At 35.3% G+C, this 121,896-nt stretch overlaps 1 protein-coding gene across 2 annotated transcripts; it reads right to left on the bottom strand.

The window, feature by feature from the left end:
* Positions 1–7,393: 7,393 nt before the first annotated feature.
* LOC149779610 (uncharacterized) lies at positions 7,394–89,638 on the bottom strand. 2 transcript variants are annotated; one of them, XR_016415682.1, is made up of 8 exons: positions 89,455–89,638; positions 77,005–77,212; positions 72,267–72,392; positions 44,497–44,613; positions 37,486–38,445; positions 33,310–33,411; positions 12,953–20,663; positions 7,394–12,919 (listed from the first exon to the last, which is right to left on the bottom strand). XR_016415682.1 is itself a non-coding variant. In XM_089940400.1 (7 exons), the coding sequence occupies exons 2-7, from the start codon at positions 77,189–77,191 to the stop codon at positions 20,626–20,628; spliced, it is 1,530 nt and encodes a 509-aa protein (XP_089796526.1). In that variant the 5' UTR covers positions 77,192–77,212; positions 89,455–89,638; the 3' UTR covers positions 7,394–20,625. The 2 variants fall into 2 exon arrangements, 1 of the variants encoding a protein (XP_089796526.1); XM_089940400.1 differs by having other exon boundaries at positions 7,394–20,663.
* Positions 89,639–121,896: the final 32,258 nt, after the last annotated feature.

Here is a 121,896-nt window from a genome sequence, read left to right as displayed (position 1 = left end):
TTTTATGATGAGTGGAATTAAAGCAATGATAATATAAATTACAAACACAACTTTTATTGCTTTATTTTTTTTTTTTACATACCAGAAAAGCGTAATCCACATACAAGTGAGCATAAGACATAATTCATTGAAAAAAGTGTAATGATTAGCATGTATGCAAAAAGTCATGTGAGAGGTCTGGTTGAAGCAAGACTAGGTGTATGAAAGCATATTCACACAAGATATCAAGAAACCATGTGAGAGATCTGGTTGAAGCAAGACGTGTGTGAAAGCATATTGACCTGATGTCAAGAAGCCATGTGAGAGATTTGGTTGAAGTAAGACAAGGTGTTTGAAAGCGTATTGACATGCAGACATCACTGAAAACCCCTAAGTAGTTCCACTTTGATGGAAATATAGATTGAGCATCTGTATTGATCAGCCTTGTTAAAATTAAAAGGGTATGTAACAAATTATTGTCCCCCACCTTTTTGTGAAAGCAGGTGACATTGTATCCATGTTTCTCCATCACTTTCAGTCATGCTTTAAAGTTTTGAGAACATGGGTATACACATACATCATAATATCTTTATGAATTTAGAGAATTATTATCCTTTTTTTACATCAAATAATAATTTTTAAGTTTGCTTTGGTTCTTTAGGGTTTAACACCACGTTTCAAGACAAAATAGGCCATACATGGCCTGTAAATTTAGTGGAGGAAGACTCGGAGAACCATCGACCCATGGGAAGCTACTAGCGATCTTTCTTGCAACCAACAACAGTCGAACTGAGACTTGAACTTGTGTGAGTGAAATGTAAAATCTAGTGCCATTGACGACTTTGCCACCCAGGGCCCCTAATAACATTTAGGATGAATGATGTTCTATATTATCTCTCCAAAATATGCATAATCTATATATACCTAGTCTTTATCTAGCAATAACAAAACTGAATACTTATTGACAGTAATGGGAGTGCTGTAGTTTTATTACTAGTAGCCGTCAATTTAAACAAAAATGTACACTCAGTGCACTGCCAAAGCTAAAAATATTCTCAAATAAATTTCTCGAGTTTTTGTGACACAAAAAAGATGGCACCATGTGCATCTTCTCTTGTCGAGATAATTTTATCACGATCAATTATGTTACCCTGTTCATTAGGGGGGCCCCCCCGAGTGGCTGAATGGTCTAAAGCACCCACCATTACGGATCACTGCCATCTCACCTCTGTCTGCATGGGTTCGAGTCTTGGCCTGGCCAATGTGGGTACGTGAGAAAGCTTGCCAGTACCTTCTATTGGGTCGGCGGTTCTTTCCAGTTCTTTCTCCACCATTTGTACTGTCCGCCATGTATAGCCTATCTTGTGCTGAAAAATGGCATTAAACACTACAACAACAACTGTTCATTAGGTATCTTCTTCAGTCAGTACAGCTTTTTAAATTTTTTTTAATGTATTGTCACTTGGAAAAGTATTGTCTTGCATAGCCATGAATTGGATGCTTTAGTCTTTGTTGGAAACAGTACTGTATTTCATCATAAATGGTGTGAAACCGTCATTTGAGAGGGTTAATTCCAGCCTCTCCTGCAGAACCAAATTACATCTCTGATCTTTATCATTAAAGTCTGAGATTTACACAACAGCACATAGTGTGTGACACTCTAAGGGTGAGCTGTGATAGGTCAGTATACATGTTGGCAGGTGCTCTTTTGTGTGCTGATGACAGTAGATAGAAATGTTGACAAGTTCTATTTCAAGTGTTCACATTTACTGATGTGATTACCTAAGCGAGAATATATATTTAAAATGCTAGCTGTGAATCAGAGTTGGAATACTAAGTTGTTCTATTCAGATTCGAAATTCATGGCTGATCTTTAATCGCCCCTGCTCTGCCCCGATAGTATGAAAGTACCACAAAGAAGATGCCCAGGAAGTTTAGGAAAACTATAATGTATATATAAACCTAAATAAATTGCTCTTATGATTGCGATCTGCTAAGATTACTTTAGCTGTTACTAAATATAGACAAGAGTACCATGAATGACACATTATACACATCCAGTTTTTATTAGTCCTCCATGTAGGTAACTAAAGAATTTTCTGTAGAAACCATTTTCCTTTCATGGCGACTTTGACTCCCAAACTGTTAGGCTTCTTCCTAAAACCAAGAGTGTAAGCCATATACAATATTTGGTACAGGTGTGTGATTCAGAACTTGAATTACTGTGCAGAAATCATTCTTCTTCTCTCTGTCCCAGTGACCTTGACCTTTAACCCCAAAAGTGATATGGTTTTTCATTACCCCAAAGTGTTAGACCTAAAGAGGTAACTGTTGATCGTGTACAATCTGGAATATTGACCAGAAACCTTTTATTTCTTTCATTCAGAATGGTCTTTACTTTGAGCTTTTGGCCCACACATCAGCAGGGTTTTCCTTACCCCAAATGCAAGCCATCCAAAATATTAGGTTACTGTCAATGGTGGACAACTTTAGACAGATTGACTGATGGAAATAGTGCACCTTATGATGTGTGCTTGAAGAAATGTTGAGCCACTTGTCAAAAACAGTTCTTCAGACTTTGACAACATTTTGTGGCATCAACTTTTAAAACGGTGTATAATGGATGCTGATCTGTCATCAAATGTGGCCATTGTTATTAAAAATAGAGGAAAGAAAACTTGAAGCAACTTCATGAAAATCACCCCAAAAAATGTGATCATATTTAACAGAATGAATAATGGCATGAGGATCTTTCAGATTTATACAAAAGAATAATGCAGATCCACCATTAGATGTGACTTATAAAAAAAAAACTTTAAAAAAACTTCTACAAAACTGCTGAACAGAATTTGATCATATTTGACATAAAACATTTTCTATCAAATAAGGCCATGCTCTCCACAAATAGAAAAACCTTGAAATTACTTCTCCAAAACCACTGAATTGAATTTGACCAAACAGAACAAAAAGCATCCAGACGTGAAGATTGTCCATATAAAAATGATGCCTAAGCCACAATCATAACAGAGCTACCAGTCCTAAGAAGATGAAACCCTCTTAATGACTTCTTCAAACTGCTGAACATGTCAGGATGATGAATAAAATTTGACAAATCCTTAGAGACAGCATCCTGGCATTAAGACCTTTTTAATTTACTCAAATGATGCCCAACTGTCAAATACACATAGTACTGTACAGAAACAAATGACCTGACCAGCATGAATTAGACCAAATTTGACAGCAAGCATTCTGGCATGGAGGGTTTTCATTGTTAATGCTGGTCCATCATCACATTACAGGTTGCCATTACTAAAGATGAAATTTTCAACTTCACAGATACCACTGAACAGAATTTGATACTACTAAACAGAATTTGACACTATATGAGAGAAAGCATCCCAACATGGAGAGCTTTCAATTTTATACAAATGATTCAAATCTGCCATAAAATATGGCTACAATTAGAAAAGAAACATTTAATATGTGTGAGTGTGTGATTTGGATTTTTAACCTAGCTTTAACAATTTGGCAGTCATATCGCTACGATGTCTGCAGTGTGACAGTTTATAGTGATGTCTAGCAATGGAGCATCATGCCACAGACATGTTGCATAATGTCCCACCCAGTCACATTATCCTGACACCAGGCCAACCAGTCCTAAGACTAACCTATTAATGCTGAGTGCCAACCAAGGCAGCTGTTAGTAGTATTTTTGTAAGTCTTTGGTATGACTCGGCCGACGATCGATCCTACGATCTCCCGCATCAGAGACAGATGCTCTAACCATTAGGCCACCGGAGCGGTCAAACATTTAATGACCTCTTCTGAAAAGCTGCTCAAGAAAATTCAACAAACTCTGAGACAAAGGACTGCTTTGAATGTTAATGATCAGTGCAAGGACTGCTCTGAATGTTGATGAACAGTACAAGGACTGCTTTGAATGTTAATGAACAGTGCAAGGACAGCTTTGAATGTTATAAATAGTTCAATGACTTCTTGAAATGTTAATGAATAGTGCGAGGACAGCTTTGAATGTTATGAATAGTTCAAGGACTGCTTGAAATGTTAATGAATAGTGCAAGGACCGCTTTGAAAGTTAATGAACGGTGCAAGGACGGCTTTGAATCTTAATGAACAGTTCAAGGACTTCTTGAAATGTTAATGAATAGTGCAAGGACAGCTTTGAATGTTAATGAACAGTGCAAGGACGGCTTTGATTGTTAATGAACAGTTCAAGGACTTCTTGAAATGTTAATGAATAGTGCAAGGACAGCTTTCAATGTTATGAATAGTTCAAGGACTGCTTGAAATGTTAATGAATAGTGCAAGAACTGCTCTGAATATTAATGAACAGTGCAAGGACGGCTTTGAATGTTATGAACTGTGCAAGGACTGCTTGAAATGTTAATGAATAGTGCAAGGACAGCTTTGAATGTTAATGAACAGTACAAGGAATGCTTTGAATGTTAATGAACAGTGCAAGGATGGCTTTGAATGTTAATGAACAGTTCAAGGACAGCTTTGAATGTTATAAACAGTTTAAAGACTGCTTGAAATATTAATGAACAGTACAAGGACTGCTTTGAATGTTAATGAACAGTTCAAGATGGCTTTGAATGTTATGAACAATTCAAGGACTGCTTGAAATGTTAATGAATACCGGTAGTGCAAGGACAGCTTTGAATGTTAATGAACAGTACAAGGACTGCTTTGAATGTTATGAATAGTGCAAGGATGGCTTTGAATGTTAATGAACAGTTCAAGGACTTCTTGAAATGTTAATGAATAGTGCAAGGACAGCTTTGAATGTTAATGAACAGTACAAGGATGGCTTTGAACGTTAATGAACAGTTCAAGGACTTCTTGAAATGTTAATGAATAGTGCAAGGACAGCTTTTAATGTGAATGAACAGTGCAAGGACTGCTTTGAATGTTAATGAACAGTACAAGGACTGCTTTGAATGTTAATGAACAGTGCAAGGATGGCTTTGAATGTTAATGAACAGTTCAAGGACTTCTTGAAATGTTAATAAATAGTGCAAGGACAGCTGTGAATGTTAATGAACAGTGCAACAGTGCAAGGACTGCTTTGAATGTTAATGAACAGTACAAGGACTGCTTTGAATGTTATGAACAATTCAAGGACTGCTTTGAATGTTACGAACAGTTTAAGGACTGCTTGAAATGTTAATGAACAGTACAAGGACTGCTTTGAATGTTAATGAACAGTTCAAGGATGGCTTTGAATGTTGTGAACAATTCAAGGACTGCTTGAAATGTTAATGAATAGTGCAAGGACAGCTTTGAATGTTAATGAACAGTACAAGAATGGTTCTGAATGTTAATGAATAGTGCAAGGACAGCTTTGAATGTTAATGAACAGTGCAAGGACTGCTTTGAATGTTAATGAACAGTACAAGGACAGCTCTGAATGTTATGAACAATTCAAGGACTGCTTGAAATGTTAATGAATAGTGCAAGGACAGCTTTAAATGTTAATGAACAGTACAAGGACTGTTTTGAATGTTATGAATAGTACAAGGACTGCTTTGAATGTTAATTAACAGTTCAAGGACGGCTTTGAATGTTATGAACAATTCAAGGACTGCTTGAAATGTTAATGAATAGTGCAAGGACAGCTTTGAATGTTAATGAACAGTTCAAGGACGGCTTTGAATGTTAATGAACAGTTCAAGGACTGATTGAAATGTTAATGAATAGTGCAAGGACAGCTTTTAATGTTATTAACTCAGTGTGAGCTTATGCATGCACATTTTGTTTCATGTACTTACAACCTAGATACATGTTTAATTTACATGGTTAATGTAGTTAGCCTGAGGAGTATAGCGCATACATGTGAAACTCCTGATGGGAGGTTTTCCTCCAGAAATGAGGTCTTTCTCCCATCCCTGAATGAAATCACACAAAATTACTGGTAATTTTTCCCCCATTGTTTTCACAGCTTGCTTCCTGTTAAGTAATTTACTGTAATACAGCCAGTGAGCATGTGACTGAACTGGCTTAATTAAGCAGGGCAAGATGATTAAGTTAATAATTTCAAGCAACGTAAAACAATTAACAACATACCATTGTTTCTGTCAACAGGGTTGGCTGGCTTCAGTGTTTGAATATTTGTAGACATGGTTTATACCAGGTGTGATTAGAATTTGGAAAGGATTAAAGAGATTAACTGATTAAGGTTGGATTACTAAATTACTGATTACTCAATTGGTATAAAACGATGGTCTGTTTTGCTTAGGTGTTTAAAAAAGTTTGTCAAGATGTCTAAACAAGTGTTATATCCAGTACTGAAATGCCAAATCTAATCAACTGAAATATCTCAAGAAATTCAATGATGGATGGACATGGGAATCTAAGTGGTTGGAATCAAGTTCAAAGGACATGAATATGCATTCTGCCTATCCTATAAAGGTGATTTTAAAATCTACGATGGCACACATAGATCACATCATGCAACATATTTAAAGCACATTAAACATGAAAGCAAATGTCTCCATTACCGAATTTCCCCGTTTGCAAAATCTGCATCAAATGTGGATAACAATGCATGTGCCAAGAAATTGTTTGCCAACTCTATAGCTGAACATAAATATCCTGTTGCACAAAAGTTTTCATACAATTGGACCAAAATGGATGAAAACAACTCGCATAATGATACAAGATTTGGGTCCTGATTTGGACGAAAAGTAGAAGACTTGCCACAGCGAGTAATGTGCCACTCTCATTGAAAATCCTCCCTTTTTTAAAGTCAAAACTCCCAACCAAATTTCACAAATCTGTTCTAAACTGACTTCTCTGTTCTGTCAGTGGTTTTTCCTCCAATTCTTTCTCATCCAGCATAAAAATGGTGTTAACCCAAAAAAAACAACCAAGGTGCACAAATTTTAACAGTGAATTGGCATAACAGTAAAATTTTATATTTTCCACATCGCTACATGCTGTTGTTTTTTTTTGTTGGTTTAATGCCATTTCACAAAGCAAGATAGGCTATACATGGTGGCCAGTATACCTGGTGGAAGAAGAACCCACTAAAATCCTGGTAAGAACCACTGATTCATGGGAAGCTGCTGGCAAGCTTTCTCACATAACCACATTGGCCAAGCCCGAGAGGCAAACCCACATGGACAGAGGTGAGATGCTTTGATCAGAAATGAATCAGTACATGCTGCATGTTTAAAAACAGATATCATTTCTAAAGTAGATAATGATAATTAAAACAAAAACTGGGAAAACATGTTTACATTATATTCTTTTGTATGGTGTAAAATTGATGCATGAGAACACAAATAAGAACCAATCATGCAGGAGAAAATATTTCCCAAATTTAAATTCTTCTGCCACCAAGGCTAAAGCCATACTTCACTAAACCACTGAAAAAATTAACAGAAACAAGTTTTGTTCTTGTTTATTTTATTGAATGTAAGATTTGAGATTTTACTGTAATTGTAATTTGTACAGACAAATTAAAAATAAATCTCTTATGATAGGCTATACAATTAGATCTTTTTAACATGGTTATAAACGGTATACCCCGTAAGGGTAGTAAATGTATTATAAATAGACACAAGTCTAATGGCTGACTCTTCCTTTAATGTACTATATCAGACTTGTCAAAGAAACAGATCCGGCTTAATTATTATTTCAATAGAATTATTAACAGAGTACATCATAATCAAGTTTATATTTACAGTGTATATCATAAATTAAGTTCATATACCTGAAAGAACATCTTACAGTAAACATTGTTTCCTTGTTGATTAAAAATATAATACCAACAAATGTCGTATCAATATTTATTGATCATATTCAGCTTTTTGTATCCTTAACATGCATTTATGAAATACTCACCTGATCACAATAAATTAGAAATACAACTACTACCTCACAAATCCATCCCTCAAATGCTTGCTTTTAGCAATAAAAGTGCTCTATGTTGTCTGTCAACTAAAATGGAAATATAAGAGTGATCTCCCCATGGGTAAAGGGACTGTCACCAAATCCTGCCTACACATCAGTTACAACTGGAGGGATGTGCATGCTCCACTAGGTTTCAATGCAACTCCAGGGAAGCTGTCAAAGTGCACACTTATTACAACCACGTAAGTAATTATTCAAAAAACATATTTCACTCTTAAAATTTACTTCAAATACATTACCATATCATAATGTATTAGATGAATAAGGTCAGAGGTGCAGGGAGTTGTATCATGTCACTCTGGATAAAGCTCGAAAGGTATGTAAATTGGCCTAATCTCATGAGATATGATCTAAAATTTAGCATGCAGGTATGTTTAGATACGACTTGTATAGAAAATTACCATTCCCATCCCCTACACTTTCAAATAAAGCAAAGAAAACCTTATTGTGAAACTGATAAATGACCCATGAGAGCAGCATGTTGTGCTATTGCTATAAGTCCCACAGGTCAAACCGAGTCATTTTGGATATAAGGTCTCTGTGGTAAACGTTTGAGAAAGTCATCACAGATTTCCATCTCACAAATTGGACAATGACAGTTAAGTACAGTTACACTTGAATGCCATGCTTGTTAGCAACTGCCCTAACCTTGTGACCTGATATGTGCAAGAAACTCATTTGGGTTTTTTAAATGTGGAGTGAACAATACAATGTACCCCTGACGGTAGGCCCTAATCTGAGATACTATCCCTTCTTGAAATTGTAGAAATAAATGAGACCTCAATATTTTCACCACTTTAAAGCCATTACAAGGGTCTGCAGATGCCGATGAAGCAAAAGGTTAAAGAGGTTTCATAGCAATGATTCCCCATGAGTGAAAGCCCATTCTTAGGAATGAAAGCAGGAGCCATCATAAGTGTAAGAGAACCATCTCAATGGAACTGCAGCAAGTCTGGATCAATTGCAAGGTATCTCATTCAAGCTGCTGTAGAAAGAAAGAGTCTGAATCGGGTTTTGCATGAGATGCGAATCATGGAGGTTCTAAATGTAGGTCTGAAAGGTTCTGTATGAAGGCCCTGTCAGACCCTGCAGCAGATTCCATTTAAACTGAGGGGGCCCCCGAGTGGTCGAGTGGTCTAAAGCACTGTTATAGATCACTGACATCTCACCTCTGTCTGCGTGGGTTCAAGTCTCAGATTCGGCAAATAATGTGGGTATGTGAGAAAGCTTGCCAGTAGCTTCTCGTGGGTTGGTGTTTCTTTCCAGGGTTTTCCGGTCCTTCCTCCACCTTTAATACTGGCCGCCATGTATAGCCTATCGTGTGCTGCAAAAATGGCTTTATATCCAACAACAACAACCATCTAAACTGGGTATGAGGTAAAATCCTTAAGTCGAGACAAATGAAAGTTCATCATCAGGTCATATAGGTCTTTATTTGGATGAAATTAGACAAATGACATGTGAAATCATCATCAGTGAAAACAGAATAAGAAAACGGCAAAAATATAGCTGAAGCATATTTCTCCATGTAAGAAAACACATTACAATTGCTTAAATGCTCAAAAGGCTCTGGTAAATTTCAGTTTTGCAAGGTCTCAACAAAAACCATGCTTTCTAACAAAAAAGTATTAAGTGATGTATTGAGAGAATTTGACCCCAATATATGTACCAATGATATTAGTCTTGTCTGACTTCCATCTTACTGGTCAGACAATTTTGAATACTTTCTGTGCTCAAAAAGAAGTTTGGGAGGGTTGGATCTGCAAGGTAAGGGTTGTATTTCTGACGTATTGTGATCGGATAGCGTACCTGAAAAAGGAACATGTTACTGCTAATGGCAATAAAACTTCAGCCCTGGAACATACCAGGACACATACTCGAAAAATCAACGTCAGACAAGTCATATTGTACATATTCAGCTTTAAAAAGCTGGATAATAAGTGTGAGCAAATATACCATTCACATAATAAGTATGCAATACTTTGTTTTATATTCTTTGCCCGAGTTCATATCATTCATGCCTACCATACAAAAGTATACAGATATATCACTATAGTAGTGTCTCGGCATATTATATTTACTGGGAACTGAGGCTATGATTTAAATGATTCAAATCTTTCCAACTGCTAAAAAAAGACTCTGACCTGCAGTCACACAATGCACCAGCCGATCATGGTCCATGTTGTTTGTTCTACTGAGTGCTTTTAACAAACTACATAGATCAAAATCTCCAGGGGCATTATGGGATGGCAAATCTAGGTCTGTGGACTTTACAGTTGGACTTGACTTGAAAGCAAACTACAATAAATGTACATAATTGCCTTGGGCAACAGTCTTTACTTGGAAAACTGCTTTTGCAATTCTCCCATTGCTTTACCATAAAATGATACACATGTGAAAATTAAGTTCTTTACAGTGTATGTGATGTTGAGGGTTGACCTATAAAAGTTCATGCAAAGAGGATGCAGCCATTACAAAATACTTTCACAATCAACCTTAAAGTTTGGTGTACTTTCTTTCACACACCTTCTTAAGCAAAAACATTTGATAATATAAGCAACTTTTAAGTCAAAAGGGATTACTTCAACTCCAGCACCATGATATGTTTATGAATATAGAATAGGCCTTACAAACCCTCAATCATGTAAGAAGAGGCGACCAATGCAGCAACCTTTTGGCCCTGTGAGGCATTTCATGATGATGTTCAGCTGTCTTGAGCTTTTCAAAAGATTACAGTTTCTATTTGCATGTGGGGGCTTTTGGTGTGTGATTTGTATTTTGAAGGTTTTCACCCTTTTTGCCTTTATTTTGTATGTCTTTTTGGTATACCTAAATTATATGGTCTGGATTGTGCTGATGTGCCAGTAAACCCTATGTATCTATCTTTCTATACATACATACATACATACATGGCTGGATTTTCCTTCATTTACTATGAATTATTATATTTTGCAATATACAAATTTCTGTCGATTTCATGATTGCTACTTATCCATGAAATTTAAAAATTCAATGAATTATCGTACTGTGGAAGCTATATTCCTTCCTTCCCCAGTCCATGACTTCAATTACCAACAAAAACATGATTTTTTCAAGAAATCACAAAAATTAATACTGATAAACATAAATTAATTCACAGTTTTGTTTATATACATCACCAATCCAGCAAAGTATGTCAGGGTACATGTTTAAAAATTGTCATAAACAAGATCACTTTACTAAGGACTATTCCTTTAAACATACACCATATCCAGGGAAGTCATTGTTTTTTTAAAATATATTCCAGGGTACTCAGATTACCCAAAGAGTTCATATGAAAAACAATACAAAATTCTAAACTAGTATCTATGGGTGACCATTCTACACTAAAAGTGCCTTCCCTGGGTCCCGTGTATATTTTACTGGAACAGCCCTAACACAACAGCTGTCCCATGTGCAATTCTAATTTGCCTGCAAAAAAATACATTAAAAAAATATTAAAGGCCATTATAGCTTACTTGATAATTAACCAGACTCCTATCCTCATCAGACTCAAATTTCATTTACTACATGTATAGACTGAAAGAGAGGTATCAAGTGATTAAAGATCTAAAGATAAAAATGATTTTTTAATTTTAAAAAAAAAATAAAAAACTTTACTGAAAAATCATGACAAAGGGTACAGTGGCTCAGAATATGTCCTAAGCTGTACGTATTTTACTCTATCATCACTTTTCACTATACGATACTGTTGACTCCACCAGCATTGGTTAACCCTTCTGAAATTGACAATTTAAGTGATCCGATATACATGGTGTGCTTACTGATGAATATGCTGGATCTTCTCATAGCTGAACACTATGCTTTGTAAAGATGAAGGAACTCAATTTCCAAAGACTAAATAACTGCCAATTCAACTGAATATCACCTGTGACATAATAACTAAGGATTTCTGTAAATGGTTTCCCATTTGAAAAACAAACCGAGGAATGGCATTTCAGAACCAGGCTTTCAAAACTCAACAGAAAAAATGCCACATTTTACACACTTGTATCCATAATGATTGGGTTGGTTTAGTGTTTTATGACACAGCAACACAAATATGAAATTTAATGCTGAGGTAGACAACCCAAGCTTTGTCACAGCTCAGCTGACCATTTAAGCCTCTCAATATTTTAAAATATATTTAAGTATCCTTATAATCTGGGGGCCCAAGATGGATACATTTCTTTGCTTTAAGAATCACTAAACACATCTCATGTCAACTTGAGTTTGAGTCTCAGCTCAACTAATGTGGGCACGTGAGAAAGCCTGGCTGTACCATCACTTGTCGGTTAATGGTTCTTCCCTTGTTCTTCCTCCACCAAATATACTGACCACAAAGCATGGTGTGCATTTGCTGAACAATGGAGTTAAACGTCACAAAAAAAACAAAACCACTTATAATCTCTTTATTATAATTTCATTTGGAAAGTTTTTATAATATGCTCTGCACACAACAGTGAAGCCTTCTTTCTTACAGCAATGCGGTGAATCCAAAAAGTGCTGGCCATACATTTTCAATCACAACAAAGCAAGAGTTTTAATTTCTCTTGGACAAAAAGGCATTTATGAAAGCTGTTCATGCTACATGCAGTCTATAAAAATTCCATGAAGAGAAAAGGCACAGATAAAAACGAAAATAATATCATTACTAAAACAATTAAAGAGAATGTTGATTTGAAGGTTTTTGTACCATGAAATCTGTATGTGATATTTTATGACTAGTTTTATCTTTTCTTGTATTTATACAGCCATATGATATTTTTCAGACTTGTGAAACAGATCTCAAAAAACTACTTCAATGACAAATGGTTTAAGATCCAATCTTATTTCATCACAAAATTCCTTATAAATAATATGCTAATCGACTGGTACTCAAAGATTTGCACTGTACATGCCTGTGTTAAGCTACTCAACCATTGTTACTGTAATATACCAATGTGTCAACCTTCTCAACCACCTGTACTGCACATTTGTCAACCTTCTCAACTACCTGTACTACATATTTGTCAACCTTCTCAACCACCTGTACTGCCCATTTGTCAACCTTCTCAACTACCTGTGCCATATATGGCAATGTGTAATACACATCAAACCATGGATGTTTTTGATGCAAAGGGTTATAAAAAAATATGCTAATTTACAACTGTCTAATATACTGTCAGACCTGGGTGTACAATCAATTTGAACACCCTTATCTCTTTCCTATGCAATCAATATTTTGAATCTTTGAAAGCACATTGGAAGTAATTGTCATGATACTTGCTGAATTTCTCTCTTTTGGGTACACAAAATTATTTCTAGATACAGTGTATGTGAATGATATATATAAAAAGATAGGTATTAAAAACAATAGTTGATGATATTTCAATTATCAATGAAATATCTCCACTTTTAATTTTCAATGTTATTACTGCAACAGTTTGTAATAAAAAAAATTTGAAAAAAAAATCATTGGTCTCCAGAAATATTGCTTTATTGCTGGTTACATTATCAAGACACTGTGATGTCAATGAATTTATGATTATATAATAAAAACCACATCCTCAAGGGGTTTAATATTGTCACTATTTACATCCAAGGCCATTTGTGTTCTCTAGCATGTGAGGGGAAAAAAACAAGGATGTTCCAACTGGGTGTCCATTGTCTGCAAGAAATCGTATATATAAAAATACTTTTATTTGATATCATATTATGTGCCAGGTACTCTTCTCCCACTTTCCCAAACATCATAAAATGTCTTCCTGATGCTGAGATTTTTAGTATCTTTCTTAATGCTTTCTTTGCAACGAAGAATTTTTCACAGAAAGGTAGGATTAAAACAGTCATTATGTCTTGAATTCTCCCGATAACAGTCTTTCTTTACCAATGAGGAAATTTTGAGGATTTCTTTAAATGTGTGCAATTCCTCAACTCTTTTGTTCAAGAATTAAAAGCTTCCAGGAGTTCAATTTAATATTAAAAAGGTGATTTTGCATCATTTTGAATATTTCTACTTCTCAAAAAACTATGGATATTGTCTTAAGTACTGTATATAATCGCTTATATGTCCAACTGCAAAATGAAAAAACCCAGATCTGCCTTCGCCTAAAGCACAGGCAGTTTGTAAAGAGTAATCAGGAGAACAAACACCACAGACCCAGGTCTGCAGGTGCATTTTGCTATGGCAGATCAAGATCTCTTGTTTGCAGTTAGACTTGACTTAAAAGCAAGTATCGATGGTATCATAATGATGATCATGTCAAATCTCAATCTTCTGAGAAATTTTGAGACATGTAGTGGGACTGGATCATTACAGTACACAATTACAATGTGTAAACTGGGGCCTAGATCTATCCTGCATACAGTTACATCTGTAACTGGGGCCTGGATCTATCCTGTATACAGTTACATCTGTAACTGGGGCCTGGATCTATCCCTTATACATTTACATCTGTAACTGGGGGCAAGATCTATCCTGTATAATTACATATGTAACTGGAGCCTAGATCCATTATATACAGTTACATCTGTATCTGGGGGCCTAGATCTATCCTGTATACAATTAAACATGTAACTGGGATCTTGCTCTTCCTGTATGCAGTTACATATGTAACTGGAGCCTAGATCCATCTGTATACAGTTAGATATATAACTGGAGCCTAGATCTATTCTGTATCCAGTTACATATGTAGCTGGAGCCTAGATCCATCCTATAGACTGATATGTAACTGGTGCCTAAATCTATTCTGTATACAGTTACATATGTAACTGGAGCCTAGATCTAGCCTATAGACAGTCAGATATGTTACTGAGGCCTAGATCTGTCCTATCTTCAACTGTGTATCACACAGCAGCAAATACTCTCTAATTGAGCAACATGTTCAACTTTGCTTCAGTGTGAACAGAACTGCAATAATCTTAAAATTCCTCTAGTTTTGGACACTGCACTATGATTCAACCTTAATTAGCGTTTTCAATAAAATCTGTCAACTGACTGAATAATAATTACCTATGTTGAACAAATTACTTTGTGATCATATATTTGCAAATGAAAATGTATGATTTATAACAAATCTTATAATGCAAGTACAAAAATGCAACATTCAAAATGTCACCATTGTTATTTTTGCTTTGTCACCATGTGTTGACTGGCTTTGTCATTTTATTAAACAGGTGCCTCCAAAAATGTTAGGAACTGAAATATTACGTGCTAATAACCAGTCAACTTGCCAATATAACAATGTTCGGATCTTGTATACTAGCTTTTTGTCTGATCAATGATCAAATCAATATTAATTCATACATTTTCCTCTGCAAATATATTCAACAAATCTTTGGTTTACATTAGGTAATGATTATTTTTTAATCTTTTAATCAAATTTCAAAATTAACTGCTACAAAAGCTATATAATGATGGAATAAGAAAAGATGAATAAAATCTGTGGTTGTCAGAGGAGAGTCTAAAATGAATTTTATACATGTATTATATACATGTTTGTCCATGCTGACCATAAGAATCTAATTCTGTGTGTACAACATAGATTTTAAATGAAGTCCTGCATGTTTCAAAATCAAAATCTACTTGACATAATATAAATATACAATATAAACTATATAAATGCCAAGTGCTCAATTCATAAGTGATGACTACAACATAGCCATAATTGCAAATAGGAAAACTTTACTTGTAGAAAAATGTAAAGATGAAAAAGGGGTAAACTACAACATTAAGTCTGGAATGGCAGAAGCTGAAAGACAAAAACAAAGCTACACTCTCTACTAGATAAAGCATGAAGCCAATGCAATACAACATTCTGTGCTATCTCTGACCTTTCATAATGCATTGACAGGAACACACAAATTCAATCCAATTTTTACATTTTTATATATCAAATGAGGACAATAAATTAAACATTCCATCTGATATGTATCACTCATGTCCCCAATCTCAATCAAGCCTCTCGTCTTGAGCTAGAAATCACTTAAGAGATATGTGGGTTAACACCAATTATATTGGAAAAGTAAAACTGAAGTTTTAAAAATAAATTGTTTACAACTGAATGCAAAGGTGAAATTTGGTAAGGATAGAAACTAATTTACCATGTAACTAATGCAAAATATTTATTGGTTTCTACATATATTTTCTTTTCCTGTATTACCAACATTTCCTTTTGGTATAAATTATGATCTACCAATTATTGTTTATTTCTTTTATTCTTTATTTACTTTATTAGTTCATTCATTTACTTTTTATTTCTCCATTATGCCTCTATTATGCATTGATTAAGTCAAAGTTTTCTTTTATTTATCCAATTATTTACACAAAACCTTAACAGCAATGTTAACAAGGATTCATGAAACTGAAAGACTGGAATAGACACAATGCCTTTCAGTAATCAATTTAGAAACAATAAGGGAATATTTATTTGACTAAAAAACCGTGTACAAAGGTCATTTATTTTGAAAATCAGCTCAATCTGCTCACCCCCAAACAAAAAGCCAATTATAAAGTCAATAGCTTAGTAAAGACAGTTTTACTGTTTGCAAAAAGTCTTTTCTTCCTTATTTTCAATTATTAATAAAAACTGTTACTTTGTAAGATATTTTTATAGTTATTAATTGAAAATAAGGTAAAACCAGTAAGAGTTAAATTGTACAATATGGACTTTCACTCTTCAACAACAATCCAAGATATCAAGATAAAATTTAATTGCTGAATACACAGAATCCATTAAATATGCTTTTTTTTTAAACAAAATTTTTTTGTTAGTTTTAGTATTTTCAGATATGCATTAAATGACCAATAAATAGAACTGGCTCCATTATTTTGCAATTTTTTCAGAAATGAATCTTTTTACTGTCAAATAATGTATGCATTATGTCAAAGGATCTCAGATTTATACAGAAAATGTATGTCCACAAATATAATAAACTCAACTCATTTGTAAATAAAACTAATAAATGTCTAGTCATGCAAGGTACAGCATACCATCCCTATTTGGGAATAATAAAGTACAATGAACCTTGACAAAGTTACTAGTCATACCAAAATAAGTGGCCACAAAAATATTCCCATGTTAGAAAACTCCAGAGACTTTTGTAGTAAATTTATATCATCTGAAATACAGTTTTTAAAATCCGCAGCCATTTGTAGTAAATTTATATCTTTTAAAATATATAACAGACAGTTTTAAATATATTCATTCTCTATATGTAGGAAAATCAAATCTTGTACTGAAAAAAAACATCTACTGAAGTCATTGATACTTGTATATAACATTTTAGAGCAAAAATCTCCAAAAGCCTACATTATGAGTTTACATAAAAACAATACAGCTGAAAAAAATTCCATTAAAAGTCAAATTTTTGGTCATGCTATTGAAAATTTCTGAGGGGCCTGTTTGGGATAAGTCAGTGTCTGGCAACATAAAAAAGCTGGACACCTGCAGATTTATGACTTTGATTCCCTGCTAGAAAATAAAATACAAATACAAATATGAGTAATTTCAACAGAAGTTATCAGGAGCTTAAATACTACCACTAATATTCAAAATAACTGCCAGCAGGTGTATATAACAGTCAAAGCTATTGTCCAGTGTTTCACACACCCTAAGTGCAGTACACTTCAGCCTCAAATGGCAGTAAAGGTAAAAGAGGTCACTTAACTTTGCAAAGTTCTTTGCATGATTCATACATTGTATAATAATATTCAAGTAGAGCTTCTATTCTGACAAGGAATAGAAATCCATCTTGTGAAAAACAGAAAAACAGAAAATTGAAAAGCTACAGAAACTGAAGGATGTACTAAATGTTTAACATTTATACAACAGAATCAAATATTTGAAGGCCTCGAATACTATAGAAATTTATTTGAGATATTTTGGGGCATCATAAATCAACAGATGCATTCACTGTGCTGCTTTTCTAATTACATTCACTGGTATGAAAAAAATACAATATCTCCATTACTATCAAGAGGCCTTAAGGTTTTATGCTGTTCAAGAAAGATTGGACTTGTAATAAATAAATTATATTTTTGTTGAGATATATAAGACTAGATAGACTGATCATTATTATTTTTCTGCTGAAACAAACTCACCTCGAAATGTTAATACTAGATGCAGAAAATGTAGGAAGAATATTCAACTGAACATTCTTAAATTTTGTTATGTAAAGTGAAACTGTTTGAATATTAAAAGGAAAAATTAACTTAGTACTGCAACTTTATTTTGGATGTTGCTGAAATCAATGGACAAGTAATATATTCTTCAGGACAAGTGATTTTTCAAAAAGCCACTTATCCAGTACAAATGGCAATAAAAAAAAGAAATGTTCAGCCCTGATCACACAAAAGGAAAGTTTTTTAAGTTGACATATGTCTCCATATTTTCATAACAAGTTATATAAAAGATAAACTGTTCAAAATGCAGAGCATCAAGAAACACAATTCCATTAAATGTAACAAAATGTCATGCAGCCTGTCACTTACTACAAAAGACTGGGTTTTTTAAAAGTGGGAACTTTTTGTTGGCAACTTAATGTGTTTGATATAATCACTGTGACTACAATATTACCTACAATCTGTAAGAATACAATTGTATGATTTAAAAAAAATACACGTGATTTAGTATTAAATATATTGCATAGGAATGTTTATTAATTAATAATTGATTGAATGAATTCATAAGTGTTGTTCCATTTAAATACACATGGTACTGAGGGAAGGCACATTTTAAAAAATATATGCCAGGGTACTCTGATTACACAAGAGTTTATATGGAAATGATACAAAGTTTTAAATGCATCTATGGGTGACTACTCCACATAGAAAGTGCCTTCCCTAGCTCCCACATATATTTTATTTTGAACAGCCCCAATCCTCATACATAAATATTAGAAATTCATGAAAATCAGGTTTTCAACTCTTGGCAGTTAAAAAAAAATCATTCATATTGTATTAAAGTCATTCATACTTTACTAAAAGAACAATGTCCACATTTTATTATGAAAATTTCCATAGTAAAAATTTTCATTTTAATCCACTACAGAATCATGAAGCAAGATTTAGACAAAGCTTTTCTCACTTCTACTGTAATGTCAAAGAAACACTATTTCAAGAGGTTACAAATAAAACTTAGAAAACTTAGGAGTATGTGCTAAAAAAAAATCATTAAAATAGAACATTCAAGAATTTTTCATGACACATGAGTTCTCCTTCTACGAATGAATTTATTTTCCAAACAATACATGTTTCCAAAGAATTTTTATTTGGAAGCAATTCACTAGAAGTTAAATGGGATATTCCATGGTTTTCTGGGATGCAGCAGTAAAACTAAGAGTTTCAATAATTTTCTTCAGATATGTCTGTATTTTTTACCCCAAGAGAAGGTTTATGGTTCATGAGCATACTTTGTCCTCACCTGCAGCTTGTATGTTTAGAATCTAGTTGGCATCAAACATGGGAAGTAAATTCAATTCTTTCATTTCAGCTCATAAATTACAAAGTACAAGAAATCACCTGCACTCTGTGGCTGCACTTTTTTTTTACACCTGATGCTGAAAAATGCATTTCACTTGCACCTTAATGAAATAAAGCATTGATAAGTGCATTGTCTGACAATGTGAACATCTGTATGTGAACCATCCAGAAGGGGCTAATTTGTAATAAATACATTTTCATCATTTATTATATTTTTATTTTAAACTGCCCTTAATTCACTGCACTTCAAAAATGCTGATAAACTGATAGAGGTCTTCTAACTGCAGCACCAAATACTAACTGGACTTCTAGAGCAGATCCATCAATGAGTTGTTCAGTCTGAAGCCAGCATCATGAATGTCCCATCAATATATGCAGCATTACTACTGCTACAGCCAACAGGCTCTTTCCTCTTTAAAAACAAATGATCAAAAGTAGTTCATCCTGCCTCTATCCTGGAGAAGCTTTATCAACAAAAGTGGCTTATGCTGTCTTATCACCAAAAGTGGCTCATGCTGTCTGTATCCTGGAGCAGCTTTATCATCAAAACTTATGATACAAAAATCCATCAGAATCTGCATTCCATCATCACAGAGTTTTGTGGTGGTATTATCACAATTCATTTGTCTCTTACAAGAGTCTTGTCTTTGTATGCACACTACAAATAACTGTCCCAAAGAAAATATTAGTATAGCAGTCTTATGGCAAAATAACTGAGGTGTTCTGAATATCAGAAAATGAAAACAAAGAATGGCCATTATTTTGGTATCTAGTTATCATTCTATCTGTTATAGTTATCATTCTATCTGTTATAGTTATCATTCTATCTGTTCATGAAAATCTTCATGAAACTGCCCATCTCCATATGCCAGTACCATTATGGTAAATTATTTAGACTATACTGTATGCATGGTGATTGCAGAAGCTTGCAGTACACTGAACACAAAGTAGTAGTTATGTCCCTTGTCACAAAATGGAAGTTATATCCCTTGTCTGCTGCTGTTCCACTTCTTATTCTTATCCAGAACATAGGAAAAAAAATGAATCTTTTAAGAACGAAGGCCATATTAGTTTCCCTGACAAGGGGAGCCAGGTTTTTGCATAGAAAGTCATAGACTATAATTAAAGGAGTTTACACGAGTAAACCTGTGAATTTTCAACAGGAAATATGTAAAATCTGTAAGCTTGTCTTTCTACACATCAGAAACCCGGCTCAGTTGTCGTTGTCATTGTCCTGGAGGTGGTGGAGGGGGTGCTCTTCGTGCTGAAAAGAAAGCGCCCAATGTAAAATAAAAAGGTGACATCTGACTTCATGCAAATCATAACACAATAAGAAGTTACATAATAGGTTATTTTAGTGGTGAAATATTTATTAGGTTCTGATTTAGATCACAGAAATAAATCTGATTAGGATTTCTTATCTTATAAAAAAAGCAAACCCAAACACTTTTATCATCTTATGCAAAAATTGCAACAAAACAATCCTCCATATGCTTGATGAGGACATCTTCATTTTCAGCATACATCGTAAGAATAACTCAAAAGTTACTAATGACAGTATCAAAATATACATTTCTTCCTTCTGAAGGACAACATTATCTTTAATATGTCAAATAAATTCATCTAGTGCTAATATTGAAAGATGCATTGCAAAGGGTATTGCTCTAAGCAATTTGATTCACAAGACCACACAAATGTTGGAAAATCATCAGTGTTTCCCACTACCCCCATTTTTTATCACATACCCCCAAATATTTAATCTGACCCTGTTAAAAAATTCTGGTTTGTTTTTTCTTCAATCCGAGCTCTAGTCTTACTACATGGGGATATGCTGAAAATCACTCTTTCAAGGTCTCATCAATACAAAACAGTTGAATGAAATGCAATATTCCTTTTCCAAAATTATGTTGCTGAAAGTCATGCTAGAAGAATGAATAATAAGGGTCACAACTCTTCCAAATGATAAAGTGGGAAACTATAACTCATACAAGTTCTCTTCAATACAAAGTTGCACACAAATTTGGATGAAATGCAACAATGCTTAGTTGGCTGCAGAAGCCAATATCTGGAGGGTGAGCAATCCTGGGATATAACTTCTGGAAATGATGTCAATGAATGGTGAATATCAAACACACTCAAGATGTCAACAATCTGAAGCCACATGTCAAATCTGATTGAAATCCAAGAAAGTTTGACAAAGTTTACCGCCTGAAATAAATGTTTAAATGACATGCTTTCAGGGGTACATAAATTTTTCAAATGAGATATAAACTCATAAAGGCACATGTCAGTGTAAGAGATAATGTTCATATTAAAGGTTCACAAATGATGCTTATTACAGGAAACATAATGTAAAGATATGAAGGTGATTGTCAGGGGAGATAATTATCCAAGAATATTCCCACTGAAGGACTAACAAAGAATGTTCTGGAATCAATGACACAAACCTTTTCTTCCCAACTGTCAAGTGTGGAAACTAACTCTTGATCTATAACAAGATTTTTAAAATGACCAGCATGGTGGCCTGATTTATGACCACCTAGACAACATAAGAAGTCTTCTGGTGAAAATCACATCTTGATACCACCATCCATTCAGGAAGTGTAATGATAACAAGATTTTCAAAATGGGAAATTGTTGTCACCATACTTGTTTTAAGATTGGTACCACTGTTATTTAGGACCAACTTGACTTCATAAGAAATCTTTCTGTCAAATGTCAGTGTGACCAAGCATTCATAAATTGAAATATCATGATTTTCAAGAGGGCCAGACCACTCCGTTGCCTAGAGGTTAGAGCATCTGCCTCGGATGCAGGAGGTCATGGGTTCAATCCCCGGCTGAGTCATACCAAAGTCTTACAAAAATGATACTAACAGCTGCCTCGCTTGGCGCTCAGCATTAAGAGGTTAGTGTTAGGACTGGTCGGCCTGGTGTCAGGATAATGTGACTGGGTGGGACATCATGCTACATGTCTGCAACATGATGCCCCAGTGCTAGGCATCACTATAAACTGCCACACTGTAGACATTGTAGCGATATGACAGAAAAATTGTTAAAGCTACGTTAAAAATCCAAATCACACACACACACACACACTCAAGAGGGCCATCTTAGATGTTAGATCGGCACCATTTTCATCCAACTAGGCATCATAAAATGACCTTTGTAGAAAATCCTATGCTGATATAACCATCTATTCTAGAGATGTAGTGATAATGAAACTTCCAAGCTGACCACTATGGCAGCTATAAAGGAGATCAGAATGGCACCATTGTTATGTGTTTAGGCTCTCATAAACAGTAACAACAAAAAAAGTTAAGAAAACAAGACTTGTAAAATTTAACAAATAATTTATTTCCATTGAAAAACAAGGTAAAAATGAGGAAAAGAACTAACAGTTTTAAGAATCAAATCCAAAAATAATCCAAGAATTAAAAATAAAAAGTCCTAGTAATAAAATTTTCTAATGAATATGAGTTTGAGTCCTGACAAAAAACCAAAATGGAAGGCAATGACGTATACTGTAGCCAGTATAGTATTGCCGTGTCAACAGTACTTTGTTGTACCAAATGGAAAATGTAAAATTCCAGTAAAGAAAATTACGATACTATAACATATGGAATAAAAAATTTAAAACTAGCAAACAATTAAATCAAATCAAATATAAATTAAATCAAATATACATAGCACTTTTCTCCATAAAGAAAAAGAAAGATCTATCTTTTTACCATAAATTATGCATGAGGTTAAAAAAACATAAGAACTCTTATGAATTATACACAGTGTACATGAAATAATACATTTCTATCCATGGCAAAGTGCATCTGCTATTAAATTATCTTTTCCCTTGATGTGCCTGATGTCAATCTTATACTCCTGTACAACAATCTCCACCTTAATAGTCTTTCTTATTTTTCATCTTGTCAATGAAAGTAAGGGGATTGTGGTCACTAAACACAATAATCAAAGAAGGGGCTGAACTAAGTAAACTTCAAAATATTGTAATGCCAATATCAAAGCCAAACATTCCTTTTTGATTGTTGAATAATTTCTTTGGTACTTATTTAATTTCTTAGAAAAATAGCACACTGGATGATAAACACCATTTTTATCTTCTTGAATCAATACTGCTCCAACCCCAACGTCACTTGCATCAACAGACAGTTTAAATGATTGGATGAAATTTGGAGCTGTAAGAAATGAAGTGCTTTTAAGTATGGCTTTTAACTTCTAAAGCTTCTTGACATTTTTCTGTCCAAAGAAATTTTCTTTCTCAATAAATTTGTCAGGGGTTCAGCAATTACAGAAAAATTGGAACTAAATTTCTGATAGTATCCAGCCATACCTAAAAATCGTATCAGTTGCTTTTTACTTACAGGCACATGGTATTCAGAGATAGCCTTGACCTAAGCATCTATAGGTTTAACTTGTCCATATGTCCTAGAAAAGTTACACTAGCATGGCAGAACTCACTTTTGGATAAATTAATTGTCAAACTTGCAACTGTGAGTCTGTCAAAGAATTTCCGAACTGTCTCTACATGTTCTTTCCAGGTGTCATTGTAGATGATGACATCACAATTATCTAGACCAGAGGTGATCATATTCATTAGACACTGAAAAGTACTTGTCAAGCCTTTCATTCCAAATGGCATCACCTTACATTGGTAAAGTCTATCTGGAGTCACAAATGCCAAAATTTTCTTTGCTCTTTCCAAAATCCTTTCAGAAGGTAAAATTTGGTGACATACTTGTCCATTCCGATCTTATCAATACAGTCATCGATTATTGGTAATGGAAATGAATCTGTCTTTTGTCATAATGTTCACCTTCTTATAATCAGTGCATATCTGGAAAGTTTTATCTGGTTTCGAAACAAGTATACATAGTGAACTCCAGTCACTTTTACTGGACTCTATGAAATCATTCTCCAGCAAATAATGAAATTCTTTTTTCAAGTATTCCTGTTTGAGAGGGTTCATCCTGTATGAGTGTTGTTTGACAGGTTTGGAATTTACGATTTCAACATCATGGAAAATTTTGTTTGTTCTTGTTGGAACATGGAAATAAGTGCTCATATTCAAATAATAACTGTTTAAGTTCATTTCTTTCTTGCTGTTGCAAATGTGAAAGTTTCTGGTCCAGATCTTTCATAATTTCTGAATTCTGAAAATTTGTCGCTGCAATATCAGTAGAATTCAATGTATTCCTTCACTTGAATCTTCACTGAGTGGGACAGGTACAACTAAATTAACTGCATGTTTAACCTGGCTATCTCTTTCAATATACTCCTTTAACATGTTTATGTAGCAAAGCTGTTTTTGTTTTCGCCTCCAAGGAGTATTTATGATGTAATTTAAATCATTTACTTTCCTGTCAACTGTGTAGGGACCATAACACATGTATTTGGCCTGAAGAGGATTTTGTGGTAGGCTGAAAACTCCTTTTTAACATATCTTAATTTATTTTTGACTGGGTATAGTGCAGATTCGCTCTTGCAACCTCACAAGCCTTTGACAACTTATACTTAAAATTGGAAACATAATCGAGAAAATTAATTTCAGTATCTTCATTAGAAAGAAGTTTCTCTTTCAACAACTTCAAAGGTCCACACACAGTGTCCAAAAACCAGTTAAAAGGGACTGAAGCCCAAAGATTCTTTAACTGATTCCCTAACAGCAAAAAATAGTAAATGAATGCCTTCATACCAATCTTGATCTGTATCAAAACAATATGATCAAATCATATTTTTTAAAGTCTGATGAAATCTTTCTAATGGTCCTTGACTCTCCGGGTGATAGGCAGAAGATTTAAATTATTGGATGCCTAATTTGTACTTAACTTGCTGGAAAATTCCAGACATGAAATTTGAGTCTTGATCAGACTGGACAGATTTGGGAAGGCCAAATTGAGTAAAAAAAACTTTATCAAAGCTTTTACTATTGTTTTAGATTGAATATTCCTCAAAGGAATTGCCTCTGACGCACACATAATGGTCAACAAATACTGGTTACCTTACCTGGTCTTAGGTAAGGGACCAACACAATCTACCATAATTCTGCTAAATGGTTTGTCAAATGCAGGAATAGGCTGCAAATGAGCCTTAGGAAAATCGTATGATTGGGTTTTCCTACCATATGACAAGTATGACAAGATCTACAGTATTTACAAATATCACTTTTGATTTCTGGCCAGTAAAAGTGAGTCAAGATCTTATGATAAGTCTTGTTAATCCCTAAATAGCCAGCCAAAGGAGTTTCATGGGCCAGACAAAGTATTTCCTGTCGCTAAGATTTTGGAACTATAATTTGACAGTTCACTGATGGTAACTGAACAAGCTGGGTATAAATCAGGGAATTCTTTTTCAACTGGATCAACTTTCTGATCCAAACAAGGCTTGTCAGTTACAGGTGGATTAACCACAACCTTGTCTTCAGCTAGGTCATTGCCTAGTAATAAATTACTGCCCTCAACGGGTGAAGCAGACACTGTTCTAACTGTCATGGGTCCTGAGACTAAGTCTGATGACAAATTTACACAATGGAAAGGAACACTAACAAAGCCGCACTCTACTCCCTGAATAAGAACACTCTCATTAGATGACTTCTCAGAAAAAGGCAAAGTACCTGACAATAAAAGACTCTGAGAAGCTTGTGTCCCTTAAAATTTTAATAGGGATAGCATTGGCTTTATCACCCAAGAGTGATATAGAACCCTTCAATACGAATGGTTCATAATTCTCCATAATAAAATCAGACTGAGGTTTATTAGATGCAACAAATGTACTGCTTTCAATACATGACTGTGACCTTGACCTCTTAAAAGTAAGAGCATTTGGAATAGGTCTTTCTTGATTCTGATGCCTATTTTTCAATCTGTAGCAATCAGAAATAACGTGTCCTTTCTTTCTGCAATAGGTACACATAGGAAAAGACAAGGATCTTTGATCAAGCTTATCTAAAGTTTGATTTTTAAAGGTTTCGCCAGTTTGAGACTTAGAAGGGTTTGTATAAGGCTGGAATACTTTTCTGCCAGAAAACTGCTGAGCGGAAGTCTTATTCACAAAAGGAACTTTATGAGTTAAAGAATACTCATCAGCAGCACGAGTAGCATTTTCCAAGGTTTCGATCTTATGCTTGTCAAGATAAGTCTTAATGTCACTATGGAGACAGTTCCTGAACTCTTCAAGTAATACAAGTTGTCTGAGACCTTCATGATCTTTTTCAACTTTCTTGGCTAAGCTCCATCTATCAAATAACTGCTCTTTTTCACTAGCAAATTCAACATGGGTTTGTCCAGCTTCTTTTTTTATAGTTTCTGAATTTTTGTGAATAAGCTTCAGGGACTAACTCGTAAACCCTTAAGATGCATTCTTTAACCACATCATAGTCACCAATTTGGTGAACTGACAGTGAATGGTAAATATCACTAGCTTTAGTAATTGTAATAATTTGAGTCCAATGCTCCCTTGGCCATTTCAAAGTTTCAGCAACTTTTTCAAAATGAATAAAATATTTGTCTACTTCTATTTCTCTGAAATGGGACACTAACCTAATATTCTTTGCAACATCAAACTTAAATTTATATTTGAAGTAGAAATGTGCTTTTCACTTGCCAGCTCTATTTCTTTTATTGTAAACTGATATTACCTCTCATCCTTCTCTCTTTGCATGTCTTTCTCTTTTTATTCCTTTTCTAATTGCATTTGATTTTCTCTCTCTCTCTCTCTCTCTCAAACTGTAACTGCATGTTTTTCTTGCAACTGCATGTCTTTCTGCTTTCTGTAATAAAAATTGTTCTTTTTCTTTCTCCAATTTTATTTGTTCTTTCTCTTTCTCCAACTGCATTTGTTCTTTCTCTTTCTCCAATTGCAACTGTAACTGTATTTGTTTTTCTTCTTTATCTTTCTGAAGTTCCAGCTTCCTTAGCTCTAATTCCATCTTGTATTTTAATTCCAATTACTTTTATGTAAGAGTCTGATACCGACTTACTGATTGAAACCAAAGCACTTTTATCCAAAACTTTCTTGTCTACCAAATATTGGACCAAAATATTTTTTATTTCTTGCTTTGTTAAGGAAACTTTTGCCTCAGAAAGGTCATATCTTCTGGCAAGTTGAATCAATTCATCATTTTTCAGAAGGTCTAATTGTTCCTGCGAAGGACTTGAAAGAAAGATATCCACTTTTGATGACATTGTAGAAAAAGCTTGCTTATTTCACTAAAGATTTCAAAATTATAAAATAATACTTGTTTGTTTTTTTTAAATTTAAAAAACTAGGGGAATTCAAATTTCCATGTGGGATTCTGCACTTGATCACTGCCACACCATTAGTAGTTTCCCAGGTAAATCCAGTGAAAGTGGCAAATTCATGTCTGGGTCAAAGACTGCTTTCATGAATGGGCAGTGGTCACTGTGCAGTAGGGCAAGGACCTGTAAGAAACATCCTTGCTTAAACATCATCTTGTCTTAAGCTTTCTCCAATGCATGAGTTATACTTTCAACGCATCTGGAAGAAAGAGTTCCATATCTAGATGGACAAAATGCTGGGAAGGGACAAGGTCTGACTCCTCTACATCAATCATCCATCCTGAACTGCAAATGAGGGAAGGTTGTCATGAATCTAAAAACATACTTACTAAATGGTTCTGTAGTGTGTCATCCAGGAACACAGCCTTCTCTGTGCAGGAAGTCATGAAATGGTGCATGACTTTTTTTTAATGTCTTACTGAAGGCCCAACTTCAACATCTTGGTTGATGCCTTCTCAGATACATGAACAATTCTTTCAATAAGTTTGGGAGAAAGATGTTAAATGTTCCACACCTAGATTGACCATAGTGTTGATAAGGAACAAAGTCAGATTTCACGACATTGATTATCCACCGCACAATGAGGGAAATAAGGTTGTTTATGCTGTGAACCAAAAACCAAACTTTGTTTTTGTCATGTTGTGTAGGAAGGTAGCATTCCCTGCAGCAGATGTCCTGAACTCTTAGTGAGGGCCCAAGGTCTTAGAATGGGCTGTATGAATGAGTATACTGAAGTACATGCCGGACATGCCAAGAATGATCACATAATAGACAAACTCTATTAAAGGTCTCAGTTGTTATAGGTCTTCATAATCAGAAATGTTCTGGAGTAGAGGCCCTGTTTGTGCTATCTACACTGCTCATTACAAGCAGAAAACTAATTTTTTGTGTGTAAAAAGATCCTCTTTCATGGGATCGCTTGGAAGTTCAATCATGAAGGTAGAAAGATGATATCAAAGGGAATGAATAACAAAATCCAGACACCTTCTGATATGGTGTGGATCACCCAATGTTTTGCAAGAATGGGTGGTACAAATCTGACAAAAAGGGAGTAGTCTGATGTTTCACACGAGTCAGCTGAGGGCATGGATGAGGGAGTATCACTGACAACTGACGGAACCCTTGGGGAAGGAGAAACTGTTCCTTTCTATCCCCATCCTGCCTGCCTGTGAAAATAGGTGAATATGATCACCTGTAATTTGCCAAGGCCAGCAAATTGAAAAAAAAAAAGAAAAAAAAAAATGTCACTGTTGAGAACTGCCACAGCTGGATCTCTGGTGACAATTATCCTTTCTCTTATATGTTCCCTAACACAATCATGAAGATACAGGAGCAATGCTTAAAGTTAAAGGACAATTCTTGTGTCTCTTCCTTTCCCACCTCCTCACTCTTACTTTCCCACAGCCTCAATTTGATGCCCTAACACAAGTGAAGGGAGTGCATACAAAAACAGCAATGATCATTAATGGCTTTTTCAGCTGGACCAAAAAATAAGATCAGATACATGAAGTCAAGTATGGATGAAGTCGAAAACATTCCTAACTTTGACATGGCACAAAGACTTGTCTGTACTCTTTATCGATATCTAGACAAGGTATGTGTAGAGAAAATGTAGCATGACCTTCCCTAGATGCATGCAACTAACTCACCATAAAGAAGCTCATGCATTACTGGAATTGTGAATGTTCCATGAGATGCCTGTTAATTTTTGCTACCTTGAACAATAGTAGCATGGTACTGCATGATGACAGTTCATCATCATTGTTTACATTCGAGGCATGGACCTTAAAGTTGGAATTGATTTAAGGTGGAGAATGGCATTTCAATGGAGACAAAATATTAAAATACATTTTCTCTATAGCTGCCATGAAAAAATTCCATCTGTTCCATTGTCAGATTGGCATGTTCTGCTCATCACCTGTATTAATTGGAAATAATGAAATAGATATTTTTGTTTTCATCAGCATGCATTATTTTGTCCATTGGATATCCATAGTAGTGATCACATTATGGAACGCCAGTCCAGCGCTACCAGTTTGGCTTGGTTGGATGACTTCATAAGTAATGCTGGTACACTATAAATTTCACAGGAATAGTCGTTCCGATCGATTGGTTAGCCTACTTGCCAGCTGCTGACAACTGAGTCATGACCACTGTAAATGTACAATGCTCATTCACGCTGCTGGTCAGCAGTCAGAGTGGCATATATGCCTTGTGATCCAGAGGTTTATCAAGAATGTCCGGCTCACTAGTGGAGATAACAGCCTCCTGACAACTTTAATTTTACATAGCTTCTTTGTACAACTGGACCAGTTGGCTGGCAGCTGGACAGCAGCACCAATGATGATATCAGACCTGCCATCTATATGAAAAATGAATCTGGGACAGAGTTTCACAAGGCAGTTTTTAAGTGGGTAATGACACATTGGTATCATCTTTCAAACTGGACCAAATAGTATTCCTTTCTATTGTGGACATTATGTTTAACATTTTTCTCAGACAAATGTTCGTTGTATAAATTAAGTTGTTCTAAAACAAATTATCCATTATAAATAAACTTAAAAAAGAGAAAACCAAACACATTTCAAATCAATTTCAAAATGGCAGCTGTTGTTACTGGAAACAAAATGATGAATATCAATCTACTGGATTTGACCAAAAAGACAGAATTTGACCATAATGATTGAAAAAATACTCATTGAACATGGAATGTGCAAAAACAATCTTTTTGGGGTACAAATCAGGATAGTTGGCTTGCCTGTGACATATGCTTTGCAGTCCTGTCATACCATAATGGTGAAATTGCAGATGTTCATACTGATTTCAACAAATCTTCTGAAAATCCCCATTGGGCTTAAATGTCCACTGATATGACAGAAAGCTGAATACTACAAAGATGAGATACAGTGATAGCGGCAACTGCTTTACACAATCCAATATGGTGGTTAAAGACTGGCATGGTGGCCTTAATTTCGAATGAACCAATCATATTTTAGAATTCTATACTCCTATATATATGAAATACATTTACTTTCAGCATGGAACTGGGTGACTATTCTAAACAGAAAATTGCAAGGAAATAATTAATTTAACTTTTATATTAAAAAACAGATTTTTAATAAGAAAAACATACACCTATAGTCAAGTCATCAATACAGGATAAATGTGGAAGAAACGTGACACTTGCCAGCTATAATGCTTTACATTTTCTTTTTTACTATTACCTTTTATATACACCTGACTGAATTTTAACATCTGATTTACATTTTAACTTTACATTTATCTGAAAGGGTTTATCTTTCTAAATTTTTGTGCAGTTCATTTTTACATTTTCTGAACGTTAGCTTAAGTTGGTATCCACTATTTTGCTGACATACTATTAAATACTACCGCATGCATACATACTAGAGCTGGGTACCACAAAAAATTATGTACTGCATTATTTCTGAATATACTGTGATAAGTACCACACCCAGTTGTCCCCCTCATGAACGGCACTCCTGACCGGCGACCACCCACTTTTTACGACCAGAATCCCTTGGCACCAAAGAGTTTGTGTTCAAAAGTACCCCTGAAGAAAGACCACCCCTCTAATGTGACCAGCAGCCAGCATATTAGTTCCAAGCTAAAAAAATTTACCTTACAAGTGGCCACATTTTATATTAATATATGTCCAGAACCAATATCTAATTCATATGGTTCAGTAAGTATTCCAATGATCTTTACTGATGTATGTTTCCCAATGTCAGGGTTTCATTAGTAAATGAAGTGTTGGCTAAAGTATATATACCAATAAGGTTAATACTGCATCATTAATGCTGACATTTACAGGAAATGAGGTCACCAATGTTGTGACAGAGCCCGGGGCTGCAGGCACACAGTGGTTGAGCTTTTTTCTTTGATGATTATGACCAGACAAAATTGTCAAGATTATAACATGGTCAGCATAGTCTAAATATAGATTTTGTGGGTTAACAAATAGAGAGAAAGTAACCTTGATCACAACAAGGTACCAGGCAAAGACAGAAAAATCATGTGACAGTACATGTATCTCTTCCTCAAAGTTTTGTCTGCATAATTAAATTGAAATATTGTACAATTAACAACACAGGAATAAATCGTTACAAAACCTTAACATATCACATAAATGAAGAATTAATACTTAAAGTTAAAATTATTCGACTTGACGACAACAGGGAGAGGTTATGAGTTCTTGCCGAAAAATACTATGTCAGGAAGACTCAAATAAACAACATTGTAACAAGGAGAATATTCTGCAGCAGTGGGAAAATGGAGTCAATGGACGAGAATTATTTTAAATGCCAAGCAATGTATGTCCCAAGATTTCAAAAATGTTTTATAATGGTTCTGCATTGCGCATGCCAACAATACCCCACTCACATTTAATTTTCATGCTTATGCCATGAATAAGAACTATTAATGTATGTTAACTTGAAATAAGTCTGTTCTCAAGACTAGAAAAATCTTTTAAAAATTAATGGTACTTTTAAATAAAGATATTGAATGCTTTGAAATGACAAGTAGCTTTCTTACTACATACACATACTTCTGGGAAGACCACCCATCTTATGCCGCCACTTTTCTAGTGCAGAAGGGGTGGCCGCACAAGAGGGGGATCTTTGTATACTGCGATTATATTAAGAACCAACAATTTAATGTTCTGAGGCAGGGGCCTGACACTATTTTTTAATTAATTTCCATTTGTCGATACCTGGAAAAACATGATTTATAGCAAAATAACACCATATTATATCCATGATATTTGTTGGAAAAAAAATATGAATTATCTTGAGAAAAAAGAAAAGAAAATATCTCAGTTCAAAATAAAATCACAGACCCCACCAAAAAAAAAATTAAATGGCCTGTACGTCATATTAGATGAATTTACAGTGTGTATGTTAATTGTTGTATATTTTGTAATCAAAAAGCTGTCACTAAAGTGGGATGATTAAACTAGCACTATAGCTGATAAAGTGAAAGATATTGTGCCGACATTAGAGCACCTATTAATAAAAATAGGAAGTGCTGACAATGAAGCTTATGATTTTCTAGCTACACTACTGATATAACAGGCAGTGTATTACTGAGTAGGACGCCAATGCTCAGGTAAGATATTTATCAGAGAGGGCCAGTAAACATAAAACACACTAACCAATGAGAACATCTTTAGTGAACCTGAGAAATTACATAAAGTTCAGACAGAAAAGAAGTGCACTCATGAAATCATAGTATGATTTGCAGTCTTACACAAAAATACACAGACTAAACACCTTCATACATGTTAGTAAATGACTAACACATGTGGGGTTTTTTTTGTCATTGGCCTGAATGTGTCAAAGCACTTCAATGGCCACTGCACTGGCATATGTGACACATGTCAAACATGTGATTAAAGGATCATGAATATAATTATATTTGTAATATTCACCATTAATTTATGACAGATACAACCGTTTTGTAAAAATAAAAAGAATTGTTTGTCATAAATAATACTGATGCATAATGCTATAGTGTCTTCAATTCTAAGTTACATAAGAGGAGACAAGGTGAGACAAACACACCTGGATATGATACTCACCTGTTTGGTTTCTACTTGGGTAAGTTTTATTCATATTCTTATTGATTGGTTCAGGAGGAGCAAACTCTGTCTTGTCATGGAATCGAAAGCGATTTTCAAAATCTGAAATGAAAAACACTTGGTGTAAAGACTGGAGTTATATGCAGTATAAAATAATGGAAATAATTCCATTGAAAACATAACATTTTGTATTGTCTTGACAGTTTGGAGGATATGATTTTAAACAAGAGGCTCAAGTGGGACTGAATCTGCTCACCGGGATGACATCTGAATAATACTGTGAATTCATTTATGTCATTGATTGGTGGTGGTGGGGGGGAGAGAATCATCAACCATGGTCTGGCCAAAAAGGACATTTTTATCTGTATTGAAATTCATGGATTGCTATTAACTGCATTATGTTATAAAAACTAATGCTTCAAGATTTCTCTATTTTTTTTGGTATCCTCATCAATGGTGCCCAATACTGAAAGGTTTCAAAATCAGGGTTACTTCTGTCCAAGTTGGAATATTCTGTCAACAAGGGGAAGGATGTAGCTCTACAATGATACAAAGTAATGTAGATTTTTAACTGTGTTGAAAACTGCTGCAAAAAAAACACTTTTCAAGACAAAATTTTATTTAATGCAATAAATTACTGGTTCCAGAAACAGAGCTTGTGTCCAGATTTTTTTTTACTTCCTGTCATTATCTAAGCAGGACAGTATGAACTGCACACAAACAAATAACTTTTGCAAAAGGTAGGATTAGTTTGAGATATGAAGTAAGAAGGGGCCCAGACATGACAATCATGGGTTAAATTGGCACACCCACCCACCAAAGAAGTAAGTAGAGGCCCAGACATGACAATCATGGGTTAAATAGGCACACCCACCCCACCAAAGAAGTCCAATTTTTAATCATCTGCTCATCTGTTGGTAAAATAGCCAATTCAAAAACTGCTTTAAAACATCTAAACATCTGGCAAAATGAAATCTTTCTGACACACATGTTTGGATGCAGTCAGAAGTAGTCCCCAAAACATGTTTCCTAACAATATTTCAGGTAAAATTGAAAATAATCTTGAGAGGAAAATAAGTTAAATGGTTTTCTGAGATAAAGTCATTCTTATTGTTTTTGTTTTTAAGGATTTTCTATTTCTGGTAACATTAGCTATATCTCATGGCTGATCAGCATCATTCGTCAAACTTTAAAAGGACATTATGCCAGGAGTTATTTCCCTTTATTTTAATTCATTTGTTAATTTAGCTAAAATTCTTTCAAGCCATTTTTTTAAAAGTCATCTAAAAGTTTTAGTAATGGTGCTAAAATTGGATGGCAGACTGAAATAATTTGAACATCTGATAGCCCTCTATTTCAGGATGCTGCCAAATATGGTCCAAGTCTGCTGAGCAGTTTCTGAGAACTTTCTCTAAGGTTTTACTTTATTTAGGAACAGCTGCCATAATGGATGACAGACTGGCATCCATTGGACAAAAAAGTCTGCAAACTGATCAAGTTATTTTTGATAACTAAATAGCAATTTTGAATCAATGATGTATAATGGATGTCGGATGATATATGATGGATGAAAGACCATACAATAAACTCCCTTGGGTAAATATTGGTTGTGCTGAGGAAAACTTTACTACCTACTTGTTCCTGGGCCAAGCAGATGCAGATTCACACCCTGTGAATAAATCTGTGAGCATCTTATACACTAAAAAAATGCAGTGTTTGACATCAGCATGCATCAATTACTTTTGCCTATTTTGCCCTATCAAGTCAGAATATGTTGCAGAGGAAGCAGCCTTTAATTTTGACACAGTACCTGATGCATACTTGATACAAAAATGTTTCCAAATGATGTCAATATTTTTACAAGTGAGGACAGCAAGTTTAGAAACCAATTTCATCCACATAAACATATAAAAAGACACAAGGTTTCCAGAAAAATTCCAGTTCCACACCAGCCCAGATATCTTTGCATTTAAAGTAATGCTTTAGGTAATCTAACCATTATTTTCATGTGGAGAAATTGTCTTTGTTTTAACAAATATATCACACAGCCTGATAAATAATACCTGTCAAAAGTGAAAAGCTAGAGAATGTCAACATTTGGGTTATTTCATCTTGTCAGACAGTGTTAGCTCACTCCATGTAGCCAAATTTTCAAGACTGCAGCATTATTCATATACTGTCACAGCAAAGTGAAGACACTATCAGATATTTCTATAAGTATGTAATTACTTGTAACAGGAAAAATAATGCAGACCTGCATTCAAAATAAGCATCTTGAGTATCTGTGCAAATTCCCACCAAGTTTCACATAATGCACACTAAAGCAATCTATTAAGAATGTCAAGGCTGACCATTACATAGTAACCTTCCAACTCTTTTGGACAAGCTAGATTCCTGAAACTGGTTGCCACCGATGAGTAGTTCTCTTGAAATGGAGGTTCAACTGAAATGGATTACGGAGTATGAAAGTTGGGGAAGATTGAGGTGATGCTTGAATTATTCTTTGAAATATACGTTGGTGACATAAATTCATGTGAAAAGTAATTATATCCAATAAAATGTCTGTTGATGTCACTGCTTTTGCATGACAAGGTATCAATACAGCTGCAGCCTTAAAAATGCCAGTTAACTTGGCAGAACGTAACAAAACTTTAAAATCTTTTGGCTCCTAACTTTCACACATGTAACTCAAAAGACAAGTGAGAACACGATCATCACCAAAATTTTGCCACTTGAAAATGACAGATTATTTTTTTTTAAAAATCATTCAGAAACTGTGAACTGGGTGTAAAACTACTTGGAATTAGCCGTAACAAGATTTTCAAGATTACTGTTGTAATATTAGACATAAGACCAGTACCATTTTCATTTAGGACAAACTTGACATCATAAGAAGTCTTCTGGCGAAAACCCCATGTCAATATGACTTTCTATTCAGGAGAAGAAGTAATAACATTTTCAAGATGGTAGCCATAATGGACATCTTGTTCACAATGTTTTCATTGAGGATCAAACTAGACATCATTAACTCTTCAAGTGTCGATACAGCCATTTTATTTAGGAAAAGGATTAACTAGATTTTTTTTTTAATTTGGCCATATTACAAATCAGATAGCAGCATTTTCATTGATAAAAAGTCTTCTGGTGAACACTCAAGTCACTATGTTGGTCCATTCAGCAAGAACAAGATTTTCAAGATGGCTGCCAGGTCAGTCCAACTGGATGTCAGATAGGCACCATTTCATCTAGGACCAACTAGACATCACAACAAGTCTTTCAGCAAAAACCCCATGACCATAAATTCTGCAGCAGTGGCAAGAAGAGCTTCAAGAGGGCCAATGCAGCACCCATACTGGATCACTAAGCAGCCCCATTTCGATTTTGGACCCATTAAACCATGAGAAAAATGTGTGTCCTTAGTTTCATGACTATCTTTCAATTAATTTGGGAGGATAACAAATTTGTTCTAATGGACAAAAAACGATAGACAAGAAGTGAGGGTCAGACAACTCCCATAAGCTTCTCTGGTCTATGACCACTGAGCTAAAAACACTAACACATTTACAAAAATTTGACTTAGTTCAAATTACAATCAAGACATATACTAGACTGACTTATGAACTCATCACAACAAAGTAAAGGTGAACTACACTATTAGCTTCTTAATAAATATGTCCACTCAGCTGGTCAGTGTAAGATAATATACAAAACTGTCTCATGAATTGCCCAATAGCAGAGGTGCTTACTTTATGACAATGGTACAGATTGCAAGGGTGCAAATTAATGTCCATATTCGTGGTGGTATTTGTTAACAAAAGGTGCTCTCTTGACCTGGAATAATTTTACATTTTAAAGGCATATGTACTGCTATAATAAAGAGAACATGTCTTTTCAAAACAAAATTGTTTCATCTGGAAAAGTACAAATTCTACAAGTTCATATATTATTGTGTACTCCTAATTTTTCTAATATCAATTTTCATGGTTTTGTGAATGACATTTGCTGCAGTTATTAAATTCAAAATTTGGTGAACGAATTTTGTCCTTTCAACTGAAGAATTATTTTGTTTGTTTTTTAATTTGCAGTTTGCAGCATGAAAACCATGAAAATGTTTACCACATCAAAAATAGTGAATTCACAGTATTTTTAAAATTGTTAATCAAAGCTGTTACTCACCATCTAGACCCCCTGAGTAATGTCCTGACATCCGTTGTGGTGGCGGGGGAGGGAAACTGGAATGCGATGAAGAAGCACTAGTACCTGGATGTACTTTAGATGGGGGTGGAGGAGGCTTGTTGGATCGACCAATTGTGCCTACTGGCGGACCAGCTGAAGTTGTCCTATGGGGAGGGGGCGGGGGTGGACCTTGGCGGGGAGGTGCAGGTGCATTAGGATTTTGTGTCCTGACAGGAGGAGGTGGTGGGGCTTTTGGAGGAGGGGTACGTACAGGCATGGCACCATCAATCTGTGAATTTGAAATTTTTGGTGGTGGTGGAGGAACAGGGAAGGATGGTTTGCCAGAAGAAGATGGAGTTGGAGGGGGAAGCGAGTTAACATTAGTTGGTTTACTGGATGCAGATGGGGGTGGAGGAGGAAATGAATTGTTTGATCTGTCATCTGATGGGGATGAAGGAGGTTTGCTGGATTGTGGAGGGGGAGGGGGAGGGCCACCTGGAAGTTTGGGTTTTGATGTAGAAGGGGGTGGGGGTGGAGCCCCAGCATTAGGAAGATTTTGTGTAGGGGGTGGAGGTAAAGGCCTTCCCACCATACTTGATGGCCTATTACTGCTAGGGAGAGGCTTTTCCCCTGACGAAGATGGTGGCCGATTGAGTGTACTGGGCGGAGGGCGATCAGGAGGAGGTGGAGCTTGATTTCTGTTAATGCCCATGGGCATTCTCGACTGTAATGCATTTTTCAAGTTCATGCTAGCAACATGGCCATTGCTGGAAGAGTCTTCTGATTCTGCTTCCATTTGTGCATTACGGTTCTTAAGGTTTGCAGAAGGGGGTGGGGGTGGACCTGGCCGTGTTGACATGGAAATAGGACCATTACTTAGTGAATTGCTTATATTGGTGTTGACAGGACCATTGGAGAGCTGACGTCCTAAAGGAGGTCTCATGGGGGAAATTCCTGGACCTGCAATGAAATATACACATGATCATTTGTTGAACACATGTCCTTAAAGAGAAACAGATAATAAAGTCAAAGATTGAATGGATTGGTCAATTGTAGCTTACAGATCTGTATCAAGTTTGTTTCATCTAGAGCTGAAGAAGGAAAGAAAAGACCACATACAAAGACTACCTAATGTTGACATCACATCTATTTCCACATTACCTGCACTTCTCCACACATCTGAAATCTGAAATAAGAACTAAATTAAAAACAACAACAACTTTCCCATTTCAAAATACAACAAAACTTTGTATAATACAAATATTGGACCTCACTGTGCAAGAATCAAATTATGTGATATCCAGGAACTGGCAGTGATTTTTTAAAAAGATTTTTCTTCATTCAAAACCCATTTATCTTTAACGTTACCTAGGAAGACCTCCAATAATCTATCACCAACATGAACGTCAATGATTGTAACTTGTTTCTGGATCTGACAATCATTTTCATAATCATAAGCAAAGAGAAAATTCAATACAATCAAAATAATTGCTCAAAATGACAAGAAAATCTGACAAATTCCACATACTGCTGCAAATCTGCAACATTAATAATAAAAAAAAAATTCACATGTATGATCAACCTGCTGAATCCTAATGAAACTATCCAATACATAAATCTACAAAACTATCCAATACATAAATCTACAAAACTATCCAATAGATAAATCTACAAAACATGCATATGATCAAAGATATTGTAGGTATACTTTAACTTATTGTACAAGTACTAGGGTTGGGATATCAAAATACGTTTTGTATTACAATAAATATTGCAATACAGGAAAGTGCATTACAATACTTACTGCAATACAGGACAGTATTTAACAATACATACTGCAATACTGGACAGTTTGTAACAACACATATTGCAATACAGGAAAGTATTATGATACATACTCAATACAGTAAAGTGTATTACAATAAATACTGCAAAACAGGAAAGTGCCTTACAATACATACTGCAATATAGGACAGTGTTTAACAATACATATTGCAATACAGAACAGTGTTTAACAATACATATTTCAATACAGGAAAGTGTATTATGATACATATTGCAATACAGGGCTGTATTATTTATACATACTGCAATACAGGAATATGTATTATGATACATACTGCAATACAGGAATAAGTATTATGATACATACTGCAATAATGGACAGTGTATTGATACATACTGCAATATAAAACAGTGTTATTACAAAACATATTGCAATACAGGATGGTGTATCATGATACTCCACTAAAAGGACAGTGTATTATAATACATACTGCAATATAGGAACATGTATTATGATACATACTGCAATACAGTATGTGTATGTGTGTGATTTGGATTTTTAAGATAGCCTTAACAATGTTTCAGTAAAATCACTATGATGTCTGCAGTGTGGTAGTTTATAGTGATGTCTATCACAGGGGTATCATGCCGCAGACATGTAGCATCATGACCAACCCAGTCACATTATCTGGATGCCAGGCTGACCAGTCCTAACTAGGGGTGAAACGATTCATTGATATATCGATGCATCGATACTTTTGCTAAAACAATACACATATCGATATAAGAGACGAAAATCTATACAAAACAATACTTACAGTAGGCATGTTGTTTTAGTCTTCAGCAGTCATGAATAATTATTATTAGTTACCTTATTCTGTAAAATTATAATCCATCTGAAACAGCATTTGCAGTCAAAGGCACTCATTTTTATTAGTAAAAACAAAAATAGATTTGACAATACCGACTTGCCATCTACAAGCTGACACAAGTATCATGGTTCGTAATCTGCCCCCCCCCCATTTCATGCTAATTATCTTAACCCGGAAGCATACATTTAAAACGTGTTCCACATGTATAATGAAGTACTTTATGTATCATTTAATAACCAATTTCACACAAAGTTTCTACTCTGAATTGTATCTCGACTCCTTTGGTCAATTTGAAAGCTACACTACCAGTGTGTTGCACACTGAATTCTCATTTGTGGTTAAACAATAACCACCAATCAGAAATCAATGTAGCTTATTCTCTGTGTGACAAACAGGAAGTAATGGCAGAACAAGAGAGACTTTGTGTGAATGTCATTAGATATTTAAAGAACTTAAGCGGAGATGCTGTCTGGGTGTGTGATTACGAGAATCATGCAAAATTTGTACGAATTTGCACAGATGCAGAACAGTGAAACGCAACAACTCCTGCAAAAATTCGTTGAAAGTCCCACATATGAAAATGTGCTCGGAGAAGTACAAAGTTTTTATTAACCGTTCTTGTCATGACATCTATTTTTCAGGTAGCAACTGCTCCACATCTGGGTTCTTCCAGTACGATATGAAGAATGGTTGTGAAACTAAATTTGATCAGAACGTGCCCAGGAATAAAAATTATGGCATAATTTGAACCATTCATGAAGAATGTTTTACAAATGCTTGTTTAAAATACGGACTACCTGGAAAACCCAAAATGTCTGATTCCAGGCATGGTTCATTACAATTTTATTTGGCAAATACTTGCCGATGATAGTGATGATGATAAAATTTTTTAAAATTATGAAGTATATCAGATTATTGGAACTGGAAAAGTGAAAATGGAGATACCAGTGAGTGATTTTGAGCCTGAAATGGCATACAAGTCAGATGTACTCGCTGGATGGACAAAAAAATAGATGGCATGACCCTATCAACATACTGAGCTTCATTAGACAATTTAAAAGTATTTAATTTTAATTAATCAAATTCGAGCTGCAGATCATATGCTACAAAACCATATACATGTATCCATATCAGGGTTAAGATAAATTTAATAAAATAAAATAAGGGTTAAAAAATGCAATTAAGAAGTAAAGATATTTATTTTAATACATCTGTCTGCACAAACATTGATGGACTAAATACCCTTATACAGCACTGTGGAACAGATAGGTAATATGACATAGCAGTCAGTGATAGGAAATTTGACATAGTAGTCTTTAGGTTTATGTTTTGTGAAAAATCCTATTTTGGAGCATATACATCCAAAAGATAATATCTGTGACCTCAGGAAAATTGTACATAACAGTCACAAAGATCAGTTTCCCAACATATTCAAGCTGACAAAGCTAGCTATGTATATGCCCCTTTAAAAGAAGCACAGAACAATACTGATACAAAGAAACGGAGCAGAGTACGCTCAGAATTAATTAACAGATTAATGCTTATACAACTAGAGGTGACATCTGTCAAAGATTTTGATTTCAGTAAAGCTATAAGAAAGTGGAGCAGGAAAAAAGAGAGATAGATACTGAAGTTTAGATAAATATTGACCTATGATCTTTTCTTCCTCGTCTCCTTTTTTCTTTGATAAAGGTGGGGTCTCCCTTAAGATAAAATCCTGTCATCACCTCTCCTTAAATTGTACATGGGAAACAAATTTGGAATTTCTCTTTTTTATGCAGAGATGTTTAACCAGTGAATAAAGGTGCTGATGGAATAAATGAAATTAGCATAGAATGAGCTATGGGTCAGATTTCAAACTGCTCAAGCTTATCACCTTATGCAAGTTAAAAGAAAATTGAAGAATAGGAATGGGTGTAGTCAATAGATTTCCTTCTTCACTAATACAAGTACCTGTGGCTGCAGCAGTGTTTTACACCTGCAGGAAATAAAATGATATGGATTTTGTTGGTATTCAACCTTATTCCCATGCCCAGATTTGTTTCTAGATTAGATTATTGTTGCATGAGGAAACTGCATTATTTCTTCTGTTTTAAAGATAACATTATAATGTCTTCCAAGTGTTACTTAGACACGAAATTGGTAATAATATGTTTTCAAATCATTCATATTGTACAAAACAAAGGGAGTTAAATGGAGCCACTATTAAGTGGCCATAAACACTGTATAAAACTCACTGCAACCAACAGGTAGTCTGTTTGAAAGTATTCTTGTTATATTCTCATCAATGAGAATTGCATATAAATATATGGTAACTACATGTTTATCTGTAGTCTGCATACTGGAAACAGGAACAGAATGTCAACATACATGTAAGGGCACCATCTACCTTTCAAAGAAAACCATCAAGTTCATATGTGTATCGATAAATAACGTACTGCAGGCTGCGTATCAATACATGGCACAAGTGTATTGTTTCACCCCTAGTCCTAACAATAACCTCTTGATGCTGGACACCTAGCAATACAGATGTAAGTACCATTTTTATAAGTCTCTGGTATGACTTGGTCAGGTTCGAACCCACGACTTCCTGCATCAGAGGCAGACACTCTAACCACAAGGCCACCGGAGCAGTCCCATACTGCATTACAAAATAGTGAATTACAAAACATACTGCAAGACAAGAAAGTGTGTGGGTAATTTGGATTTTTAACATAGCTTGAACAATTTTTCAGTCATATCACATCAATATCTGCAGTGTGGCAGTTTATAGGAAGTGTAGCACTGGGGCATCATGCCACAGACATGTAGCATGATGTCCCACTCAGTCACATTATCCTGACACCAGGCCGACCAGTCCTAACACAAACCTCTTAATGCTTAGCGCCAAGCAAGGGATCTGTTAGTACCATTTTTGTAAGTCTTTGGTATGACACGGCCAGGGATCGAACCCATGACCTCCCACATCCGAAGCTGACACTCTAACCACTAGGCCACCGGAGCAGTACCATAACTACCTAGATTAACACCCTACGTGCATGTTCAGTTGTATGTGTACAATTTTATTTCAGCAAAAGGAAATAAATGTTGCTGACAAATACTCAAACTATATTGCAGTTCTATCATAATTCGGTGCTGCCTTTTCATTAGAGCACGCTATTGTGACCTATTGTTTGGGAACCTACTGCCATTATTACTCCACCCTGAGGCATTACCTAAGAGTGGAATTTTGAAACCTATTATATTCTATATCCCTTGCCTTGACAATGACAACAACAAACTTTCAGATCTCCACCCATAATATTTAAGAAATTTATATTTTTTTTAAAAATTCCCCACCCCATCTCACAGCCCTGCCCAATGGGATGATATCGAACTATGCAAACTATGGTACATATCAACAGGCCAAAACCAATCATATCCCAAACGTTAAATTCTGTATCAAAAATAGTGGACTGCTCCAGTGGCCTAGTGGTTAGAGTATCCACCTTGGATGCAGGAGGTTGCAGGTTTGAACCCTGGCCAAGTCATACCTAAGACTTTTTTTTAGAAAAATGGTACAAACAGTTGCCTCGCTAGGCGCTCAGCATTAAGAGGTTAGCATTAGGACTGGTCAGCCTGGTGTCAGGATAATGTGACTGGGTGGGCATCATGCTACATGTCCGTGGCATGATGCCCCAGTGCTAGATATTACTGTAAACTGCCACACTGCAGGCATCATAGCGATATGACTGAATTTTTTTAAAACAACGTTAAAAATCTAAATCACACGTACATCAAAAATAGTGTAGGAGGAGATACACTATATTACTAACAGATTGGCAGTCAGATGCACAGATGAGTGAACGATATAATCCCTTCCCTTTTTCTCAAAACATGGGTATAAAAGACACCTTTTTCCTCTGGGTCATGACCCTGAATAATCAGACATCTTGATTAAGACAATCCATCTCTGAAGTTTGGTCACATCAAAACATGGGGATAATAAGACACCTTTTTCCTCTGGGTCATGACCCTGAATAATCAGACATCTTTGTTTCTTTGTGTGATTAAGACAACCCATCTCTGAAGTTTGGTCACATCAAAACATGGGGATAATAATGCATCTTTTCCCTATGGGTCATGACCCTGAATAATCAGACATCTGTGTGATTAACACAATCCACCTTTGAAGTTTGGGTCAAGGAATCTGACAATATATGCAAAAGAGAATTCACGTCATCACACAGAAACCAAAACATTAATGGATGGATGGATATGACCATAACATAACATGCTCTGCCAATATTCTGCTGAATATTTCAAAATTATATAAAACAGCTTCAAAAAAATTCTTTCATGCCTTGGCTCTTACCTCTAGGTGTGTCTCCAGGTTGTCTACCACCTTTACCTGGTAGCCGTGGTACCCCACCAGCAAACAAACCACCAAGACCCACTGGCCCACCTACTGAGGGCCCTTTGGTTGTTACACCTGAAGAAGAAGAAAAGCAAATCCCTGAGAACAAAGGCTGAATTTTATACCTCTTTCATTATTCAACAGGTTCTAACAAGGTACTGTAAACCAAATTATTCATAGTTACTCAATTTTACATACATAGATCTAAACAACTGACAAATGGTTCAATTTCTGTCAAGCTGGCTCTATTCAGGTATCAAGTTTCTTTATTTAACAAAAAAGCATTTGATATGTTTGCAGCTATTTCATTTCATGGATGTAGTCCTGCTGCCAACTTTGCAAAAATAAAAGGCACATAAAAACTCGAATTGCATTCATATAAAGTGGATGATCCACCAGTGTCTGAAACAATCTAAATGCAAAATTAAACTAACATGATGGATGGAAGAACTGATGGTCAATGATGACACAACTGTATTTATCTAATAATAATATGGTTCAGAATCTGATGTTACAAAATTTGTGTTACGTCTCAGACTCACTTTATAATTTCAAATTTATAACAACTTGTCTATGTTAGATGTCAAGATATGCGGATTATGATAGAACAAAGCACTGTTTAGATGGTTTGTCAATATGGACAAAGAATTTGTATATGTAACAATAGATAAATTTCAGTGCATTTTATATCAAATTTGCAGCTTCCTTTCATGGGTCCTCTGAATTTCTACACTCCACCAATGGTTGTATATATAAGTTTAAACAGCTAAACAATGTCGCCAATACAAAAAAAATCACCAGATGGTATATTTTGCTGCCAATAAGGAAAATAAATCCAAGTTGGCGACACTGGTGAAGCCCTACACAATCCCAGAATGAACTTTTTACACATTATTTTTCATACTTTTAAGAACAAAAATCTGCTTTTTCGTGTACGAGAAAAATACATATAAAATTTCAGGAGCCACGCCACAATCATCTTGCATTATTCATACATGATCTTTTCCCCAAAATGGCAATAAACCTTTTACATTTTTTTCATACTTTTAAGAAAGAATTATTTTTTGTGTATGAGAAAAATAAATGTATATGAAATTTTGGGAGCCACACCACAACCGTGTTATATCCAAATTTGTGTTATAATAGAGCGTGCTATAGCGGGGTCACACTGTACTGTTCTTGTTGGTTGGTTTTGAACATCACTTTCAACTTATTATTGGCAACATCATTGTTGAATAATTAAGTGGGAGCAGCTCAGTGCCTTACCAAAGACCCTTAGATCTTGAGTCTGACACTCTAGCAACCTACCATGGCTAGCCACAAAAAAGAGCACTGAATGAATGAAATCTCATTATAATTGGTGCTTATTAACAATGAATTAAAATCAAGGGAAATAACTCCTGAAGTTGATGTTGTTGATGTTGATGTGGGGTTTAACGCCATTTTTCAGCACACGATAGGCTATGCATGGCAGCCAGTATTAATGGTGGAGGAAGAACCCGGGAAAACATCGGGAAGAACCACCGACCCACGAGAAGCTACTGGCAAGCTTTCTCACATACCCACATTGGCCGAATCCTAGACTCGAACCCACGCAGACAGAGGTGAGATGGCAGTGATCCGTAACGGACAGCACTTTAGACCACTCGGCCACTCAGGGCCCCAACTCCTGAAGTAATAATAAAACAAAATTCAAGGCCTGGTGCTCGAATCTCTCAAAAGTTACCAATTTTGCACAAAACTATTTGATCATTTTGTGTAGCATAAAAGTACTGCTCTTTTCTCGATCTTACTCTTATTTTGCTTTAGACTTGACTACTTGACTAATTAGTCTAATTATTTGTTTTACTTGATGACTTACTGAATGATCTGATGACTTACTGAATGATAAATTATGCATTTTTACAACAAGCTTTCATAATTGAGTTTGTGCCAACATTAGTACAACACTGAAAATATGTAAAACCAGTGGTTGGCAGTGACCTTTCATGGTGAAAATCATAAAACCAAAATTAACTGAATAACTTGCAGATTTAATACAACTAAATTCAAACTGAAGTTTCTGACCATCTTTGGCACTTTTGACAGGGCTAGCACCAAGAAGGATTTAACAGGACCACTTGTATGTCCCCCCAAGCATGTCTGATGCATTATCATGCTTTTGTTGAAGAAGGTGGCTAACAGAAGCAGATTCCACAGTGGATTAGAGGCTAGTGTGACAGTTTCATGAAAACCATTATGGATATAAAATAAGCACAAAACTTATTCATTTAATTCATTCATTTTTAATTTCCAACTCTGTTGTCACCAATAAGTCCAATAAGTTACCTTCACATTTTTTATATCCTTGATGCTTTCATTTTTAAAATGGGGGTGGGTGGGTTTACAAGCTGTTGGTGGGGGGATGGGGATGCAAAACTACATGTATACCATGATGCATCTTCAGTCAAGGCACATTACTCCAAAAGCCAAGTCAAGGCACATTACTCCAAAAGCCAATGTACTATAAATAAACAACCTAAGCATGTTTCTGTATTAAACAACACAAAACCAAAACCCTAAACATATAAATGTGCTGAAAGAAACTTGTGTATTCTAATTACTGTTACTGAAAATATATTTACGTCCCATGTGAAAATCGAAAATATACAAGGCCCTACTGTTGTAAGCTGACTTACCATTTAAGTTTTAAGTACAAATTACTTCATTCAAACTCAAATGAAATACATGTACACAAAGACAATATGAATCATCACATTGATGGTAACGCCTACGATGATGGTTACAAGCTGTCACTAATATCCTGTTCAACCAGTATATCTTGCCACTTTAATGGTTAATGCGATGTCACTGATATCTCTTGCACAATTAGTTTATCCTGACACTTTTAATGGTTACTAGAAGTCATTTATATTTCTTGTTCAACCAGTATATCTAGCCACTTTTAATGGTTACGTGATGTCACTGATATCCCTTGTTTAACCAGTATATCTTGTCACTTTAATGGTTATTAAATGTCGCTGATATCTCTTTCTCAACCAGTACATCTTGTTACCTTAACCGTTACAAGATGTAAATGATACCTCTTGTTCAACAAGTACATCTTGCCACTCTGAGAAAGTGTGTTTGTGTGTGATTTGTATTTTTAATGTAGCTTTAAAAAAAATTCATTCATATCCCTACAATGTATGCATTGTGGCAGTTTATGGTGGTGCCTAGCCCTGGGGCATCATGCCACAGACATGCAGCATCCAGTCACATTAACCTGACACCAAGCTGACCAGTCCTAACGCTAACCTCTTAACTGATTCGGCCCCAATCCCGTCTGTAGGTGTGATGAGGCTGTACCCTATTTCCGAGCTCTGCAGCATCAAGGTCATTTAAGGTATACCAATGTGGGTGGTATTACAAAAAAGCAGACAGATATAGCTCTAAAATGATACCAAATAATCTGGAAGTTCTAGTTGCACTACAAAATAAAGAGGGAAAAACCTCATTTTAAGGACCCAGTTTTTTTTTCCACACAAAATTCGCTTGTGGTCGGAATGTGATTTTGTATCCAGATTATAGACCTTTTAGCCTCAGATCTAAGGCAAACCAGTCTGAACTGCACACAGACAGGTGAACCTTTGCAAAAACTAGGATAAGGTGGGCATTTGGAATAAAGAGTGGTCTCCATACGAAAATGATGGTCCATTAAGCAAAAAAAAAAATTTAAAAGAAAATAACCAACTTTTACCCTTCTGCTCATGCGCAAGCAAAATAACCAATGGAAAATGATGTTTCTAATACAACTAGGCATTAGTCTCATGGAAAATCTGTTGAAAGCTGATGTATTACAATGTATTCAGAAATAGCCCCCCAAATATCTTTCCTACGCGCATTTCAGGTGAAAACGACAAAAACCTCTTGGGCCAAATGAGTTAATGCTGAGCACTAAGCATGACAGCTGCTAGTACCATCTTTTATAAGTCTTTGGTATGACTTGGCTGGGGTTTGAACCTGCAACCTCCTGCACCCAAGGCCAATGCTCTAACCACTTAAGCCACCAGAGTGGTCCACTTTGAGAAAGTAAATACTAGCCTATCATTTCAGTGACCATCAGACCACTGCAGTTTATCAATGAAAACAGGATGCATCACTTCCAACATCTTACTTCCCTCTTAATTCACTGGAAAGAGCACCAAATCTGTTAATATTTTGTATTCAGCTTCTTCATTGCGCCTTTAACTGTCAACTTTTAACAAATCTGGCCACCAATGGTAATTCTGATGTTGTCTAAAAATAGATATATTTATGTGCAATGTATTATTTAGTATATTGGGTCTGTAATGTATTAGTACACGTACTTTTAAAATACTTATAAAGTCCTAGATTTATATTTTATTGCATTATTTTCATTTGCAATATATAATATTCTTTTGGGGCTTTTATGTATGCTCAGTCACATATCAATTTGCTTTGGGTGACTTTTGAACTAACCACCAAATGTCAAAGGAAACTTATTGGTCCTTATTGTTTAGCTGATGCTGCTATAAAGTCCCTTCATATTTATAATATTTTCTGAAAGCCTTGTATAAAGTTGCTGTCAAAAAGATGTCTAAACTACTTTGAAACAACCACTGTAACATGTACATCAGAGCAAATGTACAAATGACTTCATACCACACTGTTCGTAATAATTGTATTGTTGCCAGTAAAACATTACTGTAACTACTAACAAACTATGAAGCAATAAAGTCAATATAAGACTGAACTAGACCCTTTTTTCCAACCGAATCGACACAACCAAGAACACATATTGCACCATGTGAGTGCATCTAGAAAGAGTGATTTTCGTAATAAAACCACCATAGTTGCCAACCTTCCAGGCTCACAATTAGTGAAAACAGGAATAAAAAGTCGTGAATTTGGAAATGAATTCGTGAAAAATACCATGATAATAACTCCATCCACTCTGACCACTCTGACCGTCAATACTACACTATATCAAGTTTGCAAAATAAAACTAAAACACTACATATATGCAGAAATATTTATTTATCAAGACATGATACTGTGGTAGACTTGAACTTCCTCAACTGCTTGATCGTAAATTTGTTTTCTAAACAGTTCAGACTTCTTGCCTGCTGGTTATCTTGGTGACTAAAATTGCTGACAAATTTTCTGCAGCTAAGGAGGCCTTAAAGTCCATCTTATTTTTCCTCACTAAACAAAATACTCTTTCGCTGTCCCTGTTGCTGTGAGGAATGCACAGGAGCGACAGTGGTTCTTTTTGGTTCTTCCAGCTGATAAAGGTAGATTGTGTTCGACAAGAAAACTCACAAATAATGTTTCAGCATTGGTAGCCTGCAGGTCTTCCGCCAATGGTTTAAAATATTCCAGATCTGAAATCTGCGAATTCTTAATTTTCCCAACTTCTATGTGTTTTTTGCAACTGACGTACTTCCTCACATCATCTCTGCGATGGCACACTGAGTGCAAAAAGCATGATGAATATCAATGTTTAATGGCAGAATGCACGTCCAATTTTTTTATATATTCCAAATTAAACTTCACTTTTTGAGTAATACATTTCTTTTTCCTTGGTGGTGAAGACATTTTCAAGATTTTACATGCAATGCTGAACGGTAACTCAAATCAATCTTGGTGACGCATGCGCGGAGCAAAATTCCAGTTAGGCCCCAGTTTCTCTCAAAAGCATTTGTAAAACTACTCTTATACATATAGATTAAAATAGGCTAAAATGCTTGCTACCGGGTGAACAGTACTAATCGGCTGTAGATCTACCAATATCGTGACCAGCAGTACCGGACTGTTTCGGCAACTGCGAATATCACGTATAGCGCTTAACAGGAAATCGGTTATTTTATTAAAGATTTAAAATAATTGAGGTTTAGAGAATTCGTGAATTTTGGGCTTGCGGCGTGAATCCGTGAATCACTGAAAAAGTCATGAAATTCACACCAAATTCGTGAGGGTTGGCAGCTATGAACCACTCACTTTCTAGCTTTGTTGCAACAATTAAAGCTGTACCGATTAACAGGAAATACTCATAATCGGGCCGATTATGGGAACAATCGGTTTAATCAGTATCGGCAGAAATAATCGGTGCCGATGTAAACAAATTTCCAAAATATAAATTCAATCATAACACTAATCTTGACATGGCCTGAATTTTAAATCAGAATTAAACAGTGGAAATTAAGGAATAAACATTTGATTTGGGTTTAATTGAAAGACAATATATTCTTAAAAGTAAATACTTTTTAACACGCCTGCTGTAAACTACTGCTTTTTGTCTGCAAGCAACAAATTATCAATACCATTCATGCACTCATTCCAGTCACAGCAGCCAATCAGCCAATGAGGCCTCATGTGGCTGTTGAACTTCCAGCATACACATTAAGCAGATAGCTAGGCAGATTAGACCAGTAGCAAAATTTCCAACTACTACAAAACTATGACTCACTATAGTTAATCTGTTCTTTAACCAGTCCTGCAATGCTGCTAATCAATGAATAGCAGTCGCACGATGAAGCAGTTGAATGCTGACATACAAATATTATACAGCATTGATATTGGCTAGCCAGTGCCAACGATGTTACCACTGGATATCCCAGCTGCTGAGCTGCTTCTGAGCACAACTCGCAGCATGGTGTGTGCATTGATCCACGTGGACAACTCAGTAGTAACTTACTCGATTTAAAACATTGTTTCAAGAGTGTGAATCATTTGGATTATTAATATTGACTAGTGATTATACACTATTAAATATACTACCAAGCCTATGCATAATGTCGAACTCGAAACACTCAAGTTTAGTCTGGAATTACTTCAAAGTAAATGCAGTCGATGAGTCCAAAGCAAATTGCACACTTGGCAAAGCATGCATTTCCAGAGGTGGAAATGATTCTAAAAGCTATAATCTTGTCCAGCCCTTGCACTGCAAGCACATTGTCGAACATGGCCTGTTTCTGGCAGACAAAAAAAGAAAAGGATGCTGCGCAGTTAACCTCATCAGCTGCAGCAACTCCTTGTAATCGGACTATTGATGCCATGCTGGACCGGAAGCAGCCATTTGCATCTGACGACCCAAGAGCTATTAGTTGGAACAAGCTACTGCAGAGTAGATGTGCAACCATTTTCCATTGCTGAGTCAGAAGTCCTTTTCCACACCTTTGATACCTGACATGCATAAGGCGATACAAAGCAAGGTGCATTATATGTTGGTTTTGTTCTGAACAAAAACAAGTCTTGGTGTCTTACGCTACTCTTTATGACCTGCCTAGCCTAACAGCCCAACAGTGGGTCTTGATTAACAAGATTGTGGACACATTAGGCCCATTCACGGACATTACCAAGGAAGTAAGTGATAGCCAAACATCCGTATCCAGCAGCCTTCCTATGCTGAACATGCTCCGAATGTTGCTAGCTCAAGAGTATGAAGCAAGTCAAGGTATTCAGACAATGCGCCATGATATGTTGACGTCACTAAACACACGCTTTGCTGACGTTGCCAGCAACAAGAAGCTTGTCTTGGTCACGATCTTGGATACACAATTCAAACATTGCCTATTCAGCGAAATATTACTTGTGACCAGATCCAAAGAATGCTTAGAGCACAATGCATCATAGTTGCATCAGCTGACAAGCAGGAGGTACCCCCAACCAAGAAAAAAGAGAAACTGAAACTTAAACGCCACTGGACCATCAATGTCGTGTCTCTGGGATTTGTTGTATGTGTTTCTGTGGCCTGTGACAAACCTGTTCGTACAGTAAATGAAACAACCCACATGGATGACGCCATTGACGTGATGCTTGAATTGTATCTGGCCAGCCCTCTGTTACCACCAGAAGACATATACGGCTGGAGGAACACTCACAGCTCAAAGTGCTTTTCACGATTGTATTTTTTAAAAAGTTACTACATGTATTTACATACAGATGTTAAAATTTTGAAACAGAAGTTGGTTTATTTTCATTGCTAAATAGTACACTAGTCCTAACTTTAGGAATCAAGCAGTGATATCTTCGCAGGGAAAGGGTTAATGGTCAGTTAGATATTAAAACATGCACACAAGAGTTTGTCAACATAATTGGTATCAACACTGCATACAACATATTTCACCTTCGGCTAAAACATAAGTCAGAAATTCCTGCCCACAGCAAAGGAGCAGCTCAAAAGTCAAAAACTACTGTCATTGTACATCTAAAAATAGCAGGGTGAAGTAGTTTTCAATCTCCTAACAGAAGAAGGTGAAGTTTTACATTTTTCTGGCGACTTAAGTCACTCTTTTGCCTGGCAGTACAACCCCTGCAATTTATGTTAAGTATATTTGCCACCCATTTTGTCACATAACTGACTGTTCACAAAACAGTCAAGTAACATCCTTACAGGTATCATTTGCATGCATCCAATCAACTGTAAACAACCTCTGATCTGTTCCATGATGGTTTTTCACAACAGGATAGCAAGTGTGTGGAAACTGAATGTCATGTGCAAGTGTTTGGGGTTTCACTTAAAATAGAACCCGAAATCTTACATAACGGTGAATGTGGACTGACATGGACGGTTTGTCTACAAATTTATAAACTTGTTAAATGTTGAATATGAGAGGGCAAGTGGCTGATCACCATGTAGCCTGTTGAACAGATACATCAATGGCAACAGTAGGGGGATAAAGATTCAATTTTTTTTACATTATTTTTCCACCAGCAAGACAATTTTTACAGGTTAGAAATCAGAATACACATGTACCAAGCTGCCATAGTTTTATGTACTTGCAATTATTAAAAAAAGCTATTATAATCTTTTTTATACAGATAAGTAATGTCCCATTTTTATCTGTCTGGAATACAATGTTTTCGGAAATGACAGAGGAAATTGATAATTAATAAACACATGTTTTATGTCAAAACTGTCTGCATTACCACAGTAGCACATGAAGATACATATATAATAAGTAATAATTATGAGTAATTCAAATCTGAAATGCCCATAAGGTGACAGCGAAGGCTGTCACTAAACAGGGATGAGGGGCTTAAATTTACCACTGATCTACACTAGTCTCCTCGTATCATGTGATCATTATAAGTCACGTGTTCAATATTAGCAGCTGATGAAGGCATTGTGGTGTTGCAGAATAGTGTGTATTCTTAAGATTTTTTTATGCTCTGTGTATGGGAAATTACTAATGAACACGAGACGTTGAGTAAGATTGATTTCAAATGCTTTAAGGTTACCAAAAGCTTCTAAAGAAGATTTCCAACAATGATGGACCTTAGGTATCAAAACAAGAATAAAGCAACCATATATCTATGAATGTAAACTGCAACAGGTGAATATACACACAGGGGACACACCCACACTAGAGACACACCCACACACTGGGTTATACATCCAGCACAGTCACTGCTGGGATGGACAAACTTTGATAATGCAAAGAAAACATCATTCCGACATACACTGATATATGCTTGACCTAGAGGGGACCCTAAATATGTCACTCATTAGTTACAGATAGTCTGCACATGTCATAAAAGTGAAATATCAGTGTATGCAGGTACAAGGGCCACATAAGTGATAAAAATATTAATCACTGCTTTACAAACATTTCTCTCATAAGCAACTGATAAATCATCTAGACTTTTTATAGGCCATTTGTGCAAACAAATGATATGGTAAAATAAAGCAAAGCTCATTCTGACAAATTTGTTTGCATTTATCAGTTAAGTACAAGTCTACTCAAACTTCATGGACACTGTCTTTTTCTGCTTAATAATTTACTACAAAATACAGTGTAAAGTCCAAGCTTAACTGCAAACAATAATCCATGTCCAATAAAAGGTGGGACCCCATGATGTTAAGTGATCTTAGGCTTGCCTTTACTGATCACTTTACACATTTCACCTGTCTGTACGTGTCAAGTCTTAGCTAGAAGAACATGGGTATATGAGAAAGCTTGCCAGTACCTTCCCATACGTCATTTGTTCTTCCTGGGATATTCAATCCTGTCGGAAAAGAGCTCCTTGCTCACAGGCACTTTTCCTCTCTTAGGAGGGACCAAGTATCTATCCTTCACTGGCAATGATGGCATCAGACCAAACATCTGGGATCCTTGCTCCACAGAAGCAGCTGACTTATCTGAACTGTGAAGGGATCCAGACCCGTCCTGCTTAGCAAGGGGAAATCACCCATCTGAACTGGGAAGGGATCCAGACCCCTCCTGCTTAGCAAGGGGAAATCACCCATCTGAACTGGGAAGGGATCCAGACCCCTCCTGCTTAATCTGAACTGGGAAGGGATCCAGACCCCTCCTGCTTAGCAAGGGGAAATCACCTATCTGAACTGGGAAGGGATCCAGACCCTTCCTGCTTAATCTGAACTGGGAAGGGATCCAGACCCCTGCTGCTTAGCAAGGGGAAATCACCTATCTGAACTGGGAAGAGATCCTGCTCAGCAAAGGATCACAATTCAAACTTAGCAAAATGAACACAGAAGATACTCAAATAATGCCAGGACTAAACTGACAAAAACAATACAATATTGGCCGAAAAGACATTTAAAAATTTTTGCTTGAAGGGTCCAGCCATATGCAAGTAAATGTAAATCTAACATGTACAACTAGGTCAATCAGTAAAAATTATCGTATTCACTGCAAACAATTAGATACATGCACATCCTTCTTGATGTTATAAGCTACTTGCACAATACATGTGTGAAATCAGATTACAACAAAACAGGGACATTGTATCACATACTTTAACAACTGGTAATTCAGTTCACTATAAAGATTAGTGAAATACCAGCTGTTGATATACAACCATATCAATGAAACTGAAGCATAATATATGTACTTTTCTCCAAAAAATTAAACATATAAACAAAGTCATGGTTTTGTGGGTTTAATGACATTTATAGCAGCCAGTATACTTGGTGAAGGAAGAACCCAGGAAAATCCAAGGATGGACCATCAACCCACCGGAAGCTACTGGCAAGCTTTCTCACATACCCATGCTGACTGAGTCTGAGACTTGAACCCCATGCGGACTGATGTGAGAAGTCAGTGATCCGTAAAGATGAGCATCTTAGAAAACTCTGCCACCTTGGTCCCCCATAAACTTGAGCTACTCCCCCCACCTCTTTATTACACATCCCTCCCTAACCCTGATACCTTCATTCTTCTGGTCTGCAACTCTACAACCACAACCCAATGTCCATTACAAGTATGACCCTTAATACGCATCCTTCAGCTATGGGTGTCAACATAAACTTTGGTGATGTTCAGAAGTGTCAGTGAAATTGCAATTTTAATATAGTTGACATGTGAACCCTTCCCAAGGATCATAGTGGAAGAACCAAAAACTACGTCTCTTTTGCAAAAGATTACCACCAGGATGATCTGTCTACTGAGTTTGGTCTATACCCAGACCTGCCAACCCTGACGAGTCCGTCTCAGTAAGGCGTTGATTTTTTTCTGTAAGATTGACCAGTTTTCAGTAAAGTGTAACAAAATATCAATATCTGCTATTGTAAAGCTGTAAAATGTAAATAAAAGTTTGACATATCGATGATAAACTGAAAAGTTTGTATAATACGCATACTTTATTTTACCACAATTACAGCTGCACAAACTCTAGTTCCAAGCCCTATGCAGCTCAATGGCTTGTTGCTATCTCTCAGCTTGACATAATTCTTGGAAACTGTTTTCCATTTCACATGACAATGGCAATCATATCTACCACCATGAGTCATACTCGAATTGCCACGTGATGTCCGATTTTCATAATTGTTTCCTTTCCAGCTTTTATTCACAAGAATCAAAATACTCCTTTTTATTATTCTGTGTTGATTATTAACACTTTTCTAGAAGCTTATTTTCCCTTTCGTCTTAACAATGCATCGCTTTCTGGACACCATTTTTAAAAATTCTATAATCAACAGTTTGATCATATAGATGCTTTGCATGAACAAATAGGTGGTTTTAAGCGTCTGGGGTGCTGCTAAAGTTAGTCTGGTTCTCTAACTATTTTCACTAAATCTAAGATGAAACCCCGATCCAATTAGAACACAGATGAACTAATTATCCAGATTTTTCAGCAATGATTATTTTTCCGTAGTTTTTGCTAGTATGCCGTATGTATTTTAAGGATAATTTTCGTAAGACTTAAGGCAAAATTGTAAGAGCTGGCAGGTCTATATAGCACCCAGCTATTGAGAAGATACAAGTTTCAGACAAAAGGCCACGAATTGATAGGACAAACTAAGTGACCCACATACAGAGGGTGTCACATCTTATTTTATTTTCATCTTTCAAGTTTATATCAATCGTGGGTTATTAGAAGTACTTTATATCATGGTACAGTTTAAAAACTTGATTAGATAAGACCTGTTCATATACAATGAGCCAACAAATACAACAGTATGAAGTTTCAAAGTTCAAATCAAGTGAACCATCTTTAGTTAGTTAATCCAACAGTTTGTTTTGGTATCCGATCACTGATTAGTTAGCTTCTCAAGTTGTTATGACTCCACGGTCCTAAACTAAGTAACAGAAAAGAGTGAAAAATTCAAGAAAAAAGTTATTTCCCTAGAATACAAAGTGAAAAATTAAAAATAACTTACAGCATGGTGAATGAAATCCTAAACCATCCTAAAAGTTCTATCACAAGTCCAAATGTATCGAGTATTCCAAATGAGTTCCAGTGCTTGTTGCTTTTAGTGATCATTGTCATCTTATCTGTTGGCATTGGTACAAGTCTTAGGCTAGGCCAGTGTGGGTATGTGAGAAAGCTTGCCAGTAACTTCCTGTGGGTCAGTGGTTTTCCCCAGCTATACCAGCTGCCATGTATAGCCTATTATACACTGAAAAATGGAATTAAACCCAAAAATACAACATCCTGGGGCTTCAGGTATCTGCATTACATAGTCACAAAGTAACTAAAACTTAGCAAAACTGAATAAATTTACCATTACATTTGCAACAAATTCACTGAAATCTTGCTAACACTTTATTTAGTGACCGTGAACCATGATCTTCAACTTCCCTATACCTAAGAATAAAATTAGGTTCAAAATTTGATAAAAACATATCCTTGAAAACAGAAGTTATAATTACCTGCTAGTAAACCAGTGAACAAAATAACTCTGTCACTGGGCCTGAAACATCCGTTTGACCACCCAAGCTAAGCAGAGAGAACTTCAGTGTAGCTTATTTGCTTGTTGACCAAGGTTCTCTATAATGATCTCATTACTCATTGATAATCTGTGTTATGATTGATGAAAACTAATAAATATTGTTTATACCACATCATAATTTTGCTGGGATAGAGTAGCATGATGTCAATACACTTGTCACTTTTTGTGATCACATCTGTGTTGACTCCATACAAGTTGAGACACGCAATTTTTTGCATAGTTAAGTCTCATTTGATAGAACCCTCTCTTTGAGAAGGGGCATCTGTATGCATTTCACTAATGTGTTTCATGCATTTCACTAGTGTGTTTAATGTGCTTCACTAGTGCGTTTAATGCATTTCACTAGTGTTTAATGCACTTCATTAGTGTGTTTAATGCATTTCACTAGTGTGCTTAAGGTGTTTCACTAGCATGTTTAATGCATCACTAGTGTTTAATGCATTTCACTAGCATGTTTAATGCACTTCACTAGTGTTTAATGTGCTTCACTAGTGTTTAATGTGCTTCACTAGTGTGTTTAATGCATTTCACTAGTGTGTTTAATGTGCTTCACTAGTGTTTAATGCACTTCACTAGTGTGTTTAATATGCTTCACTAGTGTTTAATGCGCTTTAATAGTGTTTAATGCGCTTCACTAGTGTGTTTAATGCATTTCACTAGCATGTTTAATGCATTTCACTAGTGTTTAATGTGCTTCACTAGTGTTTAATGCGCTTCACTAGTGTGTTTAATGCATTTCACTAGTGTGTTTAATGTGCTTCACTAGTGTTTAATGCACTTCACTTATGTGTTAAATGCATTTCACTAGTGTTTAATGTGCTTCACTAGTGTTTATTGCACTTCACTAGTGTGTTTAATATGCTTCACTAGTGTTTAATGCGCTTCACTAGTGTGTTTAATGCATTTCACTAGCATGTTTAATGCATTTCACTAGTGTTTAATGTCCTTCACTAGTGTTTAATGCGCTTCACTAGTGTGTTTAATGCGCTTCACTAGTGTGTTTAATGTGCTTCACTAGTGTTTGATGCACTTCACTAGTGTGTTTAATGCACTTCACTAGTGTGTTTAATGCACTTCACTAGTGTGTTAAATGCATTTCACTAGTGTTTAATGTGCTTCACTAGTGTTTACTGCACTTCACTAGTGTGTTTAATGCACTTCACTAGTGTGTTTAATGCATTTCACTAGTGTGTTTAATGTGCTTCACTAGTGTTTAATGCACTTCACTAGTCTTTAATACACTTACTAGTGTTTAATGCATTTCACAAGTGTTTAAAGCACTTCACTAGTGTGTTTGATACACTTCACTATGTGTTTAATGCATTTCACTAGTGTGCTTAAGATAAATATTTGTATTGCATGTGAAAATATTAAAATAAATTGATGTCTCAGGATCACATATAGAACATGATTCATACTAAACCTCTGGAGATTGAATATGGAAAAAAGACACACCCACACACCTACCCAGGAGGAAGGGCATTGCCCTGAGTTGGTTAAGTGGTCACCAGTCCATGACCAGTGGTTTCTGCCCATTTCTGATTAACTAACCCATCATTCTCTTCTATAACTATCATAAATAAAATCATTGCTGACAGGTGGCATACACTGTAGATTGCTAATTTAGAATTTCAACCATGTCATGCTGAAACATATGTCTGTCTGTCTGTCTGCATGCATGCATGCATGTATGTATGTATGTATGTATGTCTGAAATCTAATATAGAAACATTCAAAAATCTGCAAGAAGAAATTAACAATTTACAGGTAAAGTTTACACTTTCATTTTTAATGCCATTCACAATGAAGAAATAACATTCAATTTGTGCCACTGTGCTCCTTTTTATTCCATTGCTGGTGCCACGTGCTGTGAGTCACTTGCAGCTCGTGTAATATTATATGTATTAATTTGTTTGAGAATTATGCATAAATAATCACTACATGGGAAATCAGAGGTATAATTTGCCCAAGAACTTCCTTCATTTACAAGTATCCAAAGGGAAACTTTACATTTAATTTAAGACCACTTTTCGAATTACATCATAACCTCTGGAATGAATCTATGGTATAAATCACAGGTATGGTATAAGTCACAGGTATGGTATAAATCACAGGTACTTGATTAAATGTACTAGAAATTTAGTTCTTGGTTTGCTGTTGCTTTGGTTTTAATATTATCTTACAATGCTTTACAAATTTTCTCATAAAATATTTATTTGTAAAACAAATCAATTCTTATGGAAAACTATTGTATAGGATTTCAACCAACAACAGCATTTGATGCCATTCTACAACTTGTGAAAATTATTTACTGGTATTAGCTAACAACAAAGCAGCTCACCACCTCAAAAAGACATGCTGGTAAAAATTAATTGTTGGGGACTGCTCTAGTGGCCTAATGGTTAGAGCATTAACCTCAGAAGCGGAAGGTTGCAGGTTCGAATCCTGTCCGAGTCATACCAAAGACTTATAAAAATGGTACTAACAGCTGCCTCGCTATGCTCTCAGCATTAAGTGGTTAGTGTTAGGACTGGTTGGTCTGGTGTCAGGATAATGCGACTGAGTGAGACATGATGCTACATGTCTGCCACCTGATGACCAAGTACTAGACATCATTATAAACAGCCACGGTGTGCACATCATAGCGATATGACTGAAAAATTGTTAAAGCTACATTAAAAATCCAAATCACACACATACACACTTAATTGATGGCCATTTCTAGTCAAGTCCAATGATAAAACTTTTTTTCATCAGGTGTTCCAACAGGTCTTGAAGGATGATATTAAAAACTAATAGTTGTTGCTTGTATCTTTTTCTTTTTCATTAGTGACCAAGAAACACGTATTTTGTAATATCTACTGTAGGGTACAAATCCTGGGACAACCATTCAATTATATGGTTTAATCAAATCAATGAGATAAATTTCACACCTCTGTTTTCTTGTGCCTTGTGGCTACAAAGTGCTTCAAGAAGTGGACAAACAAAGAAGTGGACAAACATAATGACCAACAACTGAATGTGGGTAATGATGGCCATTTTATGGTTAAGATCCAAAAAGTCAATAGAGTTCAATTTTCAGTTTTATCCAGAAAATATGGCCATTTTACAATCTTTAATACATACATCATACGAAAAAGTGCAGGAAATTAGTAGCACAGTTGTTGAAATCATGTACAAAGGGCATAAGATGCATCCTCAAACTTGTTTTTTCTCTTTCCCTCTCCAGTTAATCATAAACAATTGAACCTAGTGATCCACATGCAAACTGTCAAAACATTCATACCTACTCAGGTCTTCTGTACTTTAAGCCCATTTCAAAATCTGAGTGGGTGAAAAAGATTTGTTCTTCAGTATTTCTGAACATATCATGATATGTACCGCAGTGTAGTATAATTATATTAGGGATCAACAACTGTTCTGGGGCGGGGGCCTACAGTGTTTTTTTTTTTGTTCTGTCAATATCTGAGAAAAACATCTTGCTCTGATTTATAGAAAATTATCACCATATTATATCCGTAATATTATTTAAAGAAGTTTATTTTTAAATTATCTTGAGAAAAAAGAAAATAAAACATCTCAGATCATCAGAAGATCACAGTTCCCTCCCCTTACCAAAAATGTCAGTACCTTATGATCTTATTCCTGTATGTTAATTGCTATATAAGTTGTATAAGAAAAACTACAACTAAAATGGACAAATAAGCTAACACTGTAAAGATATTTTGATGACATTAGAGTACTTGGTGATAACAACAGAAGTGCTGACACCAAAGCCTACAATTCACTATCTACACTATTCATATCATAGGCAGGGAAACTTTGAGTGGGATGCCAACACCTAGGCAAGATGTTTATCAGCGAGGGCCAGTAAACATAAAGACACTTACTCAACAAATGAGAAAATATTCAGTGGACTTGAGAAATCACATATAATTTTTAAACAAAAACTGCTTGCTTAAAAATCTTAGGATTAGTCTCATCCTTATAAATAAATACATGTATTTAACGCATAACTTCTGTTAATAAACAAAGGGTTTTTCTTTTTGTTTTTAACTCTGAAATGTTTCCAAAAGATGCATTTGGCCCAAATATCTTTCACAACATCCCATTTGCAATATTCAAAATCAATTTGTGAGAAATACATTTCTTTTGTAAAATTTAAATAATAATTTGTGAATTATTTTGAGATGACAATGAAACTTGTAACAAGGTTACTATGGGATTTCTGTAAATTCCATGCCAAACAAAACTACCGAAGTACCTGTACAGTGAAAAATTGAAACTACAGAAGTACCTGTACAGCGAAAAACTAAAAACCACCTATGTACCTGTACAGTGAAAAACTGAAACCAGGGTAGTACCTGTACAGTGGAAAACCAAAACTACCAAAGTACCTGTACAGTGAAAAACCAAAACTAACGAAAGACCTGTACAGTGAAAAAGATCAAGATCTTTAAAATCAATCAAAGATCCTGAACTGCCATCTCATAATACATCTGCAGATCTGGGTAATTGTTGTTTGTTCTACTGATTACTCCTAACAAACTGCACAGACCCATATCTGCCAGTGCATTATGCAATGGCAGATCTGGGTCTGTGCAGTTGGAGGGGGACTCGACTTATAAAAAGTGAGTATTTAATGCTTTTTGTAGTCAAGGCAATCATATTGGAAACAGATAAACACCACTGGTGCAAATTTGAAAAAATTCTTATGCCGTAATAGTTTGTAAAATTTGGTGAAATTCTGTTGAAAGCTTTTTTTTTATTTTCAGTAGCAATGCCAATACTGAATACAGTAGTGGATTGGCATAACTAGTTCAAAATTTATAAGGCTTAATACTGCGATTTTTGTATAAAATTTGGTAAAAGTGTGGTCCAATTTTGTTGAGCAGTTTTAGAGAAGGACGAGTAATTTAAGTTTTATTTTGCGTTTTTAGTAATACAAATTAATTTGATGGTAGATAGCCATCAGTTGTATATGTATATGGCCTTCTTGCCAGGATATTTTATTTAAAAGGTCTTCATGCCTGAATGCTTTCTATCAAATATTGCCAAGTACTAACCAATGTTTTTGACTAAAGTTTTTTCTTTATTTGCAATGGTGACCATACCTAATAGTGGCTCAGCAGCATTTCTACAAAATGAATGGCCTCAGGACCAAATGCTTTCTGTTAAATGTTGTTCAGCAGTGTTTTGAAGATATGTATTGTTTTTCTTCCTTTTTGTTCTTTTAGTGTGATGTGTGTGTGTGATTAGGATCTTTAATGTTGCTTTAACAATTTTTCAGTCATATTACTATGTCTGCAGTGTGGCAATTTATAGTGAAGTCTAGCACTGGGGCATCATGCCACAGACATGTAGTATGATGTCCCACCCAGTCACATTATCCTAACACCAGGTTGACCAGTCCTAACACTAACATGCTGAGTGCCAAGCAAGGCAGCTGTTAGTACCATTTTTATAAGTCTCTGGTATGACTCGGCCAGGGATCAAACCCATGACCTCCTGCATCCAAGGCAGATGCTCTAAACACTAGGCCACTTGAGCAGTCATGTATGTATGTGTGTGTGTATGTCTCTTTAACAGTGTCTCTGCACAAAAATGGCTATACAATGCTAATGAATGGTAAAGTTCTTAAAATGTCAATATAGAGAACTGCACAAAAAGACGGAAGAAAAACAATCCCAAATAAAGACACAAGATAAAAGATAAATGAAAAAAAATGAAATATAAAGAATTGCGCAAACTTAGTTAAGATAAATCCTTAGCACTAAAGTAAACATGAAGTACTACACAATAAAAGGCAACGATGTTAATGTGAAATGCATATAAATAAAAGATAAAGTTAAACATGAGGCCCAAGTGGACCTGATATATCTTACCTGGATTAAATAATTTTGACAGATGGAAATTGCACAAAGCAATCTTAGTCAGTATACTGCATGATTACAACTTAGGTAAACTATCTCCCAAACTTGATATCAGGTCGATTTTACCTATTTTACTAAGGTCAGATAAAAAAAATTCAAAAGATAAAGTTAAACATGAGGCTCAAGTGCACCTGATACAGCTCACTTTGATAAAGGCTAATGCCCAATGTTATCAGAGATCTTTAAAGATCAAAGTTTACTAAGGTAATTAAATTAAGCCACCATTGATTACTTAAGATTAACTAGACATGATAACAGGTTTTTCAGCCTAACAGTTGTGCAGTTGCTAAGGAGTAGCTATAACAAGATATTCAAGATGGCCACCATAGTGGTCACACTGGATATCCACATGGGTACCATTTTCATTTAGTACCACCCAGACATCATTAAAAGTTGGGTTGAAAAGCCCATGATGATATGACCATCCATTAATAAGAAGTATTGATAACAAGAATTTCAATAAGCTATCATGGCTGACATACTGAGTACATTCTTATTTAGGAATACAATCAAACTTTATGAGAAGCCTTTAGGTGAAAATTCCATGTCAACATAACCATCCAATCAGGACAAGATGCAATATTTTCAAGATGGCCACCATAGCAATCATACTGACTGTAACATATGAACCATATCTACAAAGGACCAACTAGAAATCATACAAAGTATTCTGGTAAAACACCATGTCCATTTGACCATCCAACAAGAAGTAGATTTTCAACATTTGAATGTCAAATCTGCATCATTTTCTTTTGAAACAACTAGACACAATAAGAAGTCTTCCACTGACAACTCCAAGTCGCCTTACATTTCAGTTGGCTGGAATGCAATGGAAGCCAGGAATGTCAAAATTGGTTACAAGGATGTTATGTATCTTAAAGGAAAGAAAGCTATCTAAACATATACTTTTTTGTTGTTGCTGTTGTTGTTGTAGGGTTTAAAGACATTTTTCAGCATACGATAGGCTATACATGGCGGCCAGTATTAATGGTGGAGGAAGAACCCGGGAAAACCCCAGAAAGAAGCACTGACCCATGAGAAGCTACTGGCAAGCTTTCTCACATACCCACATTAGCCGAATCTGAGACTCGAAGCCACGCAGACAGAGGTGAGATGGCAGTGATCCATAAAGGAGAGCGCTTTAGACCACTCGGCCACTCGGGGCCCCAACATATACTTTAACATTAATACATTTGTATTCATTTCGTTAAAGAAACATACTTCATCTTAATCCAGTTTCAGCATTCTCTGCTTCCATCACATTCCTACCAAATGAAATGTAAAAACACATGCCTCTGCCCGTGTGATAATCTGAACTGAAATGGAGGCCAATGGAAACATGTCCAAATGCTTAGGTAAGAATGTGAATCTGTTAGAAAAAAAAAAAAAACATCACAGGAAGTAAAATATGACTAAAACTTTATGACTTTAACTTGCAGAAAAGTGATAATATGGGCTGCCCAGTCTGTGAGATATTCCTGAAAATATGACTTCTCATTCTAATGTTAGTCAACATTGGAACATGCTATACAGTGCTGTTATTTAGGCAGTAAGCCCTCAACTCCCAAAACATAAATATCCATGTTACACTGCCTTACACTGTAGGACTAGAATTTCTTATATTTGCATCAAAAAGTACATATCTTCACTGAATGGTGTATCCTTATAAAATACTAAGCAAAGTCTGAAGGAGTCATCAAAAAGCTGATTTTAGCAAAAGTTACATAACAATTCAGAAAACGCCAAATATATAATTGAATATTACCAAGCTCAAGGTTTGCACACAAAAAATGAAATCAGATAATTCTGAAATGTGCTAAATGCTGACATTAGGACAGTTGTATATATGAGCAAGAGGGTGCAAATATGTGCCACATTACAGAGCTAAGCCATGTTAGATAATGTGTTACATTTGTGTCAAATTTGTTAAAGAGCTATATTTCTAGTTGACAAGTAAGTAGCCAGGTCATGCAAATCATATGGTCACACCAATTCAGGTCTTCATGTGGTCAGGCTGCCTGAAGGGTGTACAGATGGTAGGTGGCATATATGGAGTTCTTACTTATAAAATATACTGTATATACTCATTTCTAGGTCAAATCCAAATGCAAACTGCATTGACCCAGATCTGACATCACATAATAAGCTGGCAGATCTGGGTCTGTGCAGTTTGTTAGGAGAAATTAGTAGAACAAACAAAACAGACCGTGATCTGCAGGTGCATTATTCAACAGTAGATCAGGATCTTTGTTGTTTGCAGTTTGCCTCGACTTATAAGTGAGTATAAGCGGTAGCAAGCCTGTCCCTTGACACACAGACAAATTTAATTATAGCCAGAAGCCATAATTTGTCAATCAATGAATGTCCATAACAAACTCAGATATTGAAGTTGGAATAAAGTCACAGTGAACTAGTTAATCTGGCATTTAGTAATGTCAGTGGATTAATAAATCATGCAGTTAGTTCTGCATCTAAGACAGATATGTACTGATGTACCAATAATGTCAGCAACAAGAGAGTCAAGTCTTCCTCTAATTGGCTGATTGTCATGTTTACTTCAGTTTACTTCCTGCGTTCAATTGCAGATATCCCTATAGTCAACTGCCATATGTGTTTTGATAAGTAATGGAGCATGTCGCACATCAATAAAGCCTTTTCTGGATATGACAATCTCACACTACTATGACCAGTATACACACTGTTACGCCATGCATTTGCAGATCAGAATCTGTCTTGTGTTTTTATTCTTATGATCTGAAGTGAATGCCTTTGACTAGTGGCAGTGCATTATACACCGACAAAAGATAATCTACACAGAATTATAATTCTGATTTATTTTTCTCTGGAAAATCCCCTGTTGTACACTCCAACACATTTGAAAGTGACGCATGAATCTGACAACTCTGAAGGTCAACTGACTCCCGAATGTTACAACTTTGAAGGTCAACTGACTCCTAATAAGTAATTACCAATGAGAGCTCTTTGAGAGCTATTTACTTCAGTTTGCAGTGGTACTGTAGTTAATTCAGCTAAAGTATTCAGTTCAGCACTGGGATGACAATGAATAAAGCCTTAAGTTATGTATACTTAATTAGAACAAAATTTTAATGTCACAAAATCAAGAAATAGTTGAATTTTTACTGAATACATATAATATGTTAATTGTGACTATATTTGAATATAGTAATGATAAATGAGGAGTTGAGATACGGTATAATTATGGAGTGTCCATAAATAAATGTCGTAAGGCAAACAATAAAACATGTTTCCTACTGACTGGTTATAAAATTAAGGTAGGTAGGCATTTTTTTTAAAACACCCATTATATATATTATAATGATTATTATATATAATGTAATTAGATGTACAAATCAATTTCTGGAATTTTTTTAAACTTTAAAGAGAAAAAGGTGGGGGGATGCTAGGGTTGGCAACAAAAAACGGGGAAGGTGGCGAACCCAAAACACATATTTTTTTTCGGGGGGGGGGGGGGGTACCTAAACTAAAATTAACTTTAAGAGCTATTTTCTAGAGCATATCCAAGTCTGATCGAGTCATGAGATAATTTCACTTAACAAAACTTTATGATCTGCCAGTAGTGACAGAACATTTGAACTTCTGATCTAAAAATACTTGGCAATATTTCATGTTTCCCAGCATGTTATTGCACAAAGTCTTCCTGATAATGCATTAATTGTGGAAACATGAAATACCCTTTATCACAACCAAACAGGTCTCAATTCCAAGCTTTGACTGAACCAATTAGACATGTAACCTTAACATAGATGATTTTACCTTTCATTTTATTAATTATTATTTATTCATTTCCTCTCCCCTGCCGAAGTTACATGTAAAGTCTGATCATATTCCATTACGGGGACAGTAGATCTTGCCCATTAACAGCTAAGATCTAAAACAGGTACCATATGTTACAAAGGAACTATAGTGGAGTGAGCTTATCTCAAACCTATTAGCCAATCCCATGGTGCTGAGAGTTGCTGGCTAAGTAGTCTCCCTTAAAAGCCCATAAGATTTAACAAGAAATATAAACAACGTTAAAAGGCATGTGTCATTCGCCTGTTAATCACTATACCAGGCAGTATGATAGACCAAACAGCCAACTAAACCCCAAAATGGAGCTCTGTGTGTGTGTGTGTGTGTTTTTGATTTTTAATGTAGCTTTAAAAAAAAACAGTCATATCACAAAAATGTCTGCAGTGAGGCAGTTTTTAGTGATGTCTAGTACTGGGGCATCATGCCGCAGACATGTAGCATTATGTCCCACCCGGTCACATTATCCTGACACATGGCCAACCAGTCCTAACACAAACCTCTCAATGCTGAGTGCCAAGTGAGGCAGCTGCTAGTACCATCTGTATAAGTCTTTGGTATGATAAGGCCGAGGTTTGAACCCACAACATCCCACATCCGAGGCAGACACTCTAACCACTTAGGCAACCAGAGCATTATACAACATGGAGCAACTTTCCTCATCGATAGCTATATCCTGATTTACTGGTGTCGAAATTTGTCTCTTTTCATTTAGAGGTCTCAGCTCTGACAAACCTGAACCAAAACTGACCCTTGGACATACTGATGAACAGGATGAGATAAATATGGACATGGTCTCCATCTTGCTCACAGCAACATTCATCATGGTTCAAAGCACTGACATACAATTTCTGACACTGACACCAGGGTCAAAAGGCTAAGCATCTTTGGTTCATACTTATTCATCCGATGTATGAACAAAATTTAACAAGGGATTTAGGAAATGTAGGTGTTTGTGTGTGTTTGTGTGTGTGTGTTTTGGATTTTTAACCTAGCTTTAACAATTTTTCAGTCATATCGCTATGATGTCTGCAGTGTGGTAGTTTATAGTGATGCTTAGCACTGGGGCATCATGTCGCAGACATGTAGCATGATGTCCCACCCAGTCACATTATCTTGGCACCAGGCCAACCAGTCCTAACACTAAGTCTTCGGTATGACTTGGCTGGGTAGGAACTGAACTTGACTCCAAGAGACAAAGTCATGCAGGTCACTTAACCCTTTACTTCATAGAGCATAGTTACCCAGTGCAGCGCGCTATAAATAGAACACCTGTTACCTATTCGACTCCATACGCATAGGCCTGCCTGTTAACTGTTAAGCAATATAGTGTATGTTATGTTTAACAACAATTTTAACCATTTTACAGTTTTTGGTACACATCTATTATGTGTGGAAAAATTTAAGAGTAAAGTGCGATTGTTATAGCTGTGTAATTTTTTGCATGGAAGAATTTTTTATGTGCTCTAAAATCTTGAGAGAACTCGTTCACCGTCAAGTCAGTGAGACCATGTGACCAACCGTAGATGCCATTTCTCATACTCAAAATTTACAAGTTTTTTGTCCGCGTCTACATCAATAAGTCATCTGAATTTGATAATTTATAAAAACTAATTGCTGCCTACATCAATATTTGAGCCTTTACCTAAGTTATTGAATCTTTCATAATTGTGATTCTAATCGTGAAAACTTCTTAAGTACTGAATGAAATCAGCAACCTCCAAATTGGAGAGTGGAGATTACGAACCAGTTACTTTAAATAGCAGTTATCGACCAGAGCATAACCAGTTACCACGTGATCTGACATGATTGTCATTTGCAGAAATGAATGTAGTATTTAATACGGGGTTTTCCCCGAAGGTGGCGCTACGAAAACCGGCTTAAAATGGCTGATGTTTACAGCAGACGTCAAAAGGCGCTTCCATGCTAATGGAGTAGAGACGTCAAAAGGTGCTTCCATACGAATGGAGTAGAGGCATCCAAAGGCACTTACATGAGGTAAAGGGTTAATGAACTGTCTAAGCTACATAATGACCCATCCAAGTATAAGCAAAGTTTATCAAGGCATTTACAAATTACAACCAAATTAAAAAATTGGAACCAAAACTCAACACAAATTTGTACAAATGTGACCTTGAACTAAAAGTCATAACCGGTTTGCAGGCACATTGCAGAATGAATTGTCATAGCTTCATAATGATCAAACCAAGAATGATGAGAATCTCTGAAGGGTTTTAAGAATATTAGGAAACAAAATATTTGTAATGAAGAACAAATCATGATGCATACTATGATAGCAGAAGATGTCGTATACAGTGATCAACTGGACGCATGAGTAAATATTTATAGGTTACTGCATTTGTATGGGAAAATATGAGCGAGTTTTGGGATGGAATACTGCGCGACCTAGGGAGTGCAGCATATCCTTCCGACAAAACGAGTTCATATTTTCCCATACAAATGCAGTAACCTTTTTATTATATGCTCATTTTTTTAATTCTACCTAAGGTTTAATTATATAAACAAAATACACTACAAGAAACAACGTAAATGTATGAATGCCATATTCCAAACCAAATACACAAGCGCCGATTTGTCATTACACAATGACATCATTATTAATGCGCACATAACTCCGCCCAAATAAATTTGAACTTAGTCGCGCGCTCGACATAACTTTCGAAAGAAAATGGCGTGTCTAGTTAAAATTGAAATTTGCAGTCATATTGTGAATGAATGCGCACTGCAACAACTTTTCCATTTGATCTGGAATGAATATATTTTTTTATTTTGTTTCGATTCGTCAAAAGTTTGTGATTTTGGACTGGATTCATCTGTGCAAATAATACATGCAATACATCGTATTGAAGTGGCGCGGGAGAAGCATGTTTACATCTGCAAATGTGTTTCTGTTTCTGTCACTGAATGTTTGAAATCATAATGTGGGGAAAATACGAAGTCTTTCAATTGCAATTATCAAAAAGACGCTATGGAATGTAATGCTTATTTCATTTTGAGTGCAGTAAGGAGGATGCAACTGCACTTATCATCGAAATTACAGCAGAATTTCAAAATGTGTAATCCAGATTGAAAACCTATGACAAAGCTCATGTAATTCGGATTTGCAGAATTAAGAAAATACATTTTGAGGAAATTCAGGATTCTTACCATCAGCTAAAGAAGAGAGTATATGACTTGTCACTTGTATGTTATTTGTAAGGACCTTATCTTCTGTCTGTTATATAATGTAGCTAGCCTAAATCCGTAATACTGTATCAACGCAGAATGTGCCAAAACAGCTGGGTTTTTTTGCAGTCCACGAAACATGTTTTAGTTCATTCAGAAACAAATTTAAACAACCACAACGTAAAGAGCCTCTTACGCGAGTGTACATGATTTGCGTACAAATCGAAAGTGCTGGCATCTGCGTCCATTGTTTTTTTACAATAGAAAGTAGTTTCTTTATGCAAGTAAATGCTATATGTGTATTGTCGCGCGAGTTCAGTATCGGATAATATTGAATGATTCTGACAATGTAAAGTTAACGGGGAAAAAAAAGAGCATATAATAAAGTAGATTACAGTAAATATCACATGCTGTACAATGAGTATGGTATATGCTGTATAGAATATGTGGCAGATTGTATAGTACAGTACAGTAGATTGTATGGTAAATATCATACTGTGCAGACCTGCCAACACTGACGAGTCCGGGTCAGTAAAGCAGTTAAAAAAAATTTTGTAAGACTGACCAGTTTTCAGTAAGGTGTAGCAAAATATCAATAACTGCTATTGTAAAGCTGGAAAACATAATTAAAAGTTTGATGTATTGACGATAAACATTATGTTCAACTGAAAAAGTTTGTAAAGTACGTATAGACTTTATTTACCACTAGTATAGTTGCACAAACTCTAGTTCCATACTCTATGTGGCTCAATGGCTTGTTGCTATCTCTCAACTTGAAGTAATTCTTGGAAATTCTTTTCCATTTCACACGATGATGGCAATCATATCTCCCGCCACAAGACATGCTCAAATTGGCACATGATGTTCAATAAAAGTAATTGTGTCCTTTCTGGCTTTCATTCACAAGAATCTGAATACTCCTTTTTATTCTTCTGTGTTGATTATTAACAATTTTCCAGAAGATTATTTTCCCTTTCAATTTAAACATGCATTACTTTCTGCATGCTATTTTGTTTTAAAATTCTATAATTCATGAACAAATAGGTGCAGTTTAAAGCATCTGGGATGCTGCTGTAAAGTTAGTCTGGTTCCCTGACTAATTTTATTAATTCTAAGATGAAACCTGGATCTAAATAAAACATGGATGAACCAATTATCCGGATTTTTCGGCAATGGTCATTTTCCTGTAGTTTTTGCTAGTATGCAGTAAATTCATATTTTAAGGATAATTTTCTTAAGACTTAAGGCAAAATCATAAAAGTTGGCAGGTCTGTAGTACCCCTACTGAGAAGTAAATATCATATGACATACTGTAAATATGGTAGACCACTGTAAACATCAGATATTTTGCAATAAATATAGCAGACTGTACAGTAAATTTCATTAACAGTACAAATATGGTAGACTGTACAGTAAATACGAAAATATGATACATGATACAGTAAATGATATAATGTACAGTATATATGAGAGGTTATACAGTAAATATGATCATGATACTGTAAATAAATAATTTTCTGTTAAGATAGAAGACAGGTGTTGTAGTTATAAATGAAGTCATATGCTCAAATACTCACTGTCATCCTGACTAACTCGCCAATCAGTAGGAATAGAAGACCTATCTCCCGCTTTGGACCCATGTGCAGCCACTGTGTTAAACTTGCCTGGACCCCCTGCACCCCCTCCAGCATTAGGTTTGGTTCCTGCAGGGGAGAAGAAAAAACACCAAAACACATAGTTAACAATGTCTTTGGGCTATAAAACATTTTTGTAAAGTTTAACATGCAAATATTTTGGGAGGAAGAACATTACCTCTCTGCATAAGATCAGAAATCAATAGTGAACAAAGCATACCTTTAAACCCTTTGAAAAGTTCAAACTGCGAATTGTACTGCAGGACATAAGACTTAAAATGTGACCATAATTTTGTGTAGACTGTCTAGGATCATCCAAATTGTCCCTACCTACCCCTCTCCACTCATCAAAAAAACAAACATGGAACCATACCTTAAGCCTCTGCAAGTTATGAAAAATTATTTTTTTCAATTGTTAAAAAAAAACATTCCTGCATCAGTTTGAATAATACATAAAAATAAGATATTTGTTCAGATCACACAAGACAATACCAACGGATGCAATTGATTTATGGATGATTTCATGCAGGTTCGAAAAAATTTTCAGATAATGATGTAGATGAAAAGATGTGAATATGCATTCTACCCTTCCTGTAAAGCGGACTTTAACATCTGCTACAGTGGCAAGAATACATTATGTGTCATGCAAGATGCTAAAACATATTATATGCGACAACAAATATGCTATGGCTGAAATCCATTTTCATGGAATCTGCATCAAATGTGGATAAAGATATATCCAACTGGAGACTATTTGCTGACTTTGTGACCAAGCATTATCTCCCATTCAAGGTAGCATATAATTTGTCTAGTCTAGTCATAATAATGTTCTTAAATTGAAACTTGCACAAAAGTTCTTATACAAATGGCTGAAAAATAATCAAATAGTGACACAAGCTTTGGTTCCTCAATGGGATAATAAAGTCAAAGACAAGTGATACAATGGAAAATTTGCCATTCTCATTAAAAATCCTCCATCTTTTGAATTCAAAACTTCCAAAAAAAAATTGCACATCTCCATCACATGTTTGTTATAAGACTGATCAAAACCTGAGCAGAAAATGAATTCCAGAGTGGGAAGAAGCAACTGCTGACAGATGGACAATGGATGCAGGACCAGACCATAAACTCACCTGGTTTCCTCTTCTAACACATTACCCAATATTACCCAATCATACTTGTCCAGAAAAGAGAAACGAGAAAAGTTGGGACAATATAAAATGTATCCATGCTTGCGGAAATGAAATCCCAGGCTAAACTAAGATGAACAAGGTATAGCATGTCTTGTACAAAAAGTTCTTCACTTGTGTCGTCCTGATATGATAGTACAGTGTGAAGGACAAAGATTCATGGTTTTCAAAAGTAAACTAAACCACAATTGTAAAGTCACAACTAAATATGAACCAAGCTGCATGCAGGCCAAAAGCATTACTCATTTCTTTTCCTGTTTTAATACAGTACCAATGGAATCTCCCTAACTCCTTAACGGGTCATTGCTTTTGCTTCTTATATAAAGCATTACACTGCAGAATTAAGAAAGCTATGGGCAATATTAAATTTAAGGAGTTACCCCAAAAATCTGATGGATCAAGCATTCTGGTTTAAATGATGATACATTTATAAAAGATGTGGAACAATGTATAAGTGAAAACTGATTGTTTACAATTTAATTTCATGAACTCAAAAGCTCTAAACTAATGGAATGATTCTATAATAATAAAAGCAAAATTACTCATGGTGCATGGGCTTTTTTTCTGAGTATTTCTGAAATTAGATATAGCCACATACAGTAAGCAATACCCTCTCAATCAGTTTATCGGTGTCCTTCACCACTGTCAAGATGGAGTTAACATTAAATAAATACTTCCGAGTTTGAGTTCTATTTCTTGTAGTACATTCCCTTTCATCTATATTCGCCTTTTATTCTCATTAGAGTCACTTCATTGTTTTTGGCAAGTCAGTTTCCCATACTGAGAGAGCGGTAATTAATATTATTATTATTATTATTATTATTATTATTATTGCATATTAATGACTGGACAGCACTGACCACATAAACTCTGAAAGCTTTAATTAATTTCATGATTTATATGTGCATTGTCACCAATTTAAACACTCTTCAAAGAACAGATTGCTTTCTGAACAATTGCAAGTGCTCTTAAACAGATTCAATGCAATCTGATTAAGATCAGATCTCCACTGTCCAACGTGAACATCTGACAGTAAACGCTTAGTGATCATGTTCCAGTGACCTATGTTATTACAGTGGAACCCCACTATAATGTGATAATTGGGGTCTAAAAAATTGGATTGCGTTAATATTGGGGTTGCGTCAATGCGGGGTTTTACAGTATTTTACTTTTTTCAGAGAACAACTCATTGGCACATATACGTGTATTCATGTCTGATGTGTATGATGAATAGGGTATCAACACTGTTTACTATTGTGCCATCATGGCATGCAGTTCATCTATAATGCTCATAATTCCATTGAAAACTTGCACACAGATTTACAATAATCACTAAAAAAATTCCCAGATCATTGTGTCTGAATTCAACGTCTAATATACAGCATGAACAGAGAGTATCAACACTGTTTACTTGCCGTCTGATATCATACCATCAGGGCTTGCAATTAATCCATAATATACGTAATTCCACTGCAAAACTTGCATACATATTTAAACTATTCAAAACTTTTGTCACACATCATTATGTGTCTGAATTCAATGGGAAAAATTATCAGCAAAATTAGATTAAGAAAGACAAAGCATATATACAGTTCATTATGTTCCAGGGACTATGAGGGTGTCTGTACAAATTTCATACCGCTAAAATTTTCTCATGCATTTCCGTGTACATTTATCCATTGCAAATTTCCAATAATTAGTGCTTTTATGCCTATTCGTTTGAATGACTACAGCAGGAATAATTAACAATCAACACATGCTTTCAGTGTGCATATAACTTTTACTTCAGATTTTGTGACTGTCAAAAGAAACATATGAAAACTACTATACTAATCATTGCGCAAAGTGCAGAGAACGACTTGTGTTTGTGAACTTGCTTTACCATAACAGTAAAATATTTTTATAAAAAATAGAAAGTTAATAATGAGTTCATAAACACCATACCCATGTAAAACCCGAGAACTAAGTACAGTAGGCCTGCAATGGTCACGAGTCACTTTTATACCAAAAAAATGTAAACTTGAACGCATGTAAAATTTCATACCCTTTCAATTAACAGCTAATAAAGCGGATATTATTTACTGGTCAATTGATTGTGTCTAATAACACTGCCAAGCCCAGCAAACATCTTGGCAGCTTTTGGTTTCTGATGTTTATTAAACTGTGAGAATCTTTTATCAACCACCCCATTGTCTGCTGCTTGGCTGTGTATGCAGTTAAAGAAGAAACACATGATGTCTATTGTTTGAGCAACGATTGTATAAAGAATTTTAATTGAAGACAATCACAAAGATGACTTACTGGCTTTACTCATGGACCAGTAATAAGTAACATTTCCGATAATGTTTATTTTGGCATAACACTTCAAGAACCTGGTGATATTGTTAAATATCAGAAGCTACGCCACGATCGTATTATATTAAAATTCATATGCGAACTCTTCCCCAGCCATTCAGATTAAGTCTTTTATCTTTTTGTGTTTGGAGAGTGAATAGTGTGGCTGAAGAGCATCAATGTGTGGCAAACAATTTGATTCACTTTCTACTTTTTTGAAAGCTGCATTTCCACTGGTTAATTTAAAGGTCACCAGAACATGACCCCTAAGCGGCCAATGTCAGATCTTCACATAGGACTGTGGAGATCTGAGTGTAATCAAGACTAATATTCAATAAAGCATCTGTCATCACCTCAGAGTTGGATTAACTTAATCAGTCAAACTGACTGCATGCTCATTGACCTAAATCTGACCATTAGCTATTCCCCAAATCAGCCATGGCTGACCAAAAATATGAAAAGATGACCATCAAGGAATGCATTACATGGAAAAATTGGAGAATTTCATTTGCATCTGACCTGAATTCTCAGGTTCCCAAAACTCCTGTGCATCTCTCTCTCTCTCTCTCTCTCTTCTCTCTCTCTCTTCTCTCTCTCTCTCTCTCATATATATAAAATTAAACATGTAACCAAAAACATCTCCCAGGCAACTAGTGTCTTAAAGCTGATTGCCAAAGGATTACCATTAACTTTCAAACTTTGCCTTTGCATTACTTTTATGTCCTCCACTCACAAAGCGCATGTTTCACAGTATTGGTATGACTGACACATCAGACACTTAATCACATAATACAGGTAGGGTGATCATCTTCAGAGAGATTAAACAATCATTTACTTGAAATAAGATACATGGACAACAAGTAGAGAGATGAAGTTCAAGCACTATTCAGCACAAGAATAATGAATTAAGTGGCTCATAAAAGAAAACTATTCATTTACACTACAGACACTGAGTAATTCAGTAAGAAAATAAACTTATTATATGCAGAACTTGCAATTTTTGCAATTTACTTAAAAAATTGTGTTACAGAGCTTGCAATTTTTGCAATTTACTTAAAAAAATTGTGTTACACTATTGATGAATTGACCCCACTTTCCAAATGAAGGGCTCAGAAACCATTTGCAATCATCAAGAGAACATTAGAACTGAAACTCACCTGCAACAACTGGAGCACTCCTGTCATTGGTCACCGCTTTCTTCAGACGAGTCCCCTTCTGAATAGACTGAAGCAGAGCACCCCTATCTGCAGCACCACCCCCTGACTTTGTGCCCCCTTTACTGGTGGGAGGAGGTGGCCCTGGGGGTGGGGGTGGCCCTGGGGGTGGCGGTGGTGGTGGAGGCATGAATGTTTATCTTACTCTCTTCTGTAAAGAAAGGCACACAATGTGAACTGAACCATTTAAGTGAAACCTGTATATAATGGACACTAAAGAGATAACCAAATTGTGTCCTTTATGTACAAGCATCTTGTATACTGCAATGATACAAGTAGACCCCATGAAAACAATATTTATTGGTCTGTTTGCCTTTAACAAATTGGTGTTCATTAAAGCAGGTTTCACATTACATTCTTCAGTTTTTGTAAACATAAAATAGTGAATTCATTTATTTTCAAAGGAATAATGCATGATTACAGTAGACAGCAATATAAACATAATGAAATTTTGCATTATTACGGTACAAAGCTATATAAACGTAACTAGTGTAGATGTTGCACAATTATGGTACACAGCAACAAGTTCCATAAATCTAAGGTACATGTAAACAGACTTGCTTTAGAAATATTTTCATAAGTAGCAAACAAAAGATAAACAAATGACATAGCAGAGCTCAAGATAAGAATATAACAAACTTTGTATTTTACTTCCTGGTTTTGGAATGCATTTTAATTTTTTTTATCATAGGGTAACATCACAAAATAATTTATGATACCAGACTAAATGTTTACCATCAAGACATTAATCATGCCTTTAAAATGCATCAAGTGGTTTAACGTCATGAATAATTCAGGGTATATCACATGGCTTAGTGACCATGAGTAATTCAGGTCATGTGCAAGGGTATGTTTAAGTAATTGTTTTCAATTATCAAGTACTGTGTTTTCATATGTACAAAAAAACATCTGAAAAAAGTTCCTGATAGCATTGTTATGTATTGATCAAATGCCATCACAAAAAAGAAACTGTCCTTATGGACCACAGCAATATGTTCACAACAATATTTTTTTATGCAATCTGAATGCAATTGTTTTTATTCAGTTTCTGTTAAATATACAAACACACTTCTTATCTGTATCAATCTGGCCTTAATAAAATGCCTGCCCTAACCTACATATAAAATTACATCTATAACAGACTATTGCTATAGTAGTTCCTCATACACATCGGTTAATAATAACTCATAAAACTGAGACTTGAACTCATTTGTACAGAAGTGAAATGTCTGAATGATAAAGATTTGTAAAAGGCAGTGCTTTAGACCACTCAGCCATCAAGAGCCTTAGACCACTCAACCACCCATAGCCTTAGACCATTCAGCCATCAAGAGCCTTAGACCACTCAACCACCCATAGCTTTAGACCACTCAGCCATCAAGAGCCTTAGACCACTCAACCATCAAGAGCCTTAGACCACTCAACCACCCATAGCCTTAGACCACTCAACCACCCACTGCCTTAGACCTCTCAGCCATCAAGAGCCTTAGACCACTCAACCACCCATAGCTTTAGACCACACAGCCATCAAAAGCCTAAGGCCATTCAACCACCCATAGCCTTAGACCTCTCAGCCATCAAGAGCCTTAGACCACTCAACCACCCATAGATTTAGACCACTCAGCCATCAAGCCTTAGGCCACTCAACCACCCATAGCCTTAGACCACTCAGCCACCCATAGCCTTAAACCACTCAGCCATACAGAACCTTAGACCACTCAGCCACCTATAGCCTTAAACCACTCAGCCACACAGACTCTTAGACTACTCAGCCACACTTAGTCTTAGACCACTCAGCCACATAGAACCTTCAACTACTCGGCCACCCAGAGCCTTAAAGCACACAGCCACTCAGAAGCTAAGACCCATAGCCTTAGACCACTCAGCCACCCACAGCCTTAACACATTAACCACTAGCGATGAGTTAACGTGGCAGGAGGTAGTAGCCTACTGCCGAGCTCTGTAGTGTCATGGTCATGATACACTAAAGTGGGTGGTATTATAGAAAGGTAGACAGATGTAGCTCTACAATGATATCAAATAATCTGGAATTTCTAGTTGCACTACAAAATACAGAGGGAAAAACCTCAATTTATGGAATCAACTTTTTTTCTATCCGAAATTGCCCATGGTCTGAATTCAAATTTTGTGTCCGGATTTTAGACTCTTTGGTCTCAGATCTAAGGCAAACCGGTATGAACTTCAAACAGATGAACCTTTGCAAAAAACAGGATAAGATGGGCATTTGGAATAAAGAGTGGTCTCGATACAAAAATTATGTGTCCATTTAGCAACAAAAAACAAAAAAAAAGAACTCCAACTTTTACCCTTCTGCTCATGTGCAAGCCAAATAGTCAAAGAAAATGTTTCTAACACAACTAGGCAGTATGTTAGTAAAAGATCACCTGGGATTTAGTGTTTTTGGAATGCATTTAGAAATAGCTTTCAAAATGTGTTTCCTACTTGAATTTCACCACTCAGCCATACAGAACCATAGACCACTCAGCCACACAGAACCTTAGACCACTCAGCCACACTTAAAAGTCTTAGACCACTCAGCCACCCATAGCCTTAAATTGCCCAGCCCAAAGAACCTTAAAGCACACAGCCACTCAGAAGCTAAGACCACTCTGCCAACCAGAGAACTAAAGCTCTCAACCACCCAAAACCTATGAACACTCATCCACCCTGGGCTTTAAAGCACTCACCCACTCAGAACCTTAGACCACTCAGCCATCTATAGCCCATATTTTTATTTCAGATCAATGTAGATGAATATTACTATCAAACTTACTGCAAGTCATCTGGAAAAGTTTAAATGAAATTCTCACTTTCACTCAAAACTGTATGCTTCACGAGATTCTGAAAGTATCACAGCACGAGGATATGTACCTTAAACTATTTTTTGGGGAGACAAGCCAGTGTTTCAGAATTAGAATGTTGTTACCACATTGTGAAAAACGTCTCTCCATGCCACTTTTATCTTATTGTTGAAATCACCTGCTGTACTAAGTCTTAGCAATGAATGTGGCTTGTTCTATATTTGTACCAGTGATCACCAATATTGCCCATGGCAATCAAATTTTTTTTACATGGCAATTTTTATCAATGAAACCAATATACCTGGCAGTGTACTGATTAGCATACCAATCAGCCCACATCTAAAGACAAACCACACATGTCAAATCCCAGTTGTCAACAAGTTTCAAATGATTAACAGCCATTATGATCATAACATAAAAATGTCTTCTTGATTAAAGCACAAAAGAGGCAATGAAATGGTCAACTAACTTTTTTGTTTAGCCTCAGCCTTTATGATGCGCAATTTATGGAAATATCCAACATTTTCTAAAAAAAATTACTATCCATAAATCAGAAAACACATTTTTGGATAAGCAGCATATCTGAGTATTTTATGAGATTCAATAAAAAAAATATATAAAGAGAATTGTAAAACATTCATATGAAAAATAAAGTAATTTTAAGCATTTAGTGTGCCTGCCATAAGTGCAGTTATTGTTGTTGTTGTTGTGAGGTTTAATGCCATTTTTCAGCACACAATAGGCTATACATGGCGGCCAGTATTAATGGTGGAGGAAGAACCCAGGAAAACCCTGGAAAGAACCACCGACCCACGAGAAGCTACACCTTAAGTACAGTCCATGTTTATTAAGGCACATTTAATCAATATAAACTATACTATTTAACAATCAAGTTTCAGCTGTTTCTTTCATGTTTGAAATATAGTATGTGTACTTGATGGCTGTAAGAACACATGCTCAAATAAAAATGTACATTATGGAGCAATCTGAAAAAGTCCTCGTCATTAAAAGCAGCAGGAACAAGTCCTGGTCAGTAAGATGTTTTATTTATAATTGAGAAAACCCTGAATAAATCCTGGTCATTAAGACACTTCATTAGCACGACTAACAAGAATGGCAAATTGTACACTTGACCCATGTTTAATAGTATTCTATGTAGATCTGAAATTTTGTGCAGAAACCATTTTTCTTTATTCAGTCAAAGCAACCTTAACAAATTACCTTTTGACCTTAAACAGCTTCATTCTCAGAAGTATAAGCCAGCTGTAAAGTTTGGTCATGGTCTGTGACATAGTTATGTTTATAAATGTGCAGATAGCATCCTGAGGCAAACAAGCCATCACTCTGTCAAAGACAAATGAATTTGTTGTTGTTGGTGTAGGGTTTAATGCCATTTTTCAGCACAAGATAGGCTATACATGGTGGCCAGTATAAATGGTGGAGGAAGAACCCTGGGAAAAACCACCAACCCATGAGAAGCTACTGGCATGCTCTCTCATATACCCACATTGGCTGAACTGAGGTTTGAACCCATGCAGACATAGGTGAGATGGCAGTGATCTGAAATGGTGAGCACTTTAGACCACTCTGCCACTCTGGGACCCAAATGAATTTGTCTCTTCAGTACAGAATCAAACTATCTTGAAATCCAACTAATCTCATACATGGTTTAGTCCTTAGGCTCAAGTACCAAATCTTATGTCCATGGAAACCAAATTTCATCCAACCTTTTAGCATACAAAGGAACTGTAAATATCAATACTGCAAGTACAGCAAAATTCAGTGTGCCAAAATCACCATCTTGTTATCAAAATCTAAATTTGTTATGTGTCAACTCAAGAAATACTCAACAAATGCACACACTTTTCAAAGCGGATTCAATGAAATCAAAGACATCTATCATAGCCATACATGCCTGTAAAAGATGGAGGCAAGGTTGGTGCTGCTGTTGCAATAGCTCACAACACCATCTCAAACCAGTTACCTGTTAAAGCCTCCATATTTACTGCTGAAATTACAGCCATGCCCACATCATTTAACTATACTGAAAACTCCCTGAAACAATTATCATCTTTCTGAATTTCCTTTCAACACTGAAATCCTTGAAAATCTTAAATCATACATGCTCATATCCCAGACCTTACAGAAAAATGATTTGCTCATTCTGGAAAAAAATATTCTTTACTGTTGACTACCTAGTTACATACATCAAGTGAAACAATCAAAGATGTCTTGCTGTCAGCCCTTTCTGAATGGAAGATTCCAACCACCACTTACTTCAAAAAATGTTATTCATACTTGGCAAAAATATATGAAATTTGAACTCCATTAAAAAAAACTCTGAAACATCAAACCCACATACAGAACAAACTGGAAGGATAAAGTGGTATTGTGTGCATATCCTGATGGTGTCCACCATCTGTGGAACAGGTTCTCATTGAGTTTATCACTGTATGCTTGGTGTGACAAAAGTATTTTGGCGTGAAATCAAAGAAGAAACTTCAGCACCCAAGAAAATCCTGGAATGCAGGGTTGATCAAATATTGTTTTCACCCACTTGTCCAGGACAAATTGTTTCAGAAAAATCACTTATCCCACTTGTCTCAAAACTGTAATCACCTGCCAAGATTTGATGACATATTTAATCCATAAGTAAAATAATTTACAACATAATTATGAAGTATTACTATTAAAAAAATTTAATTTTTCTAACTACTGGTTGATACTTCATATTTGGCAGCTTCAGATATACACAGCTGCTGGATTTGAAAAAAATGGTCCATATACATGTCTGCCACCAGGACCATCGCTAAGCCAACATCAGACAGCTGTGTCTGCCACCAGGACCATCACTAAGCCAACAGCAGACAGCTGTGTCTGCCACCAGGACCACTGCCAAGGCAACAGCAGACAGCTGTGTCTGCCACCAGGACCATCGCTAAGGCAACAGCAGACAGCTGTGTCTGCCACCAGGACCATCGCTAAGCCAACAGCAGACAGCTGTGTCTGCCACCAGGACCATTGCTAAGCCAACAACAGACAGCTGTGTCTGGACAGAAGTCTTCAAGTCTAATCCACTTGTTCAAATGTGGTTAGAAGTCTCTCAGTTTTATCCTCATTCACACTTGACATTGGAAGGGCTTATCACAAATATGATTTCTAATAGTTTGCATAACAGATTTTGAAAAGGTGGAGTGTTCACTATGTGTGTTCACTTTGAACTCTACAAATTGTTGATGAATGGCAGGATGGTTTACCTTTTTGAAAATAACTTCAAGATGACTGAGAAGAAACTACAAGTCTTTCCTCTCATATTTCATTAGAGCTGCTGCTATGCTGGTTTGGGATACTGTTTACAATAACTGCAACACTGTCCTCCCTAGTCAATAAATTTGAGCCAGGGATAACAATCAAAAATCAAACATGGCTAAAAATTCTGTCTTTTAATTATGTCATGTTTGACATTATTTGCTGACACAGATTTTGGCTTTTGTCTCTTTGGAGAAATATTTACCATATACTCAACTGCAGCCTTATGTTTTATAAATCCACATTCACACGAGTGTGCGTGTGTGATTTTGAATTTTAAAACAGCTATTACATTTTAGGCTCTTTAAAACAGTAACAAGAAAAGAGTGAAGACAACAAGCTTTGTAAAATTTAACAAATAATTTGCTTCCCTTGAAAAACAAGATAAAAATGAGGAAAAGAACTTACGGTTTTAAGAATCAAATCCAAAAATAATCCAAGAATGAAAAATTAGAAGTCCTAGTACTAATATGTTCTAATGAATTCGAGTTCGAGTCCCTGACGAAAATCCAAAATGGAAGGCAATGACATACTGTAGTCAGTTTAATACTTACGTGTCAACAGATTTTTGTTTAACCTCAGAAAATAATATTCCGGTGTTTGAATTCCAAACAAAATTTCAATAAATGTCTTTGTCCAAGAATTCTGTTTGAGCACTTAAATATTCCCTGGGAAAAGAATTAATAATTCCATAAAATAGTGTTTCAACTCAAACTGGTCACATCAGACAACATAATACCTTGATGTCTAAGTGCTTTAAAAGCTCACTTGAAATTATTTCTCAAAACATCACTATTAAATCTGGCTACAGCAGATTTCGGTAAAACCAGAATTCTGGAATAACAACATAGAAGCTATTTGCATGTCTGAGGTCATCTACTCCCAGTACAGCCTCAGTATCACTCTATAAATCCCACACTAAGAATGAATTTTAAAAAATATATAAAAAAAGTTGTTTACTTCAACTCTTACTGATTCTGATTCATGGTCGGAACTAGGTCAGCATTTAGATACAAAGTTCTAATACTAGGTTTTTGAAAAACTGAACTGAATCTCTGGAAAATATTAAATCAAGTAAATAAAATTACATTATAATAGCATGTAACGGAATAATAATAAAAAAAACTAACAAACACAATTAAATATGAATTAAATCAAATATACATAACATAGCTTTAGCAATTTTTCAGTCATATCGCTATGATGTCTGCAGTCTGGTAGTTTAAAGTAAGATCTAGCACTGGGGCATCATGTCACAGATATGTAGCATCATATCCCACCCAATCACATTATCCTGACACCAGGCCAACCAGTTCTAACACTAACCTCTTAAATTTGAGTACCTAGCGAGGCAGCTGTTTAGTACCATTTTAACGTCTTTGGTATGACTTGGCCAGGATTCGAACACAGGACCTCCGGCATCTGGGACAAGGATGCTGTAACCACTAGGCTACCGGAGACATTCCACATTCACAAGAATTTTCCTTTCGAGAATCTTAATTGCAAAATTAATTTAGCAAACTCATTTTATCCACATAGTAAATATAAAATTACTTTACAACTATTTCGAAAGTGATCATAACATAAAGTTTGTTGATTAAATTCAAACATAACTCGTTAACATAATTATTTTTTTCAAACACAATATTGTTTGATGAAGTTTATCTCCTGCATAATCAATTAAAAATTAAAGAATCATTACTGTCATTTACTCAGTTCATAAATGACACCAGCACTAATGTTGGTAAAATTCCCTTCAATAATTCTTAATTACAATGACTCGCTCAATTATGATACGAGTGAACCGCTCAGGACAATCTGGTTAGATTAAACACAATACAAGAAATCTGCTTAAACACTGCTAATTAATCATACCTGGTTTGTTTTGTTTGCTATGTTTGATCTGTTAATAAATTGTTTTTTTTAGACAAAAATGCTGTCAAGTGATAAAAGAACGTGAGCACATGGAACAGTTGTCAATAACCAATGATATAAATGTATATATGGAATGGGGATGAATCAAGCATTCATTACACCCTGAGGGCATGAATGGTCGGACAAAGGCAGATAAAGTGATTAAAGAATGAAAAATAAGTACTTGCCCGACCTTTTAAAATAGGACAAAAGTGACTAATACCAGACTATCAACTCCAAAATTCTACTTGCCCAACTTCGAAAATGAATTGTCAAGAACATTTTGCTATGGGATTTAATCAGCCCTGGATATCTTAGGGAATCTGGTTAATAACAGATATGGACCAAATGTTTAATCTTTTATTTTACATTGTACTGAATTTTAACATCTTTACCTCTGGTATTTTATAGTGTCATCTTTCAATAATTACTTTGTTTTGGAAGAGTTTATATTCCAGTGTCTTTTTGGCATTTCTCCATTTTTTTACATTTTTCAGAACTTTACTTTTAGTTGGCACCATATAGCCACTATTGTGCTGAGGTGCCATACAATATACACATATACGTACATACATATATACATACACACACATATATACATATACACATGCATGCATACATACATACACACTCATATTATTTTATAATGGGGAAAGAGAAGATAACAGTGCTGTGGTAATTAGCCAAAGATGCAAGAATGCACTAGCACAATATTTACTTGACTCTTGAATAACATCTTTTTTAATAAAAGGAAGCATCTATTTGTACATCTGCTGCATACCAACTGTAGCAAAGATGGGACTGTTAAATGTATTCAGGTCAAGTCCAAATTGCTCCAAATGATCTTGTATCAAATCATATTGCATGCCATTTGTCAAAATGGCAGACCTCAAACAAGATAAAGTACAAAATGGCTCAATGCTCTCTGCACCAGTGCTGCTAAGCAAGCAAGCACGGCTGCTATTTGGCAATTCACTATACAATTTTGTACATTATTCCAATGCAGACCAGTTTAGTTGACACGTATACAAAGTCTAACAATGTAATTCCACCTACTTAATCCCTTTACTTTGTTCTTATCATATGTTAAGTCAATCTAGTATGTTTTGATTGTAATTTAGTAAAATTCTTATTGAAAATGTGTTAGCATATGTTTTTGTAAAATGTTTAATTCCTCTTGCTCTTTGGACTACTTCTGTTTTCAAGCTCTTCAGTTCAAAGGTGAGTAGTTCTTGCATTTTGTCATGCTGTTCAATTTTAGACATGAGTAGTGGCTGCACATGATCCACGATCCCATAATGAATATAATCAGTTTTAAGAAGAAAAAAACAACTTTCAAAGTCTGGCCAGGCATGAGAATAGTCTTTCCCAGTTAAGTTACATGGCAACCATGTGAAAAATCGTGCCCAGTTATGGTACATGTACACTGCAACAATCTGAATAGTCTTTCCCAGTTATGGTACACGGCAACAATTTGAATAGTCTTTCCCAGTTATGGTACACGGCAACCATGTGAAAAGTCTTGCCCAGTTATGGTACACGTCAACAATGTGAACAGCCTTTTCGAGTTATGGTAATTGGAAACCATGTCAGCAGTCTTTCCCAGTTATGGTACACAGCTACCACATAAAGTCTTTCCCGGAAATGGTACATTGCAAACATGTTAACAGTCTTTCTAGTTTGGATATTAGTGTTTGTATTACTCCACAATCCCATAATGCCTAAACGAATGTAATCTTTTAAATAAAGAAAGTCTCAGCAAACATGTGAAAAGGCTTTCCCAATTATGGTACATGGCAAGTCCAGTGAATAGTCTTTCCCAGTTCTGGTATATGACAACCATGTGCACAGTCTTTGCCAGTTATGATAAATGGCAATCATGTAAATAGTCATTTCCAGTTAGGTACATGGTAACCATGTGAATAGCCTTTCCCAGTTGTGGTACATGGCAACAATGTGAATAGCCTTTCCCAGTTGTGGTACATGGTAACAATGTGAATAGCCTTTCCCAGTTGTGGTACATGGCAACAATGTGATTAGTCTTTCCCAGTTATTGTACATGGCAACAATGTGAATAGTCTTTCCTAGTTATGGTACATGGCAACAATGTGAATAGTCTTTCCCAGTTATTGTACATGGCAACAATGTGAACAGTCTTTCCTAGTTATGGTACATGGCAACAATGTGAATAGTCTTTCCCAGTTATGGTACATGGCAAGCATGTAACAGTCCTTCCAGCTTTTGGACATAAGTAGTGTTTGCATTACTCCACCATCTCATAATGCCTAAATAAATGTAATCTTTTAGAAAAAAAATAAACATGAACTTTTGAAGTTTAGGCAAACATATGAAAAGGCCTTCTCAGGTATAGCACATGGTAACAATGCGAAGTTTTTTCCAGGTCTGGTATACAACAACCACGTGCATAGTCTTTCCCAGTTATGATACATGGCAAACATTTGAATATTCATTTCCAGTTATGGCACATGGAAACCATGTGAATCCTCTTTCCAAGTTATGGTACAAAGCAAATATGTGAATAGACTTTCCCAGTTATGGTACATGGCAAACATGTAACAGTCTTTCCAGTTTTTGGACATAAGTAATGTCTGCATTACTCCACAATCCCATAATACCTAAATGAAATCTTTAAAAAAAAATGCACATGATCTTTTGAAGTTTAGGCAAACATGTGAAAAGGCCTTTCCAGGTATGGTGAATAGTCTATAGGCAAAATGTTACATTTTTATAACTGTACATTTGCTGCTTCTGTACACTGTATGAAATAATAAAACTTGTACGCTTAAACTTCAGAGAAAGAAAGCACTGCTGATGGTTCTTTTTATAAAATGATGTAAAGCTGTCCATTTTAGACCTGAATTAGAGATCTATATTCTACATGTAGTTAGAAATAATGACATCTTTCTGATCATATATGTACTACTATCAATCATAAAATTAAAGCAAAATATATCAAAATGGAAGAGTACTTTTATGCAACCAATGGCATATATTTATTTAAAATTTAAGATGGCAGTTGCAGGAGATATAGGTTTCTTTCATTAGAACAATGTTGTTACTAAAGTAGTCTTTAATCTAGTTAAGTACACCTGTGTCTTATAGCATGGAACTCTTGCTATTCCTTGATCAGTGTTAAACACAAGAATGGCAAACTCATATGTATATCAAAAGGGATTGGGTGTTATATGGGGGCTAAGTGGAATTTTCTTAATATGTCAGTGAATGCAGGAAGTAAAATCCTCTATGAAAGTTATCTTGAGCTCTGTGAAAGTTTAACATTACAGGATCTCACAAGTTTTATGTTTTGTCTATAAACACAGTAATATATAATGGAAATATATGGGAAAAGTAACAAAAATTACATAAAATGGGGGAGGTAATACTCTTCAAACACAAGACACTAGATTCTATCAGTGAAAAGGGCAAAACTAATTATAACATCCACTTGATTCTATCGGTGAAATGGGAAAAATTAATGATAACACCCCTCATCTACAACAGAAGGTTATTTTCACAGTTCACAATCTGACCCCTTGATGACTCCATTTTTATTTTTCTATACCATTTACATTTAGTCACTCATAATTTATACCAGCATAAAGAAGTCATTCAACACCTTTCCCCCATATACCATTTAAGTAACTTACTGATCTTGAATTGCCACATTAATGCAAAGTTTATCAGTTGCTTCGCATCTTGTCCAATATGTAGTCCTACAATGTAAGATGCCACCCCTGATATTTGTTTTTTAAATAACGGCATTGTATTGCCCTGTTCCAAGGTCGATAATTTATTCAGAAAATAAGAGATCAGAGTAAGTAAAGTCCGCCTAAATCAACATGACTTTAATTTGTGGAAAAGCTTCAATATGTGCTGCCATGTGAGATATTCTTGAAAATTTGGGAGCTCGTTCTATGTCAGTCTACATCGGAACATGCTGCACAAAGCCATTATTTCGGCAGTAAGACACAGCACCAAGACATAAATAGCAAGTGTTACGTCTTACATTATAGGACTAAGATTTAGGCCTTACACTGTAGGACTAAGATATGCTAGACCTAACAATTGGTGGGGGGGGGGTGGGGGGCAAGTGGAGGTCTCAGTGAAATGGACAAATGACTCAAAAATCTGGGCTTGCATTTCGTGTAAAGTATCATAAATGATTGGTTAGTGTGTCGTGTAAATTTTAGTTTGAAGAGTGTAAATTTGAATTGTAATGCTGCAAATTTGTTGTGAAATTTTACAGCTTAGAAGTGTCAGTCTGTGCTGTACTGTACTGTAGTGTAATGTGTCGTTCAAGCGCACCTGCCTAATACTATGTTCTTACCTCGAATTAAGGAATATTAGCCAAAACCATTTGAGCTAAGTGCCTAAAGTCATTCTGTACATATTAAACTGTCACAAAATATCGGCACATATCGAAAATTATCACCCGGAAGAGAGACACTGAAGTTTGTTAAGCAGGAAATAGTACATTGAACCAATATGGTGGCTGTCAATGGGGGTCCAACAATTCCTATTGAAGACCCCACTCCGCACAGTATTGCAAGACACTATAGTTTAGACTGGTTTATACTTGGTGATTCGAAATGCTTCAGATTTCTCTCCTCAAAAACATTTAGATCCAAAATATTCCGGATGAAAAGAATGACAATTTTATTTGTCCTTAGGATTAACTAGGCTAAAATCTACATCCAATCGGAGATATATTGGCATTTTTCCTCAACATTTTTCTCCTGGATTGACAGAACAGGACGAGATTACACCGATTTTATGTACCCTTTCAAGATCATTTGCACCACACCTGCTAAGTAAGCGTCCCTGCTTTATGGCGATTTACTATCCATTTTTGATGATTATATTTCGTACGTCAGCCAGTGTGGCGGACATGTATGTAGGTTAAAAAGAAACAAAACAGTTTCAAACTTTTGGTTCCTTGACTTTCTATAATTTCCTTACGTCTTAGGGTCAGTCTAATATATCTTAATTGAAAATTAAACAAGTAAAATTCTTAATAAACAAAAATACGTTTTGCAAAACGCAAATTTGCCATTGTTTATTGGATCTTCAAGTCTTCATTTTTCTATGTTGTCTGCAATCCCATAATGCTAACGAAGTGATCCGTTTTGAAAAACACCAGAACGTGTGACGTTCTGAACATGGTTTGTGCAGATATTGAGCACAGTTAACTGGTTGGTCGGAAATATCTTGAGAAAAAAAATATTTTTTTTATTAGTACAAATAAAGTTTGCTTTCTTTCACTCTAATAGATCATACTTCCACTGGTTTCAAATCTGAAGAAAACACTTTTATCGCTAGTTTTGAGAAGATAAACAAATTTGAGTGTTTCAATAGTGCAAAGTCAAGACGCGTAATAAAAATAAGATCAGGTACACTAAATTCAAACTTTGTTAGAAACTTAAAGAAAAGATCATGTCGTCTAAAGTAATGTAAACAACGTTAAACATCACCAAACAAGATGATGACTTGATACATTGCATATATATATATATATATATATATATATATATATATATATATATATATATATATATATATATATATGTGTGTGTGTGTGTGTGTGTGTGTGTGTGTGTGTGTGTCTTCATAACCGTTGGGAAAATGAATACAACCTACATGATGTACAGAGGGATTCTTGGCAGAATTACCTCTGTACATGCAAGCAGATATATGAAGCAATTATAAGCAGTACGATTACTGCAACTTTAAAATATTAATGCATTAGGCACACATGATCGACCGTTTCATTTCGGCAGGGGTGGTGTAGGGCTCGGATTTTCTTTCCAACCAGGATATTTATTTCTTTTATCTCAAGCTTTATCTTTCAAATAGCATGATGGCTAGATTTAGTTTATTTTTCTAAAAATCAGAACAAGACTCTTTTGTTCAATGTATGTAGGAAATAATTAGAAAGAATTTATCGCTCGTATATGTGTGTACAGACACAAAATGGGTTAATTGTTCTGTCTCGATTTAATAAGACTCAAAATACTCTAAGCGAGAAGAATTGTAACTGTATTTACCTGTAGTACTTCTCATAATATTATTTTCAGAGAAAGTAGCCCGGCTCCCATTATCGGAATGATAAACTTGTATAAACTCTGTAACTTTCATACAGTTGTGTTTGGTACATATCTCTCTTACCTCCAAGATCCACGTCAGTTAGTTGGACATAGAGCGCGATATGCTTTAAACAATGGAAATGATTTTGAACAAATACCTGCCAGATTAGAATTGTCCAGAAATTCAAACAAAGCATCCCAATAAAGGTTTGGAACAATCTGTATGTTTCAGTAAAACAGGAAATATAATATTTCATCTTTGAACATAGGATTATACACACGTCCATTTATTTCCCGCTTTATTATTACACTGGCAACAGGAAATTATAAATTATTTATAATTTGATAAGAAACAATTGATATGATTTAAACAATGACCTGTTTTAAAATTGGTACAGCACCAAGATTTAGACTTATGTATTGCTTAAACCTTCTATTCATCACTGTTAGTAGGCCTCCTAATGTTTTTCGGTTTGGATCAGATGAGCTAAGAAACGTACAAAAAAATAACGTATCTTTGAAATAATTCAGATTTACATTCAAAGTAGTGAAAGATTTAAATACTTCTTTAAGACAAGCTACCTACTGGCACAATCACCCTACATCACCTGCCACGGTATCCGTTTATCGTTTCTCCTCGCTCCCCCCCCCCCCCTTTAACCCACCTTTATGCACTCAACTTTTCTTTCGTTTAAACTTTACTCTAAATCCCCTTTATACACTTGTTTGGTATGGAATTTTTTTTTAAATGCCTGCTCTTTCCGTATCCTTGTACGATGAATTCTTCATTATTCATTTGTATTACTGCACTTTGTTTCTGATCCATGTATAAGTATATACAAGTATGTCTATATTTCGTTTTAACTTTTTTCCGTGATTGCAGGCTTACGGGTCGTTTGTAAGCAGCATATTACATAGTTTTTTTTTTCTTCTTTCGATTATTGTACATTATTATTTTCAAATGATATTGTAAACATGTTTACCCGGATTTGAATTCAATAGATTTGTTTTCCCGTTGGAAAAAAAATATGGCCTACCTGATCTTTGTCAGGTAGTTTGCTAAAACTTCAGTTAAGAAACCTGACCTTGTTTACGAATTTGTTGGGAAAATGACACATATCCTGGTTCTCTTATTGTGTCCTAGGTTTCCATATAAAGGTCGTGAGAAACAGAATTGTTTATTTCTATTTTAACTACTTTTTAGTGGAATCAGGATTTAAGTTATGTTCATTTATAATTTGAGAGAATTTACTTATTTAAATTATTCATTGGAATTACAAAGTGCTCATTGGCTGTTCCGACTTAATTGCTATTTTTGAATTATTCTGAATTAATTTAAAGAAATTCGGGATCATATCATTGTGATATATCACGACTGTTAGAACATAAGCACATTCAATGTTATTTGTACATCAGCTCATTCAAGAATGAAATTTATTCAGAACACCACTATACCGTAACTCGTTTGGAAGACTCTATGATTTTGGACTTCTAATAGAACTTTTAGGACTATTTGGGATATAAATCACAATAATGCAAGTTCCCTTCAGATGTTTATTCTGTATTCTAGGGAAATAAATGATTTATTGTATTTTACTAAACCTGTTGATTTTCGCTTTTTTATGTTACTTGTTTTAAGGCCGTGATGCCAAAATACGCACAATTAAGCCAGCCATATTTTATTTATCTACTTGTGTATTTGAAGGAGGGCTGTTGCAAAGTCGTGAGAGCTTGTTGCCAGATCCCGTGTGCTGTAAACAAGAAAGTAGAATATTTAAACCAACAAGACTGATATTTAATACAAAATCATCCTCTTCCCCGAAATTAAATGGTTGGTCTCTAAAACGACATCACATAATAGTTTGTTATAAATATCACTGGACACACATTTTAAAAATACATACACCAACAGAATGCTAGCAAGAAATTACATTCAGCAAAGGGAGTGGTTGTGAAAGGCTGATTTAGAAGACCAGGTGGTATTATCTCAACCACAGAGCTCACAGACTTTGTATAGCTAAAGGAAGCTTTTTAGGACTAAAACTGTTGGCCGCAAAGAGCTTTTTGAGATTGTTTGGATGAAAATAGACATGAGAGCTTCCCTAATCAAGGGGAGGGTGGTAATTTTTTGTAGGAGGAAGATTGCCTCCCACTCCGCGAGCAAGATTTTCATCCCCAGCTTAAAGTTAGAACCGGGCACCATAGGACGAGTCTCAGATCCCAACCCCCACCTAATAACCTTCGCATTCCAGTTGGATAGCGCGTGATTGGCCATTTGAAGGAATGCATGCACAAGGGTATGACGCATATATTGCAACACCGTGCCTGAATATTATGTACGTTAGGTAGACGCGTGTATTTCTTAATGACATGGTTTCTAGTGTGCAGGACGTCAATGGCTAGGAACCCAGATATAGAGGCCACCTTGCGTCAGGCACAGATGGAAAAAATGTGATAGATGAGAATTTTGATTGCTACAGTGCAAAGATGCAGGCCCCGCATACATGCCTATAACTGCTTTCACCATCCTTCCCGGAGCTTCAGCGTACTTCCAGGAGACCTAGCGCTAATTAGCCACAACTCTATAATACGTCAAATAGTTGTGGAGATGCGAGTGCGGGTGTTGTTTTGTGAGGTGTGCAGAGCTCGAGCTCTTGTTGCTGATGAACGCTATTGGAGCGCGTCGTTAATCTAAGTGAGTGGGGCTCAAGTATTTGATGCGCCCGAACCAAGTACATCTAGGGAACGGGCTATAAGGATGACCGAAAAGAGTTACTGAGAGCACCGAAGCACGGACCATGCTCGCCTCCTGGAAACAAACTATATCTACTCAGCAGTAATACACAGTTGGGTGTAAATGTTAAGCCATGTCTACTTTCACTCGCTTGAATGAATGAATTGTTCCCTAGAGGCAGATAACCCGAAGTAAATACGATGAGTGGACTATATTGCCTACTCCATACTCAACAAGCGTTAACATTAATCAACCAGGCAAGTACCGCCAGTACCCGGGCATCGTACTTACCGTAGAGGTGAAAACAATGACATGTTCGAATGTCGCAACTCGTCTGTGGCTCGTTAAATAACCTCTCCACTCGGCGCATCATCAAGGAGCTAAGGAAGCACGAGGCTGACCTGCTTATTCTGTCGAAAAGGAGAAAGAACCTCTATGTCTGGGTAATGAATCTACGTTGACTCGTACATAGCCACAATAATACAGGACGCATAGTCAAATCTTCAGTCTGGAGGACCTATCTGGATGGCTATACGCAAGAACAGCCATAGTAGAGGAAAAGATCACAAATTCGTGACCTTCCTGAAGCCAGCCAAGAACATCATGTTAACCTTTCAGAACCACTGCCACCAGATACCTTTACAATAAAATATTTTGAACCACTGAACGAGCCAGTGGAAGATCCCGCCGGCAATCCGGTAAGATACCACTGTCATATTACTTGTAAATGTTATGGTGTCAGTTGTGCTGCATAACCCGCGCAGCCTGACAGTCATTAGAAGTTATCGGAACGGAATCGGGGAAGAATAATAGCGCCATCACAAACAAAATGGAAAAGAACAATAGCGTCATCACAAACAACATGTAAAAGTATGCGGTATTCTAAATGAGACAATTGAAAGTGTATTGACAGCAGCCTGGAATAGCTGACGGTGTGCCAACCAAAGAAGAAATTTCGCCCCACAGCTCGTCACAGGTTGGAGGGCATTAGCCTCCTCACCAGCAAATTGGTGTTTCTATACGACAGGAACCGGTTCGAGAAGACGTGCCTGTTCCCCCTGGGAAGGAATCAGCACAAAGTACGATAAGCACGTGCAAAGGTGTAGCAGACGTACGGTTGCAAGACATTGAGCTACTACCACGGCCTGCTCCTCACAATGCACGTGCTTCTGCTGATGGACGTGTTCGGTGCGTTTCGTAACAATCGCTAAAACCCTTCTGGCGACGAAGGCCATCCTAGAAGACTCACTGACAAGGTTTGTCTACCAAGAGTAACTTAAGGAACTCCACTATCCCGAGGACCTAGCGATGCATGAGAGACGACGAAGTGACTATTATAACGCACTAGTGACCAAACTGGGCTGCAGGGTCATTATTGACATGAAGCTAGCCCCTAGCCTGAGAAAGAAATGCTAAGTGACCCATCCCAGCTATCGATACCTGTTGATGTCACTAAAGCGGGTACACGACTTAATAAGTCCCCCGTGGCGAGCCCTTAAAAGTCCTAAAGGCATACTGTGACGAGGAAAACTGTCTTGTCACATTTCAGCCTAAAAGGGTCTCCTTGGCCAAGCAGCTTTTGTTAGAAAAAGCTTTTCGTGATTATCCAAAATCAGCGAGCTCAATGGCTGATCGGAAACCTCTTTGTAATCTAAATCAGCCTTTTATATCTTCTGCGAGACACGAATTCACACCTTTTCGCTTTACGAGGCAGTCGTGCTATTGACTGAGTTGTCACCAACAGTGAAAATGAAGCCTAGATTTGGTTAGGATTTTCTCTCGCTTTTATGGATTATCGGTTCATGATGGAATTTTAATAGTAACGCGGGTGATGATATCCCAACCACCCACCCTTGGATATTGATAATTCTTCCCACCTACCCACTTGCTATGGCCTTCTTTACAACGATGATGATACACTAGTAAATATGCGTCAGTAGAAAGTGACTGGAAACCCTAAGTCATCTTATTATTTACTCAGATATTGACTACCAGCCATCAGTTTCCGGTATTGGTAATTTACACCCACCCACCTACTCGGGGGTACTTTGTAACGAATATGATACACCCTAAAATGAAGACTCGCTAGAACGTTTCTGATTACCAACATCGTTTCTTATTACTTACTATTAAGTAGATAAATACTGTCTGTGAAATGTGCCAGCTGCAAGAAGAAAAGAATATATACGAGATGAAAAAATGCGAGAAAACGGTACTAAAGATGTCACCAGAACGTACATAGAGAAAAACATTAAGTGTATCCAATGACATATTATTTCTTATCGAAAATCGTTGATTATGAAAGCTTTAAATGCAAGTGTGATGAAATATATATATATATATATATATATATATATATATATATATATATATATATATATATATATATATATATATATATATATATATATATATATATATATATATATGCGCAAAAGAACTCATACAGCATATAGAAAGAAAAATGAGAATACCAAGAAATAATGATGAAACTGAGAAATAAAGATAAAAACAAATATAAACAGGATTTAAATGCTTTATTGTTGGTGATTTGATTGACGTATAAAAAAAATCTTGGTACAATAAAGTAATACACGATTAAAATGATAAGCAAGAAGTAATCCGTACCCTTGCCCAACAACTGTGTTTAACGATCCAGCTAGCCAAGACATTTAACAAATATTTATAGAGATGAGAATCTATTATTCAGGTATTAATTACGACTCCATTGACATAAACTAAGTTACAGAAAGAAGCAAAACCAACAAGTTTTGTAAAACTTAACAAACAATTTAATTGATTATAAGACATGATGGTTTATAAAATAGATTCATGTTGAATTTGTTTCTAAATTTTTAATCAACGTTGTGAAATTTGAATGGTCATTTATGAAGCAACTGTTCATATTGTTACGATTCTATGCTGACAAATTAAAGTAACAGAAAAGAAGCAAAACCAACAAGTTTTGTAAATCTTAGCAAACAATTTAATTATTTAGGTAATGAATGAAAAATATGAGAGCAACTTACAGTATCATGAAGTGAATCAAATTTAAACGTCTAGGAAAGTTCTAAACAAATTAAAAGTTCCCTATAATACCGGAAATGCACTGGTCATCCAAGTACAGCGACGTTGTCAAGATGGCATTGTCTAGAATTTTTTCGAATAATTTATAACAGTTCAAGAATAATAGTATTGTCCAAATAATTACCACTTTCTATCACCACTGAACAGTCCAAACAAACGTATTTTTTCCTCTCGAAAAATATCTAAGTACAATATAAAATACGTCTGCAGCCTTACAATAGGAATACTAAAACAACTAAAACCCTAAAATTACGCACAAAATTTATAACAAATAATATTATATACAGTTTTGGACCGTGAATACAAATTACGAAAATTAAATAAACTCAAATATCTGAAATTGCAGAAAATGTAGATATACATAACAATATATTAAAATGTTATATTTGGATGGCATACATGGGGGCTCTTATGAAACGTTTAACATGGATTCTAAATGCATGTTTTCTTTACAAAATACGTTAATTCATTTTCTCTTTCACCATATCCGTTAATTCCATGATGATATTCCTCTAATTTGCTGGAATCACTCTGCATTCAACTTTAATTAACGTAACCTTCCAAAAGACAATTTTGTTTATCTTTATTTATTTCTTTACAATAATGTTGCGAGCAGCTTTTGCAGAAAGTCTATAAATTACTCTTTGCATATCATTTCTGTTCACCATGTATAAAGGAGGGATCTCAAACTCAAATCTCCACAAGGGCCACTTAAAGACCAGTTCGTTGGCCCGTGAAGCTTTTCATGCAACGAATGCGGCTCATATAAAAGGTAGCCAGTTGAAATTTGGAAACAAGAAGTAAACGATGTAACAATCGAATTTTTATTATATTTTAAAAAATGGCTGAATGTGAAGAAAACAACTTGCATTATTAAATATTTTATACTGTTTTGCATATCTGTTAAAAGCTTCGTGGAGACTTCTGATGATAATTGAGGTTCTATCATGTCTTGTTTTTCCTGTTGTTCTTTACTTTTAGCTTGAAAACGGATCAAGGAAGATAATCAAGCTGATAAAACTGTTCTACGAAACGTCATTGTTCAAAAGGTTTCCTGTAACAAATGGGGTTCATCAGGAATGCATCCTCTCCTAGATCCTTGCATTTATCACCATAAACTGGATCAAGAAGAAAGTTACAACCGACAGACGATAGAAATCCCATGGACGCTGTTTTCCATGAGGATCTGGATTTCACTGACAATCTGGCATTGCTATCGTCTCGTCTCCTTGACATAACCAGGAAGTGAATAGATTATGTGATTCGTCCGAACAAGTCTGCCTCGAAATCAGGCAGAAGAAGATACGGAACATGTATCTCAACGCATCCGAAGCCACCATAGCCAATGAAAATAATGCAGTAGAAGATGTCGAGAACTTCACATATATATATACTCATATATATATATATATATATATATATATATATATATATATATATATATATATATATATATATATATATATATATATATATATATATATATATATATATATATATATATATATATATATATATATATATATACAGTATTATCAGCAACAAAGTGGCACAAGCGAGTATATCAAGTCTCGGATCAAGAATCCTGATACTCCTACTGAGGTATGCGATCCATCTGAAAACATCAGCAGCAATACATCAAATCGAAAGTAAAAGCTCTAAAATTACAGCTTCAAATCCATCATTCTCTATGGATCAGAATGCTGGAGAATTAAAAAAAATGAAATTGTCAGAATCTCTTCTTTGCACAGCCCTTGTCTTCACAAATTACCCCCCCCCCCGATCTTCTGGTCGAACTAGACAAAAACGAGTACCTTCTCAGGAAAACAAACTCACTTGACATTGGAAGGGAAATACAGAGTTGTTTCTGATGGATTGGATATGTCCGACGGACACCTCCCAACAACATTGATACAACATCATTAAAATTAATGCTACAGGATAAAACGACAAAAAGGAGGGCGCATTGCACCGTGATTACCGACATACAAGTTCAACAGTTTCAACGGGTTCCCAATTGTTTAACAAACGATACCTTTTCCCTTCCTACAATTACATATTTTAACGCTCATTCTTTATACTCGTTTCAACCTTACATACGTATTCTTGTTCGTAAATATTACATATTGAAATATTCTCTCTAAGTTTGAAAAACAAAGGATCACATAAATTACATGTCTGATTTTAAAACTATCTTCTGTATAATTAGGCTGGTACATTTTTGCAAGACATATTTATAGTTTGAGATCCTGGATAACCAAATAAATGGATACAAATTTTACATCTGTTGCTTGAATCGTTATCTTTAATTGGAGTCATTCCAGTTTCTAGTTTCTATTGTCTCTAAAATATTTTCATATGCTATTACATACGCCTCTCATCTGATAAGTATTCGATAGTTTATTTATCCAATAACTCTGTTAAACTTCATATTCTTTGCCCATTCATATCCGGAGAAAATATATATTACAGCCAAAATGAATTTATATCTGTTATTACGATTCTCATATGATTGCATGTCAACAATATCTACTTAAAAGTGATCGTCTGCGTTAATAACGTAAAACCTTTGGTAAGAAATTCTTATTGTGTTAACCATTTTTCATTTTAGTCTATTTTCTTTTCTTTTTGTCCTGTTTAATTTTGAACCCATAAATTTACTTATTTTTGTACGAACATCTGGACTTTGAAGGTCATAGCAAGGATCCATTAAATAAGTTCCTTTATCAGTCATTTCAAAATTCTTGCAATTTTAAAAGAGATTTATTGTATTATATGCTGACCTTTAGAAAGAATTCGCATCCACCTTTTAAGCTTTTAACTATAAAGGAAGAATGTCAATATATGTTATATTTATTTAATTTCGTGTAAGGACGGTGTGAACGTATAATATGCTATAGTCGTCATGAAAAACACCGTGTGAGAAATTTAAAGCCATAAGCTGTATTGTTAATAATAATGTTCTTTCTCGGCTTTCTAAAAGCATTAATATTAAATAAGTGCACTCTGTCAATGCATTTAGCAGGAATAAAACCCCTAACTTGACAACAATATTTAAGATTGACGACACAGTCTGTCAAAATGAATTATGGCATGGCTTATTGTAAACAATGTCGCTTATTTAGTTTGTCCTGCCAGTGTTGTCTGTGCATCGGTAAAGGAATCATCAGACGTCATAAAAGTCCAAGATATGTAAACTTATTTACATTTTCTAGTTTTTCCTCGCAATAAATGAATTCCATATTTCTGGGGAAGGTACATACTTATCTAAAAATCGTAACCCTTCGTTTTGAGGTGTTAAGAACAAGTTTCGACTGAGCACAATGATCTTACAAATAAATTAGCCCTCCCTGAAGGATGTCATCTGCGTATTAAAGAATAAAAAAGCGTGTAACATGCCAATACATGTATGTCGTTAGGGCTCATCAACTTGTAGGTCAATACAAATATTTTCCAGTATTAACAACAAGATGAAATAAACTAGTTGACACATAATAGAATTAAAAGGTTGAATTATTGTAGAAACAGCCATGTAAATTTTCGCAAACATAACCGTTTTTCTATTGTATTTGTTTGTCTTGTCTATGTTTTGTATTTGCCTTTGAAAAACACTCATTAAAAGAGTCGAAAGCGCCCATGCTAGCTAGATCCTAGTTTCGCACTGTGCTTTGTCGTGAGGGAATATGGACTCGTGTGTGCAGGCAAGGCGATGGGTGTCGTTTGCCCTCGGACATGGGTTCGAATCTCCGTAGAGTACGAATTAAAAATTCTCTAACCTGTGTGATAGTATTCTTAGTATTAAAATATTAATTATTCCTACTTTTATCAAGAATTCTTCAATAGAATCCAAGGATAGCACTTTCCGTTCTGTCTGGTGTATGTTTATAATTCTCTATATGTCTGTCTGTCTGTCTGTCTGTCTGTCTCTCTCTCTCTCTCTCTCTCTCTCTCTCTCTCTCTCTCTCTATATATATATATATATATATATATATATATATATATATATATATATATATATATATATATATATATATATATATATATGTGTGTGTGTGTGTGTGTGTGTGTGTGCATGTGTGTGTCAATCAATACCATTTGATGCTAATCTAGGACTGGACGTACCAGGCGAGGCATAATCAGATAGCAGAGGATAACAGGTATACCTTGCAGCCGATTTGGCAAGACAATCGATACAGCTTTATCGCTCGTTTTGATTCAACTAGGCTCTAATGACTTGACAAGCAGGAAGTCGAACAACTTCATCGGATATGTTCAATTATCAGTGTTAAGAGTTACTATACTCACCAATCAAACTAAAGCGATATGATCTGATAATCTCCCACGTTTATATTGGTATAAACGCCAAGAACCAAAAACCAGTTGACAAAGCCATGAAACGTACTAAGTTATCAGAGTCCTTGTCCTTGAATTAGCTGGTTTCGTAATACGACATCCAACCATAACATTTATTGAAACTGCTCTCTTCAGCTATGACGGTACCCATTTATTCGATTAGGCTATGCAGTTTTTCTAAATACTCTTCAAGGTTCTATGGCAATATTTCTAAATGTTACCAGCACAATTGCTCTACCTTCCTGGTTGTTACTTCAGCTTAGCTGGTGATATAATGCTTTTATGTTCCAGGTCTGTTGTTAAGTTAGTATCTGTACTGTGTTGGATAATATTTGTATGTATATGTAATGTATATTTAATGTATAAATTTATATTGTATACTTGACCTTTGTCCATGACTGAGGATATAGTTCTGACCTACCTGACTATTGTCTCGGCTGAGGGTAGCATCTACCTGACTTTTGTAATTTTGATAATAAATGAGATGTTTACTTGAATTTAAGATCAAGTTTACGAAATTGTGAAATTTTTCGATTTTAAATGATCCACACACTAGGCATTTTGTCTTAGGTCAAGTGAAATTTATATATATAGGATTCGGTAAACAATTATTCTTTCCTGTTTTAAGTTCAGTCTATGGAATTATTTACTGTTGTGTTCAGTTATAATTTGAGAGGAATCATTTTCTTTAAATCATTGATTGGAATTACAAAGTACTCATTGATTTTTTGGGGGAGGCTGGGGGGTATTGTGAATTAATTCAACGATATTCTGGATTATACCACTGTGATACGTTCAACACTCTTGGTACATGAGCACATTCGAAACTATTTGTACATGAGCACATTCAAGACTTTTGAAATTCATTCGGAATCATTCTGTACTTTAGCACTTGTGACAGAACATTCAGGATCATTTAGGATTTAATTCACAATACTGTATGTATCTTTTCAAATTTAACTTTGCATTCTAGAGATATAAATTATTTGTTGACTTTAATTAAACTTGGTTTTCCTCTCAAAGTTTAAGATATCAGATCAGTGTATGAATGTATGTATGTATGTATGTATGTATGTATGTATGTATGTATGCAGATAATTTATATGTACTTTTAATGGCACATCAGCACATTCCTGGTTATTTAGTACCAAACAAAAGATTGGTAGCAAAAATGAGGCAAATGCAAAATATTTGAAAATCCTCAAAAAGGCACACAAAAAAAAAGATAATGGCAAAAGATGGGTAAAATCCTAAACATATAAGATATTCTTGCTTGAATACTTATAAATATTGATTCTTGTTACACCTAAACGTTTTGATTTTTGTTACAGGACTTAGAAATAGTGATATCCGCTCCGGTGACCGAGTGGTTAGAGCGTCCGCCTCGGATGCGGGAGGTCACGGGATCGAACACCGACCGAGACATACCAAAGACTTATATATAGAGTTAGGACTGGTCGACCTGATGTCAGGATAATGTGACTGGGTGGAACATCATGTTACATGACTCCGGCATGATGCCCCAGTGCTAGACATCACTCAAAACTGCCATACTGCAGACATCGTAGAGATATGACGGAAATATTGTTAAAGCTATGTTAAAAATCCAAATCTCTCTCTCTCTCTCTCTCTCTCTCTCTCTCTCTCTCTCTCTCTCTCTCTCTCTCTCTCACACACACACACACACACACACACACACACACACACACACACACACAGCAATAGTGATTGTTTTTACAGTAAGGCCTAACCGGAAATCGCCTCGGACATTCGCCTTGGCCAAATATCCCGTTTTTCGGTACTATTCGGAAGTATTCGCCTCGGCAAATAATACGCGCACAAATGGTTACAAGTAAAATAATTCGATAAATATCGAACTTTTAAAAAAAGGCTTTTTAATACATAATAATTTAGCTAATAATAAATTATAATTACACAAACAGTTAACATTCCATTGCACTTCATGAATCATGATTGATGTTAATGTATTTAACTCAATTTCCTTTAGTAATTTCACTATCATTCCCCAGGTGGCGTAACTTTTCTGCTTCCGGTAAATATTTGAGGGTAGAGACGCCATTTGTAAAAAAATCGCACCTACTACTCCGTTCGTGCCTGGATCTGGCAAGTAGTACATCCAAATACTCGGATTCGGTACTCGGTGAAAATTATCTACTCGGTCCAGTATATAGATCTGTTCAAAAATTTGCAATAAAAGCTTTTGGACACTACCAAACATTAAAAGTATGTTAGAAATAAATAAATAATAAATATTTTTCGTTAAAGCAAAACACGAATAAAAAATGGTAACATAAATCGCACGTTAAGGTTACTCTTATAGATGCTCTACAATGGTAGCCGTGTCCATATCATAATTATTGTCTGAATTACTTTATTTGATTTTTTAATAATAAAAATTATGTTCATTGGTTTATAGTAAACAAAACACACACACACACACGTACACACACACACAGAGTTAAGTTGGTAAGAACCCATGCACAACTCGTGCACGCGACCAAAGGTCATATACTCTGTAGAGAATACTGCCACTGATATTGAAAACAGCTACCTCTCTTGACAATAAGCCTTCCTCAGACGACAATTTTTTATGTTAAATTTAATTATCGAACTGTATTTTTCTCCGACTTCAGACAAACAATAGTGAATAAAATTTACTATAGCTGCTTAACACTTACCATTTCATTAATAACTTGGGAAGATACGCACACATGCATATGTATACGTACATATACACACACACACACATACACACATATACATATATATATATATATATATATATATATATATATATATATATATATATATATATATATATATATATATATATATATATATATATATATATATATATATATATATATATAATTGTTGATAATAGTAGGCAGAATTGATATTTTAATACAAATAATACCATCATACAGGTTAGAGAATTTTTAATTCGTACTCTACGGAGATTCGAACCCAACAAAAAATTCTCTAACCTCTATGATAGTTAGAATCCGGAATGACTGTGTAGATACACGAGAATTAATTACTAGGTCGTCATGCGAGTTTTTCTGCTACATACGAGTGCATATAACACCGATTGAGTAACATCATTTTTTGGTAATGTGTGCTTAGTCGTGAGGGAATATGGGCTCGTGTGTGCAGGCAAGGCGATGGGTGCCTTTAGCCCTCGGACATGGGTTCGAATCTCCGTAGAGTACGAATTAAAAATTCTCTAACCTGTGTGATAGTATTATTTGTATTAAAATATTAATTCTTTCTACTTCTATCAAGCATTCTTCTATAGTATCCAAGGATAGCACTTTCCGTTCTGTCTGGTGTATATTTATCTCTCTCTCTCTCTCTCTCTCTCTCTCTCTCTCTCTCTCTCTATATATATATATATATATATATATATATATATATATATATATATATATATATATATATATATATATATATATATATATATGTATGTATGTATAAATATGTGTGTGTATGTATCTATGTATATATGTCAATCAATACCGTTTGATGCTAATCTCGGACTGGACGTACCAGGCGAGGCATAATCAGATAGCAGAGGATAACAGGTATACGTTGCAGCCAATTTGGCAAGACAATCGATACAGCTTTATCTCTCGTTTTGATTCAACTAGGCTCTAATGACTTGACAAGCAGGAAGTCGAACAACTTCATCGGATATGTTCAATTATCAGTGTTAAGACTTACTATACTCACCCATCAAACTAAAGCGATATGATCTGATAATCTCCCACGTTTATATTGGTATAAACGCCAAGAACCAAAAACCAATTGACAAAGCCATGAAACGTGCTAAGTTATAAGAGTCCTTGTCCTTGAATTAGCTGGTTTCGTAATACGACATCCAACCATAACATTTATTGAAACTGCTCTCTTCAGCTATGACGGTACCCATTTATTCGATTAGGCTATGCAGTTTTTCTAAATACTCTTCAAGGTTCTATGGCAATATTTCTAAATGTTACCAGCACAATTGCTCTACCTTCCTGGTTGTTACTTCAGCTTAGCTGGTGATATAATGCTTTTATGTTCCAGGTCTACTGTTAAGTTAGTATCTGTACTGTGTTGGATAATATTTGTATGTATATGTAATGTATATTTAATGTATACATTTACATTGTATGTTTGACCTTTGTCCGTGACTGAGGATATAGTTCTGGCCTACCTGACTATTGTCTCGGCTGAGGGTAGCATCTACCTGACGTTTGTAATTCTGATAATAAATGAGATGTTTACTTGAATTTAAGATCAAGTTTACGAAATTGTGAAATTTTTCGATTTTAAATGATCCACACACTAGGCATTTTGTCTTAGGTCAAGTGAAATTACTATATATAGGATGCGATAAACAATTATTCATTCCTGTTTTAAGTTCAGTCTATGGAATTATTTACTGTTGTGTTCAGTTATAATTTGAGAGGAATCATTTTCTTTAAATCATTGATTGGAATTACAAAGTGCTCATTCATTTTGGGGGTAGGGGTGGAGTATTGTGAATTCATTCATGGACACTGGATTATATCACTGTGATACGTTCAGGACTATTGGTACATGAGCACATTCGAAACTATTTGTACATGAGCACATTCAAAACTTTTGAAATTCATTCGGAATCATTCTGTACTTTATGATTTGTGACAGAACATTTAGGATCATTTATGATTTAATTCACAATACTGTATGTATCTTTTCAAATTTAGCTTTGCATTCTAGGGAAATAAATTATTTGTTGACTTTAATTAAACTTGGTTCCCCTCTCAAAGTTTAAGATATCAAATCAGTGTATGTATGTATGTATGTATGTATGCATGCAGATACTTTCTATGTACTTTTAATGGCACATCAGCACATTCCTGGCTATTTAGTACCAAACAAAAGATTGGTAGCAAAAACGAGGCAAATACAAAATATTTGCAAATCCTCAAAAAGGCATACAAAAAAGAAAATGGCAAAAGATGGGTAAAATCCTAAACATATAAGATATTCTTGCTTAAATACTTATAAATACTGATTCTTGTTACACCTTCACATTTTGATTTTTGTTACAGGAAAATGTGAGACTGCTCCGGTGACCTAGTGGTTAGAGCGTCCGCCTCGGATGCGGGAGGTCGCGGTATCGAACACCGACCGCGACATACCAAAGACTTATGTATAGTGTTAAGACTGGTCGACCTGATGTCAGGATAATGTGACTGGGTGGGACATCATGTTACATGACTCCGGCATGGTACCCCAGCGCTAGACATCACTATAAACTGCCATACTGCAGACATCGTAGCGATATGACTGAAAAATTGTTAAAGTTATGTTAAAAATCCAAATCACACACACAAACAGAGCAATAGTGAATTTTTTTGCAATAAAAGGTTTTGGACACTATCAAACATTAAAAGTATGTTAGAAATAAATAAAGAATAAATATTTTTCCTCAAAGCAAAACACGAATAAATAATGGTAAAATAAATGGCACGTCAAGGTTACTCTTATAGATGCTCTACAATGGTAGCCGTGTCCATATCACCGCTCCGGTGGCCTAGTGGTTAGAGCGTCCGCCTCGGATGCGTTAGGTCGCGGGTTCGAACCCCGTCTGAGTCATACCAAAGACTTACAAAACTGGTACTAACAGCTGCCTCGTTAGGCGCTCAGCATTAAGAGGTTAGTGTTAGGACTGGTCGGCCTGGTGTCAGGATAATGTGACTGGGTGGGACATCATGCGACATGTCTGCGGCATGATGCCCCAGTGCTAGACATCACTATAAACTGTCACACAGCAGACATCGTAGCGATATGACTGAAATATTGTTAAAGGTACGTTAAAAGTCTAAATCACACACAGACTGACACACGTGTCTATATCATAATCATTGTCTGAATTACTTTATTCGGTTTTTTAATAATAAAAATTATGTTGATTGGTTTATAGTAAACAACACTTACACACATACAAACACACACACGCACGCGCGCACAGAGTTAGACTGGTAAGAGGCCATGCACAACTCGTGCATGTGACCAAAGGTCATATACTCTGTAAAGAATAGTGCCACTGATATTGAAAACAGTTACCTCCCTTGACAATAGGCCTTCTTCAGACACTGTTATTATATGTTAAATTTAATTATTGAACTGTATTTTTCTCCGACTTCAGACAAACAATAGTGAATAAAATTTACTATAGCTGCTTAGCACTTACCATTTCATTAATAACTTGGGAACGAGATAACGCATTTATAATTAGTTTAAAGACATCAAATTTTGAAAGAACTGGAAGAAGTGATGTATTCTGTCCTGTTAATACACACGTAGTACAAGAGCAGTCCTCATGCTTCTTTGATCGATGTACAGCTATACTATTTCATTATATTACTTGTTTACTTTGTATACCGATCAAACGACAACACAGTCTGTGGTTTTATGATATTTTCCTGTTACCTATTACAATGTTATGCATCGGGTCATTTTTATAAATCAGAATGATAAGTGCTTGCCTTAGACGAGTAGTTTCAAAGTGTGCGGTACAGCCCCCTGGGAGGCGGTGGGATTACCGGGGGGGGGGGGGTCGCTAATGCTGAATAATGCTTTTTTACAGGGTAAGGTAGGGGGCGCTGAGGATACCAAAGGGGCGGTAGCTCGAAAAAGTTTGGGAACCACTGCTTTAGACGATTTGGAAAGTTATATTAGACACAAGTTAGTATTAATTACTGTGGCTGCGAGGTCTGACAATACAGGAACATCACGTTTATTTTATTTTGACAGGAATAATGCCTACCACAGTCTTTTGTTCTATTGTTATTATTATTATTATTATTATTATTATTACAGACATTTACATTAAGGACTGATTTTGTTACTGTCTTCAAACACACAACAAATGAAACTTCCATCAAAAATGCGTCTTTAGTTCCATTGTTTCCTAACCAGGATGAGGTGCGTCCGAATCCAAATCTGTTCTTCTTGTTTTTGCTAAATTTTAAAATAAATGATTGAACACTGAGCATACAGAATATTTCCTTACCTGTTTGAAAAATCAGAAACCACAAGAGCAGACAAGGTCTGGATTATAGCAAAAGAACTTAAATCAGGACAAAAGCTAAGTAGCTAATCCAACAATCTGATGACTTTATGTTTATCTTTAATTGACCCATGTAATGTTTTAAAAAGATTTTATGACTTATTTTGTTAACATTTTGGCAAAGGGTTTAACTAGCATCTTTTTAGATTTGTAATAGTTGCTCTATACTCTGAAAAATCTAGTACGATTTATTCAAACTATGACACATGGCCTTAATCCCATACAAGCAAACAAAAGCATAATATTATCCTTGTTTCATTCTAAAATGCTTGACAATTTACTGGATTATGGGCATTCAGTGCTATCCCAAATGAGGTCAATGACATGAAATCGTGTCCAGTATCGATTCACTGAGCCAAAGACGAATCCGTTCGGTTAATTTTCTCGTTCCAGGTCTTCATTTACCGTTTAACCATACCGCATACTCCGAACTTGTTTGTACGACGACACAATCCAATGTACCAGTTCTTTCCTTTCTAAATCAAAAGTGCAAGAGAGATATGTGAGCTTTGCTGTACTAAATAATCTGGGATTGTTATTATTGTAAGGTGTTGACATTTGTTGAAGGAACAAAAAGCATTCACAAATTCTTAAGTTTGAATTTATGCAATCTATTTCCAGTCATTTAGATAAATGATGTAGAAAGATATTAACACAAAACTTTTTTGTGAAAGAAAGACACAATTTTAATTATAATCGTCTAATTCAAATGTACTTACTAGTGAAGTTAATATAAAAATATAAAGAAATTGGTTCACGTTATTCGACAATGAGAGATTTAATTCAAGTTTACAAATTCTTCAAAATATCGACAAGTTGACTTCTTTTTCTTGTCAAAGTTAAAAACCAACAGAAGTAGAGGTAACTCAGAACAAAAAGGTTCTAAAACCTTACAGACTGAATAACAAGAACCATAGTTTTGATGTACGAGAAGCATCCGATTGGCACAATCGTCCCAATGCACTTGTATGTGCATCTTCACTAAAAGAATGTAAAAGCCAGTTTAACTTTTCTTGCAAAGATGTCACAACTGGAGTTATAACTGTCTTCTGTGACTACAAATATTATGAGCGCGTGTAAGCCTGCAGTAAATATTTTTGTACACTATATTTGGACCACAAAAGAGTGAACCCGTCTGATAACAGCAAGTCACCGCAAAGATCATTCTCACTCAGAAAATATAATAGGTACAAAAGAAAAGAATATCTATCAAATTGTGTTATAAAATTCATATGGCTTGAGATTATTGCCGTATTTCTCAACGCAAAAAAGAGAAATTGTGTCAATCCAAACTTGCGCAGACCTGCTGTCATAGGGTTACCAAGCTGGATATTGACAAAATCCGTTAAATTGAAAATCTTATTTATTGTAGTCATATATTAGTTAAAAAATTTTAACAAGAACTGTTTTAAGAATCTGAAGAACAGGTATTGGAAAGGTTGTTAACTATGGAATTAAAATTCCCAGGCAGGCGACCATATTTGGAAACGAAGACATTATCGTACGGTTCGTACATTTTCGAAACACTTCGGAAAACGGACCTTGTTAGTTTTCGTAACGCTGAAGCATAGGTTAAATTCATCACTCCATTTGATGACCTCATTTGGAAGCGAGTTATTGTTCTCTGCTTTTCAGAATCATATTTAAGCAGTGCCAAAGCCGCGCTGGAATAATTTTCATTTGATCTTCATGATGATAGTTCGCCTTCCTTTACAGGTAACAACAAAACTATCAACTATATTTTAAACATTTTCTATAGGATAGCAATAAAATGATTTGACTGTTTTGAGACATCAGGGCACACCTATTTTGTAGACAATTGGATTTAAATCTCTTTCGAAGCTTTGAAACATTTTTTTGTATATTTTTAAAATTATCTAACTTGAATTTTTAAATATAACATGTAATGGATTGTTTCAACTTATTAAGAATTTTAATGCATTTGCAATCATAGAATTGTCTATTGCAAAGATAATTTCGCTACCAACGTCATGCTTAATAATATTGATTTATAAATAAAATATTCAGAGTATAATGTTTTTGTAGGCGAGGTCAAACATTCAGTAAAATAAATGTCTATAAAAGATAGTGGTATTAGTCTGAAAATTGAATTTTTAAGCATTTTGGCTATTTAACTAATTATATTATATTCAAAAAGATCGAAATTCCAGAATTTTAGAAATGAATATGGCAATTTTATAGTCCTTGTTTATACTTCAAATGTAATACTTTATATATATATATATATATATATATATATATATATATATATATATATATATATATATATATATATATATATATATATATATATATCCAGAATGTGACTTTTTATATCAAGTATTCTATAATTTCAATAAAATAGTTTTCCGTTGGACTTAATGATGAAAGTTTTACTTTTCTTTACATTTCAAACCCAGCACTCTCCACATCCCAGCGATGAAAAATGACACTGTCATCCCAAGGAGTGACACCTTTGTAAAGGAGACTCGAGTTATCTGTCATCGCTCTATCGATCTAAGAGTGCCTGGCAATAAACTGGGCATGATGACGAGAACATTTGACATAAATCATCATCCCTTAAAAACGTGTTGAAACTACCGGCCAAGAACGTTTGATAACAAGTTGAAAACAACTTTTTCATAACAAGTAGGGAAAATCATTGCATAACAATTGGTGGAAGAGTATCATTATGCAAGATGTTACTCACTCCGCAAACACTGAACAACTCTTCTGTCACTTTCGTACTTTCCGCCCACAAGAAGAGCCTGTTCTGAGCATCAGCACCAGGAACATCAGAACGGGAAATAACACTATTACCATTGCTAAGATTTCCAGCAACAATGTATAAATCGCCGGTGAGGATTCTTGCTGAAATCACCGACATCTCGAATGCAAACGGCACCAATGGATGGTCAGCCCCGAATCCGAGCTCCCTGCAACACAGGATGAGATACATCTATCCCTGCCTTAAATTGAGTTTTTCATGGGTCCGACAACGACATCTCTGACAGGCGCCAATTCAACAATAGCCCGGCCTGGCAGTTTCCTTTCCAATAATGGTGACTTTAACTTTTACGTTTGAAGTCTTTCAGTATTGCAGACAATTCATGTATTGTTTACTATTCATTTAATATACAATTCGTTTGATAGGGAGAATATTCTTGGGCTGTGGTAATTTTCACACAGGTATGTTTTTTTACTTTATCATAATTGATTTTTCAAATATAAATTAAAAAATTGCAAAATTCTGACATTATTTCTACTCGTAATTAGTAAATGCGTCAATTTCAGCTTATTTTCAAATAACATCTAATGTATGCTGTAATTAATTTTGGTATTTAGTAACACCAGTTCTTGCTACAGTAACTTTCCTCATTGTTCTATGGTTTCTGACTAGTGGTTAGAGCGTCCGCCTCGGATGCGTGTGGTCGTGGGTTCGATCCCCGGCCGAGTCATAACAAAGACTTATAAAAATGGCACTAACAGCTACCTCGCTTGGCGCTCAGCATTAAGAGGTTAGTGTTAGTACTGGTTGGCCTGGTGTCAGGAAAATGTGACTGGGTGGAACATCACGCCACAAGTCTGCGGCATAATGCCCAGTGCTAGACATCACTATAAACTGCCACACTGCAGACATCGTAGCGATATGACTGACAAATTGTTAAAGCTACGTTAATTTTAAGACCCAAATTCACCAATGAGGCGTTATTAGACGTATAAAAATGGAAGAAGAAAAAATGATCTAGAAACAACAACTTTATTCGCCTATTTTACAGAGAAATATCTGAAATTTAAACTGTAAAAATTTCAACAACACCAATTGATCCATATTTTGTTTATGATTACTCATACATATGGTCTCAGAACCTTAATTCTCAAGCAAAATACACACGTTACAAGAGATCTCGTATTTGAAAGTATTTTTATGATTTACAAATAAAATTATACCGGGAAAATGGTTGTAAATTGTATAATTAGGTATTTTGCAATAATTTCACATAAATTTAATTTTAAACATTATTGAGTTTTGCTATTATGAGTTATGAAAGTAAAATGCATCTTCACCAAAATATCTCGTATTTTAAATTTCATTTAAATTGATAATAATGAACATTCAAAACATCAAAAATATTTTAAGTTGTCAAATTAATGCCATTCTAATCATAACATTTTCCGATTCAAAATTAATAGCACGAAAGTTTAAAATGTGTATGTCTTTGCAGTCACTCCAAAAATATAACGTATGTATCAGATACACACGACAAGAGACTGTGCGTTAACTCTATAATTGTTTTCACTCAGTTTTCTTGGTTAATCTTTGGTCATGAAAATATGGCATGAAATTATTACAAATATGTTTGATTAACCATATTAAACACGTACATTCGACATTTTATTATTTTTCTCCTGTATGTGATAGCTGAACATCATCATTATTCACATGATCATTGATCTGATATAGTCATTATGACTTATTTTTATATTTATAGGAGGATAAAATTATTAAAATTTATATGCTTAATTAAGTGAATTCACGAAATGTTTAAAATAAAACAAAATAACTAAAGTATTTTATAAAATGTTTTTGTAACGTAGAATGGTAACGTATGTGTCGTAGTGTAAAACACGGAAATATTTTAAAGTTCAGACAACTGTTTCAGACAAAACTGCATTGCATACAATGAGTTTTTTTCTTACAAGATTTCGTCTTCTTGGGGTCAGATATAAATTTTCAACATCTGCAACGGCTCGTTTACTTGGTGTTAATTCCTTAGGTGCTGTCAACAGTCTGAGTTTTTTACTTAGTCGCTCAATTTTCTTACTTTTTGTCTTTATCTTACGTCTCATGTTTGAAACGTTAGATTTCAAAATATCTATATTTTTGTAGGAACGCGCAAGAGCCCTTCCCCTGATCATCTGCAAACCTTTTCCTTTGTTACTTTTAGTAATAAATTGTTTCCTTATTATCAGGTGATCATTCTGCTCTTCATTTCTTGGTACAATATCACTGTCATATCCACTGGTCTGTTCACTTATGCGTTCATTGGTTTTTTATATTTCTTTTTTCTCAGCCGTGAAAATCTGTTTCTTAATTTTTTTTCTTCTTGTTTCTCTCCTCCCTTTTCTTCTTACTTACTTGTGATGATGGCACATAATATTGCCTTTGCCAAGTTTTTTTTTTTGTTGAGGAACTCCGGACCTTTAGCCTTTTGGCATTCCCTGTAGGACTTTTGTATTTCCTTTCTTGTTTTGGCCATTCTAAAATAAACAAGCGTTATGTATATCTGATTTAATTTATATTTGATTTAACTGAATTGTCTGTAAGTTTAAAAAGATATTGTATTACATGTTAAAGTAATGTAATTTTGTTTACTGGAATTTAGCATTTTCCAGAAATTAGGGGAACCTCAATGTTTCGACGTAAACACCTAAAGCTGACCTAGTTCACGACCTTGATTCAGAAAGCAGTGAGTCAAGTAAACAACTTTCCATTTTTATCTTATTCTTAGAGTAAAATGATTGGTTTTTGTCAAGGTCATACTGGGAATACGTGACTGTAGATGTAAAGAGCCTCTATTTCGAAATTCTGGTTTTACCTGAATTGCGCAGTAGTCATGTTTAATACCGATGTTTATAGAGAATTTAGGCAGTTTGGGCTTGAAAACACTTGATATCAAGGTGTTCGTTTTGTTGTGACCAGTATGGAATTACATTTTAATTTTTCTTCAGATTATTTGGATTTTAAAAGATTAATTCATTTTCCTGGAAATATTTTAGCACTCATACAGAATTCTTGGACAAGGACATTTCTTTAAAGTTTATTCGGAATTCAAACACTGGAATATTATTGTCTGTGGAATAACAACGAAATGTAGACACAACAGCACTATACTAGTTATAGTATACGTCATCGCCTTCCATTTTGGATTTTCGTCGGGACTCGAACTCAAATTTCTTTAGAACATTATATTATTAGGACTTCTAACTTTTAATTCTTGGATTATTCTTGGATTATTTTTGGATTTGATTCTCAAAACCCTAAGTTCCATTTCTTCATATTTACCTTGATTTTTTTTCCCAGGGAAATAAATTATTTGTTAAATTTTACAAAGCTTGTTGTCTTTACTTTTTTCTTCTTCTAGTTACTGTCTTTTAGAGCCTAAACATGTAACATAAGACAAGAACGAGTCAGTACAAACCTAGAGTCCTCCCGGTTTCACCGGTAAGGGACTAATAATGTAAGTATCGATAATACGTTACGAAATTATCATGTGAATTATTGAGTATAGTTGAATTTTTTTTATATAAATATTTACACTCATGGTATGTTTCTAATTTACCTTTGCATTGAATGTTTTTTCCTAGTTTGTTTATAATTTACCTTCGCACTAAAGATTTGTTCTTTTCTGTGCTAGTCCTTCAACCATTAGTTACCCAATATACTCATGTCATTCATAGTCACTTCTAAAACATTTTTTAAATTTATCCAATATTAATGGTGTTTTTAAGAATAATTTCATAGTAGAGCTAAACTGAAGGTCTAAATTATACTAATATTTTCCACTGATAATCATTTTTGATTATGTATCAGTACTTTATACACAGTGATTACATCGCTTATAAACAAACAGATCACTATATTTTAATGTATGATATCTACTCTTATTTTCCACTGATTTTGTCCAATAAAAACATAAGTGTCAATCAAAATATTTTATTGGAATTGCTTACCTATAGGTGGGTTTTAGTACATAGAGTATAACACAATTTTACTGGCTTGTCCTCTTTGTAGTTGACTTTTTTTTTTTTTTTTTTTTTTTTTTTTTTATACTGAGAATTGAAGATAGCAGCATGACACCTTTCAGCATGCAAAGTTGGCCGGCTATCATCGCGTGTTCCGTTCTTTAGTATATCTTTGTCACGTATGTATCGGTAACATACGTATTATTAAGCAATGCTTATGCTAAACTTTGTCAAAATATTACTTGATAGATTTATCAAGATTTTATTTTCAAACATATATGACACACATGATTACATTTTATAACGATTTATTTAATCGTTAGATTTTGATTTCATATTATTTGGACCAAGTAACGTAAGTATCCCATATTTTATTACCAATGAAAATCATAACATATGGCACGTAAAAAAAATATGCATCAACAATAACTATTTATTTGGTTGTTTTTTATATAATAAAACGTACAAGTGAATTTTAAGCACGTTTTATACTCCCCAAAACCCTCGTTTTACACAAAAAAATGTCGTGCATAAAAAGGGTTACGTATGTATCATGACCCTAGCGACCTACATTCTGAAGTCTCGTGAACGAATGTTCAGGGTATAGTTATCCAAAATTTGCTTTTAGATTTCTCAAAGAGTATACACGATCGATTCAGAGACTTTTTAATTCAATCTTCAGTTTTATTTTTCATCTTTATCTGACAGAATTGGCTCGTAATTACACAAACGACAGTAACGTAGGTATTGATATACAATATTTAGGTTGTGATATTTTCATATCCAAGCTTTATTTATTGTTTACATTAATTTTTTTTGAATGATAGACGTATATTGATATAGAAAAAAGGTATGCATTAAGGAAAAAAAAAACGTATATAATGAGTTAACTTGTCAGCGACATTGATTTGTGCATCATTAGTGAATTTGGGTCAAAAATCACACACACACACACACACACACACACACACACACACACTATGTTTTCAACTACAAAAAGAGTGAATGAACATACTGACCTTACCTTCCATTCCATAGAATGAGCTTTACATCAGAACAGCCCGTATATAAATATGAAACCATAGTATATGTTTCGTTACCAACACACATCAAGTCTCTCACCGTATTTATCATTCTTAGGGAAAAATGTAATTTCCTCCTGGCGTCTCAGACATACTGATACCGATACTGTTTGTTATCAGCCCGATGACTTCGATAATGTCAATGAGATTTTCCTCTCACGTCTTTATATTAATCATATGTATATATACCTTATGGTCTCGTGTCTCGGCGATGTAACCATAGAAAAGGCTCGGATGCCTTCAAACCAGTCAGAAGAGGCGCTGCCTTCGGTGGTTTGGCATCATCAAGTGATGTTGTTGTGTTGTTTGTCCTATATGTATGATAACATGATAAAATAGTCCGAGTGTCGAAGCAGTCGCTCGACACAGAGATGTGTGAATCTTATAATAGTTTTCGTAAGACATAGGCCAACTTCTGAATCAAATTTGCTTGAAACGATAAAAAGTATACACTCTCTTCCACGCGTCAAATGTAGCTTCAGTTATACATGTCCATTTCACGGTTATACGCAACAACACTGAACTGGCTATATTTTCACTTTATTGCTCTCAGGCTAGTTTAAACGCAATTTCTGTCTCACACTCGCTTAAGTCAATCATAGATGTTAAAAACGTTAAAATTAAAATAAAAAACGTAAAAAAAACGCATTTTTTTCTCAATAAATAAAAAACGAAAAAAAAACGTTCCAGTAGTTTTTAGGCAACACAAAAATCAATATTTTACTTATTTACACGCTACATACCAGTTTTAAAGTTTCAGTGATACAAATATGAAAAAATATCAAAAGTTTTAAACCGTAGTCCAGATAACATTGAAATTTGTTTCACTCAATGTCGTTATCACCATCTGACTAATCTGACCACGCCTGGCCTACACTACCAGATATCAGCACTATGTTGTAGCATGTTTACGTAAAGTATCGTAGGCTAGCATCATAGATTCATTATTGATCGATATTTGTTATCTAGAGTATGACAGAGGACCGCCTGTATGGCCCATGATAAAAAAAATGGAACTACCAAATATAAAAAAACGCAAAAAAAAACCAAAAACGTAAAAATACGCGTTTTTCGAGATAAAATAAAAAACGAAAAAAACGTTTTTATCATCTATGAAGTCAATGTTTGATTGCATGCGATGTGGACTGATTTCATTGTCATTAGGGAAGTACAAACACATAACTTGAATTCTTACCTTCCTTACCTTTGACTCATATCTATTTTATGAAGACATTCTCTTTGCAAACATTTTTACCTCACTGTTTGTACATATTTCTGAACATTGTTATTCTGTACGTTTTAGGAGTCCCACATATTAGGTGGCGGTGGTTCTGTTTGGTTATGGTTATCTAGCAGATGATCGACAAAGTGTTATTGCCCGGATCGAGCGAATAATAAAATAAACATTACATTAATGGATGGAACAACAGAGATCTGAGCAGAGATATAGAATAAAACAACACGAGCCCTCGTATGTAGAATATAAAAAAATTAATCAGTTACATCAACAAAATAAAATTGGAAATAACGTTTGAATGATACACCTTTTCTTATAAATACAATTACCAAATTTATAAGAAATGAAATTAGCCGTTCTGTTATACCGATGAAACAATCTTCATCATGAAATAGAGTGAGCGATAGAACTCATTTGCTAATCATGCCTGCATAACCTTGTTGCTTCCGGTCATTCCAAATTCAACGTTGGATACAGGTCAGAATCACTGTATTCCTTTTCCTCTTCTCTCGATCTCTCCAGCCTCTTTCGGGTCATCAACCGTAACTTGGCTGTCTGTTCTCTTTACCCACTGTGTGGTGCACATATGGAGCTAATTTTCCTTTAAATACATAACAACGCAACCTAAATATTTGTCAGATTTTCTTTCTGGGATCGAAAATATTCCCACTCTTGTAACGTCAGATATAGTCTATCGTTAATTCAACAGATCCAAGGCAAATATGGACCAGTTCGCAGTCTGGTATTTGATATACACAACCCTATTACCATAAAATAATGTCTTTCCCTAACGAAAAAATAGCATTCCTATCGGGACTATGACATAATCTAGACCCCTTAATAACTAGTACTACGTCCCAGAGGGTTATACATCACTAACTGAACCATATGTCGGTCGGCAGGCGTACGGTTCTCGGTTGAAAAGAATTCAGAAGTTAATTACACGAATGAATTAATGGACTTCACATCTTGTCTCGACTGCGTTAATTGCTAACAAGCAATTATATCGCATAACATTTCCTGACATAGTAATATCAATTCCTAGCCTATATAATTCATATAATTTATGACAGATGTTTTCATAGATTCTCTTAATTCGTATCATAAGTAATGCATGCTTTTTCTAGAATAATTAATTCTTAATATAAACAAACTAGTAAATTAGAATAAATTCATATCAAGGAAATATTGTATAACATTCTTAGAATATACGAATAATATAACGTTCAAGGCAAATTAATGCAAACAATTACCTTCCGGTCTCATGAAAAATTGAAGTATGAATTTAAATAAAAAAAGTTAAAACAAATAATTACAAATTTATATCAATGAATCATTTATATACGATTGAGACAAACCTTGTGCTTTCCGAGCTTCGTTCTCTTTCTATGAAGCCGAATCTCTTTGTTCCGTGTCCTTCAACTTCCAGACACCCGTCCATTGGAGAATTTAAAACGAGAAATACTTGTTATTTCATCGAGTCAACTTCTTGGCTTTCCACAGAAACACAGACTGACTAATTTCGCGAGGGAAATTACTTAAAACACTCGTCTGGGAAACACACTCATTTAGAGTAACCAATCGGGATTAACTTTATATATCAACCAAAATTTGAACACGCTCATCGAAGTCAGAATAATTCTATCCATTCCACCTTTATTAATAAATATATATGGAAAAATTAATTTTATAACACTTCTTTCCCAATTTCCCAATGGTGGAAACTGTCTCTGGATTGTCTCCACTTTGTCGTTTCTCCGCTACTTAACCCCCAAATTAACCTCGCTTCTCTATCTGTCTGACCGTTATTCCAACGGATTCTAATTACAAATCAATCATGCCGCAGCAAGAGCATCAGACCCAACGCAGGCTAGCGATTTCTTGCGGGCCTAACCTATATGTCAATGTTAATTGCTACGTATCACGCTGACGTCGACAAGAGTCCCTCAGTCATGGTGCAGCAATCATCTCTCAAAATTCACTATCTTATAGGTTGCAATATGAAGATACATTCATCATCAGCTTACTAGTGGTATCCATAGCAATGAGAATTATCTTACCACAACGTTTTGCATCAGAACAATAACCGTAGTCACCCTTAAACATGTTCCGCCAATGCTATAGAAAAATAATTAGAAAAATAGTTTTTTTTTATTTTTAAAAAGAACATTAAAAGAGAGAAAAATAAAGAAAACAAGAAACGCATAGTAATAAAAGTAGGTTAAAGTCGTCTACCAGGTTTGCATGTCAAATAATATTGCTTGATATGGTTAATGTCTATCATATAGCTATATTGTTTTTGCGTTGTATTTTGATATTTCAACCCTCTTGCAATTTCTTTTGAACGTGTTTTCATTTATGGAGCCTCGAGGACTTGACTCAAAAGACCTGGAATATAATGTTGTTATTAATTTGTTTAGGAATTTTTATTCAAATCAAAATTTTACTTTTAAAATTCAAGTATGTATTATTTTAATAAATATTATAGTTGCTAAATAAGAGTCCCAATACCTTTTGCACAAGTATATAATTTTTTCTTGTGTTCGATGTTAGTGAATTCAATATTCAGTAACATTGTACAAGTACAGACAGGAAGAGCTGTTTAATCATCAGATTTCTCCTCTGCTGACGATTATCAGTCCATCATGAAAGTTCTATTACCGTAACTTTTTCTGTGATGGCATCTGTATATCTGGCTAACATATATTGGAAAGGTTGTGAACTATGAAGCTAATCGAAAGATAAAATTCCCAGGCAGGCGACCATATTTGGAAACTGAAGATATTACACTGCGGTTCGTGAATTATCGTACAATTCCGGAAAATGGATCTTGTCAGTTTTCTTAACGCGGAAACATAGGTTAAATTCATCACTCCACGTGATGACCTCATTTGGAAGCGAGTTATAATTGTATGATTCGCTGCTTTTCAGAATCATATTGAAGCAGTGCCAAAGCCGTGCTGGAGTAGTTTTCCATTTGACTTCATGGTGAATGTTCGCCTTTCTTTACAAGTAACAACAAAACTATATTTTTAAAAAAGTTTTTGGGGTTAGCAAAACAATGATTTGAATATTTAGAGACACCAGGGTACACCTATTTGAGAGACAATTGGATTCAAGGCTCTATGGAAACCTTGAAATTGTTTTTGTATTTTTTTACATTATTTAATTTGATCTTTTAAATATAGCGTGTAATGGATTGTTACAATTTTGTTAAGAATTTATATGTATTTTAAATAATAATATCGACTATTGTAAAGACGATTTTACTACCAACTTCATGCTTAGTATGAATTAATTTAGAAATAAAATATTCTTAACGTTGCAGAGCATAATCTTTTGGTTTTCTGGGTCAAACATTCAGTAAAATACTTTTCTGAAAAATGACTGTGGTATTATTCTGAGAGACAGAAATTCTGGAATTGATGAAGCTGGTAAGTTTGAATGACTCTGGCAGTTTTGTATGCAATTGTTTATGGGATAACAACGACATAGAGGAAGAAATAGACGACAATATACGATCCAGAAGACGTAGAGGAGGAAGAAGGCGGCAACAGAGGGAGCGTACACCGCAGACCCAGACTAGCAGCCCACCCATTACGAACCACCAACCACAACCCCCCAGCAGTCGACAGGACCAACAATAAATACAGGGACCAGTCCTAGCAATCCGGCTGCCCAGGATAAATCGATCAATGACTCGATCGCACAAATAATGAAGACACTGGAGACGTATGCGAGCAAAGTTACTCACACCCCAGTTAAATCACCAAGGCAGGAAATCCCACATGACACACTGGTAGCTGACTTGGAAAAGTCTTCCTCTAGTGAAGAAGAAACGGAAGAAGAAATAGAGGAAGAAACAGAGGTAGAAGAAGAGGAAACTGACCCAGAACTAAAACTGTGTAAAGAGATGGGACTAGAACCAGCGCTAGACGATGTGAGAAAGGCAGGGCACTTTGTCAATGCCGTAAAATACCAAGCATGGAGAACACTAGACACCAATAGACCCCGACCGGCACAATGGTTCTACGGCGTAAGAATTCTCTCTCAATACTATGAGAATGCTTATACGCAATACCCAGTCTACCAGCTTGTGGAAGCGGCAAACTAAGTGTCAGTGATATATGGCTACCACTTCCCAGATACCATCAAACACGACAAGAGAAGTGCGGCGAAAATAAAAGAAACAGAAGACCGCAGGGGAACTTTCAGCTAGCCTGCCAAAATAGCCCTTCTCAGGTCTCAAAGTTGCCTATTAACAAAGTGATTCCACTTGAGCAGCAGAGGGGGCGAACAGACCACTTGTCTGAAACC

The sequence above is a fragment of the Sinohyriopsis cumingii genome, chromosome 17 (genome assembly GCF_028554795.1).
Source record: "Sinohyriopsis cumingii isolate HCF-2022 chromosome 17, ASM2855479v2, whole genome shotgun sequence".
NCBI classification, from domain to species: domain Eukaryota; kingdom Metazoa; phylum Mollusca; class Bivalvia; order Unionida; family Unionidae; genus Sinohyriopsis; species Sinohyriopsis cumingii.
The sequence above is the reverse complement of the archived record's forward strand: the minus strand, read 5'-3'. Positions and strand labels throughout refer to the sequence as shown.

Coding starts and splice junctions, on each gene's coding strand:
- LOC149779610 (XM_089940400.1), bottom strand. CDS start 77,191: ATGCCTCCACCACCACCGCCACCCCCAGGGCCACCCCCACCCCCAGGG. Junction 38,446..44,496: donor ACCTGGAGACACACCTAGAG/GTAAGAGCCAAG, acceptor ATTTCATTGCAG/GTCCAGGAATTTCCCCCATG. Junction 20,664..33,309: donor CCCAAGTAGAAACCAAACAG/GTGAGTATCATA, acceptor CTTTCTTTTCAG/CACGAAGAGCACCCCCTCCA.